The sequence below is a fragment of the Zea mays genome, chromosome 7 (genome assembly GCF_902167145.1).
Source record: "Zea mays cultivar B73 chromosome 7, Zm-B73-REFERENCE-NAM-5.0, whole genome shotgun sequence".
Classification (NCBI taxonomy): Eukaryota; Viridiplantae; Streptophyta; class Magnoliopsida; order Poales; family Poaceae; genus Zea; species Zea mays.
In genome coordinates this window covers 121,203,177-121,347,355 of record NC_050102.1, presented here as the reverse complement: position 1 = coordinate 121,347,355, position 144,179 = coordinate 121,203,177, and the positions used below count along the sequence as shown (strand labels likewise).

General features: G+C 47.9%; 1 protein-coding gene across 8 annotated transcripts; it reads left to right on the top strand.

Moving 5' to 3' along the window:
- The first annotated feature begins 52,582 nt into the window (after positions 1–52,582).
- On the top strand, positions 52,583–109,212 carry LOC103632770 (kinesin-like protein KIN-7I). Of its 8 annotated transcripts, none has more exons than XM_020540943.3 (31): positions 52,583–52,842; positions 52,984–53,073; positions 56,796–56,914; positions 57,384–57,497; positions 57,586–57,667; positions 57,742–57,809; positions 57,878–57,952; positions 59,851–59,996; positions 60,079–60,181; positions 60,561–60,641; positions 60,733–60,801; positions 60,886–60,945; positions 61,028–61,189; positions 61,461–61,517; positions 61,944–62,171; positions 62,312–62,482; positions 62,562–62,666; positions 84,085–84,174; positions 84,402–84,551; positions 90,827–90,940; positions 91,025–91,111; positions 91,215–91,418; positions 91,516–91,674; positions 92,496–92,702; positions 92,797–92,886; positions 92,957–93,094; positions 93,768–93,871; positions 99,937–100,006; positions 100,520–100,573; positions 100,655–100,726; positions 108,602–109,212. In XM_020540943.3, exons 1-31 carry the CDS (start codon positions 52,716–52,718, stop codon positions 108,833–108,835), a joined length of 3,630 nt encoding a protein of 1,209 aa, XP_020396532.1. In that variant the 5' UTR covers positions 52,583–52,715; the 3' UTR covers positions 108,836–109,212. The 8 variants fall into 8 exon arrangements, 7 of the variants coding, with proteins under 7 accessions (XP_020396532.1, XP_020396534.1, XP_020396529.1 ...); XM_020540945.3 differs by lacking the exon at positions 108,602–109,212 and adding an exon at positions 105,416–105,517 and having other exon boundaries at positions 62,309–62,482; positions 100,454–100,573; XR_004851510.1 differs by having other exon boundaries at positions 52,584–52,842; positions 62,309–62,482; positions 100,428–100,573; positions 108,602–109,188.
- The last annotated feature ends 34,967 nt before the right edge of the window (positions 109,213–144,179 follow it).

The window sequence follows — 144,179 nt, the reverse complement described above, 5'->3', positions numbered from 1 at the left end:
TTATTTTACTAAGCTTAAAACTTATATATAACAAAATATTTCTCCATTTTTAGGAAAAAGAGAAGGAGAGCAAAGAACTGAGAGAGTAACACCTGAATTTGGTGGATATTAGAAAAGAAATGTTATACCTCCAAATTCAGGGTGTTACAGGGACCCACCTGTCAGGCGAAGCGGGCGCATGCACGCGGCCTAGCTGGGCTGGACTGGGCTTAACGAGCCAAAATTGGTTTTTCTTTTTGCAAGGAATTTCTAAATGCTTTCCTTTTTATTTTCTTTATAGATTTCAAATCAAATTCAAACCAAATTCAAATTCAAACAATTTCAAACATGTGCATCAAATAAAAGAATAATTTTAGGATCAGCATGATGCAACATTTCATAACTCACATTGGTTTTGATAAAATAAACAAATAGTTAATCCCTCACCTAATTGACATAATTCTAAGAAAAAAGAGAGAAGAAATCTAGAGAGAGAAACAAGAGGTAACACCTGAATTTGGTAGGCATTAGAGAAGAAATTTTTATACCCCCAAATTTAGGGTGTTATAGGGGCGCAGGCCATAAATGCGCCATAGTCTGAGGGGTTCGTAGGTCATGAATGTGTTGCAGCTCGAGGGGCTCGTAAGTCATGAGTGTGAGGCGGACAAGCTCCTCTGTCGCGACTCGGCGTGAGACGTGGTTAATGCGGCTGATCACTTACGGTGGGTCAGTTTCGGGCCGGGCGAGGGATTCATTTGAGTGGTTTCCCTTCGGTTCGCCCGACCCCCTTTCTAGCTCCGCCACGCCTGACTCCGGGCTCGGTGCCTCAAAGTTTGTCGAGGTGTGGGTGCTTCCAAGTCAGATGTTTCATTCCTCCTTCTGACCAATAGGCTGTGGTTACCAGAGGCCTCTTCCCAACGCCCCTCACTCCGGGGACTGGAGATCTTACCCTCGACAAGACGCTTCCCCTTCTCCCCCTCTGACGGGTGACCCCCGGTGGTCCAGTGGCCTTTTATTTCGTGCGCTCTATATGTGTAGGAAATGGGTGACGCCAAAGAGGGGGTGAATTAGGACTTCTAAAACTTTCACTAAACTAGGCCACAAGTAAATCCCTAGAGCAAAACCTATGCAAATAATCAAACTAGAATGTGCAAACTAGGTTTTGTCTAAGTGTTGCAATCACTACTGTTATATCTAAGTTTCAATCTACACTATATAAGTATGAATACAAGATTGAAACTTAAATGCTTAATATAAATGTGGAAACATAAAGGGCAAGGTAGAGATGCAAACTCTCGTGGATGACGCCGGTATTTTACCGAGGTATCCGAAACCGCGCAAGGTCCCGACTAATCCTCGTTGGTGCCCCTACGCAAAGGGAAGCCCACACGAGGGACAAGCACCTCGGTCGAGTAACTCCGTAGAGAGTCGCGGGCCTTCTCCACGCGCAAGTGGTGCTCCGCTTCTGGCTCCTCTCGGACGCTCTCCGCCGTCTCCACTATCGAGCTTCCGGCCGAAACGTTGCGGGCCTCGTTCCCTCCGGTACACGGTGGCGGCCGTGACACAAGTGCGGTTGTCATGGTCTCGCAAGACTCTCGCCCCACTCGGTACAATTACAATGGCTCGCGCAAGAGCCGAGGGGTTGGTGGTTTATCTAAACTCACTCAACTAACTAGGATTCACCTAGAGCAAGCGCTAGAGCGGTCTAACTAACCTAAGCACTTCGCAAAGCACCTACGCTAATCACCGAGTGATTCTATTAAGCACTTGGGTGTAAGAGCACTTGGGAATGTCTACTATATGCCTTGGTATGTCTCTTGGGCTCCCACACATGGAAATGGCCGGTTGGGGTGTATTTATAGCCTCCCAACACAAAACTAGCTGTTGGAGGAAAGCTGCTGCTTTCTATAGTGCACCGGACCATCCGGTGGGGTCACCGGACCGTCCGGTGCCCCTGTCCGGTGCGCCTAGCCGTTAGTCTGTCAGAGCAGGTGACCGTTGGCGCGCAAACCTTTTCACACCGGACAATCCAGACTTCACACCGGACAGTCCAGTGGTCTTCCCTCCGGGTGCCACCTGGAACTAGCCGTTAGGGCTACAGTTCCTGGTGCACCGGACAGTGCGGTGTGTGGCACCGAATAGTCCATCTGTGGCAACACATCTTCTTTCTTATTGGACTTTTCATTGATCTTCTTAATGTCTTCTTTTGAGGTGTTGCTTTCCTTAATTCCTTGGTCCAAGTAATTCTAGCATCCTATCAACTACAAACACAAACACTAGCAAACACATTAGTTCACGGATTGTGTTAATCATCAAACACCAAAACTCATTTAGCCAAATGGCCCGGGGTCCATTTTCCTTATAATCTCTCCCTTTTTGGTGATTGATGACAACACAACCAAAGCAAGCAAATAATACAGACATTTGAATGAAAATATGCAATCTACTTGCTAGGATGCATGTTTGTCCCCAAAATGTGATATTATGGAGTTAAGCCTCCCCCTAACTCCATAATTCACTTACTTCCTATTTTGGACCAAAGAACCAAAACCACTTGGAAAGCCACTTGAAGAAATAAAATTTTAAATTGGTGGTGTTTGGTGTTTGATACGTTTTTCATTGCTTTGGTCCCTAAACTTCTCCCCCTTTAGCATCAACCACCGAAAAGGAAGACATTAAAATCATGTAGGAAGTAAATAAGACTTGCCCTCATAAAGATTTTGTCAATTGATACCAATTGTAGAATACTAAATTAAACCACTTGTAGGGTACCGGTTGAAACATCAAATAGTTACTCTCCCTAAATGAGTGTTCTCTTTAGAAAGAATTTTCTCCCACTTTTTAGAGACAAAGAAATACTCCCCCTGACAGAGATCTTCTACTTAGGAAAAAGCATGTGAAAATTAGAGGTGCAAGACATGATTTGGTTAGACTAACTTCCTTATGCAAAGGTAACGGAATATGATTTAACCACTTATGCATGAATAGCAACATGGAAGTATAAGATATGAAAATATAGTCTAACCAAATATTGGAGAAGACGTGTAAATGATATTAAATGTAGTCTCAAAGACACTGATTGAAAGTCAATGACAGACCAATTGAAGACCTATGACAGGCTTGTGAGACATGAGAGTTCTTTGGAGATTTTGCAGTGGAAGATTGTTGTCTTTCTCCGGGGACTTCATGTGACAGAACCTCCCAAGTCATTAGGCCCACCTACATTTGTCCTTGTCCATCGGACCTCGGACAACCCTGCAGGTGCACCTGATCACTTGACAAGTTCGGTATCCGAATTCTTTACCTTGCCCAAGAGCGTTTCACCCATCACGCAGATATTACAACACATCGGAGGAACGAATATGCGGAAGCAGTTATAGCAACTTATTTTATATTAAAGTATAGAAAGAGTATTATTATTACAGACCAGTAAAATATAAGAGTGCTGAAGTAATATTATTACAAACCCGGGAGGTAAAAACCCCTCCCGTTATAGTGAAGTTTTTAAAGGAGGACACTTCCTCCCGAGGCTTCAATCCTAGTTTTCTTCCTTAGGCACAACCTTGGAGCAAAAGCAACAAAAATTTGCTGCTTCCTCACCTACAACAACATGGGTTCGAAAACCCTGAGTACGAAGTGTACTTTCGCAAGTCTTACCTATCAAAATAAAAGACTCTAAGGATATGCTGGTTTGAGGGAGTCAAGGTAAGGCTTAATCAATAATCAAGACTCTGTTTGCAAAAATGCTTACTAATAGTGGATCCTTAGAAATCCAGTTTTATTAGCAAGTTAAGTCATTACTTGAATTCTAGAGTTCTTTCTACCCTAGTTCAAGCACTTGGCCTATACTAGCCATTTTTTTATCGACCCTTCTTGTTCACTGGAATGCTACATGTAAGTCAGTGACCAAGTCTTCATGTCCGAGAAGTAACGGCGATCCGAATCGATTAATACCCAGCTGGGGATCTCTAATCACACGACATATGTAGCACTTAACCCTTGCATATGTCAACTCGCCACCGGGGTTCTTAAGACCAGATCAGGTTCACGCCAACCGAGAGCACAGATACACCACCGTCCAGCCTCTTGCCACGGAGGGTACACGCTACTCCCGCCATCTCTCCACTCCCATTGCGTGTTATCTTATTCTGGTATTAGTCTGCCCGAGGCAAAGCTTACCCATGATGAGGCATGTGACCAGTTAAAAGGTCCTCGATCATCAAGCCTACATCGAGACGGTCCTTAATTGACTCAGACAGAGACACTACACCGAGACTCTCTTCTCGTGCAAGTCACCCGCCTGGTCTCAGCTTTATCATTTCAACCCAAAGTTTGGTACCTGACAGAGGTACATCTTTTCCGATGTTGAACCCATCACGGCCATGATGGATCCACCATCAAGTTTTATTTTGAAAACATCCCATCCCACTTGAAGCATCAATTTTTGTCAACATAAAACATTTTGTTTTTCTAGAGCAAGACTAAGCAAAAGAAAAACCTTTTTATAAAACAGGGGATCAAGGAAAGGTAATCAAATTCTCAAGGAAGGAAATGCATCAATTTGTTTAGCACACAACTCCTATAACCTAATGCATCAAGCAAGTAAGAAAGGTTTTAAAATAGCAAGGAGGTGGCAAATGCACCAGGGCTTGCCTTGTGTTATAGGAGAGTCGGGCTCTGCTCCACAAATGTCAAAAAAAAGCAGTTCCCGGCAGGTGGGTCTTCAGGTGGTGGTGGTGTAGCTCTTGCTTCTTCAACTTCTATTTCTTCCTCGTTTTCTATATAGAATCATATATAACCATTGTAAGGAAAATGGACCCCGGTCATTTGGCTAATTGAGTTTTGGTGTTTGATGATCAACACAATTCGTGAACTAATAAGTTTTCTAGTGTTTGTGTTTGTAGTTCACAGGATGCTAGATTAATTTGGACTAAGGAATTGAGGAAAGCAACACCTCAAAAGAAGACATTAAAAAGATCCAAGAAAAGTCCAAGTGTGCTGCCTGCAGAGTGTCTGTGCATGGAGCACCGAACTGTCCGGTGGCACACCGGACTATCCGGGGCCCACACGCCGGACTGTCCGGTGCACCAGGGAACCGCAGCCCAACGGCTAGTTCCAGATGGCACCCAGAGAGAAGACCATCGGACTGTCCGGTGTGAGGATCAGACTGTCTGGTGTGGAAAGCCTGCGGCGCCAACGGTCACCTGCTCTGACAGGGCAACGGCTAGGCGCACCGGACAGGCTACAGTGCGCTGTCCGGTGCACCACCGGATTGTCCGGTATGCCGCAGAAAGCATCAGCTTTTCTCCAACGGCTCTATTTGTGTTGGGGGCTCTAAATACACCCCCAACCGGCCATTTCCAAGTGTGGGAGCCCAAGAGACATACCAAGGCATATAGTAGTCATTCCCAAGTGCTCTTACACCCAAGTGCTTAATAGAATCACTCGGTGATTAGCGTAGGTGCTTTGCGAAGTGCTTAGGTTAGTTAGACCGCTTTAGCGCTTGCTCTAGGTGAACCCTAGATTGTTGAGTGAGTTTAGATAAACCTCACAACCCCTCGGCTCTTGCGTGAGCCGTTGTAATTGTACCGAGTGGGGTGAGTGTCTTGCGAGACCGTGACAACCGCATTTGTGTCATAGCCACCACCGTGTACCGGAGGGAACGAGGCCCGCGGCGTTTCGGCTGGAAGCTCGATAGTGGAGACGACGGGGAGCGTTCGAGAGGAGCCAGAAGCGGAGCACCACTTGCGCGTGGAGAAGGCCAGCGGCTCTCTACGGAGTTACTCGACTGAGGTGCTTGGCCCTCGCGTGGGCTTCCCTTTGCGTAGGGGCACCAATGAGGATTAGTCGGGACCTTGCGTGGTTCCAGATACCTCGATAAAAATACCGGCGTCATCCACGAGAGTTTGCTTCTCTACTTTGCTCTTTAAGTTTCCGCATTTATATTAAGCATTTAAGTTTCAATCTTGTAGTCATACTTATTTAATGTAGAGTGAAACTTAGCCATTGCAGTAGAGATAGCAACACTTAGGCAAAACCTAGTTTGCACATTCTAGTTTGACTATTTGCATAGGTTTTGCTCTAGGGATTTAATTGTGGCCTAGTTTAGTCAAAGTTTTAGAAGTATAATTCACCCCCCCCCTTAGGTGTCACTCGTTTCCTACAAGTGGTATCAGAGCTTGGTTTGGCTCATTTGAAATGCTTTAGCTTCACTGCTAAAAGAGCCGACGCTTTTTAAGGGATGGATACCCATAGGCCACCACACTTCGAGGGCACTAACTTTTCTTATTATAGTGCTAGAATGGCTTGTTACCTAGAGGCCGTTGATCTAGGTGTTTGGAGAGTCACTCGTGACGGGATGAAACCCCTCAAGAATCCCGAGAAACCCACCACGAGTGAGGAAAAAGAAATTCATTTAAATGCTAGAGGCAAAAATTGCTTGTATGAATCTCTTAGCATGGATATTTTTAATCAAGTGTTTACCTTGAAAACTGCTAATGAGATTTGGCTAAAATTGCATGAGCTCCATGACGGCACATCAAGTATCCGTGAGCAAAAACATTGCCTAGTCTTAAATGAGTATAATTCTTTTGCTAAGAGATGATGAGCTTGTTAGAGACATGTATTCTCGTTTAAATCTAATCATCAATGAGCTCAACTCTATTGGCATAAATAAGCTAGGTGATGTGGACATTGTAAGGAAGATTATCTCCCTACTACCATAACGAAGATATGGGAGCATCATCACCATCCTTCACAACATGGAGGACTTGAGTAACATGACCCCGACTATTGTGATTGGGAAAATCGCGGCTTTTGAGATGTCGCGAAAAATGTGTCGGGGAGAGGAGCCAACTTCCTTAAGGCCATATGCTTTTGCATGCAATAAAAGGAAGGGCAAAAAGAAGGCTCCCACTCCAAGTTCCTCAAGTAAAGAAAAGGAAGAAGAAGAAAGTGATGATGATGAAGATAATCAACCATGCACATCATCCTCCAAGGACGAAGAAACAATCCGACGCATCGGAAAGGTAATGGGGATGATCCGCAAGATTAATCTAATGGGTGTGCCCCTGCAGGTCGAAGATCTTCTATTTAACATTGACAGAAAAAAGCAAAGAAAGAGAGGATGTTTCGCATGCGGGGAGAAGGGATACTTCAGGGACAACTGTCTAACTATGGCCGAACCCAAAAAGGAGAGGAGCAAAGGCAAGGCACTAACAAGTGTCAGAACTTGGGATGATTATTCAAGTGATGATGAACCTCCAAGGACGCGCAGCCACCGATCCTCATCACGCTCATCACGGTCATCACACAAATGCCTTATGGCAAGAGGTAAAATGAGCATTCCATCCTCTAGTGATGATAGTAGTAGTGATGATGATGGTGAGGGAAAGCCCTCCATAGATGAACTTGCGAAAGCCGTTAAATTTTTCCATGATGTTTGCAATAAGCTAAAAGCTCAACTTAAAACTTTGAAAAATAAGTTGATTAGCTCCCAAAATGATTACAAAGGATTGCTAGAAAAATTTGAAACTTTTGCAAACCTAAATTGTGAGCTGTCAACTAAAATTGAGCTATTAGAGTCTAGTGCTCCATCCACTGCTACTGATGATGGCCTTATTAAAAAGAATAAAAAACTTAAGGCTAAGTTAGCTAGCTCCCGAGAAGCTATTGAAAATTTGCTAGAGAAAATGAAAATTCTTAGCATACACAATAATGAGCTAACTACTAAGCTAGAAAACATCGGTAGCACCCCAGCAGCATCTTTAGTTGAAATACCTAAAATTATTAAGAAAGATGCTTCTATTTCTTGCTTTAATTTAATTGATGATTCTAACCCCTGCAACCAAGTCCTTGTTGAGAATATTGTTGTAGAAACATGTTCGGATGAGGTTGCAAAGGAAAATGAGCAATTAAGGCAAGAAGTGGCTCGTCTTGGCAAGGCTTTGTATGACAAGAAAGGCAAAGCCAAACAAATCCGACCTCCACAGGATAACACCACTGCGGGAGTGAACAAGCCTATGGAGGGAGAAACTGTGATTTGTAGACTATGCCACAAGGAAGGCCACAAGTCTTTCCAATGCAAGGCGATGACCGGGGATAAGCAAAGGCAAAAGCTCAAACAAAAGCCATCAAGCAAAATCTCCAACACCTACATCAAAAAGGTGGACAAAAAGGCTGTTACACCATATTTGATCAAGAAGAAAAGGAATGGAAAGGTGATAGCAATCAAGGCCAACAAGCAAGCCAACAAAGGAAAGGGGGCCAAACACATCTGGGTGCCAAAGGAAATAATTTCAACCATAAAAAGCACCAAGAAGGTTTGGATCCCGAAAGGGAAGTAAGTGGACCGAAGGTCATGTGGGAAATTTGGTGACTTGGCAAAATTGAGATGTATATCATGGGATACATCATATTGGATCAAGTTTATTGCCAAGTGGGTTAGTGAATATTTTGGACCCAAATTTCCCCACCCATGACTAAGGTAACTAGATTTATTGTATTTCTTATCTTTAGATATGCGTATCTATTTACCTTGTATCTAGTTTACCTTTCATGCCTAGTATTTACTTTTGTTTTAAAATTATGCATACTAGGTAAATCACATGGTAGGATTGCTTGCTTTCAATTCATATACTTAAGCAAACCTACATGGCTTAAAATGTTTATTTAAGCATGGCACATAGCTTCAATATCACTCCATAATAAATGATACATCAATTGATAACTGTGAATTCTTCAAGTGGTAAAACACTTATATTCTACAATCTGTATCATTTAACTTATATGTGCCAAAGTTCGGATTATAGATAAATTGCCCCTCTTGATATCAAATCAAAGTGCATGTCTCCTGCAAGTATTCAAAACTTGTATGCACACCTTCAGGGGGAGGTTACTCTATAATCTAATACCTTGAGACTAACACCTTTTCAAGTCTATTTTATGTGATAGTCTCATTGTAAGGAAAATGAGGTCCCTGGAGAAAGACAACAATCTTCCACTGCAAAATCTCCAAGAACTCTCATGTCTCTCAAGCTCGCCATTGAATTTCAATCAGTATCTTTTGAGACTACAACTAGTATCATTTACATGTCTTCTCCAATATTTGATTAGACTATATTTCATATCACATACTTCCTTGTTGCTAAATATGCATAAGTGGTTAACCCATATTCTGTTACCTATGCATAAGGGAAGTTGGTCTATTCAAATCATGTCTTGCTCCTCTAATTTTTCACATGCTTTTTCCTAAAGGTAGAAGATCTCTGTCAGGGGAGTATTTCTTCGTCTCTAACAAGGGGAGAAATTTTCTCTCTAAAAGAGAACACTCATTTAGGGGGAGTAATCCTTTGAGGGCAAGCTTTTTATTTTACTTCCTACATACTTTTAATGTCTTCCTTTTCGATGGTTGATGCCAAAGGGGGAGAAGTTTAGAGACCAAAGCAATGAAAACTATATCAAACACCAAACACCACCAATTTAAAATTTTAAATCTACAAATGGTTTTTCAAGTGGTTTTTGTTATTTGGTCCAAAAATAGGAAGTAAGTAAATTATGGAGTTAGGGGGAGGCTTAAGTCCATAATATCACATTGTGGGGACAAACATGCATCCTAGCAAGTAGACTGCATATTGTCATTGTATTATTTGCTTGCTTTGGTTGTGTTGTCATCAATCACCAAAAAGGGGGAGATTGTAAGGAAAATGGACCCCGAGCCATTTGGCTAATTGAGTTTTGGTGTTTGATGATCAACACAATTCGTGAACTAATAAGTTTTCTAGTGTTTGTAGTTCACAGGATGCTAGATTAACTTGGACTAAGGAATTGAGGAAAGCAACACCTCAAAAGAAGACATTAAAAAGATCCAAGAAAAGTCCAAGTGTGTTGCCTGCGGACTGTCTGTGCGTGGAGCACCGGACTGTCCGATGGCACACCGGACTGTCCGGTGCCCACACGCCGGACTGTCCGGTGCACCAGGGAACCGCAGCCCAATGGCTAGTTCCAGGTGGCACCTGGAGAGAAGACCATCGGACTGTCCGGTGTGAGGATCAGACTGTTCGGTGTGGAAAGCCTGTGGCGCCAATGGTCACCTGCTCTGACAGGGCAACGGCTAGGCGCACCGGACAGGCTATAGCGCGCTGTCCGGTGCACCACCGGACTGTCCGGTGTGCCGCACAAAGCAGCAGCTTTTCTCCAACGGCTCTATTTGTGTTGGGGGCTATAAATACACCCCCAACCGGCCATTTCCAAGTGTGGGAGCCCAAGAGACATACCAAGGCATATAATAGTCATTCCCAAGTGCTCTTACACCCAAGTGCTTAATAGAATCACTCGATGATTAGCGTAGGTGCTTTGCAAAGTGCTTAGGTTAGTTAGACCGCTTTAGCGCTTGCTCTAGGTGAACCCTAGATTGTTGAGTGAGTTTAGATAAACCTCACAACCCCTCGGCTCTTGCGTGAGCCGTTGTAATTGTACCGAGTGGGGCGAGTGTCTTGCAAGACCGTAACAACCGCATTTGTGTCACGGCCGCCACCGTGTACCGGAGGGAACGAGGCCCGCGGCGTTTCGGCCAGAAGCTCGATAGTGGAGACGGCGGGGAGCGTCCGAGAGGAGCCAGAAGCGGAGCACCACTTGCGCTTGGAGAAGGCCTGTGGCTCTCTATGGAGTTACTCGACCGAGGTGCTTGGCCCTCGCGTGGGCTTCCCTTTGCCTAGGGGCACCAACGAGGATTAGTCGGGACCTTGCGCGGTTCCGGATACCTCGGTAAAAATACCGGCGTCATCCACGAGAGTTTGCTTCTCTACTTTGCTCTTTAAGTTTCCGCATTTATATTAAGCATTTAAGTTTCAATCTTATAGTCGTACTTATTTAGTGTAGATTGAAACTCAGCCATTACGATAGAGATAGCAACACTTAGACAAAATCTAGTTTGCACATTCTAGTTTGACTATTTTGCATAGGTTTTGCTCTAGGGATTTAATTGTGGCCTAGTTTAGTAAAAGTTTTAGAAGTCCTAATTCACCCCCCCCCCTCTTAGGCGTCACATGTTTCCTACAACCATGAATGCTCATGTAATGCTTATGAAAATGCAAAGATAATAAGGGTACATTATCTTAGGTCTTGAATACAATTTTCCTTCACGGGACTCCGGTAAACTAGGGTTTTTGGAGTCAGAATTGTAGTTCCTAGGGCAGGCATCACTAGAAGATTAGGGTTTTGGGGGTTTAGGCACCAAACATTGTCCAAATCATACCAAACTTTACCCAAGGCTTCTAAATAACATTTAAAGTTTATCCAAAAAGTTTAGTGATTTTTGGAGTTATTAATCAATTTCTAAAATTCCAGGAGTATAAGTTTTGGCTATTTTAAATACTCCATAATTCCGTATTTGGATTAAAAATCATGCTACTATTTTATTAAATACTATAGAAAATTAGGAACCTAGCAAAATTGGTCTTGCATTTTTAGCATTTTTCTACAATTTTCTAGAAACTCCCTAATCCTGGCAGAAAAAGAAAAAGAAAAACTATGAACAGTGTTGGGCTAAATTCAGCCCAACCGGCCTGCAGAAAGGGGGGAAACCCGCGCGCTCCCGCGCCCGTGCTTTTGGTCTTGCGAAAAGGCCCCCATTAAATCAAATAACTGATGAAGAGCCCTTAGCCACTATTTAATGTCTCACGGACAGCTGCACAGAGGTCCCCCGGTTTTTGTTTCTTCTCCAAATCGATCCAGGACTACGGTGCGCTCATCGTCGACCATCCCGTTGCTCGGACCGACCAAGATTGGTGGTGGCTGCCCAAATTAATTATTGTGCAAGCATCACGGACCCGAGACAACCCTAGAACAAGCTTCAATTGGGTGATTAGGGTCTTGGCTTAGCCCGACCACTGTGGTGGGGGTTACCGAACACAAATTCATGTGTTCCGAATAATTGAGCGTGGCCAAGCATAGAAGGTTGAGTCGATGAGTATCACGAGCATATATGGGTGCTAAAACAATATTAAGAAGAGCAGGAGCAGACCTAGGAGTGGCTGGCCATGGAGCGCAGAGGATTTTCACTCGCCAGTGACTGAGAAGGGGGGAAACGGTGTTGCGTCGGGTTCTGGTGGAATTAGGAGGTGAGGTTGGGGCTACACGGTCGCAAAGAACTACGGATGCACTGCGCAACACCAATTTTGGGAGAGATGGAGAGAATTTCGTGAATTTGTGCTTCAACCGAGCTCGCTGGTGAAGAGGCGAATACCTCGCCGTGGGTGGCGAGGCTATTTATAGGCGCGGTGGTCCGGCTAGTGATCCACAGCCGTGGATTAAATCGTTCGTGCATGGTTACCATGTAAAGAAGAGACATAGTGAGGGAGGAGCGAGGCATGGGTGACACGGCGGTGGAAATGACCGAGCCACGGTGACCGTCGGTGAATTATCTCCGGCTAGGCTCGGGCTAGGTCCGCGGGATAGCGACACGTCCGAAGACATCTCCCTGCGGTCGATTCTTACCCCAAATCACTCAAACACATCCGATTCTACAGTGTCCCTGATCTTTATCCTCGCTTTTTCAGATATTTCGGTGTCCTGATCTTCAGCACTTTTCTGAACAGACCCCCTTTCACCCTCCTTTTCTTTTGATTTGTGTTAAGAACAAGGTGATCTCCATTAATAAAGATTGTTTACTGAACATCAGTCTTCAAACTTACTATAGGATCCTTGGGCCAAAACCGAATGGAATCAAAGATATGGCGCTTCCAATTCGGCCCCATTCCACTGTGACCATTCCTATTCTAGAATTCAGTTTCAGTAGCTCAACACAGTTCTGACAGAGCAACTTTGGGATGTTGTTTCATTAATTTTTGTACAACAACCAGAGAAGAAGATTGTACCAAAGTTACTCCCCTATAATACAACTTTAATCTTGCTACAAAGGTATTAGCCTATTACCCATTAAATCGAGCTCCACCTGATCCTGAAGTTGGCCCTGTACCACTGGTTTTTCTGAACCATACAGATTCTCAGCCTGACAGCCAAACTTCAGACCCATTTAACTCCTAATTTTGTACAATACCAAGGCTTAAGTACTTAATCAAATTTGTACTCCTATAGTAGCTCTACAAGTTTTATGTGTTGACCCTTAACAAAAACTTCAAGAATCCAAAGATGTAGAGCTCCAAAGCCAGCCTCATTCAATTGGTTTTTACACTTAGGCATATGAGGTACATGGGGTGTCCTTTTTGCAAATAGGTCCAAACTTTATCGTTTGGCTTACAAGTCCTCAAATGTGTGAACCTTATGCTTTAGGGTACCCTAATATCTTGGTTTTTGCACTTGGGTCCAAAAGTGTGCAAAATTTACATATAACCCCCTAGGGTTTCAACTCAGGGTTTTCCAGGGTTCTTTTTAGGGTTTCTAGCACTTCTAGGGTTTGAGTGTCATTTGAGTCCATTAATGGTGATATCTTATGATTATTTCTCATGAGTTTTGAAGTTTTCTCATGCTTGAGCTTTATCATCACTCCTAAGCCTGGTTTAGGGTTAAGTACCCTACCCTAGGGTTTCACCCATGACCAGTCACATCAATACAACTTGTTTGAATTTTTTCCTAGTGAATGCACTCTAAGTGTAACAATCATATGATATGCTAATGCTCATGATGTTATGCTCAAGTTTTAGTGATAGTAACACTAGGGGTGTTACATCCTTCCCCCCATAAAAGAATCTCGTCCCGAGATTTAAAAGTCCTAGGGCAAGTAATGAAAAAGGAAACGTGTCATATTTTTATTTCCTTATTTCTTGTACAAGGCAGGGGGTGGTATGGGGTTTATTCCTCTATTACAACAATTGTATATATCTCACAATTTACATGAAGCTAAAAAGCCTGGGAAATTATTTTCTAGAAAGTCTTGAGCTTCCCAAGTAGCTTCATCTTCCGTGTGTTGGTTCCATTGTATTTTATAAAACTTGAGAGTTCTTCTTCAGGTAATCCTGTCCTTTTGATCTAAGGCTCGAGTTGAATGTTCTGAATATGTCAAGTCTGGTTCTAAGGCAACATCCGTCACTTCAACGGTTCGATCTGGAACCCAAAGACACTTCTTCAATTGGGATACATGGAACACATTGTGCACAGCAGACAATGTTTTAGGTAATTGGAGTCGGTATGCCACTAGTCCACATCTTTCAAGGATAGGAAAAGGACCAATGTATCGGGGTGCAAGCTTCCCTTTTACCCCGAAATGAGATACACCCTTCATTGGTGAGACTTTCAAGTAGACATAATCTTCAACTTGAAAGTACAATGGTTGGCGTCGTTTGTCTGCATAACTCTTTTGACGAGCTTGGGCTTCTTTCAAATTATGGATAATTCATCGAACCTTCTCTTCTGTTTCTTTTACCATATCAGGCCTTCAAACCATCTTTCTCTTGGTTCAGACCAGTTTAACGGAGTACGACACCATCGTCCATACAAAGCTTCAAAAGGTGTCATTTTGATGCTCTCTTGATAGCTATTGTTGTATGAAAACTCGGCCAATGGTAAACAATCATCCCATTTCTGTGGGAACTCTAGAACACATGCTCGTAACATGTCTTCAAGTATCTGGTTCACCCTCTCAGTCTGCCCACTGGTTTGGGGATGATAGGCCGAACTGTGAAGCAATCTAGTACCCAAAGATTTGTGGAGTTCTTCCTAGAATTTGGATACAAATTGTGGTTCGCGGTCCGACACTATAGTTTTTGGAATCCCGTGCAGACTGAGAATACGAGCAATATACATCTGGGCATAAGTAATGACCGGGTAGTATGTCTTAACTGGCAGAAAATGAGCTATTTTCGTAAGCCGATCAATTATAACCCAAATAGAGTCAAATCCTTTTGTTGTCTTGGGTAATCCCACAATAAAGTCCTTGCCTTCCTATTTCCAAGTTGGGATAGGTAACGATTGCAATGGACCAGCAGTTTTCATATGTATGGCTTTGACACGTCTATAAGTGTCGCATCTCGCCACATAGCGTGCAATTTCAATCTTCGTCCACCAATAATGTTGCTTTAGATCATGATACATCTTAGTGCTTCCGAGATGAATGGAATAGCGGCTAAGATGAGCTTCGTCCAAAATTTGCTGGCGGACCTCATCATTCTTGGGCACAACTATACGGTTGTTAAACCATACAATGCCTTGATCATCCTTCCTGAAACAGTTAGCTTTACCGGCCTTTATTTTCTCATGAATGTGTTTCATACCCTCATCACTTCTTTGGGCATCAATTATCCTTTGCAGAAGAACCGACTCAAGCTTCAAGTGATTTAAGGTTCCATGTTGAACCATTCCTAGGTTTAACTTCTCCATTTCTTGGCACAATGTGATGTCAGAAGTTTCCACTGTAAGACAATGGCAGGAAGCCTTGCGACTTAGTGCATCTGCCACCACATTGGCCTTGCCTGGGTGATAATGAATTTCCAATTCATAGTCCTTAATCAGCTCAAGCCATCTCCTCTGCCTCATATTTAGCTCTGACTGGGTAAAAATGTACTTCAAGCTTTTATGATTTGTATATATGTGACAGATATTCCCCAGCAGATAATGATACCATATCTTCAGGGCATGAACCACAACAGCTAATTCTAGGTCATGAGTTGGATAATGTTCCTCATGCCGGCGCAACTGTCTTGAGGCATACGCTATAACTCGGCCCTCTTGCATCAAGACACAACCTAAACCACTGCCTGATGCGTCACAATACACATCAAAAGGCTTTTCAATGTCCGATTGAGCTAATACCGGAGTAGTGGTTAATAACACCTTCAGCTACTCGAAGGCCTCATTGCATCTTGAGGACCAGTTAAACTTTGTATCATTCTTCAATAAACTTGTGATTGGTTTCACAAGCTTAGAAAAATCCGGGATAAATCAGCGGTAATAACCACCCAGTCCAAGGAAACTTCAAACTTGATGCACAGTGGTTGGTGGTTTCCATTCTAAAATATCCTTGACCTTGCTGGGATCAACCGCAATCCCTTTGGCAGACAATATGTGTCCCAAAAATTGGATTTTCTCCAGCCAAAACGCTCATTTGCTGAATTTAGCATATAGTTGATGTTCCCTTAAGCGTGTTAGTACGATCTGCAGATGCCGAGCATGCTCCTCTTCATTCTTGGAATATATCAAGATATCATCGATGAGGACCACCACGAATTTGTCCAACTCAGGCATAAATACCGAGTTCATCAGATATGTGAAGTGGGCAGGAGCATTTGTTAATCCGAAAGACATAACCAGATATTCGAATAATCCATACCGTGTGGTAAATGCGGTCTTGGGTATATCTTCGGGTCGGATACGGATCTGATGATAACCCGACCAGAGGTCAATCTTAGAAAATATCTGGGCTCCGGTAAGCTGATCAAATAAGATATCAATCCGGGGAAGAGGGTACTTATTCTTGATTGTGACCTCATTAAGGGGTCTGTAGTCCACGCACATCCGAAGTGTTTGATCCTTCTTCTTGACAAAGATTGCTGGACAACCCCAGGGTGACAAGCTAGGTCGGATGAATCCCTTTTCTAGCAGATCTTGTAATTGAGTCTTGAGCTCTGCCAACTCATTCAGAGGCATTCGGTACGACCTTCTAGAAACAGGAGTCGTACTCGGCTTCAATTCAATCATAAATTCTACATCTCTCTCTGGAGGCAATCCAGGCAGATCTTCCGGAAAGACGTCCGGGAATTCACATACTACCGGAATATCTTGGATTTCCCGTATGATGGCTTCGTAGACTCTACCAAATGGTTTAGCTGGAATAGCTACAGGGATGGACAAGAGAACCTCTTCCTGGCCATAGCTCAACCTGATGGTTCTCAGATCAGTGTTGAGGATAGCTTTGTGTTGGGCTAACCAATTCATGCCCAGAATTACATCTATATCTTCGCCTTTCAGAACAATCATATTTGTGGGAAAGTCTCGTTCAGCCAGTGTTACGGGCACATGGAAAGCCACTTCTTTAGTGAATATTTGTCCCCCAGGCGAATGAATAATAAACCCTTCCCTTGATTCAATGCAAGGAATGCAATATTTCTCCACAAATTTTTTGCTTATGAATGTGTGCGAAGCACCAGAATCAAAGAGAATGACTGCAGGGTGATTGGCCACGAGGAACGTACCCATCATAACCGGCTCTCCCTCTAGTGTGGTGGCCACTTGCGTATAGTAGATTCACCTAGTCTTCTTCATATTTTTGCCCGCTAAATTATTTGTCATGTTTCCCTTGCCTTGGCTTGAACTCCCGGGGTTCTGCTGATTATTGGACTTGTTCTGCCTCGGATATGGGCAGTCTTTGATGAAATGTCTAGACTTCCCATAATTGAAGCAGCCAGTTGTAGAGCTCGGGAGGGCAGGGAAACGAGCACCAGGGGCACTCGGCTGAGTTGTTGAAGTGGGGGCAGTAGCAGGGCGGATGAATACACGCTGTTTGAAGGGGTAGGAGGGTGGATGAGGCGAAGAATGGTTTTGATTGAAAGGTCGGATTACCAACCTTTATCGCTTCTCAGGCCCCTGGTTGGACCTGTCACCTCCAATTCCCTTTGATTTTCTTGGGCCTGTATGCTTAGCTTCAACTACCAACGCTGTGCTGACATCCCTGCTGTAGGAGAGATCGAGACAGGTGGCCATCTTTCGTTGTAGCCAGTCATTAAGGCCTCTCATAAACCAATTCCTCTTTTTAGGTCAATATTGACCTGGTCAATTGCGTACTGGGACAAATGATTGAATTTGTTGAGATACTGCATAACAGTATCTCCTCCTTGCTTGAGTCTCATGAATTCTTCTTGCTTCATGTGCAGCACCCCTTCTGGAATGTAGTGCTCACGAAACGCCAATTTAAATTCGTCCCATGTGACTTGATGTCCGGCAGGTTGAATGGCCACATAATTCCCCCACCAGGTGCTGGCAGGGCCTCTTAACTGCTGAGCCGCAAACAATGGCTTTTGGGTCTCCGTGCATCGGATGAGTCCAAATTTCTGCTCAATGACTCGTACCCATTCGTCAGCTTCGAGAGGATCTTCGGCTTTAACGAATAGTGGGGGCGGGTTTCCGAGAAATCCAAGTATGAAGTTTCATGGGGTCCCTATGGATAAGCCCTCCTGCCTTGTTGCTGAAGTTGATGCCCCGCCATTTCATGTAGGAAGCGGGTGTTGTCAGCGGTCGCGGTGACCAAGGCAGCGATAGCCTCGACCAACGTGGGCGGTACCGGCGGTGGATTGGGTGTATCTTCTTGACCACGAGACATTCCCGCGCCGTCATGTGCATGAGTTCGGGATGGCATCTGAAGCAAAGAAATATTTGAAAAATATAACATGCTGATATACCATCATTTTACATTACTTAAGATGTAATGTTACAGACTCAATGTACAACATGACTTCATTTCCTATATTACATTAGTATGATTTCTAAACTATACTACTCTAGTATTTATCATCTTTAGTAGCTTCGTTGTCGGTTGTAGGGGACCGTTCGTTAGCTAGGTTCATTGAAGGAGGGGGCTTGAAAAGGTCCAATTCCCCACCCAGTGCTTCACCAGTTGTTCCAGAAGGTTCGGCTCTCATTCCAACAGGATCGGCAGGTACGTCTGGGTGTAGTCGCGAATACAATTCATGAACTTCCTCATGTAATGTATTGCAGTATACCTGCAAGTTGTCAACGACCGTGCTAAGCTCCTCCACACGGGCTCGAGCTTTGGCTTCTCGGTCCCAAGCAATGGAACGTGAGTTTACCGCCTAATCGATTGCCAAATCCCGTTTGGCAAGCTCGTCTTGCAGATGTTGAACATCAGCTCTTAATTCATTTATATGTTGACCATCTTCAACCCACACCAAGTTTTTGTGTCGTAGCTCCGTTCGAAGCTGCTCCACCTGGGCTTCTAGATCTCCAATGGGATCGTTACTATCGCTGCTGCTCTCCTCATGCCTTGGAGCCAGCTGATGTCGAGGCACACCAATCGGTCCAATGGACTTACACGCGGTTTTCCTCGTGCGTGGCGGCATATCTCCATAAGGGGGAAAACCTTATTAGTATAGTTTTCAACATGATGCAAGCATAATTATAGAATCAACCTTAGTTGATTCACAACCTTCTATACATTGCACTCAACTACCTGGTCTTATAAGATAAGTACTTCAAAAGGTAGTTAGATAAGAAGGAAAGAAATTTTCTTAGATAAGTCCTTGAAAATTCTTTTTGAAAATGCCTCATAATATCTGCAGAGATGGGCTTCGCTCCGATACCAGCTGTCACAGAACCTCCCAAGTCATTAGGCCCACCTACAGTTGTCCTTGTCCATCGACCTCAGACAACCCTGCAAGTGCACCTGATCACTTGACAAGTTCGGTATCCGAATTCTTTACCTTGCCCAAGAGCATTTCACCCGTCACGCAGATATTACAACACATCGGAGGAACGAATATGCGGAAGCAGTTACAGCAACTTATTTTATATTTAAGTATAGAAAGAGTATTATTATTACAGTCCAGTAAAATATAAGAGTGCTGGAGTAATATTATTACAAACCCGGGAGGTAAAAACCCCTCCTATTACAGTGAAGTTTTTAAAGGAGGACACTTCCTCCTGAGGCTTCAATCCTGGTTTTCTTCCTTAGGCACCACCTTGGAGCAAAAGCAACAAAAAGTTGCTGCTTCCTCACCTACAACAACATGGGTTCGAAAACCCTGAGTATGAAGTGTACTTTCGCAAGTCTTACCCGTCAAAATAAAAGACTCTCAAGGATATGCTGGCTTGAGGGAGTCAAGGTAAGGCTTAATCAATAATCAAGACTCTGTTTGCAAAAATGCTTACTAATAGTGGATCCTTAGAAATCCAATTTTATTAGCAAGTTAAGTCATTACCTGAATTCTAGAGTTCTTTCTACCCTAGTTCAAGCACTTGGCCTATACTAGCCATTTTCTTATCGACCCTTCTTGTTCACTGGAATGCTGCATGTAAGTCAGTGACCAAGTCTTCATGTCCAAGAAGTAACGGCGATCCAAATCGATTAATACCCAGTTGGGGATCTCTAATCACACGACATATGTAGCACTTAACCCTTGCATATGTCAAATCGCCACCGGGGTTCTTAAGATTAAATCAGGTTCACGCCAACCGAGAGCACAGATACACCACCGTCCAGCCTCTTGCCATGGAGGGTACACGCTACTCCCACCATCTCTCCACTCCCATTGTGTGTTATCTTATTCTGGTATTAGTTTGCCCGAGGCAAAGCTTACCCATGATGAGGCATGTGACCAGTTAAAAGGTCCTCGATCATCAAGCCTACATCGAGACGGTCCTTAATCTACTTAGATGTTGAACCCATCACGGCTAAGATGGATCCACCATCAAGTTTTATTTTGAAAACATCCCATCCCACTTGAAGCATCATCTTTTGTAAAATAATTTTTTTGTTTTTCCAGAGCAAGACTAAGCAAAAGAAAAACCTTTTTATAAAAGAGGGGATCAAGGAAAGGTAATCAAATTCTCAAGGAAGGAAATGCATTAATTTGTTTAGCACACAACTCATATAACCTAATGCATCAAGCAAGGAAGAAAGATTTTAAAATAGCAAGGAGGTGGCAAATGCACCGGGGCTTGCCTTGTGTTATAGGAGAGTCGGGCTCTGCTCCACAAATGTCAAAATAAAAGTAGTTCCCGGCAGGTGGGTCTTCAGGTGGTGGTGGTGTAGCTCTTGCTTCTTCAACTTCTATTTCTTCCTCGTTTTCTATATAGAATCATATATAACCATGTATGCTCATGTAATGCTTATGAAAATGCAAAGATAATAAGGGTACATTATCTTAGGTCTTGAATAGAATTTTCCTTCACGGGACTCCAGGAAACTAGGGTTTTTGGAGTCAGAACTGTAGTTCCTAGGGCAGGCATCACTAGAAGATTAGGGTTTTGGGGGTTTATGCACCAAACTTTGTCCAAATCATACCAAACTTTACCCAAGGCTTCTAAATAATATTTAAAGTTTATCCAAAAAGTTTAATGATTTTTGGAGTTATTAATCAATTTCTAAAATTCCAGGAGTATAAGTTTTGGCTATTTTAAATACTCCATAATTCCCTATTTGGACTAAAAATCATACTACAATTTTTATTAAATACTATAGAAAATTAGGAACCTAGCAAAATTGGTCTTGCATTTTTAGCATTTTCTACAATTTTCTAGAAACTCCCTAACCCTGGCAGAAAAAGAAAAAGAAAAACTATGAACAGTGTTGGGCTAAATTCAGCCCAACCAGCCTGCAGAAGGGGGGAAACCCGCGCGCGCCCGCGTTTTCGGTCTTGCGAAAAGGCCCCCGTTAAAACAAATAACTGAAGAGCCCTTAGCCACTATTTAATGTCTCACTGACAGCTGCACATAGGTCCCCCAGTTTTTGTTTCTTCTCCAAATCGATCCAGGACTACGGCGTGCTCGCCATCGACCATCCCGTTGCTCGGATCGGCCAAGATCGGCGGTGGCTCCCCAAATTAATTATTGGGCAAGCATCACGGACCCGAGGCAACCCTAGAACAAGCTTCAATTAGGTGATTATGGTCCTGGCTTAGCCCAACCACGGTGGCAGGGGTTACCGAACACAAATTCATGTGTTCCGGATAATTGAGCGTGGCCAAGCATGGAAGGTTGAGCCGATGAGTATCATGAGCGTATATGGGTGCTAAAACACTATTAAGAAGAGCAGGAGCAGACCTGGGAGTGGTTGGCCACGGAGCGCGGAGGATTTTCACTCGCTGGTGACTGAGAAGGAGGAAAACGGTGTCGCGACGGGTTCTGGTGGAATTAGGAGGTGAGGTTGGGGCTACACGGTCGCAAAGAACTACGGATTCACCATGCACCACCAATTTTGGGAGAGATGGAGAGGATTGCGTGAATTTGTGCTTCAACCAAGCTCACTGGTGAAGAGGTGAATACCTCACCGTGGGTGGCGGGGCTATTTATAGGCGCGGTGGTCCAGCTAGCGATCCACGGCCGCGGATTACATAGTTCGTGCATGGTTACCACATAAAGAAGAGACACAGTGAGGGAGGAGCGAGGCATGGGTGACACGGCGGCGGAAATGACCGAGCCACGGTGACCGCCGGTGAATTATCTCCGGCTAGGCTCGGGCTAGGTCTGTGGGATCGCGACACGTCCGACGCCATCTCCCCGCGGTCGATTCTTACCCCAAATCACTCAAATACATCTGATTCTATAGTGCCCCTAATCTTTGTCCTCGCTTTTTCAGATATTTCGGTGTCCTGATCTTCAGCACTTTTCTGAACCGACCCCCTTTCACCCTCCTTTTCTTTTGATTTGTGTTAAGAACAAGGTGATCTCCATTAATAAAGATTGTTTACTGAACATCAGTCTTCAAACTTACTATAGGATCCTTGGTACAAAACTGAATGGAATTAAAGATATGGCGCTTCCAATTCGGCCCCATTCCACTGTGACCATTCATGTTCTAGAATTCAGTTTTAGTATCTCAACACAGTTCTGACAGAGCAACTTTGGGCTATTGTTTCATTAATTTTTGTACAACAACCAGAGAAGAAGACTGTACCAAAGTTACTCCCCTATAATCCAACTTTAATCTTGCTATAAAGGTCTTAGCCAATTACCCATTAAATCGAGCTCCACCTGATCCTGAAGTTGGCCCTGTACCACTGGTTTTTCTGAACCATACAGATTCTCAGCCTGACAGCCAAACTTCAGACCCATTTAACTCCTAATTTTGTACAATACCAAGGCTTAAGTACTTAATAAAATTTGTACTCCTATAGTAGCTCTACAAGTTTTATGTGTTGACCCTTAACAAAAACTTCAAGAATCCAAAGACGTAGAGCTCCAAAGCCAGCCTCATTCAATTGGTTTTTACACTTAGGCATATGAGGTACATGGGGTGTCCTTTTTGCAAATAGGTCCAAACTTTATCATTTGGCTTACAAATCCTCAAATGTGTGAACCTTATGCTTTGGGGTACCCTAATATCTTGGTTTTTGCACTTGGGTCCAAAGTGTGCAAAATTTACATATAACCCCCTAGGGTTTCAACTCAGGGTTTTCCAGGGTTCTTTTTAGGGTTTTTGGCACTCTAGGGTTTGAGTGTCATTTAAGTCCATTAATGGTGATATCTTATGATTATTTCTCATGAGTTTTGAAGTTTTCTCATGCTTGAGCTTTATCATCACTCCTAAGCCTGGTTTAGGGTTAAGTACCCTCACTACAGGAAACGCCTAAATTTTCGTGGGCCAAAAACCCACGAAAATAAGTGTAAACCGACGAAAATAGGCTATTTTCATCGGCATGCCGACGAAAATAGCCACCAAAAATATGTTCAATGAAAATAGGCAACTATTTCATCGGTACCGACGAAAATGACCTATTTTCGTCGGCTTCCCTAAGGCCGACGAAAATAGGCTGGGTATTTGCGTCGGCCTCGGTGGCCGACGAAAATAGGAGCTTTATTTTTGTCGGCCCCGGTTGTGACACCCCAGTGTCACCTAGGGTTCTTCCCTAAGCTAACCCCAACCTATTATCACATGTAAATTTAGTAAAGGGTTGAACATCAAAATAAAATTTAGAGCAAAGGTTTATAATGAATCTTCTTAAACTCTCCTTAATCTTGTCATGAACCTTGAGAGAGAAAGACTCTCAAACCCTAATAAATCCTAAGTAAGCCAAGTTAGGCATAAAGGGTAATTGGGAGAAGTCATGAGGGGAAAATGCAGATTTTAGATATGACCAAATTACAAAGTTTTAGTTCATCAAATAACTAACAAATCATAGTAAGAGAGTTTGGCCATTTATTTTTTTAAAATTCCCAAATCAGCCCTTGAACCATGAACCCTTGGAGAAATTCAGATTTCTGAATTTCTGAATTTCAGACCTCTTTCCAAGGATCAACTGTGTTCTCTATTTTTCGAAACTCAAAACCAGGAGATCCAAATATCAAAGTTGTGCCAAATTCCCTTGAACACGCCCTGGAAAAGTTTGAACTCAAATCAAATTTTTTGACACGGTTTTGGCGCAGTTTGACCTCGGGACCAGACATTCTGACACTGGCACCTTGGTGATGCTACAACTCCCTGTCCCTAGCCTAAAACCGTGCGACGTCCATACACAAAAGACAAAGCAAGGTCAGGTGAACAAATCCTTCACAGCGATCTTGCCCAAATTTGCGAAGATTTGCACCCAATCAGTGCTAGAACTTGGGTAGAGGCAACAGGCACACGTGTTCGACCGTGGCTGACACCTTCGGTTCACGCCCGTTCACGCACCCGCGCCTCCCAGTGCACGCTCGCGCGCGCTCGCCGGTCCACGGCCGCCCGTGCACCGCGTCGTGCCTATAAAGCCGCACCAAGCCTCGGCCATTCATCCCCGCGTGCTCTCAAGTCTTGCCCAAGTCAGAGATCACCGGAAATTGCCCCGAGCACGCCGCGCCACCGCTCGCCAAGCTTTCAGAGCCTCGGCCGCCGTGGCTAGCTCTCTCTAGTCGCGTCCAAGTCGCGCCAGCGCTTCGGTTAGCTTCGCCATTGGCCCGTGAAGCTTTCCAAGTCCTCGGACCCGGCAGAACTTCACCAGAAGCCCAAGATCACCCTCGCCGGACTTCGGTCGCCCGCCCCCGCGCGTGGACCGAGCTCTCCTGTAAGCCTTTGTCAAATTCCTTGCAACCATGTCTTCCCTAGCACCCAGTGAAGCTCTCTAACCCGTTCAATCAGTCAATTGTGCCCTGGATAGGTCGAACTCCTCGCCGCCGACGAGCTCCCCCGCCTGCGCACGCGGACCGGCCGACTCCGACCATCCCCGACGGCGACCCGCACATCGCCGTGACCCTCGGGACCTCCCTTACACCCTCGACCACCTCACCGGAGCAGTCTCGCCGCCGGTAAGCCCCTCCGCCCTTTCTTCCACCGCGGATACTGTTTAAATTGGGGGAAGGACCTCGGGTTAGGATTAGAAGAATCCAGGGGGTTTTCTGAGATGTCAGTGACTCAATTGAATAGTAGCCTAGGGACTAGTCTGTAAGGAAACTTGAAAACACCCGCCAGGGACCCAGTTGCAAAGTAGTTTTCCATTTAATCATTTCTGTTTAATCTTTTTAATAAACAGAGAACTTAGGAAATTCATAACTTAAGAAATGCTTAACCAAAAATTGTCAAACCAATTTTGCTAGATTCTAAATATTATGGACTATCAATTAAAAATATTGAACCCTATGCTTTCTGTTCTAATTTTTAGAGTTTAAAATTAAATACACAAACTGACCAAACCTTGTTTAATTAAGGAAAATTAGTTATGCTTCTGTGCTGAACCTAAGAAAATTTGTAGATGTTCAAACCCCAATTAAACACTGTTTAAAAATAGTGAGAACCCCAGTATTGAAAAATTTAGTGGAGATATCTATTAAAAGCCATTTTTGCCCAAACATTAGGAAAATCAGAAAGGCCTTAGAAATTAATGACCACTGGATAAAATTATTTTTTCCTAGTTTGCTTAAGTAACAAAGAACCTAGGAAAAATAAAGGAACCTCTAGTCCAGATTAGATTCAAAGTGAAATGTTTTATTTAGCATTATTCCAACTAGAAATCAATTATTAGAATTATAAAACCAGACCCAAAAATTGATAATAAAAATCCAGTGGACTTGTAACCACCAAAACCCCACTGCAAAAATAAGGAACACCCAAGCCCATCATTTTAAGTAAGGTAAATAAAAATAATATGATAATGAGTCATATTCCAAATAAATGACGAGTAACCCAAAATAATGCAATAATGGGCAAATAAAATTTTGCTAGATCAATAATGAGATAGGCCACCAGAGAAAAATACAAAGCCATTGAAAAGATGCAACATAATACATGTTGCCAATATTTTATAAAAAAAGGCCATTTAATCCAATTAATGCATACCACCCCTTCCCTTAAGCAAAAAGATGCCAAACTTTAGAATGATTGCTCTTGCGCAAAGAAGAAGCTAGGAAAAATCAAAAATCTGTTGTTTGATATTTTTCAAATATAGTGGTAGTAGAAAGCACCCCTTTGGCCAGACACTTTAGAAAATCCTAGTAAAATAACTAATAAGTATTAATGGCTAGAAATTTGTACCAATTCATGTTATAGCATCTAAATGCCAGCAAAAATAAGTCCTAGAGAATTACCTACTATTGAATGATAGTTGTAGTTCAAATCACCCCTTCTGCCCTAAAATTTGGCAATTTTGTCCAGAGAAAACTATTCACTTCTAGAACCTTAAATTTTGAGACAGAGAGTCATACACCAGTAATAAGCCACAGTAATTTTTACAGAATTTTTGGAAATTTATTAAGGTGACTTGTAGTTCAAACCCACCCTAAAACCCTAAAGAAGATCAAGGGAAAAAGAGGAAAGATAAACCTCACTCCAATAAGTCCAACTTGAATTCTTGGCAATTCTCACTGAAGACCTTAAAAAGAATTCAGTGGAACCCCAAAAATAAACCTACCACTTAACTTAGCTAAGTTTGATCCAAATTACCAAGTATACCACCAAAAATCTCGTATAAGCAAGATTTAGCTCTATCTAACTCAAGTAGATCATACACCATCAAAAGTTTAAATTACTAAAGCACATATCATATCATGCATGTATCTTACGCATTGCATTCATTAGATTGTAATCTCGCCGACGGAGAGTACGTGCTCATCCCCGAGCAAGGAACTGTCCAAGAGGAGGACCAGGAGCAAGCTCCTGAGGTTGCTATCGAGGATCTCCCCGCAGCCCCAGCTATTTAACAGAGTGTATAGAGATAAATGTCACAAAACATCAGAGTATTTATTACATAGCGGAAGACTTATTACAAAATAAAAGAATAAATATAAAATGAACTAAGGATCGTCGGCGCCAATGTCTACTGAGAAACGCCACCTAGATCAGATCAAACTCCTCGCTTTGAGGCTCCTCCTGAACCACCTGTTCTTCTCCTGTGGGGGGGGTGTGAGACAGCAAGGGTGAGCTCACACATGTTCATCGCTCAACAAGTTGTGGGGAATAATGTGGCATGAACTCACAAAGGTGGGAGATCATGTAAGGTGTAAGGCTTACCAAAGGGAAAGGTTAAAGCTGAGCATTGCTTTTAAAGTTGGTCAAAATTTTATTAGCAGTTACTAAGTGTAAGTGAATACCAAACCATAATAACATAATAGAACAAAATTAATAATAAACCCATGCATATGCAAATGACAAAATTGAATTTAGGTTCCATAGTTTAATCATCGGAGAGTCCTGGGCCGCTCATGACCGTGAGCTCGGCTAGTATACCAGTTTTACACTCTGCAGAGGTTGTACCCTTTACCCACAAGTCGTGTATCCCATGTCGCCAGGGTTAGCTAGGCCCTTAGACACTACCGAGGTGAATGGCTAGGGATCCACTACGAGGCCTTTACAAAGTTCCACTAGCTTCCGAAAACCCGCTACAGTTTATAGGAAGTTCCAATGCAGGGTTCTTGTCTGACCGCCATCGCAGCAAAATCATCCAAGGACCTCCCTACACTGACCACTCCCCTACTGCCCTTGCCCCTTTCGGGTAAGGTAGTCTTCCACTATCTTCCCTAGTTAGTTGGCCAAGGGCGTCCCATTAAACCCTTGTGGTGGCACGTGTTTCTCAAGTTAAGCTCCATGTTCCAATTAACAATAATATAATGATCTTGACATGAACATAAATAAAATAACATAATAACTGGAACATGGATATAATAAATGATTATCCCAAAATCATATAAAGCAATAGAAAAAACTACCCATGTGATTCAGGGGTAAACAAGGTAATGGGATAAACAATCTAGGGTGACCTATTGGGTCCCATCAAAATTAAACCTATGCATGGTAAATGATTATAAAGAACATTATTAGGTAACAAAGTGAATCAAGGGCACAACTTGCCTGGCACTTGAGATTCTAGTACCAACTTGCTTTTCAGATGACACGTGTCCTCGCGCTAGTCGTAGCAATACAAACAAACATGGTATAGATAAAATTAACATCACACCAAACATAAGAACAAAATGTATAACAATGATCTACACAAAGCTACGAGACTAATGCAACTTTGAACGGATCAAATCGGAGTTAAAGCGGAGGAGATACGAATTTCCTAAGGTTTTATGTATTTGATACGAGGTTAATTAAGAAATAAATTTTAATACCATTTTCATGTTAAAACAGAGACACAGGGTGATAAACAACATTATTACAAAATTATAGAAACTGAAATGGATAAATTTGGACTACATATGAATTTTCTATGAATTAAACCAATTCTAGCATTTATTTCTACATTAAAAATCCAATTCTATATTTGTTTTCTGATTTTTCTAACTCTCTGGACTGGGCGCACTAATAAACAGAAATACAGGGGCCCTGGCGCAATTTGCACTAAGACACAGGCAACCACAGGACGGACTGCGGGTTTATTTGAGAGAAAACCGAGGGCTCTTTTGAAAACTGGGCAGCCCGAAGGGGTATCCTCGAATCTGGCCCGCCCGATCTGAGGTGGACGGATCCGATTAGATTTGAGCTAGCTAATATCCCGCACTCCTTCCTGATCGCCGGATCCAAGATCTACGGTTAAGATTCTATCAGATAAAGGGGTATCATCGATTCGATCTCGGCCGCGAACTGTCCATCCCACAGCCAAGCGGCTTTTTCCTCCATAAGCCATTGCTGGGGCCGGCTTACGTCGCACAGGCGGACGCGCCCATGGCACAACCCACCGCAGGAGTCCCGCCATCGGTGTCCAGACAATCTGACCAAACTTGTACGCGGTACTTAATCACAGTTGTCCATTAAGGATCGAAGGCCACCGTGTCACCTTCATCCACCCGACAGCGCCCGGCGGCGTTGCCCAGTGCCGCCACCCCAAATCCCCAGTCCGGTCGTCGAACTCCACCCAGGAACAGCGCTATACAAAGCAGAGCTCAAAGCAAGCACAGAGGGAGGTACCATGATTAAGGCGAGCCGGTTGTCAACGACGCGGAAGGATTGCAGGCCACGATGGCGCGTGGTACTACGCCGAGACGTCCCTCTAGGAGCTCGGCGAGCACCGGTCCGCGCGGTCACCACCAGAGGGAAGAGTGGTCACGCAGTGTTAAGCTTGACTCGAGGTGGGTACTGGCCAGGGATGGAGTGGTTCACGCTGGCGGCGCGTCACGGCTTGATGATTATGTAGGAGCAAGGGGATTCCAAGATGGCAGACGGGGAGGGATGTAGGACTGGGTAGGGGAGAAGCGCGGAACGACGAGCACATGACAGAGGCGGAGGTGGTCCAATGTTTATGCAGCCGGAGAAGGGAGATCGGGTGGCACCTGGTTCGGTCGGTTGCGCGCATGGCGGAGTTCGTTGAGCTCGACCGCGAATCGCGCCGGGACGATGATCGAGTCAGGCGCGGACACCTGGGCTGAGGGCGCGAGATGCCAGGGAGAGAACGGCTACGATGATCAACAGGCGGCCACAACGGCGAGGAAAATGGCCCCGATGCAACATCCAGGGAAGGAAGAACGACTTGGCATGCGAGAGTCTGGGAAGCGGACCCCACAATCCAGTGGTCGCCAATGATTCAACGTGCGCGTGATGCAGCAACAGCCATGGCGGCACGCACAACTACGATCTGGCGAACGGGGCCCACACACCAGTCGTGGAGAGGAGGGAGTGGATGGCGCGGCGAGAAGCCTGGCGGCTAGGGTTTAGCCAGGCGCGCTGGTCGGCTGAGTGGACCGCGCGGGTATAAAAGGGGAGCTGGGCTAAATGGGAGTGCCGCAGGCCCATTTAGGTTAGCCTTTTTTTCATTTTCCATTTGGTTTTATTTTGAATTTCCTTTACTAAATTCAAACCTACTATTTGAATTAGAATTTGGTTTTCAGATCTCACAGATCACAAAAAAAATACCAGTTTTAGAAATATATTTATTTTCATTTATATTTTTATACTCCTTTTCTTTCTTTCTTTCCTTTTGATTATTTCTCCTTTTCAAATATTCAAGTTAGTATTTATATTTATAATTTGTTTATTATTTTATTCATGTTGTTGTGACTATTATTGAGTGCACAAACAATTAAAAGCCAACATAATGCACAATTTAGTGATGTGTCTTTGTATTAATTATTTATTTTTAAATGAGGTGTTCACATGTGATGATAAGTATAGATCACAAAAAATCTTGAGCTCTTCTCTATTTTCACTATTTACATTTTTGGGTATTACAAATTCTACCCCCCTTAAAAAGAATCTCGTCCTCGAGATTTAGGAAGAACTAGGAAAACAATGGGAAAATCTATGCGGAGCTCTTCTTCTCTTTCCCATGTAGCTTCGTCTTCTCCGTGGTGACTCCATTGAACTTTGCACATCTTTATCACTTTATTCCTTGTAACTTGAGTCAATGTATCAAGAATCTTGACAGGGTACTCCATGTAAGTCAAATCACTCTGAACACTGGGCTCTTCCATTGGTAGCTGTTCCTCAGGAACACGGAGACGCTTCTTAAGTTGTGACACATGGAACACATTATGCACATCAGATAGATTATTAGGTAGCTCGAGTTGATAGGCCCTGTCTCCAACTTGCCTAAAAACTCCGACTGGTCCAATAAAGCGAGGGGACAATTTGCCCTTGACTTTGAATCTTCTCATTCCACGAAGTGGTGACACTTGAGGTACACATGATCACCATCCTCAGATTCCAGTGGTCTTCTATTATCAGCGTAGCTCTTTTGTCTGGTCTGAGCTGCCCTCAAATTCTCCCGAATTATATGGATTTGTTCTTCTACCTCTTGAATAAGTTTAGGTCCAAAGAACTGTCTTCCTCTAGTCTTATCCCAATATAGAGGAGTCCTGCATTTCCTACCACACAGAGTCTCGAACGGTAACATCTTCAGACTGGCCTGGTAACTATTATTATATAAGAACTCAGCATAAGGTAGACTCTTGTCCCTACTACTACCATGCCGAAGGGCACAAGCTCTCAACATGCCTTCCAATACTTGATTAGTCCTTTCAGTCTATCCATCAGTCTGAGGTAGGCCGAACTAAATTCAACTTCACATCCATATTCTCATAAAAACTTTTTCAAAATCTGGGGGTAAACTGTGATCCTCTATCCAAATCGATTTTTTTGGTACACTGTGTAGAGACATAATCCGTTCCATATATAACTCTGCCAGTTGAGATCACTTATAAGTAGTCTTTGACCGGAATGAAATGAGCCACTTTGGCCAGTCTATCCACAATAACCCATATAGAATCATATCCTTTTGAGGTACGAGGCAATCCAGTAATAAAATTCATACCAATCTCTCCCCACTTCCACTCGGGTATCTTCAGTGGATGCAGTAGTCCAGCTGGTCTCTGGTGTTCAGCCTTAACTCTTTGACACACATCGCACATAGCCACATGTGCAGCCACATCTCTCTTCAATCCATACAACCAGAACTTCTACTTCAAATCTTGATACATCTTCGTACTCCCATGATGAATAGAATAATCCAAGTCATGGGCTTCCCTCAGTATAGTCTCACGAAGGCTTTCAATCTCACGAGCTCATATCCGATCCTTGAACCATATTGTGCTTTGCTCATCATCCGTGAATTCTGGACCTCGACCTTCAGTAATCAGATCTTTGATCTCTTGTATCTTAGCATCATCAATTTGTCCTTTGTGGATTTCTTGTTCCAAAGTAGATTCCACATCAATAGTAACTCCTTCAGTGTGAGCAACTATCCCCAGGTTAAGTCTCCTGAAATCCTCAACAATCTCATCGGGTAGCTGGGCAACAACAACTGAATGAACATGCTCCTTTCGACTCAAGGCATCTGCAACCAAATTTTCTTTGCCCGGGTGATAGTGAATCTCCAAATCATAATCCTTAATAAGCTCCAACCAACGGCGTTGCCTAAGGTTGAGATCCTTCTAAGTGAACATATACTTCAAACTCTTATGATCCATGCATACTTGACACTTGCTTCCCATAATATAATGTCTCCAAATCTTAAGCGCATGCACAACGGCTGCCAGTTCTAAGTCATGAGTGGGGTGGTTCAATTCTTGTTTCTGTAACTGACGAGACGCGTAGGCAATCACATGTCCTTCTCGCATAAGTACACATCCTAATCCTTGGCCACATGCATCACAATAAATGTCAAATCCCTTCTGTAGATCTGGCATAATCAATACTGGTGGTGGCATCAATCTCTCTTTCAATTGATCAAAACTCTCTTGGCATTTCTCATCCCACTTGAATTCTCTTCCTTTCTCCAAAAGCAAGGTCATAGGCTTAGCAACCTTAGAAAATCCTTCAATAAATCTCCAATAATATCCGGCAACTCCCAAGAAACTCCGGACCTCAGTAACTATAGTGGGTATGCTCCATGCCACTATCTCCTTGACTTTTAGCAGGATCCACTGATATTCCTCCATTAAAAATGATATGTCCAAGAAATGGCACCTCGTCAATCCAGAACTCGCATTTGCTGTACTTGGCATAGAGTTGATTATCTCGTAACTTCTGTAGCACCAATCTCAGATGCTTCTCATGATCACTATCACTCTTGGAATAAATAAGAATATCATCGATGAAAACCACGACGAATCTGTCCAGATCATGAACACCTTATTCTTCAGATCCATAAAATAGGCTGGTGCATTGGTTAATCCAAACGACATAACATTGAAACCATATCGGGTCGATAAAATTGTCTTGGAAATATCCGATGGCCAAATCTTCATTTGGTGATAACCCGGTCAGAGTTCAATCTTCGAGAATACCCTTGCATCTCTCATCTGATCAAATAAATCTTCAATGCGGGGTAACAGATACTTGTTCTTCACAGTAACATCATTAAGGGACCTATAATCCACGCACATCCCTTACGATCCATCTTTCTTCTGTACAAATAGATCTGGCGCTCCCCCAAGGTGAGGAATCCGAACGAATGTACCTAGCCTCTTGTAATTCCATTAATTGCTTCTTAAGTTCCTTTAGTTCTTCTACAGACATTCTGTATAGCCGTTTAGAAATAGGAGCAGTCCCAGGTAAGAGATCCATGACAAACTCAACTTCCCTATCTGGTGGCATCCCTGGTAACTCCTCTAGAAAGACATCCGAAAAATCTCTAACCACACGGATGTTGACACCAACAAACTTCCCATCTACTAAGAATGCTGCTAGTCTGATGGTGGTAGTTACTGCAACTTCAACTTCAAAGCTTTGTCCTTTGGAACTGGTGAGTTCTACGGTTCCTTTAGCATAGTGTATAAATTACCTTTGCCTTATTTTTAACCATAACATACCAAGGATCACGTCTATAGTGCTCTCTTCTAACACTATAGGGGTAGCCCATCTGGGTTAGAAACTCAGGGTAAGAAAGAAAGAATTGTAGACAAGGCGTGTAATTACGAGAAATGTTACTGCAGGTGATTTATTAGCTAAGTAGATTAGTGTGTTATCCACTAAAGCTAATACATTACCTTATGGTGGTACATGCTAAGATGCCCAACTATAATGTTTCAATCAATCAAAGAAGCAAATCAAGCATTTATCATCAGAACAATCAACCAACATTTTTTAATAGAGAAAATAGTTTTAATTTTTGTCTTAGGTCTCCTATCTCTTAAGAAGTTCATAAATGTGGGATTCCAAGGTGTGAAATCCATCTTGTCTTAGAGCAGAAAAGATAAGAGTAATCAGAGTATGACAGCAAAAGGTGAGACAGGATCAAGATAAGATAAGTATAGAATGAATCAGAGTAAGGTAAGTAGGTAAGGGTTTTGTCCATTTCTATCTAGGTCTCGTCCTACAGTCAACATTTCCTTTGATACCACTTCTGTCACACCCGGCTTTAAGGAACAAAGCCGGGTGCATCTCATACATGCGCCAAAGACAACACATATAATAACAGAGTGTATAGAGATAGATGTCACAAAACATCAGAGTATTTATTACATAGCGGAAGACTTATTACAAAATAAAAGAATAAATATAAAACGAACTAAGGATCGTCGGCGCCAATGTCTACTGAGAAACGCCACCTAGATCAGATCAAACTCCTCGCTTTGAGGCTCCTCCTGAACCACCTGTTCTTCTCCTGTGGGGGGTGTGAGACAGCAAGGGTGAGCTCACACATGTTCATCGCTCAACAAGTTGTGGGGAATAATGTGGCATGAACTCACAAAGGTGGGAGATCATGTAAGGTGTAAGGCTTACCAAAGGGAAAGGTTAAAGCTGAGCATTGCTTTTAAAGTTGGTCAAAATTTTATTAGCAGTTACTAAGTGTAAGTGAATACCAAACCATAATAACATAATAGAACAAAATTAATAATAAACCCATGCATATGCAAATGACAAAATTGAATTTAGGTTCCATAGTTTAATCATCGGAGAGTCCTGAGCCGCTCATGACCATGAGCTCCGCTAGTATACCAGTTTTACACTCTGCAGAGGTTGTACCCTTTACCCACAAGTCGTGTATCCCATGTCGCCAGGGTTAGCTAGGCCCTTAGACACTACCGAGGTGAATGGCTAGAGATCCACTACGAGGCCTTTACAAAGTTCCACTAGCTTCCGAAAACCCGCTACAGTTTATAGGAAGTTCCAATGCGGGGTTCTTGTCTGACCGCCATCGCAGCAAAATCATCCAAGGACCTCCCTACACTGACCACTCCCCTACTGCCCTTGCCCCTTTCGGGTAAGGTAGTCTTCCACTAGCTTCCCTAGTTAGTTGGCCAAGGGCGTCCCATTAAACCCTTGTGGTGGCACGTGTTTCTCAAGTTAAGCTCCATGTTCCAATTAACAATAATATAATGATCTTGACATGAACATAAATAAAATAACATAATAACTGGAACATGGATATAATAAATGATTATCCCAAAATCATATAAAGCAATAGCAAAAACTACCCATGTGATTCAGGGGTAAACAAGGTAATGGGATAAACAATCTAGGGTGACCTATTGGGTCCCATCAAAATTAAACCTATGCATGGTAAATGATTATAAAGAACATTATTAGGTAACAAAGTGAATCAAGGGCACAACTTGCCTGGCACTTGAGATTCTAGTACCAACTTGCTTTTCAGATGACACGTGTCCTCGTGCTAGTCGTAGCAATACAAACAAACATGGTATAGATAAAATTAACATCACACCAAACATAAGAACAAAATGTATAACAATGATCTACACAAAGCTACGAGACTAATGCAACTTTGAACGGATCAAATCGGAGTTAAAGCGGAGGAGATACGAATTTCCTAAGGTTTTATGTATTTGATACGAGGTTAATTAAGAAATAAATTTTAATACCATTTTCATGTTAAAACAGAGACACAGGGTGATAAACAACATTATTACAAAATTATAGAAACTGAAATGGATAAATTTGGACTACATATGAATTTTCTATGAATTAAACCAATTCTAGCATTTATTTCTACATTAAAAATCCAATTCTATATTTGTTTTCTGATTTTTCTAACTCTCTGGACTGGGCGCACTAATAAACGGAAATACAGGGGCCCTGGCGCAATTTGCACTAAGACACAGGCAACCACAGGACGGACTGCGGGTTTATTTGAGAGAAAACCGAGGGCTCTTTTGAAAACTGGGCAGCCCGAAGGGGTATCCTCGAATCTGGCCCGCCCGATCTGAGGTGGACGGATCCGATTAGATTTGAGCTAGCTAATATCCTGCACTCCTTCCTAATCGTCGGATCCAAGATCTACGGTTAAGATTCTATCAGACAAAGGGGTATCATCGATTCGATCTCGGCCGCGAACTGTCCATCCCACGGCCAAGCGGCTTCTTCCTCCATAAGCCATTGTTGGGGCCGGCTTACGCCGCACAGGCGGACGCGCCCATGGCACAACCCACCGCAGGAGTCCCGCCATCGGTGTCCAGACAATCTGACCAAACTTGTACGCGGTACTTAATCACAGTTGTCCATTAAGGATCGAAGGCCACCGTGTCACCTTCATCCACCCGACAGCGCCCGGCGGCGTTGCCCATTGCCGCCACCCCAAATCCCCAGTCCGGTCGTCGAACTCCACCCAGGAACAGCGCTATACAAAGCAGAGCTCAAAGCAAGCACAGAGGGAGGTACCATGATTAAGGCGAGCCGGTTGTCAACGACGCGGAAGGGTTGCAGGCCACGATGGCGAGTGGTACTACGCCGAGACGTCCCTCCAGGAGCTCGGCGAGCACCGGTCCGCGCGGTCACCACCAGAGGGAAGAGTGGTCACGCAGTGTTAAGCTTGACTCGAGGTGGGTACTGGCCAGGGATGGAGTGGTTCACGCTGGCGGCACGTCACGGCTTGATGATTATGTAGGAGCAGGGGGATTCCAAGATGGCAGATGGGGAGGGATGTAGGACTGGGTAGGGGAGAAGCGCGGAACGACGAGCACACGACAGAGGCGGAGGTGGTCCAATGTTTATGCAGCCGGAGAAGGGAGATCAGGTGGCACCTGGTTCGGTCGGTTGCGCGCATGGCGGAGTTCGTTGAGCTCGACCGCGAATCGCGCCGGGACGATGATCGAGTCAGGCGCGGACACCTGGGCTGAGGGCGCGAGATGCCAGGGAGAGAACGGCTACGATGATCAACAGGCGGCCACAACGGCGAGGAAAATGGCCCAGATGCAACATCCAGGGAAGGAAGAACGACTTGGCATGCGAGAGTCTGGGAAGCGGACCCCACAATCCAGTGGTCGCCAATGATTCAACGTGCGCGTGATGCGGCAACAGCCATGGCGGCACGCACAACTACGATCTGGCGAACGGGGCCCACACACCAGTCATGAAGAGCAGGGAGTGGATGGCGCGGCAAGAAGCCTGGCGGCTAGGGTTTAGCCAGGCGCGCTGGTCGGCTGAGTGGACCGCGCGGGTATAAAAGGGGAGCTGGGCTAAATGGGAGTGCCGCAGGCCCATTTAGGTTAGCCTTTTTTCATTTTCCAGTTGGTTTTATTTTGAATTTCCTTTACTAAATTCAAACCTACTATTTGAATTAGAATTTGGTTTTCAGATCTCACAGATCACAAAAAAAATACCAGTTTTAGAAATATATTTATTTTCATTTATATTTGTATACTCCTTTTCTTTCTTTCTTTCCTTTTGATTATTTCTCCTTTTCAAATATTCAAGTTAGTCTTTATATTTATAATTTGTTTATTATTTTATTCATGTTGTTGTGACTATTATTGAGTGCACAAACAATTAAAAGCCAACATAATGCACAATTTAGTGATGTGTCTTTGTATTAATTATTTATTTTTAAATGAGGTGTTCACATGTGATGATAAGTATAGATCACAAAAAATCTTGAGCTCTTCTCTATTTTCACTATTTACATTTTTGGGTATTACAATAACCGTATTATTATATGCTACTTTACTACACTTAATGTCTGTAGGGTTGTAATGTGCACTTAAGTGTAGGAGTTGCTTGAAACCTCTAGTTGCATGAACTTAGGATTCCTTTTTGAGATGAATACTAGTATGCTAGGTCGAGTAGCTGCTTTGCTAATCAGGATCTCGGTAGAAGTCGAGTGATTTTTCTAGCACTCGCGTGAGGTGAGGAATTGATTGTATTCATCTTGATAACGGGATCTATGTTAGTCTATGGACTTGGATCCAGGGAGGATGCCTTGACCATGAGACGGGAAAACGGAATTAAGGATTAATGTGTGGATACCTGAGTCAAGCTTTTGAACGTACTAAGCACATGTCTGGAAATATGGTAACCGGTAAACCTAGTACCTGAGTGAAGCCGGGCGCGGACTTTATCCCTCACGCGACCTGAGACTGGGTCACCCATGCTAGCTATGGTGGGTACAAGTGCGGTCACTGCACGGCGGCAGCCAGGGTCAGTGGAGCATTGTATGCCAAGGCGGTGAGGCCTGGACGCGAACGGGGAATCGATGGGGACGATTGACATGTGTGGGGACGGAGTGCCCTGACATGTCGTGTGTTTAGGTTTACCTTGCAAGGATAAAACTCGATTCGAATCGTCTGCTTCTCGCAGCTAATAAGACTGCTTGACCCCTTGTACTACATCGAGTAAGAAGTGAAATGAGGTTACATGAGACAATTTGTTGATTGAACTAAATGCTTGTTACCATGTATGTTTAGAAGGAGCAAACGTAGCTAAAATAATAATACTAGAATTTGAAAAGCTAAGAATTGATTTTAGAAACAGCTAGTGCTCTTGGCAAACCAAACCCCTCAGCCAAACAACTGCATAGTCTAGAGGTAGAGGAGTAGATTCCTCACACCGGGTAAGTCTAGCTGAGTATTAGTATACTCAGCCTTGCTTGTGGCATAATTTTTGCAGGTACAATTCAGGATATGGTTGATGGTGTGACTTGGCCTACCACCCTGCCACCGGTTGGACGGTCGAGTGGGATGTTGCTCCGGCAGGAGAGGAGTACGAGGAGTAGTGGGCTAGGCCTTGCCCAATTCCTCGATACCGACGACATCGATTATCCGCTGCATTTTATTTCGTGAACTCTTATTTGCTACTCAAAAAACTCTGATCTATGTAATAATTCAGTACTTAATTTGAGGTTTCCTGTTTTATTGTATTTCTTCTGTGACTCACCTTCGAGTGAGATTGTGGAATTTGATCCTGGTTAAGTGGCTCTATCAGACTAGATCTGAGGGACTGACGGGTTATTCTGATTTAAGTGTGTTGCAGCCCCTAGGGCGTGACTTAGGCACTTAAGCTAGAATAATTCGGGTGGTTCCGCCACACCGATGGCCCACGAAAATAGCTGGTGGCCTGTATGTATTTTCGTCGGCCTCCGAACAGGCCGACGAAAATTCATGATACCCCCCCCAAAACAGATTTTTCTACACCTTTTAATTCACAGCAAAATACACATAATCCACAATCACATATACAGATTTCACAAGCAATACAGATTTCACAAACCACATTCACAAGCAATACCATAATTGTTTCAAACATAGTCCATACATAGTCCATAGTCCATACATAGTTTCAATACCATAATCACATCCATAATAAGTGTATACATAGTCCATACATAGTCCATAAACAAACTCACTACTCACTCCTGCGGGCTGTGGGAGTTTTGGCCACTCCCTCCTCCGCCACCAGGAAGGTGGCCACTCCCTCCAGAACCATGGACGAGGAAGTCTTGGACGTTGGCAGCACCCTCCGATCCCTGAGCATATGACACTGAACCCTACAATTCATCAATCATTCAAATAAGGTTGTGTTTTGCTATCTCTATATCTATACATTGCTATGTTTGGTCACTATTTGCATAAAACTAAACATGGAACGTCACCTATGATCCATTGTGATGAGGAGGCTGTGCATGCATCCACGGGTAGTGTTGTGCTGGCCACCCCTGAGGTGGTGGCACCCACCCCGTCGGTGGCGGTGCCATCCACACTTGAAATGGCTGAGAGCCCGCCGGGGGCTGGGAGACCGGTGGCACCCATCCCGGGACTGGTTGCGATCCTTGGGGTGGTGGAGCCGTCCAAGTGCCTGGAGGTGCCTGCGTCCAACCAACACCGGTCCACAGTGGCTGCGACGTTGGAGCTTGTCCTGGCCACTGTCCCCATCCTTGTGCCTGCGAGCCATTTTTGATAATAAAAAAAGAGTTGCTATGGAATTGAAGTGTTCAGATAGTGTTACCTGGGGAGGGCGAAAAGTGGGCAAGTTCATATCAGGGTCGAGTCGAGTAGTCATTTCCTGCAAATGGATGAAACGTTAGAATCGCAACTGAATACTTTGAATTCAATGACACGTGATGAGATAGATGAATTACCTGAAAATAAGAAGCCATATACTGCGTCAGTTGTCCGACCTGCTCCTGCACTGCTTGAGCCTGCTTCTGTGCTACTCGAGCCTGCTCATGTGCTGCCCGAGTCTCATCCTCCAGCTGAGCCTCTCGAGCAGACCTGGAGGAGCAAGAACTCCCTACTGAAGACGATGCATTCCCTTGACCTATTGTCCTGTTATACTCCACAACGTCGGTGCCAAAGGCAAACATGCATGATACACATAGTTGAGGCATTAAGTGGACACATTCTTGTTAATGAAATTGTCGAATCAAACACAAACACCTCACCTACCATGCTTTCTACCACCACCACTGTGGTACAACGCCGAGGCATCTAAGTCTGAATGCATCCAGTCGAAGTCAGGCCCATGGCGCTGAGTCATTTCCTCCCCATATGCATTCTTCAAAGAAAGTTAGAGTTGGAGGTAGACACAAAACATGCAATTTAATTCATAAATACAAACTTGTTTACCATTTTCTCCCTTGCCGCCTCGCTGCATAGCACATCAGGTTCGCCGGATCAGGGCCACGGTGACCACGGACGTAAACCTCCATAAAACTTGGAGCAACTCCACTTTTAGCTTCCTGCATGAAAAAGAAGAGTTAAACCATAGAATTTTCATAGATGTAACATACAAGTTTGATTTTATATACTTACCATGTGGCGTGCGGTACCAAGGTGTCCATCAGCGTCGTACCTATGCCTCAGTCCTTCAGTGCCACGGTTGGCACGGTGCTTCTGGGACTCTGCAATCCACTCAGGCGACGCCCATCTCTTAGCCAACCACCTCCAGGCTTCCATGTCCTTCGCAAGCCAATCCACAACGCTCTTTAGGTACTGCTCCTCTATGAGGTAGATCTCATTGGCCCCTAATGATTTGCTCATGTTCTGCCCTTTATCTTCTTGTAGTAGTAGTTGACGGCCGCGATGCGAGCATTGTACATGGCATCCTTGATGACCTTATCAGCGCACTTCCAAAAGTGCCTCTTCACACGTGCCCACTGAGCCTGATCCTCCTCGATCTCATTCGGCAATTAGAACCTCTCCTACATATCAACGGAGATATTAAGTTAAAGTAAGATTAGGAGAAGCAATAATTCAGTGAATTGCTTATATACGAAAGTAAACTCACCCAGAACTCGTCCCACACAGCCACCTGACAAGTCCTTCGTCTTTGTTTCGAACTTCCCCCTCCGCTACTGCTTTCCCCTGGCTGGACATAGTCCTTCAGACCCCAGTCGGCCCACTGCATAGCTGTGAACCTCTCGCCATTGAGCTCCACCATGCCAAGGTAGTAGAAGCGACAGAGGCTACCCAACACCGCGTTCACCTTGGGACGTCTGCCTATACTGTCCTAAGTCAAGTCTTCCCATGACCTATAAACATTAATAAAACAAGTAAACCAGTGCAATCACGTTCACATTAAAAAATTAACACAACAGAAATAAGCCCCACCATTCTCCATGCGGCCGGATGAGCCTCCTCTTGGCAGGTCTCGGACCAAGTGCATTGCTCTTCTTATACCTAAGTATATACAAGTAAATTCAATATGATGAAATGATTAAAAACTAATATGCATAAGTAAGTTGAATCAACATTAATTAATAATACCTGAATGACGTAGAACCATCCGACGCGTCACTCGCGTCGCCTGCCCCCATAGGGTCAACCTCCTCATCCTGCACATGAGCCTCCTGCTCACCCTCCTCACCCTGCACATGAGCATCCTCCGCAGGAGCCTCCTGCTAACCCTCCTCACCCTGCACTTCGTCTAGACAGTCGAGAAGCTGCTGCTGCCTCTGTCGGCTCTGTGAGGTGCCCTGAAAAAGCCCACTGCCCGAGCTGTCCTCGCTGGCCGCCCTGCCCCCACTCCTCCTCGATCTCCTATGCTTGAACATGTTCAACTATAGATAAATATGAAAATTAATGTCAAACCATAGTATATGAAACAAATAATATGAAAATTAATAATGTGAAAATTGCAATACATAGCTTAATTGATTAACTAAAAGAAACATACTAATCAAAAGTCATCCGCATCCGATGATGCTTCTTTGGCTCGTTGTTTATTCATACGCTCTTGATTTCGTTGGATCCTTACTTATCTTATAACGATGACAGGTCGTTTGCGCATTGAGCTAGGTTCTTCAATTAAGTCGCTTGAATTGGTACAGAGATTTTCAAGACCTTCTCCATTGGTCACATGGAATCGGTGAGCTATGTCTTGATTCGACGCCGCTTCTGGTTGAAAAACAGCATCATCGTTGTCCCTGCTCGTACTCACGTAGTCAGCACTCTCTGGAGCAAAGACTTGTGGGTTGACTTTGATTGCAACCCACCAAGCCCTAAGGCTTGGGTGAGGATATGACAGGTAGTACACATGTTTTGCCTGATTTGCAAGGACAACATCACTCACACTGCTCGGAATCCTAGAGCTATGCTTCACCTCGACATTACCATACTTGTGGACACGAGTCCCACTATGAGCATCAAACCAGTCGCACTCGAAAAACACGACTTTAAGTTCCTTAGGGCCATCAAAAATCAACTCTATAATGTTTTGAAGAACACTGTAATAGTCCACTACTTTGTCATCGTCAACATATGAACTTGCCAACACACCACTATTGGTGGTGGCTGCCAATGGTCGACTCTTCTCCAATTTCGCGGTTCGGAAGCGATATCCATTTACATCATAGCGAGTATAGTTCCTAACGGACACAGAGGTATGTGCCATTTGCTGCAAGTCCGGGTGCACATAGTTTTTGGAAACCTATACAAGGAATTAGTATATATATGCATTATATCTTCCAAGTCCAAAAATTCAAAGATTAAGTATGGACAATGAAAGAACGACAATTACTAACATAATTACGAAACCACTGCACGAAGTTTGGGCGACCTTTCAACCCATCACGTTGAAGATTTTCTAATTGGATGGTCGTAGGTTTACTAGTAGATTTCCAACATTCTTCATCAAACATGCTGGACATATTAGAAACATGGAGATTACACACTATAGAAATTATGAGATGAGAAAATGGACGTAACTATGAGGAAAACTTACTCGAACGCCTCCTGTGTGCTGTCAATATTGCTATACATATATAGCATTAGCGTGTTCAAATCTGATGCTTCAATGTGACGTACACTCCCTTTTCCAACTGCTTTACCCGGATTCACAAAAGTTTGAAGGGTGCTTTGGGGTGATTCATTTTCGACTTGAAGTCGCACTGAAGGCGCGAACACATTGTTGGCTCGAGCGAAATACCTGGTTGAGAATTGAGATATCTCCTTAAGGGAAAAAGCCTCCGCAATACACCCTTCGACTCTAGCCTTGTTGCGAACAGACGCCCTGAGCTTTTTCAACGTCCTTTCTATAGGATACATCCACCTGAATTGCACTAGTCCGCCTACCAAAGCTTCCCAAGCCAAATGCACAATTAGATGTTGCATCACATTGAAGAATCCTGGCAGGAAAACCTTTTCAAATTTACAAATAAGAATTGGAATTTCTTTCTCAAATTTCTGCATCAACCTCTTTGATACCGTCTTTGCGCATACTTCCCTATAGAAGTAACTCAGCTCTGCAAATATGCTCCAAAGCTCATCCTTAAAATAGCCTCGAAACATCATGGGTATCAGCCTCTCCATAATAATATGGTAGTCATGGCTTTTCAAACCGATCAATTTACTGGTCTTCAGATTGACTGCCCGTTTCAGATTTGCCGCATATCGATTTGGAAATTTCAGATTCTTCAACCACTTAAATATTTCTTTCCTTTCATCCGGCTTGAGGCAGTAATCAGCTCGCGACCTACTCTCATGCCCTTTATCGCTTACTTTCAACTCGAGCATCGGCCTCTTACAAATTTCAGCCATGTCTTTTCTTGCCTTCATATTATCTTTCGTTTTATCAGTCACATCGAAACATGTGCTAATGATGCTTTCAGCAACGTTACGCTCTTGGTGCATCAAGTCTATGTTGTGCGGCATGATCAAGGCTTTTGCATACGGAAGCTCCCATATTGATGAAATATGGGTCCAGTTGTGGTCCTCCCCGTAGCCTTGGAACCTATCATTTTCTCCTTGCTTCAGACAAGCATGCCATGCCATTATCTGCGGTGCAGTTTGCCTCTTTGGTGGCCCATTTCTAATTTTGGCTCCACTTCTGAATGCAGTAAGCGAACTTCTGAAATCATGCTTGAATGGAGTCCAACGTCGATGAGCATCAAAGAATGACACTTTCCCACCATGCTTCAATCTGATTGCATCCGTATCATTCATACATATGGGACAGCACAACCGACCATGAACACACCATCCAAACCAATCTCCATACGCTAGCAGATCATGCACTGACCACAAATAAGCAGCGCGCATGGTAAACTCCTTTTCAGTATGGCTGTCATAAGCCTTCACACCTCTCCACAATTGTTTCAGCTCTTCAATTAAAGGGCTGAACAAAGATATTCAACTTTGGCCCTGGATGCTCGGGGCCTGGGATGACTAGTGCAAGGAACATGAACTCTTCTTTATTGACCAACTCAGAAGGAAGATTATATGGCACAATGAAGACAGACCAACACGAGTAAGGGCTTGCACTGCTATTGAAAGGTGTGAACCCGTCCATCGATAGACCAAGCCGTACACTCCTAGGGTCGTTGGCAAAATCGGGATCAAACTCGTCAAATGCCTTCCACGCATCACCGTCCGACGGATGGACCATTATGTCTGGATCAGTGACGAGACGTACACCATTCTTTGGCCACATCATATGCAGAGCTATTTCCTTGTTGAGGAACAACCTTGAAAGCCGAGGAATGATGGGCAACCGACAAAGTTGTTTAGCTGCGACCTTCGTAACTACCAATTCACCCTCATCATTTGTCACCTCGACATATCTAGAAGCTTCGTAATGCTTACAACGGTCCAGCTTGTCATCCTCCTCAAAGAATAGCATGCAACTATTGGGACACACGTCGATCTTCTCATATGTCATCCCAAGACCAGCCAACATCTTCTTTGCGAAGTACATATTCTTTAGCAACTTATGATTCTCCGGGAGAACCTCACCCATCAGTTGGACGATGTCGTTGTAAGCACTATTTGAAATGTTGTGCTTCGACTTTATCACCATTAGTCTTGTGAGAGTCCCAAGAACTGACATCTGAGTGCGCTCGTGCAGTCTCTCTTCTCCCACGGCGAGTAGCCGGAAGAATTCCTGAGCATCGCGTGGAAGCTGCCCCGGCTCCTCAGCGTTCATTTCAACCTCCCTACCAAGATCATGCAACATGTCGTCCATCCTATCATGATCGTCATCAAGTTCCACCTCCGCGTCAACGTGTCCAATAGACTCTCCATGCCGGTACCATACAAGGTAGTTCGGCATAAACCCACTTTTGCAAAGGTGTTTCTCTATTTCTTCCTTCTTCTGAGGCCACTTGTTCTCGCAGCGATTGCAAGGACACTTCACTAGACGACCAGTTGCATATTTGAAAGCGTGCTCAAGAAAAGCCTTTGTTACAACCATCCATTCATTCGAATGTGCCCCATCCTTTCTCCACCCGTCATACATCACCCTCCGATCACCGTCCATTTCAAAGGCTAAACAAAAGACAAAGAACATCAACGATCGTCCGTGGCTTAGGTGAACTCCCTATTAGGTAAAGGCCCTAAACCCACCCAAGAGTGTAGGCCGATGCTTGTGATTTGTGACGTGTAGCCTATGATTGCCGTGCAATTTTGGCAGCATAACCCCGCTGCTCTCCAAGCACACGCCTGAACATGGTGTGTTGGAGAACAACTGGGTTACACAACCGAAATTCCACGTTAATCGTAAGGCACATGTCATAAATCACAAGCATCGACCTACACTCTCAGGCTGTCCAAAATACATGGACAATTCCGGAACGGCGAACCTCACAAGCCAATGTGACGTTCGCCGTTCCTGAACGGGTGACGCATATGGTTCGCTACGGTTAACGATTAAAACTAAACTCTAAACATTAAAAAATAACTCGACAAGTTAACTCAAATCTTAATCACAAGGCGACCATACCGGAGCGAACGTGAGAGGACGTCGACGGCGCGTGTCAGAGCCTGGGCGGGTTCGAATTCGACGGAGCGATGAGGAGCGGGCACGGCAAGGGGCGGCGGACGATGTGCCCGCGGCGAGGGGCAGTGGACGGCGGGCGTGCGGCGGTGAGGAGCGGGCACGGGCGTGCGGCACGCGGCGATGAAGAGCGGGCGCGGCGAGGGGCGGCGAACGGTGGGCGTGCCCGCGGCGAGCCGGTGAGGAGCGGGCGCGGCGAGGGGTGGCGAACGGGTGGGTGTATCCGCGGCGAGCCGGTGAGGAGCGGGCGCGACGAGGGCGGCTGACGGCAGGCTGCCCGCGGCGAGGGGCGGCGAATGGGCGGGCGTGCCCACGACGCGCGAGCTGGTGAGGAGCGAGCGCGGCGAGGGCGGCGGACGGTGGGCTGTCGCAGCGAGGGCGGTGAACGGGCGGGCCACGACGCGTGAGCCAGTGAGGAGCGGGCGCGGCGAGGGTGGCGGACGGTGGGCTGCCGCAGCGAGGGCGGTGAACGGGCGGGCGTGCCCGAGGAGCGGGCGTGGCGAGGGCGGCGGACGACGGGCTGTCGCGGCGAGGGGCGGGGTGAGGAGCGGGCGCGGCGAGGGTGGCGGACGGCGGGCTGCCGTGGCGAGGGGCGGGGTGAGGAGCGGGCGTGGCGAGGGTGGTGGACGGCGGGCTACGGCGAGCGGCGGTGAGTTTGGGCAAAACAGATTCGAATCGAGCGTGTCCGCAGGATTAGGGTCGCTGTATTTTCGTCGGCCTGATTTAGGTCGATGAAAATAGAAGTTATTTTCGTGGGCCGGCCGACGTAAATATAGCGGCCCACGAAAATAACTGCTATTTTCGTCGGCCTCAGTGGCTGACGAAAATAAGTGTCGTATTGTCGTCGGCCGGCCGAGGAACATATTAGCGGCCCACGAAAATAACCTCTATTTTCGTCGGCCACTGTGGCCGACGAAAATAACTGCCGTATTTTCGTCGGCCGACCGACGAAAATATTCCAGCCCACGAAAATTTATGTGTTTCCTGTAGTACCCTATGGTTTCTCCCATGACCAGTCACATCAATACAACTTGTTTGAAATTTTTGCCTAGTGAATGCACTCTAAGTGTAACAATCATATGATATGCTAATGCTCATGATGTTATGCTCAAGTTTTAGTGACAGTAACACCAGGGGTGTTACACTTCATTTTCCTTACAATGAGATTTTCACATGGAATGGACTTGAAAAAGATGTTAGTCTCAAAGTCTTAGATTATAGAGTAACCTCCCCCTGAATATGTGCATACAAGTTTTGAATACTTGTAGGAGACATGCACTTTGATGTGATATCAAGAGGGGCAAATTATCTATAATCCAAGCTTTGGCACATATGTGATAAATGATACCAATGGTATGATCTAAGTTTCTGAAATATAGTGTCATTTACTTAGGAATGTTATATAAGTTATGTGCAGTGCTTAATTAAGCATTTTTAAACCATGTAGGTTTGCTTAATAGTATGAATTGAAGGCGAGCAATCCTACCATGTGATTTACCTAGTATGCATGCATTTAAGCAAAAGTAAATACCAGCTGTAATACTAGGCATAAAAAGTAAACTAGATGCAAGATAAATAGATACGCATATCTAAAAATAAGAAATACAATAACTCTAGTTACCTTAGTCATGGTGGGGAAATTTGGGTCCAAAATTTTTACTAACCCACATGGCAATAAACTTAATCCAATATGATGTATCCCATGATATACATCCCAACTTTGCCAAGTCTCCAAATTTCCCGTTGACCTTCGGTCCACTTACTTCGCTTTCGGGATCCAAACCTTCTTGGTGCTTTTCATGGTTGAAATTATTTCCTTTGGCACCCATATGCGTTTGGCCCCCTTTCCTTTGTTGGCTTGCTTGTTGGCCTTGATTGCTATCACCTTTCCATTCTTTTTCTTCTTGATCAAATATGGTGTAGCAGCTTTTTTATCCACCTTTTTGATGTAGGTGTTGGAGATTTTGCTCGATGGCTTTTGCTTGAGCTTTTGCTTTTGCTTGAGCTTTTGTTTTTGATTATCTCCGGTCATCGCCTTGCATTGGAAAGACTTATGGCCTTTCTTGTGGCATAGCCTACAAATCACAGTTTCTCCCTCCATAGGCTTGTTCACTCCCGTAGTGGTGTTATCCTATGGAGGTTGGATTTATTTGGCTTTGCCTTTCTTGTTGTACAAAGCCTTGCCAAGGCGGGCCACTTCTTGCCTCAATTGTTCATTCTCCTTTGCAACCTCATTCGAAAATGTTTCTACAGTAACATTCTTAACAAGAACTTGGTTGCAGGGGTTAGAATCATCAATTAAATCAAAGCAGGAAGTAGAAGCATCTTTCTTAATTATTTCAGGTATTTTAACCAAAGGTACTTCTGGGGTGCTACCAATGTTTTCTAGCTTAGTAGTTAGCTCATTATTATGTATGCTAAGAATTTCCATTTTCTCTAGCAAATTTTTAATAGCTTCTTGGGAGCTAGCTAGCTTAGCCTTAAGTTTTTCATTCTTTTTAATAAGGCCATCATCGATAGCAGTGGATGGAGCACTAGATTCTAATAGCTCAATTTTAGTTGACAGCTCATTATTTAAGTTTGCAAAAGTTTCAAATTTTTCTAGCAAACCTTTATAGTCATTTTGGGAGCTAATCAACTTATTTTTCAAAGTTTTAAGTTGAGCTTTTTGCTTAGTGCAAACATCCTGGAAAAATTTAACGGCTTCCGCAAGCTCATCTATGGAGGGCTTTCCCTCACCTTCATCATCACTACTACTTTCATCACTAGAGGATGAAATGCTCATTTTACCTCTTGCCATAAGACATTTGCGTGATGATCGTGATGAGCGTGATGAGGACCGATGGCTGCGCGTCCTTGGAGGTTCATCTTCACTTGAAGAATCATCCCAAGTCTTGACACTTGTTAGCGCCTTGCATTTGCTTCTCTCCTTTTTGGGTTCGGTCATAGTTGGACAACTGTCCCTGAAGTGACCCTTCTCCCCGCATGCGAAGCATCATCTCTTTTTTTGCTTTTTCCTGTCAATGTTAAAGAGAAGATCTTCAACCTACAGGGGCACACCCGTTAGATTAATCTTGCGGATCATCCCCATTACCTTTCCGACGCGTCGGATTGTTTTTCGTCCTCGGAGGATGATGTGCATGGTTGATTATCTTCATCATCATCACTTTCTTCTTCCTCCTCTTCTTCACTTGAGGAACTTGGTGTGGACACCTTCTTTTTACCCTTTCTTTCATCATATGCAAAAGCATATGGCCTTGAGGAAGTTGGCTCCTCTCCCCGACACATTTTTCGCGACATCTCAAAGGCCGCAATTTTCCCAATCACAATAGTCGGGGTCATGGTACTCAAGTCCTCTATGTTGTGAAGGATGGTGATGATGCTCCCATATCTTTGTTGTGGTAGCAGGGATATAATCTTCCTCACAATGTCTGCATCACTTAGCTTATTAATGCCAATAGAATTGAGCTCATTGATAATTAGATTCAAATGAGAATACATGTCTCTAACGAGCTCATCATCTTTCATAGCAAAAGAATTGTACTCATTTAAGACTAGGCAATGTTTTTGCACATGGACATTGGATGTGCCGTCATGGAGCTCATGCAATTTTAGCCAAATCTCATTAGTAGTTTTCAAGGTAAATACTTGAATAAAAATATCCATGCTAAGAGATTCATACAAGCAATTTTTGGCTCTAGCATTTAAATGAATTTCTTTTTACTCACTCGTGGTGGGTTTCTCGGGATTCTTGGGAGGTTTCATCCCGTCACGAGTGACTCTCCAAACACCTAGATCAACGGCATCTAGGTAACAAGCCATTCTAGCACTATAATATGGGAAGTTAGTGCCGTCGAAGTGTGGTGGCCTATGGGTATCCATCCCTTCCTCTATAAAGCGTCGGCTCTTTTAGCGGTGAAGCTAAAGCGTTTTAAATGAGCCAAACCAGGCTCTGATACCACTTGTAGGAAACGGGTGATGCCTAAGAGGGGGCCGGTGAATTAGGACTTCTAAAACTTTCACTAAACTAGGCCACAAGTAAATCCCTAGACCAAAACCTATGCAAATAATCAAACTAGAATGTGCAAACTAGGTTTTGTCTAAGTGTTGCTATCTCTACCGCTATATCTAAGTTTCAATCTACACTATATAAGTATGAATACAAGATTGAAACTTAAATGCTTAATATAAATGTGGAAACATAAAGGGCAAGGTAGAGATGCAAACTCTCGTGGATGACGCCGGTATTTTTACCGAGGTATCCAAAACCGCGCAAGGTCCCGACTAATCCTCGTTGGTGCCCCTACGCAAAGGGAAGCCCACGCGAGGGCCAAGCACCTCGGTCGAGTAACTCCGTAGAGAGTCGCGAGCCTTCTCCACGCGTAAGTGGTGCTCCGCTTCTGGCTCCTCTCGGACGCTCTCCGCCGTCTCCACTATCGAGCTTCCGGCCGAAACGTTGCGGGCCTCGTTCCCTCTGGTACACGGTGGCGGCTGTGACACAAACGCGGTTGTCACGGTCTTGCAAGACTCTCGCCCCACTCGGTACAATTACAATGGCTCGCGCAAGAGCCGAGGGGTTGGTGGTTTATCTAAACTCACTCAACTAACTAGGATTCACCTAGAGCAAGCGCTAGAGCGGTCTAACTAACCTAAGCACTTCGCAAAGCACCTACGCTAATCACCGAGTGATTCTATTAAGCACTTGGGTGTAAGAGCACTTGGGAATGTCTACTATATGCCTTGGTATGTCTCTTGGGCTCCCACACATGGAAATGGCCGGTCGGGGGTGTATTTATAGCCCCTAACACAAAAACTAGCCGTTGGAGGAAAGCTGCTGCTTTCTGTGGTGCACCGGACCGTCCGGTGGGGTCACCGAACCATCCGGTGCGCCTAGCCGTTAGTCTGTCAGAGCAGGTGACCGTTGGCGCACAAATCTTTTTACACCGGACAATCTAGACTTCACACCGGACAGTCAGGTGGTCTTCCCTCCGGGTGCCACCTGGAACTAGCTGTTAGGGCTGCAGTTCCTGGTGCACCGGACAGTGCGGCGTGTGGCACCGGACAGTCAGGTGCCCTCGACCGGACAGTCCGCCTGTGGCAACACATCTTCTTTCTTCCTAGACTTTTCTTTGATCTTCTTAATGTCTTCTTTTGAGGTGTTGCTTTCCTCAATTCCTTGGTCCAAGTATTTCTAGCATCCTGTGAACTACAAACACAAACACTAGCAAACACATTAGTTCACAGATTGTGTTAATCATCAAACACCAAAACTCATTTAGCCAAATGTCCCAGGGTCCATTTTCCTTACAATATGACTGGCGGGCCCAGAGGCCCGGGGATCTTTTCCCTGACGCTAATGTATGCTCAAATACTATAATTTGTCATGAGACTAGAAGAGGGGACAACAGGAACATGATGGAGGAAAGGCTGGAGACAACGGTATCACAGGGGAGTGAGAGGGGAAGGGGAGAGATGATCCAAAAAATATTATCCATTGGATTTGAGTGAACAAGGGAGATACGTGATTCAGTGATCTGAAATGTTGATTTTAATGATGTGTTAAGGGCATGTTTGACATGGCTCCAGAGCAGAACTCCAAAGAGGAGCTAGCCAGAATCTGCCAAACACACTAACTCCAGAGTTGTAAACTCTATAGAGTTTTTAGAGTTCTAGTACAAATTTTAGAGTACCTCCTTTGCTGCTCCGAAAACTCTAAAAACAACCTAGACATGGAGTTTGAAGTTATTTACCCGCCACTGCCACTGGTTATGAGATAGCAATCTAAACTTTGGATCAGAGCTGTTGCACCCAGAGTTTTAGAGTAGAGCTGCTCTGAAGTGGAGCAGAGCAATGCCAAACACGCCCTAAGTCTGAGTATAATTTGCTTGATTGATTTAGTGGAGGCTATGGTTGTGAAGGTGGTTCGGTCTGGTGGATTATGTAAAGTTTAAGCTAGTTGATTATATAATGGTATATACAGATACTAGGTATATGCCCGTACGATGCCACATAATATAAATTGACGAGTCTCGAACCCTGGGGTTCAGAGTTTGGGGTTCAAGGTTCAGGATCGCCATTGTCAAATCAGTGTGCGTGTAGCGGAAAATCGGGGAGTGCGTGCATGGTTAACGGGGTCGGGAGCGCGGAGGAGAGGCGACACGAGGAAGATGGGCGTCGTTGGCAGGGGAGAGCACAGTCGAACTATGAAGCGAGAGCACGGTCGGGCTGCAGAGGGGGAGGCGAGGGTATAGTTGTGCCATGGTCTAGTGTACAGTCTTAGAGGGTGTTTGATTTCTAGTGAATAATTTTTAAGTCCCTCTATTTTATTCTATTTTAATTTTAAATTACCAAATACATAAACTAAAACTCTATTTCAGTTTCTATATTTAATAATTTAAAGACTAAATTAAAACAAAAACAGAGAGATTAAACATTAGTATCTAAAAACCAAACATGCCCTAGGTGTTCGTAAGCAGACATTTTTATTTCGCGGACTGAATTCATCCAGCTTCGGACTAGTTTAAAAACTCAAATTTCTTTTATAATTGAAGGAGATTTGAAAAGAAACGAACTAGTTTCCCGCTCAATCTCCTCCGGATTGGAGTTTCGAGGGAGTCAGGGGAACCCGCCCAAATTCTCGGGTTTCAGCAGCGGGAAAACCAAAAACGAAACCTATCTCACCGCAGAGTCTCCTCACCGCAGTACCAGACTCCGGCCGAACCGCACCTCTGCCCCCTTCCTCCCGGAGGCTCAGGGCCTGTGGCGCACGTCTATGGAGCGGATCCACGTAGCGGTGCGCTCGCGGCCGCTCTCCCCGGAGGACTCGCGGAGCAGCCCGTGGAAGATCTCGGGCAACGCAATCGCTCACTCCGCGCAGTCCTCCTCCCGCTTCGAGTTCGGTACGAACTCTCCGGCATCCGCCCTTTCGCCCCGCATTAGCTTCGCCTTCCGGCCGCTTGGGATTGCTGCCTTGCTGGGTCTCCTGATTTGTTGGGATTGCTGGGTCTCCTGATTTGTTGCGCTCGCCTTCGTTATCGCAGACAGGATATTCGGCGAGGAGTGCCGCACTGCCGAGGTCTACCAGGCCCGCATCAAGCACATCGTCGATAACGTGGTCCGAGGGTTCAATGGTAATCTCATCTCTTTTGGCTCTGGTTGTTGGTGAGTTATTTGAATTTGTAACATTCTCGTCGCGCGGCTTCGCCACTTTATTACTCCGCAGCCGTGCTTCGCTAGTTTGGTATTATGGAGGAAACACCCGCGCCAGTTTGGTATTGTTAATGTCCCGCGCTCTATATGCGTCTGTTTTGTTGCGCTTGATGAAGCTTGTGTACACCTGTGTACTAATCTACCCCTAGCCGCGAGAGAGAACAGACGGGAGACTCGCCCGCGCCGGAGACTTGCCCGCGCCGCCGTCTGCATTCCGCGCGGCCACATAACTCGTTCACTCTGTGCGCTCCTCGGCGCGTGCCCACGTCTCCCACGCCTCCCTCCCTGCATTCCCCTTCAGATCCAGTCTGCCCCCCGCCGCCGATGTCCGAAGATCCCGCGGGATCCCGCCGCTGACGGTGCGACCTCGGCGGCGACGAGCGCTGGCTCTCGGGGGCCGCTGGTGACGACCAATTCGACCGCCTCCCGGACGCGCTCCTCCTCGTCATCTTCAACCGCATCGGCGACGTCAAGGCGCTCGGCCGCTGCTCCCTCGTCTCCCGCCGCTTCCACGAGCTCGTGCCCCTTGTCGACTCCGTCCTCGTCCGCGTCGACTGCGTTATCCCCGACGAGCCCCCGTCCTCCTCGTCGACGCCGTCCTCTCCTACGGCGTCCGTGCGCGCCCGCGGGGTCTTCTCACAGATTGCGCGCATCGTGCTCGGCGGCATCGTGAAGCCCATCCAGGCGCTTGGTCAGATCCTCACCCGCCAACTCCGCCTCCGGCTTTCCGGCATCCTCCGCTTCGGGTCCACACTGGGCAGCTGCGTCATCCTTGGAGCATCCTCAGCCTCGCCGTCGCCCTCCCCCTCCTCAGCTGGCTCAGATAGTGCGAGCGCCGCTCCCTCTGTTGACGGTGGCCACATCGAGCCTGATGAATGTGACGATTCAGGAAGCATCCCTGAGTCGTTCTACACAAATGGGGGGTTTAAGCTGCGAGTGATTTGGTCAATCAACTCATTGATTGCGGCCGCCGCGAGGCATTACTTGCTGCAGCCGATCATTGCTGATCACATGACGCTCGAGAGATTGGACCTGACAGATGCTGATGGTCAGGGAGTGCTCACCATGGACAAGTGCCAACTGCAGGAGCTGATGGTGAGACCGGTATCAACATCTAGGGGCTCACACCGGACGCTCATGCCAGAGCGTCGTCGTTACAGCGAGGGGCAAAATTGACTTTTACCGTAGCTAAGGGAAGGTTAAAGAGGCCGGTAGATTAACAGTACCAAACTGGGCGCGGGTGTTTCCTCCATAATACCAAACTGGCGAAGCACGGCTGCAGAGTAATAAAGCGGTGAAGCCGCGCGACGAGAATGTTACAAATTCAAATAACTCGGTTGTTGGTACCGTTTCCTTGGGCAAACAAGTTGGGTCCATTTGCATTTTAACGGTATACTGTGTGCCTGTGTCAGGCTAGGGGTGTTTGAATGCACTAAAACTAATAGCTAGCTGCTAAAATTAGCTGAAGACATTCGAACAGTCTAGCTAATAGTTTAGCTATTAGCTATTTTTAGCAAATTATCCAATAATTAGATAGCTATTTGTTAGCTAGCTAATTCCACTAGCAATTTTTTAGCCAACTGATCATTAGCTCTAGTGCATTCAAACATCACTTATTTGGTTTACTTGTGTCAGCCCCTGCTCGACATAAGCCTTATGGACGTTTTATCGTGGACTATGGATGTGGATAATCAGTGGAGAGGCAACACGCCCATGGAATTAAGTGGTCTGGCACTGTAATAAGCACGTTCATTCACTGTTATATGCTGATGACTGATACACCCGGATTGGCGCCGAGGCATCTAATGAAGTGTCCGCAGGGTGACGCTGATACACCTGAGTTGGTTGAGCAAACCACGTACAGGGTTGCGCCCCTGAAGGTGCCAGAGGCACTGCAGGGGCGACAACTGGTGCCACAGAAGAAGGTGGCGGCGCTGTGGAGGGTGTCGGGGCAGATGCCGAGACAACCGGGAGAGGCACCTCGGAGTCAGCAGCAATGGGCACAGGGGGCGGTGTGGCCATTGCTGTAGCGGGCACCAAGGGAATACCAGCAGGGAGACGTATACCGATGGGTGAAAGCACCGGTTCCATCTCAAATAAAAAATCAAGTCATTAGTTAGAGGGGGCGAGGCTGCGAAGGGGAAACAATCCCCATAAAAAACGACGTGTCGGGAGATCACGACGCGATTTGTGGAAAGATCAAGGCAATGATATCCCTTGTGTTTAGGGGAGTATCCTATAAACACACACCGAGCAGAACGGGGAACACGTTTATGTGGGGAGTAGCGGAGAGGTTTGGATAGCACGCACACCCGAAGACACGAAGTTGGTCATAATTTGGTGTTTTGTTGTGAAGGGCATGAAGTCCGAACGGTTTGTGGGAAGGCGGTTCAGTAAGTAAGTAGCAGTATGAAGGGCATCGACCCAATACCGTGGAGCCATGGAGGCTTGAAACAACAAAGTGCGAATACTGTTGTTTGTGGTGCGCATCATACGTTCGGCTTTACCGTTCTGTGGTGAGGTGTAAGGACAAGACATGCGAAGGTGGACACCATGGTTGAGAAAGAACGTGCGAGTGGAGGAGTTGTCGAATTCCCGACCATTGTCGCATTGAAATCTCTTAACCGTGCGCCCAAACTGTGTAAGAACATAAGAGAAAAAATGAGTAATAGTGGAGAAGGTTTCAGACTTTAGGCGCAACGGAAAGGTCCAAGAGTAGTGCAAAAAATCATCAAGAATGAGAAGATAGTATTTGAATCACGAGAAGATGGAAACCTTATGGCTAGGAAGGAAAGGCCCCAGATGGAAACCTTCTAGGAGGAAAGGCTCCATAAGGAAACCGCCTAGAAGGAAGGGCAGGCACTCTAGAAGGCAGGGTAGCAGCACAGGGAAAACCTCCTATAGAGGGGGATGGCGCAGCATCCCTGGGCCGGATTTGTGCATCAGCATATGACAGCCCGGCCCCACTCACACCAAAGGCCATAATACAAGAATTCTAACATGCAGCACAACAAGGCCTTGATCACCACATCTAATAGGGTACACGTTGCTTTTCTGAACATTCGTACGTAAACCCGAAGCATCTCCAAATAGCTGAAGAATATCCAAAATTATATTGATATCCATGGCTGCCGGCCGAAGAAAGATCACCATATCGTCGGCATAGAGAGAGACCAGGTGATGCAGTGCTCGGGGAGCAAGGGGCTGTAGCAGTCCATCCTGTGAGGCCTTATTAATCAAGAAGCCCAAAGTATCCATGACCAAGATGAACAAAAAGGAGACAAAGGATCCCCCTGTCGGAGACCACGGCGATGAATAATAGATTGTCTAGGTAAACCATTAAGTAACACCTGAGAGGAGGAAGTCAGCAATCCACTAATAATATCTCTCCAGACTTGACCAAAGCCCAAATGCTGTAAGACTTATAGGAGGAAGGGCCATGAGACTGAATCGAAGGCCTTTGAAAAATCAATATGTTCTTACTAATCTCTTTATTTGTTTCCTTTTTTTGTGTGTGATTGTATCTGGTTTAATTAGCAGATTTTCTAGTTCTCACACAAATGAGTTTTCTCAATCAGTCAGGCAATTCAACTTCGTTGAGCGTATATGCATTGGAATGAATTAATTTCATTCATATTGACAGGCACTGTTTTTGCATATGGTCAAACTAACAGTGGGAAGACCTTCACAATGAGAGGATCGGCTAATGAACCTGGAATAATACCGCTTGCAGTTCATGACTTATTCCAGCGTATTCAAGAGGTTAATTCCATACCTCATTGTTAAACATCATTCTTTATTATGCTTACTTTATCATACAATATGGGAATCAAGCGAGAGAGATGTTAACTGCTGCATGCGGATACAGTGTTCATTTAGTTCCTTAAGGGCTTGTTCGTTTAGACATGATTCCATGTGGATTGAATGATATTGAGTCGGTTTAAATCCATAAGCAGTCAAAATCCATCTCAATCCCACCCAATCTACATGGAACGAAAATAACCGAACAAGCCCTAATATGTTTATTGTATGACCTAAAATATTTTGAACGTATTGTTCCTTTATGGTATTAGGACTCACTTTATGTGTTTTACAAAGGTTGTGTAGCATAGTCCTGACCACTTTTTCTTTAATCATCTCACGTTCTGCATTATTATATTGAACCTTGGCTAGGGTTTTTATTCACATGTTGTGTATTCTATTTTATTTACTTGTTTTAGCTATCGTGTAGCATATGGACAGAGAGTTTCTTGTGCGGATGTCCTACATGGAAATTTACAATGAAGATATTAATGACCTTCTTGTGCCTGAACATCGAAAATTGCAGATTCATGAGAGTATTGAGGTAAACAACCCAACTTTTCATGTGATATTGATCACTGGCCATCTTTAATAGTAGTCTTATTGTTACATGCCGGTACTTCTGATTGAAGAAAGGGATCTTTGTTGCTGGTTTAAGGGAAGAAATTGTTACATGCGCGGAACAGGTCATGGATTTCATGTCTTTTGGAGAATGTAAGCCTTCTTGAATGTCTGCTGGCTCAGTTACTCTATATTTTATTTTTAATAAACTGCTAGCACAACTGCAGCCCACCGGCATATCGGAGAGACAAACATGAATCTTTATAGCAGTCGTTCTCACACTATATTTCGCATGGTAAGGTTATATTCTGTATCATTTCCCACCTGATCACAATTCTGATTATTATGCTACTAAATGTTTAGGTAATCGAGAGTAGAGAAAAAGGCGATGACAATGAAGTTGAAGATTTTTGTGATGCTGTACGAGTATCTGTTTTGGTATGTGCAATTCTCCTCTCTTAATTGCTACTCTCTCCTGCAGATAATGATTTGTTTTTTTGTAATACATGTAGTTTATCCTTGAAATTTTGGTTGTCCATACCATTATGAAAATTTCAGACTGAGTAACGGTATTTGTAGGTTTGTGTTGAACAATGCTCCTTAGTTTCCGACAGGAAGCTGTTATGCATCCTCTTCCCTCCCTCGGTGGTTGCCCTTCCACCAGCCGCACGTCGGCACCTGCTGTGGGTCCGATGTCCACCCCAAAGGTTGTGCCCCCTATCTGCTTGATTGCTCCCTCCCCTTGCCGGGCACCAGTCTCCCATCCTCCCTTGTGTCACCACTGACAGCTATAAGGCCCAACGTTGGAGTGACAACTGCCCATCTCTAGACGACTCTTTTTGAGGACTCTAGGCCTTCTCTATCTCGCTCCTTCTGGGAGGCTCTGCTCAACACGGTGGCCTCAGTTGAGGTCTTGAAGCCCCCCGTTCTTTGTTCAGTCTGGAGATCTCAGCCAAGTCCTTGTAGTCTACTCCCTGGGTGGTGCTATCTAGGGCTGCTCTAGCCTCGATGTTGTGGGTGGCAGCTACTAACAGGCGGGGCACTGATGCCGACGGTTGGTGTAAGGTGGAGGGACGTAAGGTTTGCCAAGGTCAACATCGACAAGCGTGGCCGTTGCACCAACAGATAATCGATGCTAACTTCTTGGGCATTTGCAACTTAATTACTTCTTGGGCATTGCCGTTGAGCACCGCCCCCACGACCTGTTAGTTCATCAGAGGGTGTACACTCTGGATCTCCTTGAGCGGTCTGGCATGATCAATTGCAAGCCTTGCTCCACCTTGGTGGATACTCAGGCCAAGGTCTCCTTTGCCTTTGGTGCCCTGTCAGTGATCCCACTGCGTACCAGAGCCTCACTAGTGCTCTATGGTACCTCACCTTCACTAGGCCGGATATCTCCTATGCTGTTCAGTAGGTGTGCCTACATATGCATGTTCCACGAGAGGCGCACCTCATCGATGTGAAGCGTATTTTCTGGTACCTCTGGGACACCCTTAACTACAATCTTCTTCTCCGACATTCCTTGGCGTTAGCACAACACTTGTCGCCTACACCAACATTGACTGGTCCGGTTGCCCGACCATGCATCGTTCTACCTTTAGCTACGCTGTCTTCCTAGGCGGCAACCTCGTCTTCTAGTCGTCGAAGCAGTGGTCTGTCGTCTCTCGCTCGAGTGCCGATGCCGAGTACCTTGCCATGGCAAACGGTATGGCTGAGATGTGCTGGCTTCGACAGCTCCTTCTAGAGCTTCACAAATTGTCCCTAGCATATGGGTGACAATGAGCTCTAAATTTTACACTATAAGATTTAAGGATCGGATCGGATTAGGACCGGGCCCTATTTCTATTCATTTTTGAACTAAAATTTATTTAGGGCCCTACTATTTTGTGAAGAAGCATTTGGATCGTGATCCATTAGCATCCCTACCCTAACAGCATCCTTGTCTACTGCGACAACATCAACGCAATTTATCTCTCTACCAACCTCGTCCAGCTCTAGCACTAGCGGACAAAGCATGTCGAGATCGACCTCTACTTTGTCCGCAAGGTGCGACCGCGTCACCATCGGTGATGTTCGCGTCCTTCATGTTCCGATGACTTATCAGTTCGTCGATATCTTCACCAAGGGCCTCCCTACGCCAGTGTTCTCGGAGTTTTGCTCTAGTCTCAACATCCGTCGTCGCTAGAGTTTCAATTGCGGGGTTTATTATAATGTGTTTTCCTCTGTTGGGCCTAGCCCCTGTATGCAACCCATTAGGGGTGCTACTATGTGTATCCACTTGTACTGGTTAATAGATTGTTCTATTTTTCCTTCAATATTAATAATGTACATTCCAGAACCTTGTTGACTTAGCTGGCTCAGAACGCGCTGCAAAGACTGGTGCAGAGGGTGTGAGACTTAAGGAGGGTTCTCATATTAACAAAAGTCTCATGACTCTTGGTACGGTCATAAAGAAACTTAGTGAAGGCATTGAGAGTCAAGGGTAAGTTATTAACTTTTTGACTGGCAACCCTACCTGTTCTGATAATTTTCATCACTGCTTTAGTATTGGATTTCATTTTCAGGGGACATGTGCCATACCGTGATAGTAAACTGACAAGGATACTGCAGCCTGCTCTGGGTGGAAATTCTAACACAGCTATCATCTGCAATATAACACTTGCACAGGTATTCTATATTTCTTTATCTGCTGTGTTTGGACTATTGGATAATGGAAGTAGAATGGTACCTCTTGTCCCATTTCTTTATCATATATTTGTAATATGTTTTGCTTATCCATGATGCTTATTGTGGAAACTAAGTTGAAAGGTGCCACTTCTTTTCTTTTGTTCCATTTTCATGTCAAGGTAACAGCTCAAAGTGGTATTTTGAATTTCTGTCTTTCGAATCAGTTGCTTCATTGCTTATAAAGTCATGTGCCATAGAGAAGCAAACAATTAGTTAGTCAACAACTCAACATGCCATTGAGAAACACAAAGAGCAAACATATAGTCTTAGAACTAACAATTTGTGTCTTGGTAAACTATTTATTTTTTATATTTTGTAGATCCACACTGATGAGACAAAAAGCAGTTTGCAATTTGCGAGTAGAGCATTACGTGTAACAAACTGTGCATGCGTTAATGAGGTATTAACATGTTTCTGTTGCCCACTAGATTATTGTTTCTATTCATTTTGATATAATTGCATAAATCCTTATACATTATATATGTTTGCAGATTTTGACAGATGCTGCATTATTAAAACGCCAAAGGAAAGAAATAGAAGAGCTTCGAGCAAAACTTAGAGTAAGTATTAAAAAATGTTTCTTAAGAAATAAATCTATTATCCATACTTCTTTAAAATTGAAACTTACATTCTTCTGCCTTTAGAAATCTGAAAGTGATCATTGGGAGGAAGAAATTCTGAATCTGCGAAACACACTACTGCAGGTAGCTTTGTCAAGCGTTTCTTATTTCTGTCCAGTGATTTATGGCTATGCACATCATGTAATGTGATAATTATTATTTTTAGAGTGAATTGGAAAAGGAAAGAATCTCTTTAGAGCTGGAGGAGGAAAAGAAAGCTAAAGAGCAGCGTGACAGATGCTTGATTGAACAGGCAAAGAAAATTGAAAATCTTAGTTCACTGGTTTTAAATTCAGACAGAGATGACAGGAGTACTGCTTTTAGTAAGGTTAGTTGTCACAATTTATATATGTAATATAATATGTAATAGTCATGCAAAGGCGTATGAACTGCGTGGTTGCTCATTGGTTCTTTCTTCTAGTTTTTCTCCATAGGTACTTTCTTTTCTGTTGATACCTTGAAGTAAAATACGTTTAGACTTTGACGTTTGAACTTTACAGAAATGGCATAAGATGTGTGCTTCTTTTAAACAGAGGGCCAACAATTTGTGTACTTTTTTAGCCTACCAATAGCTTTTCTCTTCTTTTTTCCTTGAACAGAACAAAAGAAGGGTAACATGGTGTCCTGGACCAAATGCAAAGCAATTTGATATTGAGGTATGATTGTAAATTTGTAAGCAATGCTCCTCAATACGTTCAACTTGGCATTCTAAAAGTATACCAGCACATCATTTGTTTTTTGATGGCTGTGGAACATTGTTGGTTCATTGATTCCTTATCATAATTTAAATGTTAGTCAGAAAAATTTAACCCAAAATATGTGTCTAGAAGTTCTTCCTCCTGTGAGTGCTTTTGCTTTTCATCCTTTCTGTTAGGGTGAGTGCATGGATAATAGAATAGCTTACATATGTGGCGGTGTCATTTTGCAGGGTCTTTATATGGTTTGCAGCACATATGCCATACGTATATTCATACTTCTGTTTCCTTTCATAGTAATATCTTCTGTTTACTTTCGTATCAAATGGTGAGAGTATTGAACAAAAGATGTGTTCTGACTTCTGAGTATTTCTACATAATACCCAGGATTTAAGACCTGTCCAGGAAGGCTCTACAAGCAGCACAGTTAGAAATGAACGGGATATGGGAATGCCACCACTTTTTGAAGAGTTAATGCAAGAAAGTAATGATGAGCCTTGTGCTAACGTTTACTCATCTGGACCTGGTAATGTGTCCAAAGACAGTGAAGACGTCCCTCTTCCTGACTCGCATGCTTTGCTGCATGTTACCAACAGAAGAAAGCCAAAGGCAATGGTATGATTTTGTTACTTAGTGTTAAGTTGTTGGCCTTCTATAAATACAAGATAATTCAAGTTTTTATTTCTCTTTCTAGAAAATATTTTGTAACTTTTTAGCTACATATCTGACTGCTGAGTATGTGTTCTTGCCAGAAGAAATCAGATCAAGAGCAATTCAGGGGGAGAGCTGGTGAACTATTAATACCCCAGGACCCCTGTGATGGGAATGATGCTCTACGCCACAAAAACACTGTGCCTTGTGTAGTTAGTAGCTTATCTTCTCGAGAATCTGAAGCCATTCTTGTCATCAAACAACTTCAAGATCAGGTAATAGTTTTTACCCTAGTATCATCCTGTTCTGGAATCGAAGAATAAACAGTTGAGTAATTGAATACATCGCAAGCAGATCAAGCTGCTGGAGGCAGAGAAGAGTTCTGTTCAAACTAATTTGGATGCTGTTCTTGTGCTGGCAACTCAACAGAAGGTTTCATTTAATGAGGAGTATGAAGAGGTGAGTTATGTTAGACTTCGGAAAAGGAAATTTGAAAGTATCCAACTTGGTGACTGATGTGTACTGCAAACTAGTTCCATTATTTTTTTCTCGAACACGCAGGAGAGCTGCGTATCATCTCATTAATGATAGAACTATAGAAGGTGAACAGTACAAGGGCTAAAGACCCTACAGAAACATAAACAAGAACATAAAAACTAGAACACTAAAACATCTATTCCAGAGAAGCAACACCATGCCTCAACCTGGGACATTACCATAAACTGAGAGCAAGGACAAATCATTAGCACTAGCGAGACACCACAAACTACACTCATGCTCAGCTAAAGACAAGGCCCTAGCGACACTAGGCGGAACATCTTCAAAAACACACTCGTTGCGGTGCCTCCAAATACACCAAGCTCCAAATCACAAGAGAGTTGAAGCCTTTCTGGATGCCACCATTAAGGCGAGTAACTGAAGTACTCCACCAAGCCTCAAAATTGCTTTCCTTGATGTCGGGGACAGCACAGCCATTCCCCTCTTCTGGAAGATGTAGAATCAAAATTGTGTAGCGAAAACACAAGACACCTACAAATGATGAATTGTTTCGTCCTTCTGATCACATAAGGGCAAAGGGCCGGGTGCGGAAGGCCTCTTTTAGCCAACCGATCAGCTGTCCAACACCGGCTGTGCATCACAACACAAGCCAAAGGAAAAACAGCATTTGGCCGACACCCAAGATTGCCAAATGCGCTCAAAAGGACCAAAATGAGTAGAGCCGCTGAACATCAAATCATAAGCTGACTTAGAGGAGTACTGCCCACAATTTCAAAGGCATTTGATTCTATTTCTTGGGCCTTTCTCTTGGAAGTCTTGGTTCATTTGGGTTTCAATACTGCCTGGTGTAATCTGATCTCTAGCCTTTTAGCCTCTTCCTCCACTAGAATCTTGCTAAATGGTGAGCCAGGAGAAGTAATTTACCATAACAGAGGACTCAGGCAAGGGGATCCATTATCCCCCATGCTCTTCATAATACTAATGGATGTACTCAACAGTGATGGAATAAGTCATGTGGTCAGCAGCAGTTGCAGTTTTGACTGCTGCAGGACAGCAGCAGTTGCAGCAGGACAACATGCAGCAGTCTTTTTGACTGCGCAGGACAGCAGTAGCAGCAGTCTTTTGACTGCGCAGCAGCAGCAACCTTTTGACTGCTGCAGGACAGCAGCAGTTGCAGCAGGACAGCATGCAGCTGCAGTCTTTTGACTGCGCAGGACAGCAGTAGCAGCACAGCAGAGGACAGCAGTAGCAGCACAGCTGTTTTGACTGCACTTTAGTATCTAAAGGACAGCACCTGTGTGCTGCAGCGTGTAGTGTTGTGTGTAGTGCAGTGTAGTGCAGCCCCTAGGGCTATAAATATGTGTCCCCAGCCCCTCTAAGGGTATGACATTGTGTAGTGTTTGAAGAAATAAACAGAAAATTGCCCCAACTCATAGTGTCATCCTCTGATGAGAGTTAGAGTCCCTCTACTTACAATTGGTATCGAAGCCAAACTATCCTGCAGCCTAAACATCTCGTGCTCATCTCCTTCCCGTGCCTCTCCCCACACTCAGTCGGTAGCAAGAGCTCCAACTGTTCCTTCCTCCCCTGCTCAGACGAGCAGCCTTTCGTCTGAGACAGCCTCTTCCACACGCAGCGACCCCTCACTAGCCCACCATGTCCCTACGCTCGGCCACTTCGAGTGCGCGGCGCCAGCAGGAGGCCGAGGTCGCCGCGGCACAAGAACGCGAGCGAGCAGCAGCAGCGGCTGCAGCGACAGCGGCGAGGGCAGCACGGTTGGCGGTGGCGGAACTGGCAGCGGCGAGAGCGGAAGTAGAAGCAGCGGAGGCGGCGGATGCTGCACGTGCGGCGGCAACAGAGCTCGAGGTTCTGCGCGGCAGTAGAGCTGGCAGCTCTGCTTCTGTCGACGACAACACCGACGACGAGCTCAGGCTGGCGAGGGAAGCAGCGCGAGAGCAGGCGGCACAGTGGGCAGCCGCGCATCCCCATGGGGGCGCGCGTGGCGGCAGCCCGGATAGGCGCCGACACGCTGACGGCGCTCCAGGCGGGGGCGCACGCGGCGGCAGCCCAGACGGGCGTAGACGCGCCGGCGGTGCTCCCGGCGGCGGCGACCGAGTCGACGAAGATCGCGGCCTCTACAGGCGGCGCGGTTCTCCCTCCCCGGATCGGTACCATGGTCGTCGCATGGCCCAAGCCATTGTCAGGGACATCGGTCCCGGCGGTGGGTGGCCTACCCTCACCAAGACCAACTACGTCGAGTGGGCCGCGGTGATGAGGGTACGGCTCCAGGTTCGCCACATGTGGGAAGCAGTTCGTTACGACGACGTCGACTACCACGAGGATCGGCGGGCGCTGGATGCTCTCATTGCTGCAGTCCCGCCCGAGATGCAGTTTTCGCTTTCCCAGAAGCGGACTGCCAAGGAGGCCTGGGACGCCATCGCTGCGACCCGCATCGGCAGCGATCGTGCCCGCAAGACCACACTGCAGGCACTTCGCAAGGAGTGGGAGAACCTGGCCTTCAAGCCAGGTGAGGATGTTGATGACTTTGCTCTCCGCCTCAACACTCTGTTGCAGAAGATGGTGCAGTTCGGCGATGACACCTACGATGAGGAGAGAGCTGTTGAGAAGCTCTTCCGTTGCATCCCCGAGAAGTACAGGCAGATTGCTCGCTCGATCGAGTCTCTGCTAGACCTCTCCACAATGACGATCGAAGAGGCGATTGGTCGCCTCAAGGTGGTCGACGGCGACGAACCACAGGCTCTCTCTGGGCCTATCACTATCGGCGGGAAGCTACATCTCACTCGGGAGCAGTGGGAGGCCTGCCAGGGTGACAAGAAGCAGGGAGAGTCCTCCTCGACACGAGGCCGCAAACGCGGCAAGCCGCGCAAGGCGCGTGGAGGCGCCCAGGCCGGGGCGCGAGGACATGCTGAGGGTGGTGCACGTGGAGGTGCCCAAGGCGGCGCCGTCGGCAACAAGAAGTCGGCACGAGACGACGGCTGCCACAACTGCGGCAAGCTTGGCCACTGGGCCAGGGATTGTCGGCAGCCACGACGTGGCCAGGCCAACGTCGCACAGGCGGAGGCGGAGGAGGAGGCCCTGCTCCTGGCACATGCAAGCATCGAGCCATCTCCAGCGGCACCGGCCGCAGCGGCACTCCTCCACCTTGATGAGTCGAAAGCACGCGCTTTCCTCGGCGACGGCTCCAACAAGGACATGATCGAAGGATGGTGCCTCGACACCGGCGCCACTCATCACATGACCGGCCGACGGGAGTTCTTCACCGAGCTTGACTCTAGCGTCCGAGGCTCCGTCAAGTTTGGGGACGCCTCCGGCGTAGAGATCAAGGGCGCCGGCTCAGTCGTCTTCACCGCCGCGTCTGGTGAGCACAGGCTGCTCACCGGAGTCTATTACATCCCCGCGTTGAGGAACTCTATCATCAGCTTGGGACAGCTGGATGAGAACGGTTCGCGCGTGGAGGTCGAGCACGGAGTCATGAGGATCTGGGATCCCTCTCGTCGCCTTCTTGCCAAGGTACGCAGGAGTGCAAATCGGCTTTACATCCTCAATGTGAAGGTGGCACAACCTTGCTGCCTTGCTGCTCGTCGAGACGACGGGGCATGGCAGTGGCACGAGCGCTTCGGGCACCTTAACTTCGAAGCCCTGAAGCGGCTCAGCGCCAAGGAGATGGTACGAGGCCTGCCGTGCCTTGACCATGTGGAGCAATTCTGCGATGTCTGCGTGTTGACAAAGCAGAGACAACTCCCCTTTCCCCAGCAGTCGAGCTTCCGAGCCAAGGAGAGGCTCGAGCTCGTGCATGGGGACTTGTGTGGCCCGGTGACACCAGCCACACCAGGAGGACGACGCTACTTCTTGCTGCTCGTCGACGATCTCTCCCGCTACATGTGGGTGCTGATCCTTGGCAGCAAGGGAGAGGCTGCGAACGCCATCAGGCGTGTGCAGGTCGCTGCGGAGGCGGAGTGCGGCCGCAACCTGCGCGTGCTGCGCACCGACAACGGCGGCGAATTCACGGCGGCTGAGTTCGCATCGTACTGCGCGGATGAGGGCGTTCAGCGTCACTACTCCGCGCCGTACAGCCCGCAGCAGAACGGCGTCGTCGAGCGGCGCAACCAGACGGTTGTGGGGATGGCTCGGGCTCTCCTCAAGCAGAGAGGAATGCCAGCTGTCTTCTGGGGAGAGGCGGTGGTGACAGCGGTTTACATCCTCAACCGCTCGCCCACCAAGGCTCTCAACGGGATGACACCGTACGAGGCTTGGCATGGGCGCAAGCCGGCGGTCTCTCACCTACGGGTCTTCGGCTGCCTCGCGTTCACCAAGGAGCTTGGCCACATCAGCAAGCTCGACGATAGGAGCACCCCGGGGGTGTTCATTGGCTACGCGGAGGGCTCGAAGGCCTACCGCATCCTTGACCCGAGAACACAGCGTGTGCGCACGGCGCGCGACGTAGTGTTCGATGAAGGGCGAGGATGGGCGTGGGACAAGGCGGTGGACGACGGCACGACTCCGACGTACGACTTCACCATCGAGTACGTCCACTTTGAGGGAGCTGGGGGAGTAGGCAACTCTTCTCCGAGCAGGTCTACCCCAGCCCCCAAGTCTCCACCGACTCCAGCGCCAAACTCTCCAGCTCCTGCTACAACGAGCTCTTCACCACCATGCACTCCAGCCACGACTCCGGCTACAACGAGCTCTTCGCCACCACGCACTCCAGCACCGACGGTACCCTCTCCGGGAACGTCCTCTCCGACACCAGCTCGTGTCGAGCACGACCCAGTGGAGCTCGTGACCCCTCTGTCCCGCGACGAGGAGCGTGTCGACGCGTGCTACGACGGCGAGCCGTTGCGGTATCGAAGGGTGGAGGGCCTTCTCATCGACCCGTCGGTGCCGGGCCCTGCGTCTCGCATTCTGGCAGGAGAGTTGCATCTTGCATGCGACGATGGTGAGCCTCGGTCTTTCGCGGAGGCCGAGAAACATGCGGCTTGGCGTGCCGCGATGCAGTCGGAGATGGACGCGGTTGAGACGAACCGCACTTGGGAGCTCGCTGATCTCCCTCATGGTCATCGCGCGATCACCCTTAAGTGGGTGTTCAAACTGAAGAGGGATGAAGCCGGCGCCATCGTCAAGCATAAGGCTCGCTTGGTGGCACGCGGTTTCTTGCAGCAGGAGGGGATCGACTTCGACGATGCCTTCGCCCCTGTAGCACGGATGGAATCCGTGCGACTCCTCTCGCGCTGGCAGCCCTGAAGGGCTGGCATGTTCATCACATGGATGTCAAGTCGGCGTTTCTTAACGGCGACTTAAAGGAGGAGGTCTATGTACACCAGCCGCCAGGTTTTGCGATCCCTGGCAAGGAGGGCAAGGTGTTGCGCCTGCGCAAGGCTCTCTACGGCTTGCGACAGGCACCAAGGGCGTGGAATGCCAAGCTGGATTCCACGCTCAAGAGGATGGGCTTCATGCCAAGCCCGCACGAGGCGGCCATCTATCGGCGGGGCAATGGAGAAAATGCCCTGCTGGTGGGTGTCTACGTCGACGATTTGGTGATCACCGGCGCCAAGGATGCAGAGGTGGCAGCGTTCAAGGAAGAGATGAAGGCCACCTTCCAAATGAGTGACCTGGGGCATCTCTCCTTCTACCTGGGGATTGAGGTGCACCAGGGAGACTCCGGGATCACACTTCGCCAGACCGCCTATGCCAGGCGCATTGTTGAGCTGGCTGGGCTCACCGACTGCAACCCAGCTCTCACTCCGATGGAGGAGAGGCTGAAGCTGAGTCGCGACAGCACGACGGAGGAGGTGGATGCTACTCAGTACCGGCGTCTTGTGGGGAGCCTTCGCTACCTCGTCCACACACGGCCTGACTTGGCATACTCCGTCGGCTACGTTAGTCGGTTTCTGCAGCGACCGACGACGGAGCATGAGCAAGCTGTGAAGAGGATCATCCGCTATGTTGCGGGGACTCTCGACCACGGTCTCTACTACCCGAGGTGCCCTGGGGAGGCACACCTTGTCGGGTACAGCGATAGCGACCACGCCGGCGACATCGACACCAGCAAGAGCACAAGCGGGATCCTCTTCTTCCTCGGCAAGTGCCCCATCAGCTGGCAGTCGGTCAAGCAACAGGTGGTGGCCATGTCCAGCTGCGAGGCCGAGTACATAGCGGCGTCCACTGCTTCGACTCAGGCTCTCTGGCTGGCTCGACTGCTCGGTGATCTCCTCGGGAGAGACACTGGAGCGGTGGAACTCAGGGTGGACAGCCAGTCCGCTCTGGCATTGGCCAAGAACCCCGTGTTCCATGAACGGAGCAAGCACATCCGGCTGAGATATCACTTCATCCGAGACTGCTTGGCAGAAGGGAGCATCAAGGCGCGTTACATCAACACCAAGGATCAGCTTGCAGACCTGCTCACCAAGCCCCTTGGGAAGATCAAGTTTGTTGAGCTTTGCTCCAGGTCCGGGATGACCCAACTTTCCCACAAGACGACGCACAAGACTTAGGGGGAGAATGATGGAATAAGTCATGTGGTCAGCAGCAGTTGCAGTTTTGACTGCTGCAGGACAGCAGCAGTTGCAGCAGGACAACATGCAGCAGTCTTTTTGACTGCGCAGGACAGCAGTAGCAGCAGTCTTTTGACTGCGCAGCAGCAGCAACCTTTTGACTGCTGCAGGACAGCAGCAGTTGCAGCAGGACAGCATGCAGCTGCAGTCTTTTGACTGCGCAGGACAGCAGTAGCATCACAGCAGAGGACAGCAGTAGCAGCACAGCTGTTTTGACTGCACTTTAGTATCTAAAGGACAGCACCTGTGTGCTGCAGCGTGTAGTGTTGTGTGTAGTGCAGTGTAGTGCAGCCCCTAGGGCTATAAATATGTGTCCCCAGCCCCTCTAAGGGTATGGCATTGTGTAGTGTTTGAAGAAATAAACAGAAAATTGCCCCAACTCATAGTGTCATCCTCTGATGAGAGTTAGAGTCCCTCTACTTACAAACAGTCTATATGTAAACTCCAGCAGCGACCGTGGCTTGTGGCTCACGGTCGCTACTAGACAGCTGACCGTCTAGTAAAGAAGGGGTTGCCTCACCCTCAAATCTGTCTGCTATGTGATCAGGAGGAGGAGACCCTAAACCATTTGTTAGTCTCCTGCGTTTTCTCACTGTAAGTTTGGTTTCAAATTATGAAATCTGTCGGGTTGCAGCATCTTGCTCCTAGCCATGAGAATTCTTCTTTTGAAGATTGGTGGGAAGGTGTTACGGTAGTTCCTGTTGATCCAACATATAAGGGGCTACACAAGGGCCTGAATTCTTTTATCATTCTTGGAGCTTGGGTCATCTGGAATCACCGCAACCACCGTGTTTTCAATGGTGTGCAACCTACTTCTAGCATGGTCATCAATTGGGTCAAGGAGTCTCACCTTTGGTGTAGGGCTGGAGCCAGTGGATTATCTAGCATCCTTGCGCTCTAGCATACAATTGGTGATCTTTGTTCTAGGGTCTCCATGGTCACGGGTCTAGCTGTTTATATTTTTGTATTTCTACATATAATCTAGTGTGTGTGGGTTTGCGTGGAGTTGTATGAGGTTTCTCTTTTTACCTCACGTTTTCTTAATATAATGATACACATCACTCTTGCGTTTTCGAAAAAGGCCTATATGTAAAGGCAGAACATGAAGGCTTACTTCAACCATTTAACCAAGGGGTGTCTGGACAAAGGCTATTCCTTTATACAGATGATGTTGCCCTATTCATCAAGCGAGCCAATGAGGAGTTGCTAACAACAAAAAACACTCTAAATATCTTTGGAGAGGCCTCAGGGCTGCAAACAAACCTAAGCAAGAGCAGCATGATCCATATCTCTTGTAAGGAAGATGTCTTAGCTACCACAGATGAGCAATGTTTTCAAGTCGGACGACTTGCTGGTCATTATGGCTTACCGACTTGGCGATTAATCACGATTTGTCAAGGACTGAGTACCCTTGACTCGCCGGACCGCGGCTATGCAGCTCGTAGCCGTCGGCCGTCTTCTCCGGTGGGGAGTATGCCTCCCAACCGCAGGCTTAACAGAGGTAGAAAGGTGAGAGACAACTGATTATTGCTTGCTTTCAAAGGTCCGGTTACAATCAATTTATAAGGCCAGCGGCCAGCGCAAATGGAGAAGCTCTCCTTGATTATAGAACCTGCCCAAAACTTAGATTCCTTCCTAGGCCTTTCCTTCCTAGCCGCCAATCACTCCTAGGCCTTTCCTTTCTAGCCGCCAATCACTGGCGCCCTTTCCTGTTCTGCGCCAATCACTGGCGCCCTTTCCCGTTCTACGCGATCCCCCTGATCTGCGCGATCTCCTGCTGCGTGGTTGGCGCGTTCCTCAGCATGGCGAATGTCCCGCGCGCGCCTCCCCCTACGGATATACGGTTGACCGTACATGACATCTCTTTCGGCCTCGAAGGCCAGCTCGTCCTCGAGCTGAAAGGTGGGAAAGCGGGCGCGGAAGTCGTCGAGGTCCTCCCACGTCGCGGACGCAGCCTGCTCATCTTGCCACTGGACCAGCACTTGACGGACGTCGCGAGTCAACCGACCAGCAAGGATGCGACCAGGGGCGGACACTACCGCGCCATTGAGAGTCGTTGGAAGCACTGGTGGCTCTGTGGGCGGTGTGCCCACGAATTTCTTGAGGACACCCACGTGGAAGACGTCATGGAGCCTAGCGCCCTCCGGAAGCTGTAGTCGCACCGCTGCCTCGTTGATGACTTCCTAGACGCGGTAGGGGCCGACGTAGCGAGGCTTTAGCTTCCCAGTAGGCGTTCGTGGCAGCGACGCTGCCGACCGTTGACGGAGGCGGAGGAACGCCCAGTCGCCCACTTGGTAGACCACCTTTCAATGGTGCTGGTCGTAGGCACGTTTCTGGGACTCCTGGGCCTGTTGTAGCCGATAGCAGACGTCGTCGAGGAAGGCGACGCATTCCTCCATCTCTTGCGCCACAACTGCCACCCGTGTCTCGCCGGGTTCGTAGGAGCGGATGGAAGGGGGGTCACGACTGTACACCACCCTGAACGACGTCGCGTGGAGTGAAGATTGGTAGGCGGTGTTGTAAATGTACTCCGCCCAGGGAAGCCACCGAAGCCACTGCCGGGGCCGGTCGCTGGTGAAGCATCGAAGGTACATGGCAATGACGCGGTTGGCCGCCTCTGACTAGCCGTCTGTCTGTGGGTGGAAGGCGGAGGACATGTACAGCTTCGAGCCGGTGAGTGTCATCAGCTCTTTCTAGAATGACGAAGTGAAGACCGGGTCACGGTCCGAGACGATGGACTGCGACATGCCATGAAGGCGAACCACCTCAGCGAAGAAAGCTTGCGCCATCGATTCTGCCGTGTAGGGGTGCGCCAGTGGGATGAAGTGGCAGTATTTGCTGAAGCGGCCGATGACGGTGAGGATGACTGTTTTGCCGTGCACCCGAGGCAGCGCCTCGATGAAGTCGATGCCGATGTCTGACCACACGCCGGAGGGAATCAGAAGAGGCTGTAGGAGGCCGTCTGGACGTAGGTGATCCGACTTGTATCTCTGGCACGTGCTGCAGGCTTGGGCGAACTCCTGCACAATACGACGCATGGCCGAAAAATGGAAGTCGCGCCGAAGTCGATGCAGGGTGCGGTGGATGCCCTCGTGGCCATAATTGTGTACCGTGGCCACGATCTCCTACAGAAGGGGTGAGTCGGCTGGTATGTAGAGGCGACCCTCCATGGCGACCATGCCGCCCACAATGGACTAGGACGCCTTGCGCGTGCCTGCGCGGATCTCATCGTAGATGGTGACGAGGGCCGGGTCGGTGGCTTGGGCCTGCCGTAGACGATTAAAGAAGTCGAAGCAGGGTGCTGTTACAGCCAGCAGCTCGCCCTCCTCGGTGTCCCGTCTGGACAGGGCGTCAACGACAGTGTTCGTGGCGCCGGAGCGGTACTCAACGACGAAGTCGAAGCCCAAGAGCTTGCCAACCCAGTGATGGCGAGGTATCGTGGCGAGCCGCTGGTCGAGGAGGTATTTGAGGCTGAAGTGGTTAGTCTTGACGATGAAGTGGCGCCCCCACCGATAGGGCCGCCAGTGCTTGACCGCCTGGACCAAGCCGATGAGCTCGCGCTCGTAGGCTGCGAGCGCCCGATGTCTGGGCGCGACCGACCGGCTGAAGGACACTGGGTGTCCTTCCTGGACAAGTACCGCGCCAAACCCGGAGATGACGCGTCGCACTCGACAACGAATAGCTTGGCAAAGTCCGGCATGGCGAGGACGGGGGCAGACGTGACGGCCGCCTTGAGTACCGTGAAGGCGACCTTCACCGCGTCATCCCAGACGAAGCCGTCCTTCTTGAGGAGGGCCGTGAGGGGAGCAGCCATCGTGTCGTAGTTGTTCACGAATCGGCGGTAGTATCCTGCGAGGCCTAAAAAGCCCCGCATGGCCCGGACGGAGCGAGGCGGTGGCCAGTCGTAAATGGCCGCTACCTTGGCCGTGTCCATGGCCACGCTTGCCGCTGAGATGATGTGGCCGAGGTAGGCGACGGAGGGCGCGCCAAAAGAGCACTTAGAGCGCTTGACGAAGAGCTGGTGGCGGCGCAGCTCATCGAGGACCGCCCGGAGGTGGCGGAGATGATCTGCCCATGTCTTGCTGTAAATTAGAATATCATCAAAAATACCAGCACGAATCGGCGTAGGAACGGCCGGAGCACGTCGTTCATCAGAGCTTGGAACGTGGCGGGGGCGTTGCAGAGCCTGAACGCCATCACCAGGAACTCGTACAAGCCGTCGTGGGTGCGGAACGTGGTCTTGTGTACATCTTTCGGCCGCATGCGCACCTGGTGATATCCCGACCTGAGATCCAGCTTGGTGAAGAACTTGGCGCCATGGAGCTCGTCGAGGAGTTCCTCCACCACAGGAATCGGAAACGCGTCCTTGACGGTGAGGGCGTTCAAGGCTCGGTAGTCGACACAGAAGCGCCATGACCCATCGGGCTTCTTGACCAAGAGGACAGGCAACGAGAACGGGGAGTCGCTGCGACGCACAATCCCCTGGTCAATCATGGCCGCACACTGCCGCTCCAGCTCATCCTTGTGGGCCGCCGGGTACCAGTAGGGGCGAACGGCCACCGGTTGCGCGTCCGGTTTAAGGAGAGTGCGACGATCGTGGGCCCGCTTGGGAGGCAAGCCCGTAGGAGCCGCGAAGACCTCCTCAAACGCGTCCAGGAGAGCCTCCAGTAGCGCGTCGCCCTCGGTCGTGGTGCGCACCGCCGGCCCTTTGTTGCCTGGAGTGCCTGCCCAGGTGGTGGAGCGTCCCCTTTGTTGGAACGTCATGTGGCGAGCTGCGAGGTCCCACACAATTGGTCCCAGTGCGCCGAGCCAGCGGGTGCCGAGGATGACATCGTACCCGGCCAAGGGCATCACGAAGAGATCGGCCGGGAAGGCTTCCCTGTCGACGTGGAGCGGCGTGTTGCGGAGGACGCCGACGCAGGTGATCCGCTCGCCATTGGCCACCATTGCCGTGAGGCGTGGTCGACGTTGGGTGGGGAGGCTGGAGCGATGCGTCGCTGTTGTGGAGATGAAGTTGTGGGTACTGCCCGAGTCTAGCAGTGCGACCAGAGACACCGGGCCGAGGGTGACAGCGATCAGCATCGTGTCGGCTTCTGCGACCCCGGCCACCCCCTGCAAGGAGAAACTGGGCGCATCTGTCTCGACTGTCTCTGTCATGTTTGTTGCGTCATCGATCTCCACGCCGTCGATGAAGAAAATCCGCCTGCAGAAACGGTTGTGGCCACAGGTATACTTCTCATTACAGTTAAAGCAGAGGCCCTGGCGGCGCCGATCCACCATTTCCTCCGTCGACAACCGTCTGTTGTTGCCTTCGTCGCGGCCCTGAGGTGCGCCCATCGGCGGCGCGGGGAGAGCAAGTTGTTGCTGGGGCGCCGGAAGCGCCTGCTTTGGTGCCGGTAGTAGGCCTCGCGATGCTGGCCGAGCCTGAGCCGGAGGCTGTCGATCGAGTTCCATCAACTCAATCTGTCGCGTCAGACTCATGGCGGCCGCCAGCGCCTCCGGGTTGTGGATCCGCACCGCGTGACTGAGTGGTGGCAGGAGCCCCCCGGTGAAGAGTTGGACCGGTTGGAGTAGTCCTCAACGGATCCGGTGCGGCGGCACTCGGCGAGTTCGAACAACGGCGTCGACCGAAGAGCAGGGCCGAACCGTAGATGGAGCAACTCCTTGAAGCGACCCCACGGAGGCGTCCCTTCGTTGTCCTGGAGTTGGATGAACCAATGTTGTGCGATGCCCTCGAGATTATACGAGGCCATCCACACCCTTTCTTCCCCCATGGTACGTTGCTGGCGAAAGTATGATTCACACCTGTTGACGAAGAGGAGAGGATCTGACTTGCCATCGTACTGTGGGAAGTCCAATTTCTGGAACCTCGGTGGACGATCAAGGTCGCGGGGAGCGTCGGTGCGGCCGCCGTTGGACGACAATGCGTCAGACTTCTCCTTCAGCCCGGCTATGTCGGCCTGCATGTCCTTCATCATCTGGATCACGTCGGCGAGGGTGGGCTCGGACATGGTGGTGGCTGCGGGTAGCGAAGTGGGCGATGGTGGAGCGGCTGCTGGCTGGTGAGCGTTGTTGGTGGAGGGCACGGTGGGCCGGGAGTGGTCAGGCGAGGAGCGCCTGACTCGGGATACCAAGCTGTCAAGGACTGAGTACCCTTGACTCGCCGGACCGCGGCTACGCAGCTCGTAGCCGTCGGCCGTCTTCTCCGGTGGGGAGTATGCCTCCCAACCGCAGGCTTAACAAAGGTAGAAATGTGAGAGCAACTGATTATTGCTTGCTTTCAAAGGTCCGGTTACAATCAATTTATAAGGCCAGCGGCCAACGCAAATGGAGAAGCTCTCCTTGATTATAGAACCTGCCCAAAACTTAGTTTCCTGCCTAGGCCTTTCCTTCCTAGCCGCCAATCACTCCTAGGCCTTTCCTTTCTAGCCCTTTCCTTCCTAGCCGCCAATCACTGGCGCCCTTTCCTGTTCTGCGCCAATCACTGGCGCCCTTTCCCGTTCTACGCGATCCCCCTGATCTGCGCGATCTCCTGCTGCGCGGTTGGCGCGTTCCTTAGCGCGGCGAATGTCCCGCGCGCGCCTCCCCCTACGGATATACGGTTGAACGTACATGACACGATTAGTCGGACGACTTGGGTGATTAATCGCGATTGGTCCAAACCGACTTGGACGATTAATTGCGACTAATCGAACGACTTGAAAACATTGCAGATGAGATTTTACCTTGTACCAGAGCAGAATTTCCTTGTGTGTACTTGGGGTTGCCTTTGTCCAATAAGAAACTGAGAAAGACTGACCTCATACCTTGGGTGGAGAAAATTGCAGTCAAGCTTCCAACATGGAAAGGAACTCTAATGAACAGGGCTGGCAGAGCCACCATGGTTAGATATGTTCTATTTGCAATACCTATTTATTTGCTAATTGCTACTAATGTTCCCAAGTGGTTCATGAAGGCAGTGGATAAAATCAGAAAATGATTCTTGTGGAACGGCAGAGAACATGCCAATGGGGGTTGCTGTCTAGTGGCTTGGGATAAGGTCACTCGACCAATAGAGTTGGGAGGACTTGGTATACCCAATTTGAATGTCATGGCATGGGCTTTGCAGATAAGGTGGCAATGCCATAAGAAAGTGAGGGCTGATCGACCGTGGACAGACTTGGAACTCCCCTCTCATCCCAATGATGCTATGGCCCTTTTCTCAGCAATAGTAGTGACAGAGGTTGGAAATGGTAACAACACCCTATTCTGAATGGATCAATGGATAGATGGAAAATCTGTTCAGAACCTGGCACCAACAATTTTGCTAATGTCTCAGTTAGAACAAGAGGAAGAAAATATGTTGTTGAAGTCCTGAATAATAATAATAACTGGGTCAATGACATTCAGGGTGGGCTTTCCTGGCAGCATTTTGCAGAATTTTTCAGACTCTGGGATTATGTTCAAGAAGTGACCTTAACTGAACAGGAAGATAGACACATGGAATCTGGAATCAGATAAGAAATATTCCTATCAAAGGAAATTGCGACCTCTAAAGGAAATTGCGACGAATCTTATCAAAGGCCTTAATCACCCACTTTGGAAGGTCAAGAGCCATAACACGGTTAATAATGGTGGCAGTGAGGACAGACTGAACTAGGATGGCCCTGCTAGCCTAGTCATCAAATTGGCCTTCCAAGCAGGAAGGAGGTCAGCTAGTAATTCAATTATGGGTTGCAACTGAGCCTTACTGAGCTTCTTTAGGGTAAGAGGTAAACCCAAATACATGGTTGGAAACACATCCAAACCACAAGGAAAACAATCTTGGACCGTCTGCATATTAGCAGGAGAACACTGAATCGACACCACTCTACTCTTCTAAATGTTGGTTTTCAAACAAGTAGCATCTCCAAAAAGATCCAAAATCCGAGCAACAATATTAAGGTCACTAGCAACCCCGGCCGTAAAAAGAGTACCACATCATCAACATATAGAGATCCAATGTTGAATAGAACGCGAAGATAGAGGTTGGAGCAGTCCATCATCCGATGCCCTGATAATAAGCGCATTGAGATTGTCCATGACTAGCACAAACAACAATGGGGACAAAGGGTCCCCTTGCTGCAGCCCCCTTCTATGTGTAATGAAATCACCAGGCATCCCATTGAGAAGGATATGAGTAGAGGATGTCATGAGCAGCCCACTGAGCACATCGCGCCATTCAGGCCCAAAACCAACCCTCTCTAACACCTCTAGAAGAAAAGGCCAGGAAACGAAATCGAATGCTCTGGAAATGTCCAATTTGAGGAGAATCCTTGGTTATTTCTGAGAGGAGGAATCTAGTCGTTTGTTGAACAAGCATGAAATTATCTTGGATGAAGCACCCTTTGATGAAAGTACTTTGATTTTTGGATATCAGTTTCTCCATGTGATCCCGTAGCCTTTTAGCAAGCACCTTGGTAAAGAGCTTGGCAAAACTATGAATGAGGCTAATATGTCTAAAATCCTTAGCAAAAACAACCCCTTCTTGCTTAACCGGGTCATCTTTGATGGGGAATCTCCTTCCATAGGCAAAGTGCAAAGAAACTTCTTAGATGAATTAGTTTGCTGGATGATGGCGGGAGCTAAACTTCTTGTGAGTTTTGGCTTAGCTGAAGCTCTTAATGTGGCTAGGTCGAGTTATGTTCCCATTATGTAATAGTCCTCTTGTGTGTGTGATTTATGGGATCTTGCCTAGCAAGGCTCCCTCTTTTGTAAGACATTTTCTCCTCTCTAATATATAAAGATGCGCAACTCTCTTGCGCTTCGGGAAAAACAAATCTAATTTAGATTCTATATATTTTTTCGATTTGTATTTACCATTGCATTTTCCATTCCAATATAGTAGAGATATAAAAGGGCATGCCTTGTGCTGAAATCTCCCACACATGGTGGAGTCGAGGGATTTTCTATACAGCCTTACCCTTGCTTAATTATGGAAGGAAGTTGGTTTGAACATAGGATAGGACCTACAAAGCCCCAAGTGGAGAAACTCTACACTTCCAGGCTCACCCTTAGCTAAATATGTCACAATATCTGTAAAATATGATGCCATCACCCTTCTTATCTAAAACTAGCAAACGTGCCCATACGTTGCACTTAACCCATTACGTATTTTAATTGAATTTTGTATCATCGTGAAAATGAGTTATTTTAATTCTTATGAGCATGGGTCATGAATCTGGGTCACATACAGGATATGGAAGGCTAGGAAATAAAGAAAAACAAGATGGAATCTGCTTATGAGAGCTTCTTTGTAGGACTTGTCTTGTTTGAGTCTTATGTTAGGATTGGGAAAACATGGGCTCCTTTGAAATGCCACTTCTTTCTCTGGCTGGCCATCTATAATAAATGTTGGACTGCAATAGACTTGCAAAGAAGGGTTTAGAGCATCTGGAGCGGTGTTTGCCATGCGACCAAGAAGGGGAAAACATTGATGATCTGCTAGTAGGGTGTGTTTTCACCATCGTTTCAAAGTGCTTCAGAATCAGAAGAACATGTGTCTCTCATGGAAGGAACTGAAAGTGCTTCAGCTGCAGGTGGTTACATAGATCTGAGACCTCGTACTCGGCTCCAGAATGGTACAATACAGCGCATCAAGTATGGCTGTTTGGCTGCCACTAGTGAGCCCCAAAATTTAGCGGAGGCCTTGGGTGCTGAAAACTGGAAGCATGCAATCGATGCTGAATTTGAGGCCTTGGCTAAGAACAAGACTTGGCACTTGGTTCCGCCAGAAGGAATAAAAAATATTATTGATTGTAGATGGGTGTACAAGGTCAAAAAGAAGGCAGATCGTACTCTGGATAGATACAAGGCTAGATTAGTCGCTAAAGGCTTCAAGCAAAGGTACGGGATTGACTATGAGGACACATTCAGTCCAGTAGTGAAGGCGGCCACTATTCGGGTTATTCTCTCTCTAGCTGTTTCACAAGGGTGGTCACTACAACAACTTGATGTTCAGAATGCGTTTCTTCATGGCATTCTTGAGGAGGATGTATATATGAAGCAACCACCAGGTTACGAAGACAAGCTGCAGCCACACCACATTTGCAAGCTTGACAAGACCATTTATGGTCTGAAGCAGGCACCTAGAGTCTGGTATTCCAGACTCAGTGACAAACTATTGCAGCTAGGTTTTCAAGCATCCAAAGGAGACACCTCTCTGTTCTTTTACATCAAGGAAGGTATCACCATCTTCTTGCTTGTATATGTCGATGACATAATTGTTGCAAGTTCATCTCAGGATGTTGTCTCAGCTTTGCTCAAGGATCTGAAAACTGATTTTGCACTAAAAGACTTTGGACCCATTACATTATTTTCTTGGAATAGAAGTGCAGAAGGTAGATAATGGTATTCACCTCTCGCAGAGAAAGTATGCCTCAGATGTTCTTAGTCGAGTTGGTATGATAAATTGCAAGCCTACCACTACACCACTCTCTACTTCAGAAAAATTAAGCCTTCACAATGGTGAACCCCTTGGGCCTGAAGATTCAACACGGTATAGAAGCATAGTAGGTGCCCTACAATATCTAACTTTGACTCGTCCGGATCTCAGTTTTGCAGTGAACAAAGTGTGCCAATATTTGCATTCACCTACAACAGATCACTGGACAGCAGTCAAGCGTATCTTAAGGTACCTTCGATACACTCTTCACCATGGGTTGAAGATTTCAAAGTCACCTTCTCTGCTGGTCAGTGCCTTCACTGATGCAGATTGGGCTGGAGATATTGATGACAGGCGCTCTATAGGGGGATTTACTGTTTTTCTGGGCAGTAATTTGGTATCCTGGAGCGCTCGCAAACAACCAACCGTGTCAAGATCTAGTACTGAGGCTGAATACAAAGCTATTGCAAATGCCACTGCTGAGTTGATGTGGATTCTGTCTCTATTGAAGGAACTGAAAATTTCTTGTCCCCCTACAGCAAGAATCTGGTGTGACAATATTGGAGCTACCTATCTCACAGCCAATCCAGTCTTTCATGGTCGTGTTAAGCATGTTGAAATTGACTTCCATTTTGTGCGTGAAAGAGTGGCAAGGAAGCTCCTGGATGTGAGTGATTTCTACAAATGACCAGATAGCAGATGGTTTTACAAAAGCTCTGACGAAGAAGATGGATCTGTTCAGAGACAATCTTAACTTATGCAAGTTATGATTGAGGGGGGATGTTAGATAATATTAAGAATGTATCTTTAAAGTAAGGAAAGGGTGATGCGCCTGTGTAAAGATAGGAAAGGATCTGTTCAGTTATAGATATAATTTGAGGCAATCAATCAGATCTGTTATAGATAGAATCCAATCAATCATAATCTGTTTTGATTGATTGCTGGCGCCAGCCCTTTTGTAATCTGATGATGGTATTCCATCTCCTATAAATACATACAGGCGACCTACTACGGTAGGTAACAAACGCTTCCCAACCTGGTGTTCTTTCAGGTGAAAGAGCAGTGACCCGATTAATGGAGTGATAAGACAAGGTCTCAACTCAGTCAGTTTGGGAGCTTGGGACATTTGGAACCACAAAAACCAATGTGTTTTTGATAAAGTTTCTCCCAACATTACAACAAAGTTCTCAGAAGGGCATGCGAAGATAAAGAGCTTTGGGAGTTAGTTGGGGCTACAAATGTTTGTCTTCTTACAACCCCCATTTTAGGGCTTGAAGAGTTGTAGTTGGTTTTTTTGGTTGTAATAGGTTTTAGTTTTTCCTTATGGTTCAGTTCTTGTATTTTTGCTTTTGGCCACCGTGAGGAGGCCTTTCTCTTGTACCTGTTTTGGTCTTTTTTGGCCCTCTTTTCCTTTAATATAATGATACATAGTGTTGGAATGGGAGAAAACCCTAACCCTAATCGTGGGTTGGGAATGTATTAATAGAAGAGTTAAGTGGGCCAAAGCCTCTTACAATAGGGCTATACAAGGAAACCCTAACCGTTACTCTAACACCCCCCACAGTCACAACTCTACCCGTACAGATGTTGAGACTGGATCGGAACTCAGTGAAAACACTAGACGGAAGCCCCTTGGTGAAGATGTTGGTGAACTGCGAGGTGGTTAGGACGTAGAGAACGCGGACATCGCCGATGACGACACGCTTGCAGACAAAGTGAAGGTCGATCTCCACGTGCTTCGTGCGCTGATGCTACATAAGATTGGTGGAGAGGTAGACTGAGCTGACATTGTCATAGTAGACGAGGGTGGCGCGCTCGAGGGGGCTATGGAGCTTTTGAAGAAGGTGGCGGAGCCAGAAGGCCTCGGCCACGCCGTTGGCCAAAGCGCAATACTTGGCCTCAGCGCTGGAGCGAGAGACGATGGGTGGCCGCTTTGAGGACCAGGAGACGAGGTTGGCGCCCAGAAACACAGCGTAGCCGGATGTGGACCGACACGTGTCGAGCAGACAACGCAGTTAGCGTTGGTATAGACCACTAGCTTAGAAGTCGGGGAGGGTCGGAGGAGAAGATTGAAGTCGATGGAGCCGCGAAGGTAGCGAAGAATCCTCTTGGGAGCGGTGAGGCGGGGCTCCCACGTGGTGTGCATGTGAAGGTACACTTGTTGAACGACATAGGCGATGTCAGGCCAGACAAACGTGAGGTACTGGAGGGCGCTGGTGAAGCTCCGTCACTGTTTTCAAGTCGCTCGATTAGTCACGATTAGTCGTCTACAAGGTTTTAAAGTCGACTAGTCGACTCTAGTCGCCCGAGCACCGATAAGGTTACTAATCGCGATTAGTCATCGATTTGCTCGATTAGTCGAGTCTAGTCGACTCCTACTCGTCCTATAGTCGTCCACCTATAACAAGACATATGTATATATCAATATATAAAGTTGAAGGACTGCAATGCAACAGTACAATAGCTATAGCAGGACAACAGTACACTGATTCAGTGGCGGACCCAAGATTTCTTGACTGGGTATGCAAGATCAAGAGATGTCCTAGGGACATTGTCGTAGTGGCCTAGTGGGTCGGGAGGATAGCTGTGGAAGGCATAAACTAATGTGTTTGATAAGATTGTAGAGGAAGTTTTGAAGAGTAGAGATAGTGTTGCATACATACATATACTATATGGTATTTATATTTTGCAAAACAACTTTGGAAAGGGGGGCTCTACAGACTACAGCTGCCGCGTGATGGAGGGGGCGTAGCTGACGCTCGAGCAGAGGGCCGCCGGAGCACAGCAGAGCGACAGGAGAGGAGGACAACTGCGTTGGAGAAGGTGCGGCGGCGCTGGAGAAGGGTGCACACGCGACTGCGCACTGCATAATGCGTGTACCATATTGGTACAAGTAGGGCAAAATAGTGTTTGTGTTGTACAGTTGGTGGGCCGGCCCATGTAATAGAGACCGAATTAGTGGCCCAAAACAGGCAAAACTAGTCGACCATTATACTTGGTCGGACGACTAATCGCGATTAGTCGGCGACTAGGACGACTAATTGCTTCCTAGTCGCTCTAGTCGAGTCAGAGACCCTAATCGAGCTCCCTCTAGCGATAAGGTCGACTAATCGTGATTAGTCGGACGACTTTAAAACCTTGGTCGTCTAAGTCGGTTTGGACCAATCGCGATTAATTGCCCAAGTCGTCCGACTAATCATGATTAATCGCGATTAATCGCCCAAGTCGGTCAGCTAGAACGACTAGCAAGTCGTCCGACCTGAAAACACCGCTCCGATAGGCCGTCACATCGCTGACTGGGGGACCGTTGTCGTCGAAGAACTTCCCCTGAGTGTCGACAGACGTGGAGCAGGGCTTGTAGTTGAACATGCCAATACACTCCATAATGTTGAGGGCATACTGATGCTCGTAGAGGAAGAGGCCCTGGGGGGGTCGCTCCACGGTGACCCCGATGAAGTGGTGGAGAGGGCCTAGGTCCTTGATCGAGAACTCGCGCTGAAGGGCAGCGATCACGCGTTGGAGAAGGGCGGCACTGGACGCCGTGGGCACGATGTCATTGATGTAGAGGAGGTAGACGGTGTCCTTGCCGTGTCGATGGATGAATAGAGACGTGTCTGACTTGGCCTCGACGAAGCCAAGGGAGACCAAGTAGGACTGTAGGAGGCAAAGCGACTGTACCAAGCCATTGACGCCTGCTTAAGGCCATACAGAGAGCGGTTCAACATGCAGACCAGACCCGAGCAAGTGGAGTCGACGAAGTCGGCGGGCTGACTGCATTACACCGTCTCGGTTAGTGTGTCGTGTAGGAAGGCATTCTTGACGTCTAGCTGGTGGACCGTGTAGTCCCGGGAGAGGGGAGGGAGAGGACTGCCCGAACGGTGGCGAACTTGACGATGGGGTTGAAGGCCTCATCCTAGTCCATTCCGGGGCTCTGAGTCAAGCCCCGAAGTACCCTACGGGCCTAGTAGCGATCGAGCGAGCTGTTAGATGTGAGCTTGTGGCGGAAGATTCACTTGCCGGTGACCACGTTGGTGCCCGGGGGACAACAACACCAAGTACCAAGTGTGGTTGGCTAGCAGGGCCGCGTACTCCTCCATGGTGCGGCGTAAATGGGAAAAAAGCAGGATGAAAGAAAGGACAGTTTGAAAAGAGAAAAAAAAACAGATTGAAAGAAACACTTTGCTCTTTATTACTAGGTATATGCGTGTGTGTATCCTTGTACTATATATATGCCCTCTGTGTTGTGCTCATTACAACATTCAACTCAAGATGTTATGCTCTAAAAAAATCCTTTAGAAAATTCTACATCATTATTTTTCCGGGATTGTATGACAACTTCTCGTTGAAATTTGTTCTTCACCTTGAAGCTGTTGTTACATTCCATATGTTATTTGCCTATTTGCAGCTTCAGCAGATCACTCTAGCTGCAGAAGAACAAGCAAAGGTTGCTAATGAGAACCTGTCCACACTATCTGCTACTGTAAAATCCAAACAGGTACCCTGTTACCCTCTTACAGTTACATTGCATTCACTCTCTTTTTAAAAATCATAGTTAACATTTAGTTTGTTCCTGCAACCATTTCATGTTATAGCCTAATTTATTAATGTGACTGGGTACACTTATAATTTTTTTGCGACTTCCAGGAACTAGCATACCATTCATGTTATAGTCTGATTTATTAACGTGACTGGGTACATATATAATTTTTTGCCAAATTCCAGGAACTAGCATATGAATTCCTCGGTAATTTATTGATGGAGACTCAAGGAATAAATGTGGAGATGGATCAGTGGAGAAACTCGGTTGACAGTGCTCTTTCTTTTATTGATGAACTCTTTCAGAATCTCTGCATCATGGCACAAGGCATTCGTGTATGGTATCTCATTTTGCATGATAGCATTTCCAGATTGGACTTCGAATAACCATGCCATTTATTTAAGTTAGTTTTTATTATTCGATATTCAGAATTGAGTGTCAGCAAGCATTTTAATCAATTATAGACATCAGCTCAGAGATTCAGTATGGCATATGCTTTAACAATGAAAATGTCAATCTGGTTTTCCCTAGTTTTCACCTGGGCACTAGTATCCTACTACTGCAAAGAAATATAATGTGAATTGCTACCATGATCTTTGAGGGTTGTGAATCAAGTCCATTGCTATGTTACATTTATAAGTATTGGAATAGAAAACACTAACCCTAACAGGGGTTGGGTGATGTATTAATAGACTGAGTAAATTGGGCCAGGCCCATTACAGAGGGGTGAGATAGTAATTACACGGGGAAAACCCCAAACCCTAAACGGGTATTCTAATACCCCCCCCCCGTAGTCACAACTCTATCCTGTACAGATGTTGAGACTGGAGCGAAAATCTAAAAATACACTCGACGGTAACCCCTTGGTGAAGATGTCGGCGAACTGCAGCGTGGTGGGGACGCTGAGAACCCGAACGTCATCGGCGGCGACACGCTCGCGGACGAAGTGCAGGTCGATCTCCACGTGCTTCGTGCGCTGATGCTGCACGGGATTGGTGGAGAGGTAGACTGCGCTGACGTTGTTGCAGTAGACGAGGGTGGCACGCTGCAGGGGACTGTGGAGCTCGTGGAGGAGCTGTCGCAGCCAGGAGGCCTCTGCCACGCCGTTGGCCACGGCGCGGCACTCGGCCTCAGCACTGGAGCGAGAGACGACAGGCTGCCGCTTGGTGGCCCAGGAGACGAGGTTGGCGCCCAGGAACACGGCGTAACCGGAGGTGGATCGACGCGTGTCTAGACAGCCAGCCCAGTCGGCGTCGGTGTAGACCACGAGTTCCGACGTCGGGGATGGTCGGAGTAGGAGGCCGTAGTCGAGGGAGCCGTGGAGGTAGCGCAGGATCCGCTTGAGAGCGGTGAGATGAGGCTCCCGCGGGGTGTGCATATGCAGGCACACCTGCTGGACGGCGTAGGCGATGTCAGGCCTGGAGAAGGTGAGGTACTGGAGTGCGCCGGTCAGGCTCCGGTAGGATGTCGCATCGACGACCGGGGGCCTGTCGTCCTCTAAGAGCTTCGCCTGAGTGTCGACAGGTGTGGAGCAGGGCTTGCAGTCGGACATGCCAGCCCGCTCCAGTATGTCGATGGCGTACTGGCGCTGATGGAGGAAGAGACCCTAGGGCCGGTGCTCGACGGTGATGCCGAGGAAGTGGTGGAGGGGCCCCAGGTCCTTCATCGCGAACTCCCGCTGCAGGGCGACGATCGTGCGCTGTAGAAGGTCGGTGGTGGATGCCGTGAGCACAATGTCGTCGACGTAGAGCAGAAGGAAGACGGTGTCGTCGCCGCGGCGGTGGATGAAAAGGGACGTGTCCGACTTGGCCTCGACGATGGAGGCCAAGTAGGAAGCGAAGTGACTGTACCAGGCCCGCGGCGCCTGCTTGAGGCCGTAGAGGGAGCGGTTCAGCCGGCAGACCAGATCCGGACGAGCTTCGTCGACGAAGCCGGTGGGCTGGCTGCAGTAGACAGTCTTCGTCAGAGTGCCGTGGAGGAAGGCATTCTTGACGTCGAGTTGATGGATTGCCCAGTCCTGGGAGAGGGCGAGGGAGAGGACGGTGCGAACAGTGGCGAACTTGACGACGGGGTTGAAGGTCTCGTCGTAGTCCACTCCGGGGCGTTGGGTGAAGCCCCGAAGGACCCAACGGGCCTTGTAGCGGTCGAGGGAGCCGTCTGAGGTAAGCTTGTGGCGAAATAGCCACTTGCCGGTGACCACGTTGGTGCCTGGTGGACATGGCACCAGGTCCCAGGTGTGGTTGGCTAGGAGGGCCGCGTACTCCTCCATAGCGCGTCGCCAGTGTGGGTCGGCGACAGCGGTGCGAACGGAGGAGGGGACCGGGGAGGCGTCCGGTGGAGTGGTAGTCGTATCAGCTGCCAAGATCAGCCGGTCGACAGGTCAAAGAACGCTGGCGGCGCGCCGGGTCACCATCGGGTGGACGTGCCCGGGGTCGCGATGGATGGCGACCGGGTGGTACACCGGTGGCTCGGGGCCGCGGGCGTGGCCGACTCGCGGCGGTGATAGACGACGGCGGGGTCGGCGAAGCGCACCGGGCTCATTGACGGGCCCAGGTCAGCAGGTGTCGAGGTAGTGACATGGCGGCGACGGCGGTAGATGAGCGCGGGGTCGGCGAAGTTAGCCGTGGGCGTTGACGGGGCCGCGCATGGTGCGGGAGGGGTCGACGGAGCCGCGCATGGCACAGGCGTGGTCGACGGGGCCACGGGTGGCGCAGGCGTGGTCGACGGGGCCGCGCGTGGCGCAGGCGTGATCGACGTGGCCGCACGTGGCGCGGGAATAGGCGCGAGCCACGACGTCGAGGCCGCACGGGGTGCGGGTAAAGGCGCAACGCGGGGCGCCTGGGAGGAGGGGGAGAACTGATCGGACTCGAGGAGGGAGTCGAGATCGGTGGGTGGGGAGGGGCCAGCAAGGTGAAACACATCCTCGTCGAAGACGACGTGACGAGAGATGATGATGCGGTGGGAGGCGAGGTCCAGACACTGATACCCCTTGTGGTCAGAGGAGTAGCCAAGGAAGAGGCGGCAGGTGGAGCGAGGAGAAAGCTTATGAGGGGCAGTAGCGGAAGTGTTAGGGTAGCAGGCACAGCCGAACACGCGAAGGTGGGTGTAGGTGGGGGCTGTGCCGTACAGGGTGAAGTAGGGAGTAGGGTGGCTCACCGCCTTGGAGGGAAGACGGTTGAGAAGGTGTGTGGCGGTGTGCAGGGCCTCTGCCCAGTAGCTGGCAGGGAGAGACGCCTGGAAGAGAAGGCAGCAGATCATATTGGTGGTGGTGCGAATCATGCGTTCGACTCGGTCGTTTTGGGCAGAAGTGTAAGGGCACGAGAGACGCAACTGGACGCCATGAGTGAGAAAGAAAGAGCGGGAGGCGTGGTTATCGAACTCACGGCCATTGTCACACTGCAGGGCACGGACTGGGCGGTGAAACTGGCTGGAGACCCAGGCGAAGAAGTGTGTGAGGGTGGTGAACGTGTCGGACTTCAATCGAAGAGGAAAAGTCCAAAAAATGGGAAATTTCATCCAAAATCACCAAATAGTATTTATAACCAGAAAGACTGAGTACAGGAGAGGTCCAGAGATCACAATGAACCAGGTCAAAATTCTGCTCAGCCCGAGAAGAAGACGTGGTGAATGGGAGACGAGTATGCCGACCTAACTGACAAGCATGACAGAGGCCCTCAAAATGTCCCCTACTACATGAAAGATCTAGGCTACTGGTAATCTTGGTCATGACGTCAGGTCCGGGATGTCCGAGACGACGATGCCAAGTGGTGGAGGAGGTGGTGGAGACCAGGGCAGGAGGCGGAGACGCGCCGGAGGTGGATGGCCGGAGCGTGTAGAGGGGCCCCGAGCTGTCACAGCGCGCGAGGGGAGTCTTGGTGGCCAGATCCTTCACAGAGAAACCAGAGGGGTCAAACTCAATGGAACAGGAGTTGTCAGTGGTGAAACGACGAAGAGAAAGAAGATTATGAGTGATGTGGGGGGCTACCAGAACGTCGTTGAGGTAGAACGGTCCAAGGATAACCGAGGCACCTACTGAGGTGACGGGCAGAGTGGAACCGTTTCCGACGACGATCGATGAAGGATGAGAGGAATGGGGGGGATGGGAGCGAGAGAGCGTGCCTGTAGTGGGAGTGGTGTGGTAGGAGGCACCAGAGTCGATCACCCAGTCGGAGAAAGGAGGCGTGATCGCCATGGTGCTGAAAGCGACGGCGAGGGAGGCGTTGTCCCAGCCTCCAGATAGCGGGGACCAAGTCGTCGTGGGGGTCCCCAGGGGCAGGAGTTGGAGGCATGCCGTAGGGAGGCGTGGGAGGCACACCGTAGGGTGGCGCAATCAAGAGGGTCGGCGCCAGGGGACGGGAGGTACGAGGGGCCTGGCCCAACCACATGGCGATGGTCCCGGTCCAGGGGTTATAGAATGACGACCACGCCTGGCCGCCACCCCGGTCGGGGGGACCACCACGAGAGGAGCCGCTACCCCCATGGCCGCCCTTGCGGGAACGACGACCTCTATCGGCGGCGGACGCCAGACGAGGGGCCGCAGGGCCGGCAGGTGTGGGGCGGGTAGGGGCTCCGGTCGACGGAGGGCGAGGGGCCTGGCCCCCTGAAGGTGCCTGACCGCTGGGAGGAGTGCTGTAGAGCGCCGGAGCCGGAGCAGGGGCCTCGGACGCCATGGTGAGCTCCTCGAGGAGAAGCTCGTTCCTAACGGCATGGAATGTGGGAAAGGGAACGGTCCTCTTGATGAGAGCCTTCAGGTGGCCATAGCGGGGGCTGAGGCCACGCAAAAGGTTCAACACCAAGGTCCGGTCGGCGACAGGCTCGCCGAGGTCGCGGAGAGAGTCTGCCATGCCCTTCATCTGGCGGCAGTACTCGTCCACGGAGAGGTCCCCCTGAGAGAACAGGTGGAACTGGGCGTCGAGGTGCAGGGCGCGAGCGTCCCGGTTCCCGAGGAACTGTTCTTCGAGGGCGAGCCACGCCTGACGGCCCGTGTCCGCCTGGTCGCGGATGATGTCCTGGAGCTCGGTGATGGTTCCGTGGAGCCAGGAGAGGACCACGGAGTCCATCAGGGACCAGGCCAGGGACGACGGGGTGGCGACGTCGTCGAGGACGTGGTCGTCGAGGGCGTAGCGCCGCAAGGTGAGGAGGACCTGCCTCCTCCAGCGAGGGTAGTGGGAGGACGCCGGGCACGAGGGACCGGATGTTCTGTAGTCCGGCCGCCTGGGCGTGGAAAGCGGCGATGTGGTCAGCATTGAGTCCAGAGGTGCGGGGAGCCTCTAGGGTGGGCGAGGGTGTCTCCTGGTCGACCGGAGGAGGGCCGATGACGAGACGCTGCGCAGTGGCCATCTGGGCGGTCAGTGTGGCGGCCAGGGCGCGCTCCTGTTCCAGCGCGCGAGACGCGGCACGCTCGCGCTCCTGAGAGGCGGCCATGGCAGCCTGGATGGTCGCGATGGCCGATGACATGGTGGAGTCGGTGGAGAGCGTCGTGGAAGCCCAGGTGGCATCGACAACGAGCGGACGAGTGGTGGAGAGCCTAGGGGGCAGCTGCCTGAGGAGGCGGGTCAGCGATAGAAGACCGGTAAGGGCGCCTGTACACGCCGGGTAGCCCGGTAGGCCAAGCCCGAAGGGACGAGGTCGGCGGCGCGTGCGCTGGTCGCAGCAGTGGCGCTAGGCGAGGAGAGGCTGGCGGCCAGGGGTGCGGCCAGGCGTGCGTCGACGCCGGTGGTGGCTGCGCCAGCGGGGGGTAGACCCGCAGCAATGCCAGCAGGGGCTAGACCCGCCGCAGCGCCAGCAGGGGCCAGACCTACGGCTGCTCTGGCATGGGCGGCCGCGTCAGGCGCGCCGGCGTCGACGTTCTGCAGGGCAGCGACATGACGGTGGTCCATGGCCGGGTGGAGAAGGGCCGACGCGGTGGAGGAGGATGACTGGCACGTGGGGGCGGACCGACAACGGAGGAGGAGGCAGGCCGGCGCGGAAGTGGAGGATGATCGGCGTGTGGGGGCAGACCGGTGGCGGGGGCGCGTCTGGCTGGGTGGAGAAGGGCCGACGCGGTGGAGGCAGGCCGACACAGAAGTGGAGGACCGGCAGCGGGGGCGCGTCGGGAATGGCGCGCGGTGGATCCGGCGGCGCGCGGGACCGGCAGGAAGGCAGGGGCGCGGCCAGGTGGGAGGAGAGGGAGGCGGCCGGCGCAGGGAGGTGTGTCGCCGGCGGCTGGGAAGGGAGGAGAGGGTGCGGCGGCTGGGAGAAGCGTCAGATGGGGAGGAAACCTAATTTGGCTCTGGTACCATATTGGAATAGAAAACCCTAATCCTAACAGGGGTTGGGTGATGTATTAATAGACTGAGTAAACTGGGCCAGACCCATTACAGAGGGGTGAGATATTAATTACACGGGGAAAACCCCAAACCCTAAACGGGTATTCTAACAATAAGCTTGGAAAAATAGTACATGCAATGTCTCATCGATGGAACCCTCTGTCATTCTAATTATTTATCATGTACATTACTAAATTCTCATATGCTTAGTGTGGCACTACATTTATTTAACTGTGAACATAGTTTCCAACAAGCCATCTTAATGCACATATGTAATTGATGTGTAATTTGGGTTTCCAAAGGAAGTAAATCACTCTGCTCATGAAGATAGTGCACGGTCCTGTTCTGTGATCAGGGACTATGAAAAACTATCAACCTGTTTGATGGACAAAGTTTACAAACTTGAATTGGAGAAGGTATATTAAAATTCTTTTTTCCTTAAACCGCTCAAGTTCTAAGCAGCTCATCTTTTTTTCAATGTTACTTTGATTTGAGTGCAGAAACTATTGGAGGAACAGTCCCAAGACCAACAAAATGAGATTTATAAGCTGAAGGCCAATCTGGAAAGCTGTGAGAAGGCCATAGATGTTCGTCACTGGTTAAGTTCTTTTCAGTCATTTAATTCTTAGTTTCTATCACCTAATATATAACTTCATTATCTGTGCACTAAAATATTTTACTTATACTCAGGACTGTACTCTTCAACATGAATTGGAGAAGGATGCCATTCTTTTAGAGCTCCTAAACCTCCAGAAGGAAGTATCTATCTTGTCATCATCTTCTTTGATGAAAGAAAAGGAATCTATCCGAAAGGAACTTGATAGAACTAAATCAAAGTTAAGAGAGACGGAGGACAAACTTAAGAATTCCATTCAGGAGAAAACAAAACTTCAGGTTACCAACAAGCAACATGCCATTGTTTATATAAATTTTATTGCCACTTAAAAGCCAGCTGTTTCTGATGTATAGTTGATGCATGTTCTTTTACCAGAGTGAGAAAGCAGAGGCCCACAAAGAAATTAAGAAATTGCAAAGCCAGAGAACTTTGCTTGAACGTGATTTACGGAAACGTGATTCAGCTACTGTTGACAAAAGGCATGAACTGAATTCCATGCCACAGGAAAGTTCTGGTGCTTTTGGTCACATGCAGGTATGTGTTATTCTTTGCAAACCCCACACTTTTCTAGGATGTACTGGGCTGCTTAATGCATAATTCTCAGTTTGGTGTACATATCAGGGTCTTGGTCTAACATTGCTATCAGTTACAGGTCGACTTTTACATATCACTGTAGATGCTTAATGCATAATTTTTCCTTTGAGATCATCTCTGCTGGACAAGGAAGCAATAGCTTAGCTGGTAGAGCCTCTAGTTGATTGGCGCCCACCTGGGGTTTGATCCCAGGTGCTCTCACATTTTGTGTAGATAATTCTCCAAGGGTTTGGTAACCCCTCTCCCTTTCTCTACCTTAAAGAGAGGGGGGAATACAGATCCTTAAGGGCTTGTTCGGTTATTTTCAATCCATATGAATTGAAGGAGATTGATACGGATTGAAGGGGATTTTGACTTAGTAGGGATTGAAACCCCCTCAATCTCCCTCAATCCATATGGATTGGGGTAGAACCGAACAAGCCCTAAGGGCCAGGGAGCAAGGGAATTGGAGGGGATTGAGGGCTAGTTTGGGAATCCGAATCCCCTCCGGGATTCCTATCATTTCCCCGGGTAGCAATTCCAAGGAGTGTCATTTAAATAAGATATTTAGTTATTTATGGAGGGTTTCCCTCCCTAGGTTTGTCTCCCCTTGCTTCCAAACTAGCCCTGAGGGGGCTAAAATCTCCTTCCTATTTAATTTTGAATAGGAAGGGGATTTTAGCCCCCTCAATCCCCTTCAATTCTCTTGCTCCAAACTAGCCCTAAAGAGATAGACATGTTTGACCAAGAATCTCATTTATCTTTTTTCTTTCAACATTCAGGAGAACTACCAAAATCTTGAGATGCATGCTTTTGATATGGATGCTGAAATTTATTCTTTACAAGAAGCTCTTGTCACTTCAATTGATGAAAAGGATGAAGCGTTGTCTAAAGTAGGGCTTATAACATCTGAACTAGAAGATCTTGCGAATAAACTGAACTTAGCAGAATCAGAAAGGAACTCCTTTAGCAACGAGATCACACTCTTGGTATACATAACATATCTTTGCAAATATCTTTGATCTCATTGGCTCTTGTGCATCCATTTTTTCTATCCATTTTTTCTATCTTTTTGTAATGCAGACTGAAAAGTTAATTGCATCTGAATCTTCCCTTAAAAGTTTGGAGACTTCTCTCAATTCTGTATCAAGGGAAAAGGAAGATTTGGGAATGGTAAAACACTACACTTTTACCCATTTATATGTTATATGAAATGATTTCATTTTCTTTCAAATGAATGCAGCAACTTACTGATGCCCTTTTGGACATGGAATCTGAAAGATCAATTTGGACAGCAAAGGAGAAAGAATATGTAGAAGCTAATCATAGATTGAACATCTGCCTTGATGAGAACCACAAACTTTCAGAAGATTTGATGAAGGTACCTTTGATAGGATTGCATTTTTTAGTTCCCCTAATGTACGCATCTACCAGGTGGATTTTTCCTATCTTGGCATTGCCTAGATGCTTTTCATAGAGGCCTTACGTTGAATGTGATTCCATGTTATTTTTCACTAATAATAGCATTGCCAAATATGGATTATTGTGTTGTAGTGTATAAATGGATTGCCTACCTTCTCTTAATAGCTTAGGTTTTTGGGTTGAACTGGTTAGTGTGTCAACTCTAACATGATATCAGAGCCAAAGATCTTGAGTTCGAATCTTGGTAGAGGCTTTATTTGTGTCTCCGGCTCTCCGCCCCTTTATTTCCACGTTTGCGCCTTTCTCTCTGGCTGCACGTGAGTAGGGATGTTGAAGTGTATAAGTGGATTTACTACCTTCTAATAGCTTAGGCATTTGGGTTGAGCTGGTTAGTGCGTCCACTCTAACATATTGGTCTACGAATCTCCGTTTGGTTCTTTTGACTTTGTAAAATTTGTTTTCCTCAGTCTTGATAAATTTTTCTATAGGGGTTTCCCCTACAACCTTTCTCCGTAAAAAAACATATTGGTCTACAAAGGGCCTTTGGGTTTAATGTATATATTATATACTGTTTTACCATTCAAAATCAAAAAAACTTATGTATTGAATGATATATTGTAATGCACAATTAGGTGATGCAAGAGCTAGGGTGTTGTAGAGAACAATGCAAAACAATGGAGGATAAACTGGTGCTTTCCATGAAGAGTGACATGAATGAGAAAGTAACGGAATGCAGGTTAGTCTTTTCATTGAGCCTTTTTTATCAAGGCATTTGTGTGTCTTTATGTGCTTTCAGTGTTCTTTGACTGTGAAAGGACCTCTAGCGTAATGGTTAAGGCTTCTGAGTAGCACCTCCAGGTCCTGGGTTCGATCCCCCTCGGGGGCGAATTTCAGGATTGGTTAAAAGATCTCCTCGCTATGCCTTGCTCGCTCCCGGGTTACGTCCTGCGCGCCACCCTCTGGCTGGGCCGTTGCAGAGTGGGCGATGACGGCCCGCAAGAGATGGGGGGCCAGGGTTCGGGGATTTTTTTGGCCGAGACCATGTTTCAGTCTCTTAATATAATACTGGGAGGACAGTCTTTCCCTCCTCGGCTAGTTTTTTTCTTTGACCGAGGATTACTAACATGTTATGTATGAGCTTGTACATGGTGAAAGGAGATATGGCTTGGGGAATAGTAGAATGATTATAGAGGTACAAGGGTGTAGAATATGTAGGCAAGGATCGTCTAAGGTTTATAGAAAGCACCCAATCAATAATGATCCTTGCCTAATCTATGATCAACTATCAGAAACACCATGATCAACACATATGATAGGCCTGATCAGCCCAATCTAACACATATGGCAGGCTTGAGCAACACATATGGTAGGCCTGATCAGCGCAATCTGATACACCCCCACAGTCTGATCTTCAACCACTTTACACATTTAGACTGGACCTAAACTCAATGAAGACTAAAGATGACAGTCCTTGGGTTCGGGGATTTTTTTGGTCGAGACCATGTTTCAGTCTCTTAATATAATACTGGGAGGACGGTCTTTCCCTCCTCGGCTAGTTTTTTTCTTTGACCGAGGATTAGTAACATGTTATGTATGAGCTTGTACATGGTGAAAGGAGATATGGCTTGGGGAATAGTAGATTGATTATAGAGGTACAAGGGTGTAGAATATGTAGGCAAGGATCGTCTAAGGTTTATAGAAAGCACCCAATCAATAATGATCCTTGCCTAATCTATGATCAACTATCAGAAACACCATGATCAACACATATGATAGGCCTGATCAGCCCAATCTAACACATATGGCAGGCTTGAGCAACACATATGGTAGGCCTGATCAGCGAATCTGACACCCCCACAGTCTGATCTTCAACCACTTTACACATTTAGATTGGACCTAAACTCAATGAAGACTAAAGATGGCAGTCCCTTGGTGAATATGTCCGCATACTAAGACGACGTTGGGACACGAAGTACACGAAGATCACCAACAGGCAACAACGACTCACTCTCGAACAGAGTGAAATTCAATCTCAATGTGTTTGGTTCGTTGATGCTTGACCGGGTTGGAGGTCATGTAGACGACACTGATATTTTCGCAATATACTAGTGTGGCGCGATGAAGTGAGGGCGTGAAGCTCTAGAAGGAGTTGGCGCACCAGGTGGCTTCGATGACTCCATTAGCAACTGCACGATACCCAGCCTTAGCACTGGACCTTGATACAATGTTTTGATGCTTGGAGGACAAGAGATGAGGTTGTCACCAAGAAACACATGATAACCTTAGGTGGACTTGCGTGTACCTGGACAACCAGCCCAATTAGCATCAGCGTAAACTACAAAATCAATAGTCATGGAAGGTCACAATAGAAGACCTAGGTGAAGAGTACCTCGAACGTAGCGAGGAATCCATTTTAGAGCCACAAGGTGAGGCTCCCGGGATCATGCATGTGAAGGCAGACTTGTTGTACGAAATATGTTATATCTGGGCGATTGAAGGTCAAGTACTGTAAGGCACCGGCAAGACTGCGAAAATCCATGGTGTCGGCCACAGGCGTACCATTAGCAATAGCCACCTTGGGGTTTGTGTCAACTAGTGTTGGAAGAATGTTGAGTATATACTATTTCTGAGAGAGAAGACCATCGCCGCAACATTGAACATGCATATTGAGGAAGTGGTGTAGCTCACCCAGATCCTTCATGGAGAATTCGTACTGGAGGGCCGAGATAATTTGTCGAACGAGTAGATGAGGAGGCTGTGAGAACGATGTCGTCAACATAACGGAGTAGATAAGCATAGTTTGATCCATGCCGATAGATGAAGATCAAAGTGTCCGAATAAGCTTCAATAAACCCAAGAGAAGTCAGATGTGTAGCAAACCTATTGTACTTTGCATGAGGAGCATGTTTGAGCCCGTAGAGAGACTTGTTGAGCCGAAAACAAAGTCTGGGTGGGCTAGGTCCTCGAAACCGGATGACTGCATATAGTAGATAGTCTCGGTCAAAGTGCCATGGAGGAAAGCATTCTTCACATCGAGCTGGTGAGCAGGCCAATGGCAAGAGAGGGCAAGAGAGCACAATGTGAATAGCCGCTGGTTTCACCACCATGATTTGTCGCTGGGTGAAGCCACGGAGGACCCAACACGCCTTGTAGCGGTAGCGCTCAAGTGACCCGTCTATGTGGAACTTGTGCTTGAAGAACCACTTGCTCGTCACCATGTTGGCATATGGCGGGCGAGGGTCAAGATCCCATGTGTGGTTCACTAGAAGAGCAACATCTTCATCCTCCATAGCAGCACACCAACTCGTGCCGACGGGACATAGAGCGCGTGCGTCAGAGGAGCAATAGAAGGCGCCGACGAAGTGGGGAGCACCGTGGGCACTCTAGGGTCTACCTTGATGAGGCTGAGAGCACTTGCAGAGGCCGTGGGTTTTGGTGGGTAAAATGTTAATCAAGGATGTTGCTGTAGAGAGATACTCGACCTAGCACGAGGGAGGCATGTGGGCCTAAAATAGAAGGGAGTGAACACATTATTGATGGTGCTAATGATGCGTTCAGCTTTACCATTTTGAGGTGACGTATAGGGGCAGGACATGCGAAGGTGGATGCCTTGAGTGAGGAAGAAGAGATGGACACTAGAGTTGTCAAATTCACGCTTGTCGCACTAGACGACCTTCACGGAGGCATCAAGTTGCTTTGAGGTGTAGGAGATGAAGGCGACGAGTGTGCTGAAAGTGTTAGATTTGAGGTGCAGAGGTAAAGTCCACAAATAATGAGTGCAATCATCTAGAATGACCAAATTATATTTGCAACATAAGACACTAATAAATGGAGATGTCCACATATCACAATGTAGAATATCAAACTTGCTAGATGCACGAGACGTAGAGACAGGAAAGGGCAGACAAACATGGCGCCCTAACTGATAAGCATAAGATTGAGCAATCCTCTATCTGATAAGACACACTAGAAGCAAGTTTTGACAATGCCTCAGTACCGGGGTAGCCATGCTATTGATGCCACACAGGGGAGGGGACCTTGGTGACCAAGGAATGAATCAGAGGAACACAGAGAGTATAGCGACCTAGAGCTATTGCACATGGCGACCATGTTCTTGGAGTGCAGATCCTTCACCGAGCAACTGGCGAACATAGATAAGATTCTTAATTATTTGGAGGGAAACAAGAATATTATTAAGGTGCTAGGAATGAGGCAACTCCGCGGAGCCAGTCGCAAGGATTCATTCTTGTCTGGACTGTCTTGTCTTCAATGACTATTTACTTAATGATGGCCATGGACATTCCTTCTTGTTCTTGGGTTATCAAAGCAATTGACAAAATCAGAAGAAATTTCCTGTGGAGAGAGAGGAAAGAAGCTATGGGAGGACATTGTTTGGTAGCTTGGAACAAGGTTATTAGACCAAAAGAATTTGGAGGATTGGATATCTTAAACCTGCATTTGATGAGTTGGGCTCTTAGATTGCGCTGGCTCTGGTTGAAAAAACTGATATTGGCAGGCTTTGGGCATCCTTTAAAATAAATGCTCATCCTTCGGTTAAGGCCTTCTTCTCGGCTGTGGTTTCTTCGGTGGTGGGCAACGGTAAAAACACCTTGTTTTGGACAGATAAATGGATCGATGACCAGAGTCTAAGTTAGCTGGCCCCTCATTTGGTCAAGTTGGTCTCTTCTAGGGCTAAAATGAGGAGTGTCCACGATGCCCTCAATTCAAGGAACTGGGTGCATGACATCAGAGAAGCTATCACTGTAAATGTTTTGTCTGATTTCCTCAATGTTTTGGACCTCACTGCAGACTGGGCTTTAAACCCGGATCAAGAGGATAAGCATATCTTGCTGCTTTCAAGCTCAGGTTTTTACTGTGCCAAATCGGCATATGCCGGTTTCTTTCTTGGAGCAACAACTTTTAAACCTTGGGAAAGGATTTGGAAAACTTGGGCTCCTAGTAAATGCAAGTTCTTCATGTGGCTTGTGGCTCACGGTCGCTGCTCAGCAGACCGCCTAGCAAAGAAAGGACTGCCTCACCCTCAATTCTGTCCTCTGTGTGATCAAGAGGAAGAGACACTAAACCATTTGTTAGTCTCCTGCGTTTTCTCACGGGAAGTCTGGTTTCAGATTATGAAATCTGTCGGACTGCAGCACCTTGCTCCTAACCTTGAGAGCTCTTCCTTTGAGGATTGGTGGGAAGGAGTTGCTGCAGTTCCTGCTGATCCAGCATACAAGGGGCTGCACAAGGGCTTGAATTCTTTGATCATACTTGGTGCTTAGGCCATATGGAATCACCGCAACCGTTGTGTATTTAATGGTGTGCAGCCTAGTTCCAGCATGGTCATCAATTGGGTCAAGGAGGAGTCTCACCTCTGGTGTAGGGCTGGAGCCAGTGATTTATCTAGCATCCTTATGCTCCAGTGAACCAGTCGGTAATCTTTATTTTAGAGTCTCCACGGTCACGGGTCTAGATGTCTTTTGTTGTTATTTTTCTACCTATAATCCAGTGTATGTGGGTTTGCGTGGAGTTGTATGAGGTTTCTTCTTGCCTCACCTATTCTTCTTAATATAATGATACGCAGCTCTCCCACGTTTTCGAAAAAAACAAGTATGTGAAAGGGTGCTGGAAGTAGAGGTCATGTGAGAAGTAGCACCTGAGTCGAAATACAATTCATTGGTCGAAGATGTGAGTTAGGGACGCCGTGTTGAAAGCATGGCTAGGTACTGCAGATCCTAGGAGTCCAGGGCAGCTATGAGGTTATAAATCCTGGGTGTGGCCCATTGGCCGGCCTTGTGAAGGAGCATGGTGGCATAAAGATCCGTGAGGGATGGCGATGGCAGCGGCGGCCGTGGCCTCCTTGGCTTGAGCGGCACGGGCTAGGGCCGTGTCGTAGGCCTGCTGGCGCCCTATGTCCTGTTGGACAGTGGACACAGTAGAGGCGGAGTCGGCGAGGAGGGTGTTGCCGACGGCCGTCTTGACGACATGATCCTTGGGCGACTGTGGTGGCGTGGGGGATGGTGTCGAGGGGAGGGGGAGGAGAGTAGGTGCCACGTGGCAGAGGAAGCCGCCATGCAGACGTAGTAGGACTGAGAGCCGACACGCTAGGCAGCGGAAGAGGGGGAAGCCAAGGTGAAACCTAGACTCGTGATACCATGAAAGGAGATATGGCTTAGGGAATGGTAGATTGACTATAGAGGTACAAGGGGTGTACAATATATAGGCAAGGTCATCTAAGGTTTATAGAAAGCAGCCAAGCAATGGAGATCCTTGCCTAATCTATGATCAACTACCATAAACGCCTAGGTACATATGGTAGGCCTGATCAACACATATGAGGCAGGTCTGATCAGCCCAATCTAACACATATGAGAGGTCTGATTAGCACATATGATAGGCCTGATCAGCCCAATCTAACACCTGAGATGTTTCTAATATCTTTATTTCATAGTTTTTCTAACATGAATTAGGGAAGGTTTCTGAGTTTTAAAAAGAACCCTGTTGAGGTACTTTCAAATCAAAATATAGAAGAACTTGATTATGCTTTTCATCAAATTTGTACATTTTGTATTGACGTGCTCTGAGTTATTGGGCATTATTTTAAATGTTCCGAGGTAATTTTAAAAGTCAAACAATCAGTGAGTTTATAATAAACTTTAATATGGTTACAGGTCAATCAATAACTGGTTCTGGACAATAATATTTAATGTATTGGGTCCAGTAGAGAAGTGTTTTTCTTTAGATGGAGTGTGTTTGCATTGCTTCACTCTTTGCTTACAATAGAAATGTCCCATTCATCAGCGAGGCTTGTAAAGCATCCGACCAAATTGTGGAGAATGGAGGAACCATTCCTGGTGCTGCGTGTGAAAATGTAAGTTTTATAGTATATGCTTATTTTGCTCTACTTTGCTTTGGGCCTTCAAAGTTTTCCAACACACCGAGACATGGTAGATTAAGATCGTTGGTAATCCTGACTGGCCTTATCTCTACGACAGGCTACATCCATCATAATCTACATGAGGCTCAGCATTATACAACCAACAATTTCACCAAATTTATTCTGCAAAACCAATTTGTTTTTCTCATCTCCTGCGTGTCATTGCATTAAGAGATATTCGATAATAATCACCAAGGTGCTATTTGTTTTTAGTGTTCCAATTAACAAGATTGACCACATTTTTTCACTAATACTATTGGTTATACAACTGGAACATCACTTATTGGGCATTTCTGTACTAAATGCTACAGTTGTTTTTCCACGGAATGCAAATTTTACTAGGTTTCTTTTCTAGATTTCTATTGACTCTAGTTCGAACAGGAGCTCGACAAACAACTATTGTTGATTACTGAAGAGCGCAATTGTTTACTCTCTGAGACACAACAGATGAGATCCATGGTCGCTGAAGCAGAGGTTTTGAAAGAGAATTGTAACAGAAAGGCAAGTTAGCTTTATTTGTTACTAACCTCAGGTTACCTCAGTAATACTAACTTGTTTTTCTGTTGCTTTTTCTTTATGTAGTTAATACATGCCAAAGATACAATAGATGAGTTGAGCTCTAGGATATCTGTCATGGAAGCCAATCTGAAAAATGTAAGCATTGTTGAACTCTTGTCTACTTTATCCAAACTTAGGAAAGTTTAACTTAGTAAAAAACTAAAATGTCCTACATCCTGGAAACAACAACAAAACCTTTTAGTACCAATCAAGGTGGGTGTTAGAGGATTTGGAGACTGTTAGCTCCTTGTGTTTTGCTATTGTATTAGTCTAAATGTTATGGGCCTTGTCCTAGCCAATGTACTACTCTTATGATATAGTTACAATATTGTCTATCCTAATTAGGGTTAGGGTTTCCAACATGTTATCAAGCCTAGTTTCTCTCCCTCCCTACCTTCCCTAGGCGCAACAGCCACCAGGCAATCGCCTGCTCATCCCTCCATGGCTGGCGTGCCTCCCTTCTCCCCTCCCCTCTTCTCCTGTCGTTGGTCTGTGGTCGCTGTAGCCACGCCCGCGACACCTTCCATCGCCTCTGCGTGGCCCGCGCAAGCCGTACATGTGTTCGTTGACGTTGTGCCGCTCGCCCCTGCCTCTGCACAAACCATGTAGGGCCCACTCGTGCCCGCCTTTGCCTCTGTGTGGTGCGTGATGATTGCGCCCGCCCTGGCTCTCACTGTTCCTAGCCCTACGTCAGCCGCACTGCCTGTGCCAACCCTCGCGCCGGTCGTGCCTGCCCTTGCGGCCTTGTTTGCGCATGCGCCGCTCACTTACGTGTTGGTCATGCCCACGCCGGCTACGCTATTTCCCTTCCACCCTGACGTTGCGTCAGTTGCCCCCTAGAGCTGAAGAGGGCAATAGTAGTGTCGGTGTGAAGCTGGGCCCCTTGGTTATCTCCTCGAGGATAAGGTCGTTGCGGACCTTGACACCTTGTGGAAGGACTGGATCACTGGAAAGGCACCTAGCGGGTGATCTAGGTCCGCAAGTGATAGTAGCGCTTGTTGAGGCCTTGTAGACAGTTGAGGACGAGCGTACGATCGGAGACATGCTCTTTGAGATCATGGAGGGAGTCTGTCGTGCCCTTCACCTGGCGGCAATACTTGGTTATGGAGAGATTGCCCCGCATGAAGGTCCAAAAGGCGGAGTCGAGGTGGAGAGCACGAGCCTCGCAGTTGTCGAGGAATTGCTCCTCAATGGCAACCTAGGCCTAACAGGCAGTACCACCATGCTCGAGGATACGTCCGAAGGTCGACCATGACAGTCCTAGGATCCAGGAGAGGAAACACAGACCTTCAGCAAATGTTGGAAAATCATGCTCCTCAATGGCAACCATGACAGTCCTTCAGCATTACTCCACCAATCTTGGAAAATCATGTCCTCAGGCCCAGACGCCAAGTATTGCAGCCCCACTTTACACAACACCTGCCACCAAATGTTTCTAGAGAACACACAGGAGAGCAAAATATGCTGGACTATTTCTTCTTGCTGATCGCAAAAGAGGCATTTGTCATGATGATCCATACCTCGTCGGGCCAATCTGTCAGCCGTCCAGCACCGGTTGAGCGATGCTAACCAAATGAAAAACTTACATCTTGGAGGAGCTCAACTTTTCCAAAGTCTTTTAGCCAGTTCAAAGGACGTTGTACCGGTCCAAAATATGTTATAAGCCGTCTTAGAGGAATAGAGGCCAGAAGCGCAAGGCACCCAAAGGTGGACATCAGGACTCCTGTCTGTAAATGAACACCTTGAATCAGGTCCCAAACAAGAAGGAACTCCCTGATGACTACATCAGTCAGACTCCCAGAGACTCCCAGAGATATCCTGAACTCAGCAATTTTCAGCAAGAGCCTCCTGCACCGTGCGGCCTTTCCTCACCCTCCTTGGAATACAACTGATCGGATAGGGGGCAAAAACTGCAATAGACTACCCTTGAATCCATCTATCCGTCCAAAAGAGAGTTGTAGCACCATCCCCCACAGAAGAGTGAACCGAGGCCTGGAAGAGAGCTTCAGCATTAGGGTGTACTTTTATGTCGAACTCAGTCCAGGGTCTCTCAGCCTGTGTTTTTCTGAGCCAGAGCCATCTCACATTGAGTGCCCAACCAAGGATTTCCAGGTCGTGAATACCCAAACCGCCAACATTAAGTGGTCTACACACCCTTGTCCAGCCAACAACACAATGGCCTCCCTTGATATCTTTTCTGCCCTTCCAGAGGAAACCCCTGCGAATCTTGTCAATGGCTTTGATAACCCATTTAGGGCATTGAAGGACAAGAAGATGATATATAGGAATGGCAGTGAGGACAGCTTTAACCAAGGTCAGTCTTCCAGCATTAGTGATCAAGGCAGATTTCCACCCTGGCAATTTGTCAGCCACCTTGTCTATAAGTTCTTGAAAGGCAATCTTTGGAAGCTTCTTCACAGACAAATGAAGGCCCAAATATCTACAAGGGAACTTTTGCACATTACAAGGAAAGATCTCCTGGGACATGTCAACTTGCTGATCATTACAGTGTATGGGAGTGATGCTACATTTGTTGATATTTGTGACAAGACCTATAGCTTCCCCAAAAATCCTTAATATTTCCTTTAGCACATTGAGCTCATCTCCCTGCCTAAGACCTCTTCTGTGATGAATAATATCCCCAGGCTCCCCGTTAACCAAGACCCTAGTAGTGGATGAACTCAGGACCTTTGAGATTATCCCGCACCACAAAGGACCAAAACCCAAATGTCTAAGAACCTCAAAAAGGAAGGTCCAAGAGACAGTAAAAAGCCTTTCCAATGTCCAATTTCAACAAGATTCTAGAAACTTTTTGCATATGAATGGCCTTGGCTGTTTGCTGCACCATGACAAAATAATCATGTATACTTCTCCCTTTCACAAAAGCACTTTGATTCACAGAGACCAAGTCAGAGAGCTTAGGTGCAAGGCTATTAGCCAAAATCTTGGTAACAATTTTTGCAAAACTGTGAATTAGGCTTATTGGCCTGAAATCTTTCACCTCAATGGCCTCACTCTTCTTTGGCAACAAGGTTACATAGGCTGAGTTGAGCAGATATAACCTAGATGCATCCACCTGCCAAACTTTCTCCAAGGCTGACATAAAATCCATTTTGATGATAGGCCAAACCTTTTTATAAAATCTACCTATGTACCCATCTGACCCCGGGGCCTTGTCAGAAGGAAGCGATCTGATGGTGTGCCAAACCTCGTCTTCAGTGACCATCTGCTCAAGTTCTTGGAGGTTCAGAGGACATCTGTGAAAAGCTTCCAGATTCAGGGATGATACTCTGAGAGGGACCATTCCAAGCAGCGTATTATAAAATCCCAAACAGCCTCCCTTTTCTCCTTTTGATCAACGATTAATCTATCCTCTACCTGATTTTTTCCAATAAATTCTTCTTCCTGTATCTGTCGTGCTGGTGAAAATAATCAGTGTTGGCATCACCTTTCATCCACAGCAGCCTACTCCTCAAGCGGGCTATGGTTCTCTCTATGGATACCAAAGCCAGAGAATGGTGTTTTAAACGTTGTCTTAGCCACTCTTCTTGTGGGGATAGGGATCTTGAATCTCTTGCAATTTCAAGCCTATGAAGAATCTCATTAGCCATCAACACCTGTCTTTTTATGTTGCCCACCTTTTTCTGACTCCAAGATTGTAGATGCTTGGACAGCCTCTTGAGTTTCCCAGCAAAACACTGCAGAGGGCAGCTATACTCCAAAGGTTGCAACCAATATTGCTGCACTTCTTCCATAAAACCCTCAATTCTTGTCCAGTAACTCTCAAAATGAAACCTCCTTATTCCTTGAATGAGCTCATGCAACCCCAGCAAGAGGGGGCAGTGATCTGAAATCATGGAAGCTGAACTTTGCAGAACAGAGTTGGGTATAAAGTTTCCGAATCTGCAGTATAGAAAACCCTGTCTAAACGGACCAGGGTTGGGGAAAACCTCTCATTGGACCATGTGTATTTCCTTCCAAGCAATGGCAGCTCCTTCAGTTTCAGCTCGTTTAACAAACGTCTAAATCTTCCCATCGTGGCTCTGTTTAGGTTGCCATTGTTTTTATCTTCAGCTTTATAAATAAGGTTGAAGTCCCCCCAATCATCCACGGGCCACTGCATAAGTTACGAATCATTTGCAATTCCTGCAGGAATAAAATCTTGAGGTTATCCAATTGAGGGCCATAAACTCCAGTGAGCCACCAGGGAGTGCCATCACTCTGCTGGAATTGAGCTGAGACTGAAAAGGTGTCAATTCTATGTTGAATAACCTTGCACGAAGTACTTTTCTAGGCCAATAAAATTCCCCCTCTTGTGCCAACTGCTGGAAGCGTTACAAATTCATCAAAATCAACTCCCAGGAGAGACATAACCATAAAGTGAGAAATAGAGCTCTTCTTTGTTTCTTGCAAACACACCACGTCAGGACAAGTACTATTGACCATAGTACGAACAACATCCCTTCTGACTTTCCTATTCAAACCTCTAACATTCCAAAAGAGAATTTTTGAAGGATCCATAAGAGAAACAGGGTCACAAAAAACTACACAAACATGGGTGATGGCTTACTCCAGATCCTCTGGACCTAGGCCAGCAGACATCACCTGGACATCCACCTGGACATCCAGAAGATGGATATCAACAGGCACTGACCACCCGAACAAAGCTGACAAGGCCTTAATATGGGATTCAGACAAAGGAGAGTTGAACAACCTGCCATATTTTTCAAGAGCTTCATCGCTGATCACTTCCTTCGCATTAACAATATCCATTGTTCTTATTAGGTCAATTTGGATCTGCCTGGATGCATCATTTGGGGTCCTCCGCTTAGCCAATCTGCTGCTTCAACGAGGGACAAAATCAGGTGGTAACTGTTTACTTCTTTTCAGAGGTGTCAGTGGGGGGAGCAGGCCATCCGTCTTCTTCGTCACCATGGCGACGAAATCACAACCAGGGTTGTGTCTTTAACATGCCCAGATTCCACTGAAATATCTTCATGTGGGCTAGGCGTCTACCGCAAGGGATCCCTCTGCCTTCTACTATATACCTTCAAGGTTGAACTCTCATGAATGGTGGTAGAGGGATCCAAGGTGCCCTGAACCGAAACCTCGCACTGACCGACATCTTCTACAGTTTCAGCCGTAGAGGACATACAATGGGGCGAGACTAGCCCAGCAAGGCCCGTCCCAGCGACCCATCGCCGACGTCGGGGACCAGGCGTGGGCCCAGCGGCCCAAGAGACCCCTGCGTTCCGGCAAGTTTCGCGGGTGGGACAGGGGGAGGGGTTTGCTGTCGAGGCGACCCATCTTCAAAAGCGGAACATACCAGCCCAGCAACAGTTTGAATACCTGCTGCCTCGAGACCATGCACCAAATCTTCAGCTCGTCTTTCCAGCACACAAACCATCTCTCGCGCTTCCCTCACATTGAGCTCCGCGCCCTCAACAGAAGGGTGCAACACCGGCAGTAGATCTTCTGCCGCATCGCCGACCTTGCCGGTGAACGACTCCCTAGGCGTGATCAACACATCATCTCCGACTCTTTGGGAAGGCCGCTGCGGCCCCAGGCGAGAAAGAGCTTAGCGGCGCCTGCCATCCGAGCCGCGTGACCGACGTGGGGAAGAAGGCCCGCCAAAATGGCTTTGGCTGCCACCAGGCTGGTGGCCGCCGCCGCCTCTCGGGGGGTGGCCGCCATCGCCATCGGGGGGAGCACCATCTTCATCATCAGCAGGAAGGGCGCCATCTTCAACCAGGTCAGATGGCCCACGATCATCAACAGGAGTTGCCGTCATGTTTAGCTTGTAGGATAAACATCTCTTCTCACTAGAGCCAGGACCTATCTCCGTGATGAGGAGATCCATATTACGATGAAGATTCGTCGGTTTTATACACCACGCTCTCAACATGAAGGATGAGTAATCAGACTTCATCACGGTCGCCGGGTGTAAGTCATCGATAATACATGAATCACGCAGCAGCTTCTCGACAGTAGCTCTTGACCACGCATGCGACGGAATACCCCTAATCTCCACATCCATTAGCGCTGGTAATGTCGCCGCAAACGCATTCGCACAACTCTTCCACCTCTTGAAAACAAGATCAAACCATGGCCCTCTAAAGATCATTCCTCCATTGAACACCCTTGAAACCGTATCTTCATCAGGAAAAAGCAGCAAGAAATCTTCCGGCAAGGCCCGATGAATAGACATGTTATCTGTATTGACGTTGAAACTTTGAGCTATTTCTTCGATGATGTCAACTGCTAGAACCTCCGGCCTGATACCAACAACTGTGACGAACAGGGCCCTCCGCAGCGCTGCCTCGTCCCTTGCCATCTCATCGGAGAATTCCAGCACCCATGAATGGGGGGCTTCATGGAATCAGCATGTTGCACAACCCCCTCCGCGACCAACCCTCTAGAGGAGGCAGAAGCAGGTGACCGCGATCGCTGATCATGTGCATCGCCAACCGCAGCCCGCCGACGTTTCGCCCGACGCCTCTGACTCCCTCCAATGACTGATGGAATAGACTCTCTGGAGCCCTGAGCCATGAACGGGGGTGAAAAGAGTTCTCCCCCGGTGGCCGGCTGCGACGGAGCAATCCGCCTCCATACCGATTCTCTTCGCTTGAAACCTTGGGAGATTCCTCCATGCAGACCAGGATCCTGCATCTTTCCGAGACGCTGCCACACCGGAACTCGGCCGACCTGATTCCTAGGGTGCGCCCTCCGAGTCACCTGAAGTGGACACCCGAGAGCACGGTGGCCAAATCCCAGGCACCGAAAACAGCGGGAAGGACGTCGACAGGAAGCAGCGAAATGAGAGGGAGAGACAATTGAAGCACCGCCCTCAGAGATCCTCAGGGGACCATCTACGAGGAGAGGGAGGGAGACGACTAGCACGCCTACAGGCCACCACCTGCCACCCGCCCTTAGCTAGAGGCGGCCGTGCAGACTCTTGGGTTTGCACCACCTAGTCGGCCGCCGACTGCCCCACTGCACCGGCCAGAGGGGCTCTGCACGGTCGAAGAGGAAAATTGGTCCCCAGGGGAGGAGTGGAAGCAGGACTCTCGCCACAGGAGAGAGCCGCCTCTTTGTAGGAACACGACACCACCCAGGAACAACCAGAAGACGAAGAGATAGGGCTGGCGTTACTCCATCTCTGGAATTTGGACCGCCCAGCCTGGGAAACCGAAACAGCATGCACAGTGCGCCCTGGCGCCATGAGAGTGTGATTTGTGCTGGTGTTCGCCGCGTTCGGAGAGAAGTCCGGCGAGGGGTTGTGGCGGTGGGTGTGGGCGCCATGAAGGGGAGGGGTGGAGGGTTTGGAGCCATCCAGACTCGACAAGTTCATCTACCTGGGATGAAATTCTAAAATCACTTTTTAATGCTGACCTCATTGGCTTTCAATTGTGTTCGGTCTTAATATTGTATTGATTTGCATGCTCTTATCAGTTCATCCCAAAAGGCTAGACTCTTAGACCTAGTTTAGATATTCTAGTATTGACCTCAATCCACATGTATTGCGGTGGATTGGGGTGTAACTTAAATTAATTTACACCCCAATCCACCTCAACACATGTGGATTGAGGTCAATACTAGAGTATCCAAACAAAGCCTGCATGTCTTTTTTGATATTCTATGCAGGCTTAAATACTAGAGTATCTACATGTGGATTGAGGTCAATACTAGAGTATCCAAACAAAGCCTGCATAGGTAAAAAAACATGAGGTCAATACTAGGTCAATAAGAAATATGAAATATGGATAAAGTGGCCAATTCATTTCATATTTCAACAAGAAAGACATGCAACTGTGGAGTTAAAATAAGTTAGATTATATAATTTGGATAGATTATAATAAAAAAAACTGTGCGGCATCTTGTTAAACTTTAAAATCAGTTTTCTGCGTTGTATTTTCAGCAACTGGCGAGTTACGCGAAAGTGCAAATTTCATAGCATGCTTGTGTGTACAGGATACTGCGTCTAATAACAAAGAGAAGACAAAGCTTCGCATGGAGATTCGATGGCTGCGTCCACAACTTGACGCCCATCGTGGTCGGCTCAAAGAAGCGATGAATGAGATGAAGACCATGGATGCCAAATACCAAGAAGCATGCACCACGCTGAAGAAGGACCTTTCTCAGCATGGTCGCGAGATCCTGAGGTTGAGAGAGATGCTTAAAGAATCACAGAGCGCATCAAACTGAGGCTATAAGTTTCTCATATCTAATAGCTCACGTAGCAAAATGCAGATATGTCGTCAGCCCTATGGAAGCACTCGTTGTTGCGTTTGTTCGCTTCGGACCTTCCTGGTACCGTGGTTCACTGACTTTCTTTGAGGTGTGGTGCGATTCCATGCGTCAGCTACTTCTAATCCAATGCGCTTGCGCTACCGTAAAGAATCCTGATGTATGGGGGCATTTTGCTGTTCAAACTGTACCTTTTCTTTCTATTTAGTCTATAGTGTAACAACTACGATAAGTAGCAGGAAGATTGAGCGAAGCTTGAGTTATCTATGAAACGATGAAAATGTCTAACGCACTGAATTAGTCTTCTTTAATATTTTTCATAAATTAAAGTCTAAGGCCATTTCATAGATTCTAATTCTATTCTAGCATATAAAATTCTAGTAAAATAAATATTTAAATATAATTATACAAATATAAAAGCTCAAACTAATGATTAGAAACGTCGATGTTTTTTCAAAATATCGAAGAGTCAACATTTTTAACTAATCCTTGATGGAGCACTAATACAATAATATTGTTGTCTCATGATCTGCGTCAAGATTAGGCATTTTCTACGAGTTTGATTTTTTCTACTTCGGAACGGTGAATCGCTCAAACATTTACATCATAAGTTAGGTTATCTGTAATCTTTTAGGGTAATATTTGAACTCTGCGTCGCTATTGAATTGTTTAGGTGATGCTGGACACCAAGATTAAATTATAGTTTTAATCTACGTTTTTTTAAATACATGTTAAAGCGATTAATGTCTACTCAAATGTTTTGCATTAATACTTTCTTAGTATACACACGATATCAGTTAGTGAATCTCGCATGCCGTATTTTCTCTAAAATTAATTAATCTGATGTTTACGAATCATGCATAACGTTTTATAAATATAACGTGTCGAGTTTTAAATATGATTTCTATTGAAATTATAATCGGATTAAAGCTAAAGTAGATATTTCTATGAAATATCTTCCTTGCATGATTTATATTAGTTAAAATCAAATTAGAAATATAGTTTTACGCACTAATCATGAAAATGTTTCGAAAGTTGTATCTTTTCAACCGTAGCTCCGATTTTCGCGTTTCTTTTTCTCGTGTGACTCTAGAAGCGAGCGTTATGACGCGTTGCATGTTTTAACAATCTTTACCCATCTATGGTGTATTGTTCCTTTTATTTCAAGTATGTTGAATGTTTGTTTGCAATCACATAGATAATAGTTAGTTTGGTTTTTACCGAAGGAGCTATAGGATTAGAACCCAAGCAACTGATTGATAAAGACAAGTGTCTTGACCAACATATATCCTATTCATATGAGAACTTACATTCCCACAACATGATTCAACCTAAGGATTGACTATATTTTTATTTATCCTGTCCTTGTTTACCTTTTTGGGTTGGGCTGTGATTATTAGTTTTATGCTAGTGCTTGAACTTAATTAATGAACATGACGGGACTGATTATGATACAATCCTTATATTTTGGATATGATTATGAACTTATGATACTAATGAGACTCTTATTGTGTCCCGAGTGCTTTTCTGTAAGGACCAGTTCGTTGGATGACCACCCACAAAAATAGTGTATCCATAAGGGTAGTATGGGACGCCCTTAGCCAATTAATTAGAGGAACCTAAAGTGTAGTTTGCTTTGATGTCGTGCCATCAATGGGGTTCGGGCACAGTGATTGCTCTGCTGAGGCTGGGAGCTGAGGTTCTCGTTTGCTTTTGTTAGTCACCCCTTGGGGAGAGGTACTGTGTTTACCAAACCGGTGAATTCACCTCGAAAGTGAATTTGGGTCTTCCAAGCCTAGGCTAGAAAGTGAATCGCGACTCATGGGTAAAGTGTTCGACTTCTATAGAGGGTTTATAAACTGATATATCAGCCGTGCTCACTATTAAGATCGGCCTTGAGAGCTCTTTGATTAGAGATATAATTGTTATGATTGCGATGGTGGTTTTAGTTTGATGAACATGAATCCGGGGACTGATATTTCCACTATGAGGAGATATCCCATGGGCTAATAACTTGAGATTAATGTAACTTGTCTTATATTAATGATAAAACTTGACGTATTAAAAGCAACTGCTTTGAGCCTAACCCCACATAAAGTTAGTCCACTTTAGCCAAACAGGGCATTTGTTGAGTACGTTGATGTGTACTCGCCCTTGCTTTCACATAAACACTAGGTTGTCCACATTGCAACCCTTGCTCACGAGAAGAAGGCAACGAGGCGGATTTCCAGATGTTTCAAGACTATGACGAGTTGTAGAACTAGATTAGCGTTATCCTCGGTTAGTTGCCTATGAAAGTCCCTTTACTTAGCTATATTCCATTTAAGCACTTTGATCATTGTGAAGTCTAAGGCTATGAGGATGTCTTCGGTTGGCTTCTAAATGGGCAACAAGGGCAAAGGTTTCCTCATAACAAATACCTTCTTTTTGGCAAAACCCTTGGGCAGCCAACCTCACCTTATTTCTCACTAACAACCCACCCTCACTATGTTTGTTTTTAAAAAGCCATTTTGTACCAATGCGATGGCAGTTTGAAGGAGGTGGCACCAAAACCCAAACCTGTTTCCTCTCAAAATTTTCAAGCTCCTCATGCATAACATTGACACAGTTAGGATTAGACAAAACGTGTCCAACATCCTAGGGCTCAAAAGAAGCAACAAAAGCTGAGTGAGCAAAATGGGACATCAGTCGATGCAGGCTCAACCGGTGCAGCCGATGCAGATAGTTCAGGATCGCTGTTGGGGCGAAGGCAAACACGCTACCCTTCGCTGATGCCTTCGTCGTCCCGCCGCACTAACGAAGACCATATCCACAGCGCGCCCGAGCAAGCCAGAGGCGCCGACCAGATGAAGACCGACGCGGTCCCCCTTTGTCCTCTCCATGGCAAGGCGAAGGGTCTGTCGAACTCTACTGGTCCCATGCCCTTGCTACGGCCGAGAGGCCCAGGTGGGATCTGGCCCACTGTGACGGGCCCCGCGCGGATAAGTGCATTACGGGCCGCGTCTGTAATAGCCTTTTCCGTAATGACAGTCTGTAACCTCCACTTGTGGGAATATTTTGGGGATAAACCGGGTGCTCGAGGGCAGGAACATCTTTGGCAAGGGACGGGTGGCCGCTCGAGCGCCTATAAATACCCCCGTACAGTGCCCGTGAGAGGGCAGATTAATAGAGCTATTGGCATTCCTTGTTGAACCTTACAAACACTCTCTCCATTTTCCTGTTGGATCTACTTGCCCGAAAAAGCAAGTGCCAACAATCGCCCCAGTCAGTGTCGTCGTGCTCCTCCTCCACAAATATGGTCTCACCCATCTGTCTGGACCTATAGGCTCAAAGACAGAGGATGGACTAGGAGAAGTCTCATCAAAGGTTACCTCACAAGTCTCCATGATTCGGTTAGTCTCAAAGATAAGAACTCGATAAGCACGGGAGTGTAAAGCACAACCGAGGAAAACACCATCAGAAGACCATGACTGAAACTTGTCCAAATTTCCCTACTTCAAAACAAAGCATCTACAGCTAAACACCCTGAAATGACTAACCTTGGGTGGTCGTCCAATGTGGGACTGTCTACTAGGATGGATCCGTCACCGGTTGAATCCCTAGGTCTCGCTCAAGCTACTCGTTTACAGCTCGATGGTCACAATGTTCGCACCAATCCTGGTAATATTAGCATGTCCACACCCTTAAGGAAAACGTAGATACCAGTGGATGGAGGACTGATGGGAAAAACAACAAAAGGATATCTGGTTGATCCTATAAGAAAGATACAACTAGATGTGTCTATCGGATGACCAAAAAATTCTATGTATGACCAAGAGATCGTCCCACTAAATGAACCCCAACCGACTCATCAGATCACCCTAACGTGTCAAGTGCACCAGACAACTAGATAACCAAACTCTTTGTCTGACCAAGAGTTCATACCACTAAATGGACCGCACCGACTCGACATACTTGCTTGGGGGCTCAAGGGTCTATGTTCTCCCTAGTGCACCAAGTGTGCTAGGTGACTAGGAGACCAAACTCTCTATCCGACGAAGAGGTCATCCTAGTAAATGAAGCCCAACCAACTTAATGAACTCACTCAGGAGCTCAACAGCCTATGTCTGCACTAGCATGCCAAGTGTGCCCGATGACCAAATGACCAATCTTTATGATTGACCAAGAAGTCATCCCACTAAACAAACTGAAAGGGAAATAGGGTTAACCTTTTTCCTACAATTAATTTTGGTGGTTGAATGTCCAACACAAACATATGGACTAACTAGTTTATTCTAGAACTCATGTAGTACAGGTGCATAAGGTTCAACACAAACCAATAAAAAGATTGAAGTTAGGGATTAAATTGAACCGAAGCAAAGAAACCAATGTGCTGTGGTCTGGCGCATCGGACTGTCCGGTGTGCCACCGGACAGTGTCCGATGCACCAGGCCCGTACAGGGCTGAACCAGCCACTCTCGGGTTTCAGCAGGCGCACTCCGCTATAATTCACCGGACTGTCTAGTGTGCCACCAGACTATCCGGTGTGCCACCAGACTGTCCGGTGCACCAGCGGAGCAAAAGCTAACTCGCACAACGGTCGACTGTAAAAGCTGATAACAGATGAACAGTGAAGCACAGTACGCGCAGAGTTAGAGCCGTAGAGTCAGAGGCGCACCGGATAGTGAACAGGACCTGTCCGGTGTGGCACCGGACTGTCCGATGCCACAAGAAGACAACGATGCCAACGGTCGACTGCTCCCAAACCCTAACGGTTGGGTGACGTGGCGGCGCACCGGACAGCCTACAGTGCCTGTCCGGTGGCGCACCGGACTGTCCAGTGCGCCCATCGCCAGCATCCTTCCCCAACAGCTACTTGGTGGTTGAGGGCTATAAATACCCCCCAACCACCACAACTCCAAGCATCCAAGTTTTCTGAAGTTCTCATTCAATACAAGAGCTAGTGCATTCAATCCAAGACACATTTCCAAAGATCAAATCCTCTCTAAGTCTAGTATTCGTTCCAAACACCTAGTGACTTGAGAGAGAGTGTGTTCGTGTTCATTTGCGCTCTTGTTGCTTGGATCGCTTTCTTCCTTCCTCATTCTTGTTCCCAAGTGACTTGTAATCAAAGCAAGAGACACCTAAGTGTGTGGTGGTCCTTGCGGGGTCTAAGTGACCCGTTTGATTAAGGAGAAAGCTCACTCGGTCTAAGTGACCGTTTGAGAGAGGGAAAGGGTTGAAAGAGACCCAGTCTTTGTGACCTACCTCAACCGGGACTAGGTTCTTTGGAACCGAACCTCGGTAAAACAAATCACCATGTTCATTCGCTTGATTCCCATTTGATTTGTTTTCCCCTCTCTCCCAAACTTGAATTTAATTCTAACGCTAACCCCGGCTTGTAGTGTGTGCTTAAGTTTATAAATTTCAGGTTTCACCTATTCACCCCCCTCTAGGCAACTTTCAATTGGTATCAAAGCCTGGTACTTCATTAGAGTCTAACAACTCGAAGTGATGTCGGGAGATCACGCCAAGAGGGAGATCGTGACCGGCGACAAGCCCGCGAGCTCGGGGAGGACTCTCTCAAGGGAGTCCGGCAACAAGCACAAGGAGGAATCCTCTTCCTCCATCAAGTCCCATCGGAGAGGCAACAAGAAAAAGAAGATGAAGAAAGTGGTCTACTACGAGACCGACTCATCGTCGCCCTCCACATCAAGCTCCGAGTCGTCCGTCGCTTCTAAGCGCCATGAGTGCAACAAGTATAGTAAGATGCCCCTACGCTATTCCTGTATTTCTAAACGCGCTCCATTACTTTCTGTTCCCCTAGGCAAACCACCATATTTTGATGGTGAGGATTATTGTATGTGGAGTGATAAAATGAGGCATCATCTAACCTCACTCCACAAAAGTATTTGAGATATTGTTGAGTATGGAGCGCAGGTACTAAAGGTAGGGGACAAGGACTACGACTCGGACGAGGCCAACCAAATTAGGCACTTTAACTCCCAAGTCACAACTATACTCCTCGCCTCTTCATGTCGAGAGGAGTATAATAAGGTGTAAGGATTAAAGACCACCAAAGAATTTTGGGACGTCCTCAAAACGGCGCACGAAGGGGACGAGGTGACCAAGATCACCAAGCGCGAAACGATCAAGGGAGAACTCGATCGATTCGTCCTCAACCAAGGGGAAGAGCCGTAAGCTATGTACAACCAGCTCAAGACGATGGTCAATCAAGTGCGCAACCTCAGGAGCACAAAATGGGATGACCATGAAATGGTCAAGGTTATTCTAAGATCTCTTGTTTTTCGTAATCCTACTCAAGTGCAACTAATCCGTGGAGATCCTAGATACAAGGTAATGTCTCCCGAGGAGGTGATTGGCAAGTTTGTGAGCTTTGAACTTATGATCAAAGACTGCAAACATATTGTCAACTTGGAGCAACGCGCCACGTCAACACCCGAGGTGCAACCCGTCGCATTCAAGGCGACGGAAGAAGAGAAGAGGGAGTCTACACCAAGTAGACTTCCAATCGACGCCTCCAAGCTTGACAATGAGGAGATGCCGCTCATCATCAAGAGCTTCCGTCAAATCCTCAAGCAAAGGAGGGGGAAGGACTACAAACCCCGCTCCAAGAGGGTGTGTTACAAATGTGGTAAGCCCGGTCATTTTATTGCTAAATGTCCAAATTCAAATGATAGTGACAGGGGCGACAACAAGAAAGGAAAGAAAAAGGAGAAGAAGAGGTATTACAAGAAGAAGGGCGGCGATGCCCACGTATGTCGGGAATGAGACTCCGATGAGAGCTCCACCGACTCCTCCGACGACGAGGATGCCGCCAACAAGGGCCTCCTCTTCCCCAACGTCGGCCACAAGTGCTTCATGGCTAAGGACGACAAAAAGAAGAAGGTACAATCTAGAACCACCCCCAAGTATACTACATCTAGTGATGAGGGTAGTTCTAGTGATAGTGAAGATGATTTAATGTCTCTTTTTGCCAACCTTAACATGGAACAAAAGAAAAAATTAAATGAACTAATTGAGACCATTAATGAGAGGGATGATCTCTTGGAAAGCCAAGAGGACTTCCTTATTAAAGAAAATAAAAAAACATGTTAAGGTGAAGAATGCTTATGCTCAGGAAGTAGAAAAATGTGATAACTTGATTAAGGTAGTGTTTGGTTGAGGAGCCAAGTAGAACGAAGCCGTTCCATCCCTGATTCTAGGAACGAAGCCGCTCTGTTCTGTATTTGGTAAACTAGAATAGAGCAGATCTATTTTTTGTTTGGTTGCAGAGTGAACTAGAACAGAATGGCTCCATCCTTTGTTTGGTTGAAGAGTCACTGAAATAGACATTAGCATGACATATAAGTTCATCACAACATGCATATATTTGACATGATAACATATAAACCACAAGTCATCACAACACTCATATAATCCAAAGTGCCATGTTCATGAATACAATTAGCATGACATACAAGTTCATATCACCTAAAATGAAGTATTCCCAAAGTGCCTTGTTTATGGATACATAGAAGCATGACATACAAGTTTATGTCACCCAAAATGAAGTATTCCTAGCAAGCCTACATATTACCATTAATGAACTCAGTAAGCATACTAAGCTTGTACAGCAATGGCACATCCACAAACCCTTGTGCAACATTAGGATTGTTCAGCAAATAAGAATAGTACTTAGCCTTGTGCTCAAGCTCAAAACCAGGAAGACTATCTGTCGGTGGTGAAATCCACCGGCCGGGTGGCGGAACGCACCCGCCCTAAATCCTAAGATGAGAAGGGGGCCTAAGCGTTTTGCCTGCTAGATGGATTCGGGATGAAAACAAGAGCACACAAGGGTTTAGAGTGGTTCAGGCCACCAGAGCGTAATACCCTACCTCCACTGTGTGTATGCTGTATTGAGTATGAGTGTCTGTGTGCTTGAGAGCTTATGAGTCTGTCTGAGAGTCTGCCTTGTAACGTTGTGTGCCTCCCCTTTTATAGCTCAAGGGGGCACATACAAGGATGCTGAGCCCCGACATGTGGGCCCAGGAGCATAATGGAAGGAATACATTATAGGAATAACTAATGCAAGTAACGCCTGAGCAATCTCCGAGCGTCATGATGTCTGCAGTCCACGTAGTATTGATACGCGGTGGCTACTTCCTTGGTAACGTGCGAGTAATGATGAGCGTAGTGCACGCGGCAGTATGGACGTGCCGCTTGCTAGTGGAATGGACAGGCACGTCGCCTGCGAAATGGACAGGTCGCCGCTTGCCAGCGGAATGGACAGGTCGCCGCCTGCCAGCGGAATGGATAGGTCTCAATAAATGCAGAGGCGGCACACCGCCTGCCGGTGGAATGGACAGGCGGCATGCCTTATCCTCAATAAATGCAGAGACCGCATAGCCCAGAGGCCTTACGTCAGGCTCCGCCCGTTGGCTTACGTCACGTGCAGTATGCCACGTGGCAGCATCGAGGCTCTGCCTGAGCAGAGAGCAGGAGTGTATGCGGATAGGTCTGGAGCACACTAGAGCAGGTCTGGACACGTGTCAGCTCCGGACCCCCATCTGGACCTTAAGTAAGGCCTTGGGACCCCACTGTGGGTGGTCCGGACCCCATACCGGGGGGGGGTCCGGATCCCATTCTAGGGGTCCAGTTCATACACGTGGGGGTCCTGGACTGACTTGTTGGTCCGGACTGTATATCCAGGGGTCCGACACTTCCCCATGGGGGTCCAGACTCACTATTGATGCCTTGGAGTATAGTTCTTTCTCTGGCCACGTGGCAGCCCCGGAGCCACGCATGTGGTGGGGTCAGGCGATGTTGCTGGCCCAGAGTAGTCGCCCGAGGCTGGGGCAAGCCATGGTCTCGTCCCACGCATAGCCCCTTTACCACGCGACTAAAGATAGCCACGTGGGTACTGCGTCTTCATACTGTAGTAAGGGGTACCCTAGTTTCAGGGTACCGACAGTGGCCCCTGGGCCCACCTCAGGGGAGGATGCGAGCCTGCAGGTGAGGCCAAAGCTTGTACTTCGCTTCAACATGGCCTGATTGGTGATTGTCACATCGTTTCGTGCGTCTGCTGACGTATTCACCGTCAATCCGCCTTTGGTCACGCCAACTGCCATATCTGTCCTCGCGGTGACTGACCCGCGGCCCCACGCCTGATGGTTTTGTCGGGCCACGCGCGGGGTGCCTTGTAACACCCTAGGTGTTACCTAAGGCCCTAACTCCATAACATACACTTGTGCATTGTTATCACATGTGTTTAAGTGGAGGTGAAGAAGCACCTAGAACCTTGGAAGCATGGGTTAGCTAAGAAAGGTTAATGACAAAAGCTTCACCCACACATTTTGAAAAATTGTCATCTTGAGCCAAAGAGGTTAAGCCCTGAAGACCCCTAAGGGTACTAGACTTCCAAGCCAAGGATCAGTGGATAAGTTAATCAAATTGCCAAAACTTGATTCAAATCCTTAACCAAAGTCTAAATAACATTATAACCTAAAAAATGCAGAGGGGAATCATTACAAAATAACCCCTTAAAGACCCCAAATTCACCCCTTGAGTAGAGAGCACACTAGAGCTCTCTAATCTTTTCTAAGTCAAATTTTAACCCTAATCTAAAGATCATTGTGTTCACTTAGTAAATAGCGCCAAAACCACTTGGTCTGAATACCAAAAAGGTGCCAAACCACCTAGGACACCCACTGGAAAAATTTGAACCCGAGCCAAATTCGTTTGACTTGATTTGGCATCACTTTTGTCGCAGAGTGGATAGTGGGACAAGCCAGATTTGGCGTCCGAAAATCTTCTGACCTAGGGATTATCTTCCCTTGGAACTCACATACAAGAAATAGCCATAGGTGCCAGGAGGAGGCGTGCGCTGGATTTTTGCCAAGATTCGCACGTATGCGATCTCAGCGAGCTGTTGAACATGGGCAGAAGAACACCTCCACGTGTTCGACGCGCCCTAAACGCGCTAGAGCACGCCTAGCGCCCGACCCCGCGCGCCCCGCGCCGCGCCGAGCCACGCCCATGTCCCCTGCCCACGCCCGCGCCTATAAAGCCAGCCGAAGTTTCAGCCGTACTCCTCCGCGCGCTCTCGACCTCACTGGAGCACGAGATCACCGGCGTTTGCCCAGCACAAGGCGTGCCAGCGGCCGCCCGAACCCTTGCCACCGTAGACCGGCCAGTGCAGCCATTCCCAACCCCGTCCAACCCTTGGAATAGACTCTACATACCTCAGTGAAGCTCCCAGAGCGAGGAATTGGACTCTACCTCACCGGAGACGCCGGATCAAGGTCGTCGGACTTCACTCGAGTGCCAGCGTACATGGACCGAGCTCCACGGTGAGTTATTCTCCGATTCCTTGCACGGGTCAACTCATTAGCACCCTGTGAAGCTTCTCGTACCCTTGGATTGACCTGTATCGCCGTGGATAGGCCGGAGCACTCGACGCCGACGAGCTCGCCCGCCTGCGCACGTGGACCGGCCGATCCCGACCATCACCGTCGTCGAGCCATACCTCGTTGTGACCGCAAGGACCTCCCAAAGCCAACCCCACCCTTCACCGACCTCCCTCGCCGCCGGTAAGCCGTGTCGCCCTTTTTCCTTTCGCGGGTACTGTTCAAAAGGGGGAGGGATCTCGGGGAAGAAGGAATAGAAGTCGGGGGGATTTTTGAACTGTCAGAGACTCAAATGAATAGTGGCGCAAGGGTATAAGTTGAAGGATTGGTTTAAGAAAAGCCCAGGGTCCTCGGTGTAAACTGGTTTTCCAGAAAACCTTTTTAATATTTCTAATTTAAATACAAACAGAACTTGTAAAATGCGTAACTTCAGTTTTATTCAACCAAATTTGGTCAAACCAATTTTGTCCGACTCTACATAATGTGAACTACCTAGGAAAAATGCAAAACCCCCTTAGTATTGCAGAAGAATTTAAAGTTTGGAATTAAATATTGATTTGGCCAAAAGCTAAATAATAGAGGGAAAAATGGTTACACTATTAGACTGAGGTTAAGAAAAATTAGGGAAGTACTTAGTCACTCCCTAATCTGTATAAAAATAGTAAACCCCTCAGTACACCAAATTAAGGTAGGTTTTACCATTTAAAATCATTTTTGCTCAAAGTTAAAGAAAAGAGAAAAGGTAGCCAAAAACAAGAACCAGGAAGCAACCACATTTTTGTTGGCTCACTTATTCAGTGAAGTTCACTAGAAAATTTTATTAGACCCTTGTTTAGAAAAATAAATGGGATACCTTTTATTTTATAAAAACAATGAAAACTTAGGAAAATCTTAGAAAAATAATCCTGAGGAGAAAACACCCCAAACCTTGGGATAACTAATACTTTGTTATTATGAACATAGGAAAAAAATATGAGTTCTGTTGTTTGATATTTTTCAAATAACAAGTTAGTTATAAGTACCTTTTTTGGCATTAAACTTTAGAAATTCACAACTAAATATCCAGTAGGTCTTTTTCTGTTAAAAATTTAACACAGAGGCCTAATATCACCTATGAATCTGGACATAAATAAAATTTGGTACAGAAACCTCACTTAAATCATAGCTATAGTGTAAAATGCCCTTTTACACTTGTTTTTGTTAATTTTGCACAGGTAGTATCTGAATTTATATCCACCTCAAATTTTTGGGAGGGCCCACAAATGCTAATATTTACCCACTGTAATTTTTATAACATTTTTGGAAAATGTTAACTAACCCTCATAGTTCAAAATGCTTAATAAGAAGCACAATAGAAAGAAAAGGGGAAACCTTGGGGAGAAATAGATGAAAGTACAAAGCCCTTAAGGATATCCAAAAAGAAACCCTAGGGAAACACTAAACTTAATATTGTTTTACTATGCATAACCCTTACAAATGTTCATGTCATATTTATACATATGTCTCATGCATTGTATTCGATAGATTGTAATCTCGCTAACGGGGAGTACATTCTCGTGCCGGAGCAAGGAGTTGCTCAGGAGGTAGCCCAGGATCTAGCACCAGAGCCTGCCATCGAGGATCTGTCTACCCCAGCTTTGGAAGGCATGCCCCGGTTTTATGCATAACCGTTTATATAAGCTATTTTACTACACTTAATGTTTGTAGGCTTGTATTGTGCACTTAAGTGTAGGAGTTGACTGAAACCCTAGTTGCATTAACTCAGGATTCTCTTTGAGATGGATACTAGTATGCTAGGTCGAGTAGCTGCTTTACTAATTAGGGATCTCGGTAGAAGTCGAGTGATTTTTCTAGCACTCGCACGAGGTCAAGAATTGGTTGTATCCATTTTGATATCGTAATGATTGTGGTCTGTGGACAACGGTCCATGGGGATGCGTTGTCTACGAGATGGAAATTGGAATAAGGATTAAGGTGTGGTACCGTGTGTCAAGCGTTTGAACGTACTAAGCACATGTCGAGAAATATGGTAAATCGGTAAGCCTAGTAGCTGAGTGAACCTGCCCGCAGATTGCCCTCCTCACGCGACCTGAGACGTGGTCTCCCATTCCGGTTATGGTGGGTACAAGTGCGGTCACTGCACGACGGCAGTCGGGGTCAGTGAGGCATTGTACGCCAAGGCGGTGAGCCCCTTTCTGTTGCCAGGGAATCGATGGGGACGGTTGATGTGTGTGGGGATGGAGTGCCTCGCCACGTCGTGTGTTTAGGTTTACCTTGCAAGGTTTAAAAACTCGATTCGAATCGTCTGCTTCTCGCAGCTAATGAGACTGCTTGATCCATGCTGCTACATTGAGTAATAAGTGGAAATGTGTTGATTTGGCAAAAGATGTTGATTGCTAAAAATGATTGCTACCATGTATGATTAGATAGGGATAACTCTAGTCTTAAGAGAGTCACACTAAAACTTGAAAAAAAGCTAAAACTTGATTTTTAGACTCAGCTAGTGCTTTTGGCAACCAAACCCCTCAGCCAAACAGCTGCATGTCTAGAGGTAGAGGAGTAGACTCCTCACACCGGGTAAGTCTAGCTGAGTATTAGTAGAGTGACTTGGCCGTCCACCTTGCCACCGGGTTGGACAGTCGAGTGGGACCCTACCTCGGCTGAGGAGGAGCAGGAGGAGTGATGGGACAGGCTTCCCCATCTCTCCATTTATTTATCGTTAGTTTTATTCCGCTGCATTCCGAACAATGGTCACTACTTTTGCTAAAACTCCGATGATGATGTAATAAATTTGATACTCCTTTAGGTATGGTTTTATGTTTTATTGTATTTGCTCTGTGCCTCACCATCGAGTGAGTACGTAGTACTTGATCCTGTCAGTGGCCTCGTCGGACTAGATCCGAGGGACTAACGTGTTATTCCTATTTAAGTGTGCTCTAGCCTCTAAGGTGGGACTTAGACACTTAAGTTGGAATAATTCGGGCGGTTCCGCCACAGCTGGTATCGGAGCTTGTACCACCACAGAGGAATCAATAAACTGTAAATACCATACTTTTCAAAAGTAAAACTTGTTAGAAACAAATGTTGGATAGATCGTCAGGACGATAAGGATAGGCCTAGGACGAGAAGCCTTAGGATAATAGAGGGATAGCTAGGTGGCAATTTGAGTAAGCCCTACAGGCTACTATCGGGGATGGGAGTTTTCCCCTATCCCTTCTGAGTAGAAATAAAGTCGCTTAGGGCGAGCATGCATGCATCATTTAATTAAATTATTGGTAATTAGTTAAGAGCTTTAAAAATGCTATGGAAAATGACAACATGAGATTAAGTGCACTCCATGACCTCAACACAACCTTAGGAAAGCCAGGCTTTGATTCCCTTTTATTTTTATAATTCTTTTTCTTTTTTCGCTTACGCTTAACCGTACACAGATGACTTCTCACAGATCCTCGGATGGAGGGAACACACATTCCCACATGGACTGGCTTGCACGAGAGGGTTTTCCTCGTATCTTGTGGGAGGTACTTCAGGGAACAGGTTACGCGACACCTCCCCAGTACGCGGTGCAGCTGTTCGAGAAGCATCGAGTGCCCCGCTGTAGGGTGAGGATGACCCTGGAGCCTCATCCCTTACAGCTAGGCTGGCGTTTGTTGGACTCTGAGTCTTTTGGATACCGGGCTGAGGATACTATCGAGGCCATTGCTCTCCACGGGCTGACTACTTTCTGTGGTTTTCACCCCTTGGAGCTATCTACTCATCCCATTGGCTTGTTCCCCGCTGACAATGAGGACGAACCAATGTGGAAAGATCGAGTGGAGCATGCCAAGAACATATGGGCTCTTTACCCTGGGCAGACTGCTCACTTGATAGTGCGATGCATGAATGCCCTGTATCGTCTGCAAGTGATGCGAGGAGAGGCAATGTCTCATCTGATGGCATTGTTGGAGGCTACCAAGATTACCTTGGATAACAGAGAGGAACTTATGGTAGACCTGTCCACTGAGATGGTGGAAAAGGACCTACAGGTGGAACAACTGTCCAATGAGATCCAGGAGCTCGAGGAGCTAGTGGGGACCAGGGAGAACACCATTGAGGTTCTCAGGGATTAGCTAATCAACATTCAGCAGCAACTTGCGGAGGCTAACCAACATTTGGATATGCACCACCAGGAGATCCAGGACATGGAGGCCAACGAGGATGTCGACATCGAGGGAGGAGAGGAGCCGGAGCCTGCATCCAGCTTGGACACCGCTGGCTCAGGGAGACCACCTTCCCCCGAGTCGAGCGTTGCCTCGTTTGCTCATTAGGTTGCTGAGATAGAATTAGAAGTGGGTGGATAGAACTCCTTGGAGCTAGCTTAGCTTTTGCACCCTTGGGGTACTAGGCTAGACAGAGTTGAGTCTTTTGGGTCACTGATGTAATCGTAACAAACTCTTTTGGAAGTATGGATGATGAATGATGTCAGCCTTAATTTATGAAGAAAAGTTTTATGCCACGTAGTATCTCTTATGAATTATGCAAGAAAATATTGGTTTTACCCTTTCAAATCTGTCACCATGTATGAACCCTAACATTAGAAATATGATATTAAGAGCATCCTTAATTTTTCAGATGGCAGGAAGAGCGCGTCGTGGACAGAATGAGCGCATTCCTCCACCACCGCCACCGCCTCCTACCATGCAAGAACTGATGGCTCAGCAGAATGAGATTCTGCGGCAGTTAGCTCAGCGTAAGCCACCACCGCAGCACTATGGTGGTGGTGATCACCATTAGCGTCCCCCAGCAGCAGCCACTTATGAGGAGTTCCTCAGCACTCAGCCGCCGTTGTTCACTCGGGCAGAGGATCCACTTGATGCTGATGTGTGGATCAGGGTAGTGGAATCCAAATTCCCATTACTTTTACCGGCAATTGTTCAGATGCGGCCAAAGTTCGTTTTGCCACTCAGCAGCTTCGCGGACCCACGTGGACATGGTGGGATTACTTTCTCGCTATGCAGCCAGATGGCCACGTGGTAGAATGGAGAGAATTCAAGGCAACTTTCAGAGGGCATCACATACCAGCAGGCATTATGGATCGCAAGCTAAATGAGTTTCTGGCACTCACTTAGGGGAATCGTACTGTGTTGTAGTACGCTCAGGCTTTCAATGACCTATGTCAGTATGCTGGATACCATGCAGACACCGATGAGAAGAAGAGGGACAGGTTTAGGAGGGGCCTCAGCACTAAGCTCCGCGACCGTCTCAACACCGTCAGGGCCAACAGTTACAATGAGTTAGTCAACATGGCTATTTCTCAGGAGGACTGCATCACAGCTCGTTAGGCAGAAAAGAAGAGGAAGACCCCTGTGGCAGGACCTTTAGCTCAGCCACAGCGCTTCAGAATTGTATCCGACACGCAGAACAGGGGCCCCCAGCAGCAGCAAGGACGTTGGGTGATCCGACCTCAGCAACAGCAGCAGGCACCCAACCGCTCTCAGCTTCTAGTTCAGAGGAACAACAACCAGCCACAGCAGCAGCAGTACCGTCAGGCCAATGACAACAGATGCTTCACTTGTGGCAGCACTGGACACTACACCAAGAATTGTCCCAAGAACCAGCAGAGGCAGGGGCAGAATTCCAACCAGAACCAAGGAAAGAGGCAGAAGGTGCAAGTGAGGCAAGGCAGGCTGAACTTCACCACCATGGCTGATATTCCAGAGGGAGCACCCGTCATGACTGGTATCTTTTCTGTTTTGAATAATCCTGTAATCATTCTTTTCGATTCTGGTGCATCACACAGTTTTATCAGTACAAAATTTAGTGCCAAATGCTAGTTACCTTTCCATCATACCAATGGGGGTATTACAATTTCAACACTAGGAGGCAGGGTTGCCACCTATCAAATCAGCAGGCAGGTGCCTATAAAATTTGGTAGTCTTGTGATTAGAACCACCCTCCTCATCTTGGGTTTGGAGAGTGTGGACATCATATTGGGAACTGACTGGTTATCCAGGCATCAAGCAGTACTTGATATTGCAGCAAGGGCCATTGAGATTCACTCCCCTACTTGTGGCAAAACTACATTATATTTGCCAAACCAGGGTTGTACCCGAACCTGTGCCTTCACCATGATAGAGTCACCCGTCAAAAGGATTCCAGTGGTCTGTGAATACCCATATGTTTTTCCGGATGAATTGCTAGGGATGCCACCTGACAGAGACATAGAGTTCGCGATTGAACTGCAACCCGGAACTGCCCCTATATCTAAGAGACCCTATAGGATGCCACCAGCAGAGTTAGCGGAATTGAAAAAGCAGTTGCAAGAATTGTTGGACAAGGGATTCATTCACCCAAGTACTTCACCATGGGGATGTCCTGCCTTATTTGTAAAGAAGAAAGATGAGAGTCTGAGATTGTGTGTTGACTACCGCCCTCTCAATGCGGTAACCATCAAGAATAAGTATCCATTGCCCCGCATTGATGTATTGTTTGATCAGTTGGTGGGAGCCAAAGTATTCTCCAAGATAGATCTTCGCTCTGGCTATCATCAGATAAAAATCAGGGCTAGTGATATCCCGAAGACGGCTTTCTCTACCAGATATGGGCTTTATGAGTACTTGGTGATGTCCTTCGGGCTGACCAATGCCCCGGCTTATTTCATGTACTTGATGAACTCAGTTTTTATGCCAGAGCTGGACAAGTTTGTGGTAGTCTTCATCGATGATATATTAGTCTATTCAAAGAATGAAGCCGAGCATACTAAGCATTTGCATACAGTGCTTCAGAGACTGCGTGATCATCAGTTGTATGCTAAGTTGTCCAAATGTGAGTTCTGGCTGAAGGAGATAAGATTTCTGGGTCATACCATTTCTCAGGATGGGGTATCAGTTGATCCTGAGAAAGTGCAGGAAGTGATGAATTGGAAACCTCCTACCACTGTACGACAGATTCAGAGTTTTCTGGGATTGGCAGGGTATTATCGGCGATTTATTCCGGATTTCTCCAGGATTGCCAAGCCAATGACTGAATTGTTGAAGAAAGGAGTCAAGTATGAATGGAGCTAGAAATGTGAGGATGCCTTTCATGCACTAAGGAAACATTTGACAACAACACCCGTGTTAGCTCAACCGGACAACACAAAATCTTTCGAGGTTTATTGTGATGCTTCAGGTACTGGATTGGGATGTGTCTTGATGCAAGACAACAGGGTCATTGCTTATGCATCCCGAGCACTCATACCCCATGAGCAGAACTACCCCACACATGATCTGGAGTTAGCGGCCGTAGTTCATGCTCTCAAGATATGGAGACATTACTTGATGGGAGCTCATTGTAATATCTATACTGATCATAAGAGTCTCAAGTATATCTTCACTCAGGCTGATCTTAATATGAGGCAAAGAAGATGGTTAGAATTAATCAAGGACTATGATTTGGAAGTACATTACCATCCTGGCAAAGCCAATGTTGTGGCAGATGCTTTAAGTCGGAAGGCCCAGTGCAACTGTGTGATCATGGACTCTAAGATCGCCACACTGTGTGACGAGTTATGCAAATTAAACCTTGAAGTCATTCCTTCAGGTACTTTAAGTTATATTTCAGTAGAGCCCACCTTACATGAGCAAATAGTCATGGCACAGATTGGTGACAAGGGTGTTCAAGTCATTAGGGAAATGATCGAACAAAAGGTGGACAAGTACAAATGCTTCCGTCAGGACAGCAAAGGAATTCTATGGTTTGGGGACCGATTGGTTGTTCCCAAGAACCCCGAGCTTAGAAAGAAAATATTGGATGAAGGTCACCTTTCTAAATTCTCTATGCATCCCGGCAGCAACAAGATGTATCATGATCTCCGATCTTTGTACTGGTGGACCAGAATGAAGAGGGAAATTGCTAAGTATATATCTGAGTGTGACACTTGCCAAAGAGTCAAGGCCAGTTATTTAAAGGTAGCAGGTACCTTACGACCCCTTCCCATACCATCTTGGAAATGGGAGGACATTTGCATGGATTTTATCATGGGATTGCCCAATACCTCCCGACACCACGATTCTATTTGGGTCATTGTGGATAGGTTGACCAAAACAGTGCATTTCTTGCCAGTACATACCACCCACCGGACATAAAAGTATGCAGAAATTTATATTGACCAGATAGTTCATCTACATGGAATACCAAGGACTATTGTGTCTGACCGAGGAGCACCATTTGTAGCACGTTTCTAGGAGCAATTGCAAGAATCACTTGGAACCCATGTGATAAGGAGCTCAGAATACCACCCTCAAACAGATGGTCAGACAGAAAGGGTGAATCAGATTTTGGAAGACATGTTGAGGGCATGTGTGCTACACTATGGAAAGGATTGGGACAAGTGTCTTTCATTGGCAGAGTTCTCTTATAATAACAACTACCAGTCCAGTTTAAAGATGGCACCTTTCGAAGCCTTGTATGGGAGAAGGTGCAGGACACCGCTAAATTGGTCACAAGCTGGAGAAAGGGAAATATTTGGGCCTGACTTGGTACTTGAAGCAGAGGAAAAGGTCAGAGTCATTAAGAAGAACCTAGAAGCTGCTCAGGCCAGACAAAAGAGCTATCATGACAAGAGGAGGAAGCCTCTACAGTTTGAAGTGGGAGATCATGTTTATCTTAAAGTGTCACCCACCAAAGGTGTCCAGAGATTTGGAATCAAGGGCAAGTTAGCTCCTCGCTACATTGGACCCTATGAGATCAAAGAAACTTGTGGGCCTGTAGCATATCAATTGAAGTTGCCACCCCATATGTCAGCAGTTCATGATGTGTTCCACGTATCTCAGCTATGAAAGTGTGTCCGCTTACCCACCGAAGTGCTACCTGAGCCAGAGTTGGAGATAGAACCAGACCTGTCCTATCAAGAGCACCCCATCAGGATACTGGACCAAAAGGAGAGATCAACTCGGGCAAGGTCGATCAGGATGTATAAGGTTCAGTGGAGTCACCACACAGAAGAAGAGGCTACGTGGGAGACTGAGGATTTTCTACGCTCTCGCTTCCCCGACTTTCTGCCCAAAGGAGTCGGTATGTAATCCAAAAAAACCTCACCCCCACCTGCCCTTTGAATATAAAAATAAGAAAAACTTGGTTGTTAAGGGTAGAGTAAGTTGTGGAAAGAAATCAAAAAGGACTTCCTTCTGAAGTTGCAAAGAGGATGACATTCGAAGAGCAGTTAATTAGAGACACTTGGCCTAAAGAATCTACATCACACAGACCCATCTTCTTAGCACCACTCTAATGGATCCCTACCCAAATCTCGGGGCGAGATTCCATTAAGGGGGAGGGCTGTAACACCCCAGGTGTTACCTAAGGCCCTAACTCCATAACATACACTTGTGCATTGTTATCACATGTGTTTAAGTGGAGGTGAAGAAGCACCTAGAATATTGGAAGCATGGGTTAGCTAAGAAAGGTTAATGACAAAAGCTTCACCCACACATTTTGAACAATTGTCATCTTGAGCCAAAGAGGTTAAGCCCTGAAGACCCCTAAGGGTACTAGACTTCCAAGCCAAGGATCAGTGGATAAGTTAATCAAATTGCCAAAACTTGATTCAAATCCTTAACCAAAGTCTAAATAACATTATAACCTAAAAAATGCAGAGGGGAATCATTACAAAAAGACCCCTTAAAGACCCCAAATTCACCCCTTGAGTAGAGAGCACAGTAGAGCTCTCTAATCTTTTCTAAGTCAAATTTTAACCCTAATCTAAAGATCAGTTGTGTTCACTTAGTAAATGGCGCCAAAACCACTTGGTCTGAATACCAAAAAGGTGCCAAACCACCTAGGGCACCCACTGGAAAAATTTGAACCCAAGCCAAATTCGTTTGACTTGATTTGGCATCACTTTTGTCGCAGAGTGGACAGTGGGACAAGCCAGATTTGGCGTCCGAAAATCTTCTGACCTAGGGCTTATCTTCCCTTGGCACTCACATACAAGAGATAGCCATAGGTGCTAGGAGGAGGCCTGCGCCGGATTTTTGCCAAGATTCGCACGTATGCGATCTCGGCGAGCTGTTGAACATGGGCAGAAGAATACCTCCACGTGTTCGACGCGCCAGAGCACGCCCAGCGCCCGACCCCGCGCGCCCCGCGCCGCGCCGAGCCACGCCCGTGTCCCCTGCCCGCGCTCGTGCCAATAAAGCCAGCCGAAGTTTCAGCCGTACTCCCCCGCGCGCTCTCGACCTCACCGGAGCACGAGATCACCGGCGTTTGCCCTGCACAAGGCGTGCCAGCGGCCGCCCGAACCCCCGCCACCGTAGACCGGCCAGTGCAGCTATTCCCAACCCTGTCTAACCCTTGGAATAGACTCTACATACCTCAGTGAAGCTCCCAGAGCGAGGAATTGGACTCTACCTCACCGGAGACGCCGGATTAAGGTCGCCGGACTTCACCCGAGCGCCGACGTACGTGGACCGAGCTCCACGGTGAGTTATTCTCCGATTCCTTGCACGGGTCGACTCATTAGCACCCCGTGAATCTTTTCGTACCCTTGGATTGACCTGTATCGCCGTGGATAGGCCGGAGCACTCGCCGCCGACGAGCTCGCCCGCCTGCGCACGTGGACCGGTCGATCCCAACCATCACCGTCGTCGAGTCATACCTCGTTGTGACCGCAAGGACCTCCCGAAGCCAACCCCACCCTTCGTCAGACCTTCCTCGCCGCCGGTAAGCCGCGCCGCCCTTTTTCCTTTCGCGGGTACTGTTCAAAAGGGGGGAGGGACCTCAGGGAAGAAGGAATAGAAGTCGGGGGGGGGGGGGGGTTTGAACTGTCAGAGACTCAAATGAATAGTGGCGCAAGGGTATAAGTTGAAGGATTGGTTTAAGAAAAGACCAGGGTCCTCGGTGTAAACTGGTTTTCCAGAAAACCTTTTTAATATTTCTAATTTAAATTCAAACAGAACTTGTAAAATGCATAACTTCAGTTTTATTCAACCAAATTTGGTCAAACCAATTTTGTCTGACTCTACATAATGTGAACTACCTAGGAAAAATGCAAAACCCCCTTAGTATTGCAAAAGAATTTAAAGTTTGCAATTAAATATTGATTTGGCCAAAAGCTAAATAATAGAGGGAAAAATGGTTACACAATTAGACTGAGGTTAAGAAAAATCAGGGAAGTACTTAGTCACTCCCTAATCTGTATAAAAATAGTAAACCCCTCAGTACACCAAATTAATGTAGGTTTTACCATTTAAAATCATTTTTGCTTAAAGTTAAAGAAAAGAGAAAAGGTAGTCAAAAACAAGAACCAGGAAGCGACCACATTTTTGTTGGCTCACTTATTCAGTGAAGTTCACTGGAAAATTTTATTAGACCCTTGTTTAGTACAAAATAAATGGGATACCTTTTATTTTATAAAAACAATGAAAACTTAGGAAAATCTTAGAAAAATAATCCTAAGGAGAAAACACCCCAAACCTTGGGATAACTAATACTTTGTTATTATGAACATAGGAAAAAATATGAGTTCTGTTGTTTGATATTTTTCAAATAACAAGTTAGTTATAAGTACCTTTTTGGCATTAAACTTTAGAAATTCACAACTAAATATCCAGTAGGTCTTTTTCTATGATTTTAACACAGAGGCCTAATATCACCTATGAATCTAGACAAAAATAAAATTTGGTACAGAAACCTCGCTTAAATCATAGCTATAGTGTAAAATGCCCTTTTACACTTGTTTTTGTTAATTTTGCACAGGTAGTATCTGAATTTATATCCACCTCAAATTTTTGGGAGGGCCCACAAATGTTAATATTTACCCACTGTAATTTTTATAACATTTTTGGAAAATGTTAACTAACCCTCATAGTTCAAAATGCTTAATAAGAAGCACAATAGAAAGAAAAAGGGGAAACCTTGGGGAGAAATAGATGAAAGTACAAAGCCCTTAAGGATATCCAAAAAGAAACCCTAGGGAAACACTAAACTTAATATTGTTTTACTATGCATAACCCTTACAAATGTTCATGTCATATTTATACATATGTCTCATGCATTGCATTCGATAGATTGTAATCTCGCTGACTGGGAGTACATCCTCGTGCCGGAGCAAGGAGTTGCTCAGGAGGTAGCCCAGGATCCAGCACCAGAGCCTGCCATCGAGGATCTGCCTGCCCCAGCTTTGGAAGGCAAGCCCCGGTTTTATGCATAACCGTTTATATAAGCTATTTTACTACACTTAATGTTTGTAGGCTTGTACTGTGCACTTAAGTGTAGGAGTTGACTGAAACCCTAGTTGCATTAACTCAGGATTCCCTTTGAGATGGATACTAGTATGCTAGGTCGAGTAGCTGCTTTACTAATTAGGGATCTCGGTAGAAGTCGAGTGATTTTTCTAGCACTCGTGCAAGGTCAAGAATTGGTTGTATCCATTTTGATATCGTAATGATTGTGGTCTGTGGACAACGGTCCATGGGGATGCGTTGTCTACGAGACGGAAATTGGAATAAGGATTAAGGTGTGGTACCGTGTGTCAAGCGTTTGAACGTACTAAGCACATGCTGAGAAATATGGTAAATCGGTAAGCCTAGTACCTGAGTGAACTTGCCCGCAGATTGCCCTCCTCACGTGACCTGAGATGTGGTCTCCCATTCCGGTTATGGTGGGTACAAGTGCGGTCACTGCACGACGGCAGTCAGGGTCAGTGAGGCATTGTACGCTAAGGCAGTGAGCCCGTTTCTGTTGCCAGGGAATCGATGGGGACTATTGATGTGTGTGGGGACAGAGTTCCTCGCCACGTCGTGTGTTTAGGTTTACCTTGCAAGGTTTAAAAACTCGATTCAAATCGTCTGCTTCTCGCAGTTAATGAGACTGATTGATCCATGCTGCTACATTGAGTAATAAGTGGAAATGTGTTGATTTGGCAAAAGATGTTGATTGCTAAAAATGATTGCTACCATGTATGATTAGATAGGGATAACTCTAGTCTTAAGAGAGTCACACTAAAACTTGAAAAAGCTAAAACTTGATTTTTAGACTCAGCTAGTGCTTTTGGCAACCAAACCCCTCAGCCAAACAGCTGCATGTCTAGAGGTAGAGGAGTAGACTCCTCACACCGGGTAAGTCTAGCTGAGTATTAGTATACTCAGCCTTGCTTGTGGCATAATTTTTACAGGTTCTCTGGAGGACATGGTTGTTGGAGTGACTTGGCCGTCCACCTTGCCACCGGGTTGGACAGTCGAGTGGGACCCTACCTCGGCTGAGGAGGAGCAGGAGGAGTGATGGGACAGGCTTCCCCATCTCTCCATTTATTTATCGTTAGTTTTATTCTGCTGCATTTCGAACAATGGTCACTACTTTTGCTAAAACTCTGATGATGATGTAATAAATTTGATACTCCTTTAGGTATGGTTTTATGTTTTATTGTATTTGCTCTGTGCCTCATCATCGAGTGAGGACGTGGTACTTGATCCTGTCAGTGGCCTCGTCGGACTAGATCCGAGGGACTAACATGTTATTCCTATTTAAGTGTGGTCTAGCCTCTAAGGTGGGACTTAGACACTTAAGTTGGAATAATTCGGGCGGTTCCGCCACATGCCTCGATACTGCTGCATTGGTTTTTTAAAATTACCTTCTCTGTCTTCTGCCGCAGCCCCGATGAGGCGCACTACCGCCGCGTGCGGCAGTTCGCTCTTTCTGCACCCGGGAACCGGCACCCAAGGAGTATGACTTGTGGGCCTGGGCCCCCGTGTCATAGACTAGGCTGTTGTCTCTTGCGGCGATGATGAAGGGGCGCGCTACCGCGGGCGGCGGTTCGCTCTTTGAGCGCGCGCGACGGTTCATTTTTTCCACACCCGAAGTTCAGCGCACAATCCGTATGACTTGTGGACCCGAGCCCCCGTGTCATAGACTGGGTTTCTTTGGTGCGCATCGGGCGAGATTTTCTGTGGCGATTGATGAGCGCGCGGTAGGGTTTCCTTGAGGGAGGACTCTGGTTTCCTTGTAAAAGGGTTCTCCTCCGCGTGCAGCAATTACCCTTTCGCATTCTCTTCCAATCGACCGCGCCCTTTCGCCTTCGTGCTCCTCTACGCCCCTTTGCCTTCACGCTCTTCTGCTTTGCGCCGCCGTAGTTGCCATGGCTTCGCTAGGTCACCCCGAGCGTTTCCAGTCTGAGGGGGCGCTCAACCTAGTGCGCAACCTACTCGGATGGAGCGCGCCGGTGTTCGCTGGATGGACCCGCGCCGGTGCCACTCCCCTCGGCGATCTCGCCGCCAGGGAGTTCATGTTGTTCGTCTCCTACCTCTCCTGCGGGTTGGCGCTGTCGATCTCGCCTTTCTTCTTGCAGCTGTTGGAGGAGTTTGGGCTCCAGCTTCAGCACCTTACGCCCCACTCCATCCTCCAAGCGGCCATCTTTGTCCACCTCTGCGAGATGTTCTTAGGGGTGGCCCCCTGTACCTCCCTCTTCTATCATTTCTTTGTGCTGGTCAAGTCTGGGAAGGCTAGGGACCATCTTGGTGCCTACTACTTCCAGACGAGGCCGGATTCGGCCATCGCCTACATCTCCACTTTCGGCGGCGTGAGGTGGGAAAACTGGCGCGGCGACTGGGTGATCGCCAGCGCCGAGGCCAACGACCGCCTCGTTCTGCCGAGCAACGGGCCAGCCCTCGACCGCAAGCACTGGAGGACCAAGCCATCGCTATCGCCAGAGCTTCTGCCCGTGCTGGACAGGATCAAGACCTTGGCAACCGGTGGTCTCTATGCATGTGGTCGTCGACTTCCTGAAGCGTCGGATCGCGCCGCTACAGAGGAGGGCACGCCTGTGTTGCTGGTTCACCGGCCCGAACGACATCGGCCGGATCCAGCGCGGGCCGGGTACCAACCTATCCTAAGAGGAGCTAGAACTCTTGGTGAAGGGGATTACTGGTGAGTCATTCGTCCCTGAGTCCCTGATCCTCCCCCAGGGCATTCCGGCGCTTTGTGATGATCTAGGCTGCAAACGACGGTTCTGGCCACGCTGCCGACCCTCGACGAGAGCGGTGTGGCAGTTCATCAGACTGGCGGTTGGGCCCCCTCCGCGGGATTCAGATCCCCGGTGTACCGGCTGGGGGTCCCCAGCCCGCCGGTCCGGCCCCTTGTGTTGGTCCTGCCGCGACCCCCAGCCCCTTGGACAAGGGCAAAGGGGCTACAAGCAGCGCCTCCGCCCTAGGTAGCTCCAGGGGCTCAGAGGAGGAGAGGCGGCGCAGGCTGCGCCGCGCTGATGGGTCGCTTGTCTCGGACCCCCCAGAAGCGTCAGAGGACTACTGGTGGGGCCGAGGAAGCCGGCTCCTAGGCCCAGGGCGCGTAGAGGCGCGTCAGTCTGCCGCCACCACCACCACCGAGCTTGTCGCCACCACTACCGCCACCACCATCGGTCCCGCCGCCACCACTACCATCATCTAGGGGTGATATCCTCAAGGGGCAGCAGCAGCAACAACAACAGCAGCAGCAGCAATAACCACAGCAGCGGCCACAGCAACAGCAGAAGTCGCCCCGCTTCCAGGGTCGCTGGAAGGTCCAGGGCCCCAAGTAAGTGTAGCCCCTTTTTTCCATGAGTCTAGTTATCATGCCGATGGGTCTTAACCCATCCTTTGTTTTCTAGGGCTTCCTCCCCCTCTACCCCCAAGGTCACACCTCCTCCGCCAGATACCATGCCCGCCGGCGGGTATGGCTCTCAGCAGCAGGCATCTGCTGGGAGTAGTGCCGGCGATCCACCCCTGGCTGCTGCCGCTGCATCGACGGCTACCGTAGCCTCAACGATGGCGATGCCGTCGAGTACACCGTCGGCAGCGACGGAGGAGGTCCCAACTGCGCCCACCCCCGCCATCGAGGGTGACGCGGGGGCGCATCCAGCTCCATCCCGCCACCCACTCTGGAGGAGACGGAGGTGGTTTTTGGGCGGCGGCTCCGGTCCAGTGCCAAGCCAGAAGCAGCGCCAGTTCCCCTCCCTCGGGTGCTATCTCGTGCCCATCAGGCTCTTCATGAGACTGAAGCGACGATCCTGCGGGAGTGGGAGGCGCTTGAGGCCGAGCACCAGCGCCTCAGCGACTGGTGCACCCAGCTAGAGGAGCGCACCAAGGCGGTGTCTCACCAGTTCGCCTCCGAGCGGGACCGCAAGGATTACAAAAGGGACCTCCAAAAGGTGTTCGCCAGGGAGCTGGAGGCGTCGCGTCAGGAGAAGAGGCTAGCCAAGAGGGAGGAGGCCCTGAGCGAGAGGGAGGCCCTCACAACAGAGCTCCAGGCCAAGCTGAAGGCCCTGGACCAGACCCTAGAGGCCCAGCGGGTCCAGCAAGTGGAGGCCATAGAGAAGATCAAGAAATGGGAGCAGGAGCTGGAGGACAAGGCCAGCAACATTGCCTTCATCGAGGAGAACCTCAAGGAGAAGGATGTGTCCCTGGATAGGCGGGAGACAGATCTCGCCAGGCGGGAGAAGGATCTCATCTTCAGGGAGGAAATGCTTGAAAGGCGGGAGATGTTGCTGACCGAGCATGAGCTCGAGGCGGAGGAGAAGGAGCGGAAGCTGGAGGAGCGAGTCCACCAGTTCAAAGCGACGTAGGCGGCGCCGGGTCCCCAGGCGGTGGAGGCCGCCAAGAAGGCCCTAGAAGACCTCCAGGCAAAACACCACACTGGGGTCCAGCGGATAGCTGAGTGGGTCGGCGAGGCGAGCACGACGCTGGTGCCACTGGGGATATGTCCCATTCTAGTGTCGGGGCCGCCAGCGTCGATCTCCGACGCCCTCCCGGTGCTGGACTCCACCGCCGAACGCCTTCGTCGCCTAGACCAGATCCTCGACGCCCGCCTGGAGGCAGAGGGCAGCAGGCTCTGCCGGGCGGTGGTGGATTACGTGCTGACGTGCTTCCGGAGCCACGACCCGGCCATGTCCTTGGCGCCGGTGCTCGACGGTCCGATGGCCGCCACAGAAGACGCCGCCTGGGAGAGCGTCCAAGACGCCGTGGAGACAGTGGCCGCGCACTTCCAGCGTGACCCTGCCGATGCCGAGTAGTTCATACCTGCAGAAGTGAGGCTAGGGCTCCGCTTGAAGGCGGATGTAATCACTTTTGGTTTTGTACAATACTCTTGAGAACTATTAATTAAACAACACTTATCTGTATGCTATTTGTCATCGCTGTGTGTAGCGTTACCAACTTCTCCTTGATACTTGGCCCCCCTAGGATGTAGGCTCGACGTGTCGAGGCTGGATACCAGTATTCTTAAGGGAAAATTAGTTGGTGACCCGGCCCCCAGGATGCAGTCTGGGCTGGGACCTAGACCTGTACACAGCTTCGGCTAAGAAGTGTTAGTAGCACACCTATAGGACCCATCGTCTGGTATCTGCCATCATTTGATTCATGCAACAGGACCTGCAGGATTTAGTCTGGGAAGCCAAGCCATATGCCTGGATCCCCTGGATCACAGTTCCAAATACTAGGACGCCCGTCGCAGATTGGTGGAGCATGTAGGCTTAGGGTACGGGACCATGCTAAGCGGCTACACAGCTCTGGACCACCCCAGGAGACGTGTGTCCATTCTCTAGAATCGGACCCTAGGTTGCCGGACCCACAGGACTATAGTTCCAAATACTAGGGTGCCCATCCCAGAGCGGTGGAGCGTGCAGGCTTAGGGTACGGAACCAAACCAAGCTAAGCGGCTACACAGCACCGGACCACCCTAGGGAGCAAGCGCCCATTCTCTAGAACTGGTCCCCAGGCTGCCGGACCCCGCTGCCTTTGTAGAGGGGTCCTAAACTGCAAACCTGGCTACTCAATTCGGATGTCATCATACCAGCAAGGGTGGGAAACTATATGGGTGGGTTAGATAAAAAGTAACGGTTGTGAACTGAAGCAGAATAAAACCATCACAAAAGCTCCTCTCGGGGGTAAATTCTTTCCTTATAATTTGATATACGTGGGTGCAGGCCAACAGGCCGGGCTTACGAGGGCGGACCTCACCGGATTGACGTACACATATGCACAACCTAGTTATGAAGGAAGAAAACTCAACCCCTAGTTTCGCTTCTATGGGAAGAACTTACGGAGGTGCTCTATGTTCTAGGGATTGGGAAAAGGCACTCCTTCAGTTGTGGCAAGGCAGACACACTCGGGTCGGCATACTTCCGTCACCTTGAAGGGTCCTTCCCAACTGGGGAGAGTTTGTGGAGCCCTTCTCAGTTCAGTACTCGCCTTAGGACTAGGTCCCCGACCCTAAGCTCCCTACTATGCACAAACCGTTGGTGGTAGCGCCTGAGCGCTTGGTTGTACCGTGCATTTTAGATTGTTGCTCGCCATCTGCGCTCGTCGATGAAGTCCACGTCCTCACGTCGTAGTTGTTTCTGCATAGACTCATCAAACGACTGGACCCGTGGGGAGCCCATAATGATTTCCGGGGGAAGACAAGCTTCAGCCCCGTAGACTAGGAAGAATGGGGTCTCCCCGGTAGCTCGGCTAGGTGTGGTCCGGTTCCCCCATAGCACGCATGTGAGCTCGTTGACCCAATTTGCACCATGCTTTTTCAAGCAGTCATAGGTGCGTGTCTTGAGTCCCTTGAGGATTTCTGTGTTTGCCCTCTTCGCCTGGCCGTTGCTCTTGGGATGAGCCACAGACGCAAAGCAGAGCTGGGTGCCGATGCCCTCGCAATACTCCTGGAAGAGCCGACTTCTGAACTAGGTCCCGTTGTCCGTAATGATACGGCTTGGGACCCCGAATCTGCAGACGATTGACTTGAGGAAGGCAACAGCAGCACCCTGGGTGATGCTAACCACAGGGGTGGCCTTAGGCCACTTCGTGAACTTGTTGATGGCGACGAAGAGGAATTGGTACCCGCTGACGGCCCTGGGGAATGGTCCCAGGATATCCACCCCCACACGGCGAATGGCCAGGAGGGTGGAATCATCTGTAGAGCCTGAGCTGGTGTTTGTATCTACTTTGTATGGAACTGACACGCCTTGCAGGACTTTACCATCTCAGCTGCATCCTGGAGAGCAGTTGGCCAGTAAAAGCTGTGCCGGAAGGCCTTACCGACCAGCATGCAGGATGATGAATGACTTCCGCACTCACCTCCATGGATCTCCGCAAGCAACTCACGGCCCTCCCCCTGGGTGATGCACCGCATGAGAATGCCGTTGGCACCACGGCGGTAGAGATCCCCCTCTACCACCATGTAGCGTTTAGCCAACCGCACTATGTGCTCTGCGGACACATGATCTTCTGGAAGAATATTTTCCTTCAGGTAGTCCCGGATCTCAGAGATCCATGCATTGGGACCACTCTGAGATACTGGCTATGGCGCTAAGGGGCTGGTAGGACCCCCTATAGCACACACAGTCTTCGATGGGTTCTGTAGATGGTACACCACCGGGACCGCTAGCTTTGAGGTGCTAGTCTCGCCCCCTTCGCCCAGTTCGGCAGGCTGGGCGGTGGGTCTCAGCAGCCGTCTTTTGAAGACACCCTCGGGCGCGGGTGCCCAAGTTGATGCCCTCTTGGAGAGTTCATCTGCCGCCAAGCTATCAGCCCGAGGAACATGTTGCAGTTCCAGGGTCGTGAAGTCTTTTTCTAGCTTCCTTACATGGAGGAGGTAAGCTGCGAGCCTGGGCTCGTTGCAGCTACATTCCCCGTGGACTTGCTTGATGATTAGCTGGGAGTCCCCCTTCACGAGGAGCTAGCGGATCCCCAGGGATAGGGTGGCCGACAAGCCGAAGATCAATGCCTCGTACTCTGCCATATTGTTGGTGGCCTTGAACTCAAGGTGCACCATGTACTTCACTTGATCTCTGTTAGGGTCGATGAGGACCACCCCAAGTCCGCCAACTTGTTGACGGGCGGATCCGTCGAAGAAGAGCGTCCAGTGGGGCTCAGTGAAGACCGGACCCCTGGGCTCCACAGGTGTGGGGTCCGAATCGGGATCCGGACCCCAAGGGCGCTCGGGGGAGGTGTCCACTCCACGATGAAGTCAGCTAGGACCTAGCTCTTGACGGCGTGGCGAGGCTGGAAGTCTAGCTGGAACTCAGCGAGCTCCGCGACCAACTTGGCGATGTTGCCTGTGGCGTTAGAGTTGTGGAGGATGGCCCTTAACGGAAAGGAGGTCACCACCACAACCCTGTGTGCCTGGAAATAGTGGCGCAACTTCCTGGACGCAACAAGCACAACATAGAGAAGTTTGTGCGTCTCAAGGTACCTGGCCTTTGCTTCATGGAGGACCTCGCTGACGTAGTAGACCGACCTCTGAACGGTCCGGACCCCTGTAGCCGGTCCCGAGCCCTCAGGTTCCTGGTCTTCTTGTGCCATCCTTTCGACGACCAGCACCATACTCACTGCTTCTGCAGCCGCCACGATGTATAAATACAACGACTCCCCAGGTTCTGGAGCTACCAGTATTGATAGGGACACCAGGTGCTGCTTCAACTCTTGAAAGGCTTGTTCTGCCTCTTCAGTCCAAGAGAATGGGCCGGACTTCCGCAACAGCTTGAAGAAGGACAGCGCCCTCTTAGCCAGCCTTGAAATGAAGCGGCTAAGGGCGGCTAATGACCCCGTAAGCTTCTGGATGTCCTTGATACGGGCCGGAGGCCTCATCGCCTCAATCGCTTTGATCTTCTCCAGATTTACTTCAATGCCCCGGTGCAAAACTAGGAACCTCAGCAACTTTCCTGCGGAGACACCAAAGACGCACTTGTCCGAGTTCAGCTTTGTGCGTGTTGCCCGCAGCTTGTCAAAGACCAGGGTTAAGTCTTCCACTTGGGTTGACCCTCTCTTAGTCTTGACTATGATGTCATCGACGTACACCTCCACCTTGTCCCTAATCAGGTCCCCGAAAGTCTTACTCATCGCCCGCATAAATGCCGGCAAGGCGTTTTTCAGACCGTAAGGCCTACGACATAACAGTAAAGCCCATCCACTGTTATAAAAGCGGTATGCTTCCTATCTTCCCTAGACATCTGGATTTGATGGAAACCAGAGTAAGCATCTAAGAAGGATAAGAGGTCGCACCCGGAGGTAGAATCCACGACTTGATCTTTACGTGGAAGTGGATACGGGTCCTTGTGACAAGCTTTATTAAGGCTGGTGTAGTCGATGCACATCTGAAGCTTCCCATTTGCCTTTGGAATGATGACTGGATTGGCCAGCCACACTGGGTGATGAACCTCTTCGATGAAGCCGGCGTCCAGCAGCTTCCGGACCTCCTTTCGGATGAAGTCCTGCCACTCAACAGACTGTCTCCGAGGCTTCTGACTCATCGGTTTGGCGTCAGGGTGGATCTTCAGATGGTGCTCGATCACCTCCCTGGGGATCCTAGGCATCTGCGATGGCTCCCATGCGAACACGTCGGTATTTGCCTAGAGGAAGGCGACGAGCGTGAGTTCATATTTTTCCTCCAGATCACCCATGATGCGAGTGGTCTAGGGGGAATCTGTGCTGAGTCGGATGGCCTTGACAGGGACGTCATCCGCTCCGGATGGCCACACCTTTAGCACCTTGGTAGGTGCCTTGGTACCGGAGGCCGAGGGGTCCCTCCCTCCATCGTCCGGGCGAGCAGTTTCTGCCACCAGGGCGTGCAGCTTCTCCACAGCCGCAAGCACAGCGGCGTGGTCGCCCTGCATGGTGAGGACCCCGGCTGGAGATGGCATCTTGAGGACCAAATACCCGTAATGGGCAATGGCCATGAACCGGTACAGGGCTGGCCTGCCAATGATGGCATTGAACGGGAGGTTAACCTCCGCAACGTCGAACTGGACGTTCTCTGTGCGGAAGTTTTCCTTTGTCCCGAATGTAACCGGGAGGGAGATGCTCCCAAGGGGATACACCGGTTGAGCGCCCACTCCGGAGAATGGACGATAGGGTCCCAGTCGGGACCCTGGGATCTGCAGCTGCCTGAACGTAGCATGGCTGATGACGTTGAGCCCAGCCCCACTGTCGATCAGAACATGATGCAGCTTGATGTTGGCAATGACAGGGGCGGTGATGAGCGACAGTATTCTGGCCCCTGTCATGTTCTCGGGGCAGTCGGATGCCCCGAAGGAGATAGTGGTGCTCTGCCACCGCTGGTGTGGGGCTGCCTTCGAGACCCTTGGGGTCACCGACAGGACCTCGCGGCGCAGGGACTTCACGTTCCTGCAGGAGGTGAGTTCCTAGCTTCCGTCATACATCACGTACAGCTTCTCCTTGCGGTGGTCGTTATCATCACCGGAGTCGGAGTCTCTAGTGAGGATGTCCTTGAGGACCTGCTCGGGGGACTGATACCCGAGGTCTCGTCGTCCCGCGGCCACATCACCGTCGTCAACCTTCTCCTTGCCAGGCCGACGACGAGGTGGGGATCTATCCTTGGAAGTCTGATCGCGCCGCTCCCTGACGCGCTTCACGAGCTTAATGATCTCGTGGCACTCCGAGGTGCTATGGCGACTGTTAGGGTGCACAGGGCATGAGCCGCTGTTGCCTTCCTGTGACCGTGGGCGCTTGTTGCGCTCATTTCGGCCCCCAATCGCAGTTGCAACGACCGGAGCAGCAGACTGCGGCCTCTTGTGGCCGCGGTTCTTCTTCTTTTTCTTTTTACCGTCCTGGGTGACGGCACCGGAGCCACCCGTCTGGGCAACTCCGGTCTGTGGTGCCGAGTGCCATGCACGGCCCTCGGTAGCTCTGGCACACTTGTCAGCCAGAGCGAAGAGCGTGGTGACAGTTTCCACGTCATGCGTGGCCAACTTCTCCAGCATCTTCTCATCACATACCCCCTGGCGGAAAGCGGTGATGATGGAAGCATCGAAGATACGAGGTATAGTCCCTCGTACCTTAGTGAAGCGGGAGATGAAAGCCCGGAGAGTTTCCCTGGGTTCCTGCCTCACTGCATGGAGGTGAGCCTCCACGCCATGCTGCTGATAAGCACTGGCGAAATTCACTATGAACCACGCGCAGAGCTCTTCCCAGGAGTAGATCGATCTTGGGGTGAGGTTCATGAGCCAGGTCCAGGCTGGCCCAGACAAGGCTACATGGAAATATGTTGCCATTACAGCAGTGTCTCCACCTACTGCCATAATAGCGGTGACATATACCTGCAAGAATTCCGACGGGTTTGACGTACCGTCGTACTTTTCTGGCAGGTGTGGCCGGAACTTGGATGGCCAAGTCGCCGCGCGAAGATGATCCACTAGTGTGGCGCAGCCCACGCCAGCCAACGCGACACCCGCCTGAATTCGGGCACCCCTTGGAGTTTGCGGCGCAACCACGGTGAAGTCTAGGTCGAGGTTGTGACCCTCGATGTTCTGCCGACGCTCACGTGCCCTCTCCAGAGATACTCGGGCATCCTCGCCCGTACGCCTACGGTTGAGTTCTGCCCGCAGGTCATCTGGCCTCTCCAGAGAGACTGGAGCGTCCTCTCCCACACGCCTACGGTTGAGCTCTGCCTGCAGGTCCTCAGTCGGTGCGGCCTTCACCGAGGGTGAGCGCACTGACGCCGACGCCTCTGTTGACGCTGGGATGACCGAGGCCTGGGCCTGGCTGAGCCAGAATGCGCCATGCCGAGCAGACGATCGACATTGTCATGGTACTGCTTCATGGCCCCCGGTCAGGCCGTGGAGCTAGGAGGGTGGCGTAGCAACTCCCTAGCTGCAAACAAGGCCACATGCGCAGTCCTTGACGCGCTGGATGTCTGCGCAGGAGTGTGTAGCCACGCAGAGCGCACAGCAGCAGCATCAGGCACATGGCGGTTGGAGGCCCGTGGCATGGAAGACGTAGCTTCTTCCTCCATCGAGAAGTCCTTGGGAACGAAGTCGTGGTGCTCGACGATCTAGACCATGGTGTCGAGCAGGAAAACAGGCAAAAACCTAATGCCAAGCCCCCTACCTGGCGCGCCAAATGTCGGTGGTGAAATCCACTGGCCGGGTGGCGGAACACACCCGCCCTAAATCCTAAGATGAGAAGGGGGCCTAAGCGTTTTGCCTGCTAGGTGGATTCGGGATGAACACAAGAGCACATAAGGGTTTAGAGTGGTTCAGGCCGCCAGAGCGTAATACCCTACCTTCACTGTGTGTATGCTGTATTGAGTATGAGTATGAGTGTTTGTGTGCTTGAGAGCTTATGAGTCTGTTTGAGAGTCTGCCGTGTAACGTTGTGTGCCTCCCCTTTTATAGCTCAAGGGGGGCACATACAAGGATGTTGAGCCCCGACATGTGGGCCCAGGAGCATAATGGAAGGAATACATTATAGGAATAACTAATGCAAGTAACGCCTGAGCAATCTCCGGGCGTCATGATGTCCGCAGTCCACACAGTATTGATACGCGGTGGTTGCTTCCTTGGTAACGTGCGAGTAATGATGAGCGTAGTGCATGCGGTAGTATGGGCGTGCCATTTGCTAGTGGAATGGACAGGCATGCCGCCTGCGGAATGGACAGGTCACCGCCTACCAGCGGAATGGACAGGTCTCAATAAATGCAGAGGCGGCACACCGCCTGCCGGTGGAATGGATAGGCGGCGCGCCTTATCCTCAATAAATGCAGAGGCCGCGTAGCCTAGAGGCCTTACGTCACGCTCCGCCCGTTGGCTTACATCACGTGCAGTATGCCACGTGGCAGCATCGGGGCTCCACCTGAGCGGGGAGCAGGAGTGTATGCGGATAGGTCCGGAGCACACCAGAGCAGGTCTGGACACGTGTCAGCTCTATACCCCCACCTGGGCCTTAAGAAAGGCCTTGGGACCGCACTGTGGGCGATCCGGACCCCATACGGGGGGTCTGGATCCCATTCTAGGGGTCCGGTCCGTACATGTGGGGGTCCTGGACCGACTTGGAGGTCCAGATTGTATATCTAGGGGTCTGGCACTTCCCCATGGGGGTTCGGACTCACTGTTGACGCCTTGTAGTATAGTTCTTTCTCTGGCCACATGGTGGCCCCGGAGCCACGCACGTGGTGGGGTCAGGCGTTGTTGCTGGCCCAGAGTAGTCGCCC

Excerpts from the sequence above, each read along its gene's own strand:
- LOC103632770 (XM_020540940.3), top strand. The coding sequence starts at position 52,716 with ATGGAGCGGATCCACGTAGCGGTGCGCTCGCGGCCGCTCTCCCCGGAG. Across the intron at positions 93,872-99,936 it reads GAGAAAGTAACGGAATGCAG|CGAGGCTTGTAAAGCATCCG; the intron begins GTTAGTCTTTTC and ends CCCATTCATCAG. Across the intron at positions 100,727-108,601 it reads TGGAAGCCAATCTGAAAAAT|GATACTGCGTCTAATAACAA; the intron begins GTAAGCATTGTT and ends TTGTGTGTACAG.